At 37.3% G+C, this 144,179-nt stretch overlaps 2 long non-coding RNA genes across 3 annotated transcripts; one reads left to right on the top strand and one right to left on the bottom strand.

Annotated features, from left to right (window-relative positions):
• Positions 1–29,952: 29,952 nt before the first annotated feature.
• LOC117660578 (uncharacterized) lies at positions 29,953–143,560 on the bottom strand. Its single transcript, XR_004589709.3, has 3 exons — positions 143,497–143,560; positions 141,891–142,013; positions 29,953–30,038 (listed from the first exon to the last, which is right to left on the bottom strand). It is a non-coding gene; the product is annotated as an uncharacterized LOC117660578 (long non-coding RNA).
• On the top strand, positions 132,471–140,174 carry LOC117660576 (uncharacterized). 2 transcript variants are annotated; one of them, XR_004589708.3, is made up of 4 exons: positions 132,471–132,575; positions 135,538–135,685; positions 138,722–138,832; positions 139,910–140,174. It is a non-coding gene; the product is annotated as an uncharacterized LOC117660576 (long non-coding RNA). The 2 variants fall into 2 exon arrangements; XR_004589707.2 differs by lacking the exon at positions 132,471–132,575 and adding an exon at positions 133,599–133,674.
• Positions 143,561–144,179: the final 619 nt, after the last annotated feature.

Here is a 144,179-nt window from a genome sequence, read left to right as displayed (position 1 = left end):
GATTTAATACAAATTAATACAAATTTAATACAAATTTTCCACAATGGTTTGTAAACCAAGGTTTACGGTATAGCATGAAGTGTGATAAACCAGTTTAGTTAGCAAACCATGGCTGCACTAACAATGATATTCTGTTGTTGGGTAGAGATGTAAAGTTTCTGAAAATTTTGAAGCCATGAGAATTTTCTCTGTTTTTTCCTAGGAAAAATAGAAATTTTGGAAAAATTGAAAAAAAATTCAGTATGGAATAGTTTTACAAGTTGCGTGAAATGCAGTGTATATAAAAGTATTATGCTTGCAATAAAACGTAACCACCCTCCTTTCCCTCAAAAGCAATAAAGAAAACAAGAAACCAAAATCAGATTTTCCCCTTAGCACCAATAGCAAATAAAGTTAAGGTTCATTTCAATATTTAAGCTCCATAGAAGGTTTAGCTTTTTAGTGGTGCTTTAAAAAAAAAGAACTAAGGCATAACATATACAGTACATGAGGTTTGTTCTATCTCATTTTCTGAACTCCCATTTTTCGTTTCTTCCTCTTTGTCATTTTTTTCATGGACTTCTAAAAACTTTAGGGGTGTACGGATTGAAACAAGCTTTTCTACCATTTCACATGTATGTTTGTTTATTGATTTGGTATGAATATTATCAAACAGACCAGATTCTTCCACATGCAGAAGAAGATGCAGGAATCTGCAGTAACCGAGATGCAAGAGGTGTCTGAGGTTGTGTGGTGCAGAGACCTTGCCACCATGTTGCAGGAGGGATACGTTTTGCAGAATCCCAGAATACATTCCTGGCCCAAATCCCTGAAGATGTTCTATATTCTGCAACATTTGAAAGTACTTTTCCAACATCAAGTCCTAAGAGTGCAGCTTGTTTTGTAATCCAGTCAAATGCAGCTGCTGTATCCTCATCTTTCATAAAACTGCCTTTGAATCTTGGATCAGTAGATTTGCAGCAGTATGTATGGGATTGCAACAAAATTCTTCCTGTTTCTTAATAAAATCTTTTCACTTTTTTCAGTACTTGTAAATGGAGATGCACTTAGGTTTTCAAAAACAGATGTTTTTACCATAGCCATGTGGTTAGTAATTTCTGACAAAAGTGCAGTGTCTGATTCAGATGCACAGATTGCTGAAAAAAAAATCTGTTGACAGTCCTGCAGTTGAACTCAAAACCCGTCATCATCAAGGACATCCTTATAATTTGGGAATTTTAAGATCCTCAATTATTTTTGTTGCCTGAAGAGCTTTTGTTTTTTTAAATAAACTTTCAAAGGAAATCACCACTCTACCGCAACGTGTTTTACTACAGAGCTTCAGTATCACTATTTTATACTGTACATCTTTTTCTTGCTTCTTAAATGAGCAGCTTTTACATATTTGATAACTTCTTTAGCTCTACAAATCCTTTGAAGGGTATCCAATTTCATGAAGTCACTAAGAAATAAGTTTAATCCATGAGAAGCACATCCTATTGCAGTAATATGTGGATACTTGTCCATTGTGTTTTCCCATGCAGCTTTCATATTACTTGCATTGTCAGTCAGCAAAGCAAATACTTTACCACTCTCAATTTTCTCTAAAACTGCACATATTTCACTGCTGATATACTCAGCAGTATGTCTGTTGTCTCCAGTTTCGATGCTTCTATAAAAGACTGAGATGTTATCACAAAGTTGTTGATTACTTCTCCCCGAACATTTGTCCATCCATCTGTAAATATTGCAAGACATAATGCTTCAGTGATTTTTCCTTGTACAGATTCCATCAAACGCTTATATTCTGACTCCAAAAGAGGCCTGCTGAAGGAATGTCTGCTTGGCAAATGGTATGATGGTCGTAATAATTTAAAAGCTTCCTGCCAATATGCATTTTCAGTTATTGACAATACTGATCCAGAAGCATATAATGCTCTTGCAAGAGTGTGATCAATTTTCTCCTGATTTTCAGGTGTCATTTAATCTATAAATGAAGATATTGTGTATTTTTGTGAGGCAATGGTTTGCAAAGCACAAAGAGTGTTTCTGGAATTAGAACTCTGGAAGGAAAAGCTACTTGCACTTTCATTCTGGTCCTCATCATTTAATTCCATAAAGTATTTTTTAATGTCTTTAGGTACCCCTGGCATGCAAGCATGCATTTTGTCATCCTTGTAGCATTTAAAAACCAATATTTGCAAATTGCAGCTTTGCTCTCAGCAGAAATTGCACTGTGGAGATGTTTACAAACTCTAGATGTTGGTCTCACAATTTCATTGAGAGGAGGAAAAGAAAAAACAATTTACTGATCAGACTATAGGTAAACATGCTGTGATGGTGAACATTAATAGGAGTCATTTAAGGGTTACAAAAGAGAAACTAATTTGTCAGGCAAATTTTACCTGTCAGGCCTGGACAGAAACTATCATCTACTGTATACCAACAATTACTCAGTTGTAGGAGGTCCGAGGTACACAAAGAAACTAAACTGGAGCCTTTTCCCTGAAGTGCCTCCTAGTGGCACAAATACATATTTCTCTTGTTTGAGAACTACATTGAGAAGTACAGTGTTACTTGAATTGTATTCCAGGATTTGCTTGTCTTCAGCTGAGAGAACTTGCAATAATTTAAGATTGTAAGTGTCAGAAATATTTCATTAAGGTCTTCATGTCATACAGTTTGAATACGATGTCATAGATATATTATTTTTCATTGAAAAACATATTTCACATTCCTTTTTTTAAAAAAAATTCTAGAAAAAAATGGCTTTGGAAAAAATGGAAAAACCCCTATTCCCCCCTAATTTTTCTGTCCCCCCCCCAGGCTTCCCTTCTCTAGTTGTGCGTGAGTCAGTGAATAGTGCAGGGGGATGCATCTATTTGCTTTCATTTATCAGTGAATAATTTTTAATTTCGCTTAGCATGCACTTTTTTGTCTAGGTAAAACTAAATTTGTGCATGTGTCTATGTTAAAAGAAAACATCCACTTGTTTCCTTACATCAAAAGAGATCATCTGACTATGCAGCAGGGGGCAGTGTGACTATATATTACAACTTTTAAAACCTGAAAAAAACCTGGTTAAACCTGAAAAGAGGAATTAAGTTTTCAAACAGACACTTAAAGGTGTTCAGACAATAAATCCGTGTTGATAACAACAAACAACAAACATCCTTTTGTTTTAGGTTGTTTTAGGTTGGCAAGCAAGATAAGTTTTGAATGTCTCTTCTCACTGGCATTGATCACTTTCCCCACTCCACTCTCCTGTTTTGATTTTCATCTGTCATCTCCGATTAACTACAATGCAACAAAAGATCATCAGCCTCACTCTAGAATTTACATTAGAGTTGCTGAAGCACCAAGGTTTGGTGGGAAGAGAGGGTAAGAGGCAAGATGGAGTGATAGTTTGTTAAGCTATCTAGTTAAGATAGAATAGAGTAGAGTAGAGTAGAGTAGAGTAGAGTAGAGTAGAGTAGAGTAGAGTAGAGTAGAATAGAGTAGAATAGAATTAATAGAATAGAATAGAATAGAATAGAATAGAATAGAATAGAATAGAATAGAATAGAATAGAATTCTTTATTAGCCAAGTGTGATTGGACATACAAGGAATTTGTCTTGGTGCATATGCTCTCAATGTACATAAAACAAAAGATATGTTCGTCAAGAATCATAAGGTACAACACTTAATGATAGTCATAGGGAAACAGTCAATATAAATCTTAAGGATACCAGCAACAAGGTTACAGTCATACAGTCATAAGTGGGAGGAGATGGGTGATAGGAACAATGAGGGAATTATTTGTTTAGCAGAGTGATGGCGTTTGGGAAAAAACTGTTGTGTCTAGTTGTTCTGGGGTGCAGTGCTCTATAGCGTCATTTTGAGGGTAGGAGTTGAAACAGTTTATGTCCAGGATGCGAGGAGTCTGTAAATATTTTCACAGCCCTCTTTTTGACTCATGCAGTGTACAGGTCCTCAATGGAAGGCAGGTTGGTAGTAATTGTTTTTCTGCAGTTCTAATTATCCTCTGAAGTCTGTGTCTGTCTTGTTGGGTTGCAGAACCAAACCAGAGAGTTATAGAGGTGCAGATGACAGACTTAATAATTCCTCTGTAGAACTGTATCAGCAGCTCCTTAGGCAGTTTGAGCTTTCTGAATTGGCGCAGAAAGAAAATTCTTTGTCGTGCTTTTTTGATGACGTTTTTGATGTTGGGTGTCCATTTTAGGTCGTAAGATATGGTAGAACCTAGAAATTTGAAGGTCTCTACTGTTGATACTGTGTTGTCTAGTATTTAAAAGATGGTAGTATGGGAGGGTTTCTCCTAAGTCCACCACCATTTCTACAGTTTTGAGTGCGTTCAGTTCCAGATTGTATTAGAGAGCATTTCACCAAGGCAGCCTTCAGTGGTGCCATCTTGGATCAATCTTAGATAGCTAAGATAACTAGCTGAAAGCATTGTATTACCACTAGAACTCAATCTTACTATGTGACACAATGTTCACAGTTAAGAAACAAAGAAAAGTCAGTTTTCTCTTTCCCATGAAATAAGAGTAAAACACTTTTGCCAAGTTTAAGAATTGCACTTAAAGGATGATGGACATAATTAAATCCAAGAGTAAATCAGAACTTTCTTATTGGTCTTACAATCCATATACATTTTTGTATATCAAGCAACTCTTGCTTGATGGCCGCAATACATTTCTTGTGATATTATCTTTCTGTAACCTGAAAATGAATGTTAGTTTAAAATTAGTTTTTAATTTGAACTTGTTAAACAATTGTATGAATTCTGATATGATCCCGTGTGGTAGAGATTAGCAATCTAGTACTATTATCAGATATTTGTAAATTTTATTTAAAATAGACTTTATAATATTGAATCTACTAACTAAAGATTTTGATAGTCTAAAACATTTGGAAGGTACCAGACTGCCAATTATGGTAGAGACAATGATATCAGAGCAATCCATATATCAATAGACAAAGGGATGGTCTATGACTGACTTTTCATGGTTTCAGCTGATGGTGAAAACTTTTGCTATGACTTTCATAATGAATATTAGGTGTACTTTCTAAAGTTTATTCTGTGTCTTAAAATGCAATCATCATTGTTTTATATTTGATCCCTTGTAAGACTTCTGCTAGGCTGGCCCAAGGCATTCTGCTGTCAGTACCTTTCCTATTCTGTCTACAGTAGCTGACTGGGCTGCCATCCTTCATCAAACTCAAGGAAGAAAACTAGTATAAAGGGCATAGATAGATTATCATATTTAGGAGAAAAGTTGGGGACCTCAAGAATTTACCATTATTGTGCCTCAGTTTCTGCCACCAGCAATAAACTCACTGCTGTCTGATAGTAGGATTGTCTCTTTTTGCTGATCTAAGCATGGAAAGAAGGTCACCCAAATTAAGAGAAAGGGAGAACACCATGGAGGCTGCATAACCTTATAAATAACGGATTTGAATTTTGAAAGATGATTCAGTAATATTTAGAGAATTAAGCTGATCCTCTTCCCTTTCTATTTTTATTTTGCCAGCTTCATTTTTGTAGAAGGCCAGCTGTTCTCCAAGCCAATTTTAGCTGTCCATGTTTGTTTTCACTAGTGAAGTAACATTACTTTAGTCAATCTTCTGTCATATTCTCTATTATCTTAAATGACAGAACTAAAATCAATTGAAGATAGGATATTGTGTGAAACGAGATTATAGTAAGATGAATCTTGTGCAATAGCACACAACATATTCTGGAGCAACACCTTATTTATCTGATAAAAGGCTCAGGGTATTTTCCTCAAGGTAATTATCCAGAAGTAGTGATTATTATGGTGAGGAGATGGTCTTGTTTTGATTGCAATAAGAATAGAAGACTCCCTTGAAGACAAATGGATGGAAGTTGAAACATGCTTCTGAAAAGTGTGATAATTCTGATTGTCACCACTCTGTGGAATGATCTTAGTCCAGGATGTCCAACTTTGGCATCTTTAAGACTTGTGGACTTCAAGTCCCAGAATTCTGGGATTTGAAGTCCACAAATCTAAAAATTGCCAAGATTGGATTCCCCTGCCTTAGTCTTACTGGATGTCTGCTTCCCTGTGAATTTTAACCCTTTCTGTGATGACTCAACATGACTTCCCTTCCCTTCCCTTCTTTCTACCCCATTTTTCCATTCATTGTCTCTTCACCTCCTCTTTTTTCATGGAGATATCTATTCATCTGACTCATCTCCACCCTGTTTTCTTCCTCTTGTAGTTTCTACTTAAAGGAAGCAGGGGAATGTATTAATTTAATTTAATTTAATATTTAAATTTATATACCGCCCTTCTCCTGAAGGACGCAGGGTGGTGAACAGCCAGAAGTAAAAAAAAAAATCAAATACAAAATTTAAAAACAATTTAAAAATAAATTAAACATTTTGGCCTGACAGTTAAAATTCCCCCACCTCTAACCCCTCCAACCGGTGCAGAATGATACCATGGTCGATGGTATCAAAAGCCGCTAAGAGATCTAACAGGACCAGGGCAGAGCCCTCCAGAGATCATCAACCAATGCAACCAATGCCGCTTCTGTGCTGTGCCTAGGCCTGAAGCCCAACTGGAACGGATCGAGATAGACTGCTTCATCCAGGTACTGGAGAAACTGTCGCGCCACCACACTCTCAACAACCTTCGCCAGAAAGCGAAGGTTGGAGACTGGACGATAATTTGCTAAAACAGCCAGGTCCAGGGAGGGCTTCTTGAGGAGGGGTCTCACCAATGCCTCTTTCAAGGCAGCGGGAAAGTAGCCCTCTCTCAAAGAAGCATTAACAACCCCCTGGAGCCAGCCTCGTGTAACTTCCCGGGAAGCCAGCACCAACCAGGAGGGACACGGGTCCAATAAACAAGTGGCCGTGCTAAGTCTACCCAGAATCCTGTCCATGTATTCAGGGATCACTGGGTCAAACTCCTCCCAGATAACGCTTTCAAGACCTGTCTCCATCACTCCGCCTGTATCTACCCAGTCAGAGTCCAGGCCTTCCCGAATTTGAGCGACTTTGTCATGCAGATACTGCACAAAATCCTCAGCCCTGCCCTCCAAGGGGTCCTCCCATGCTCTCAGATGGAGCAGGGAGCGGGTCACCCTGAACAGGGCAGCTGGGCGGTTATCTGCAGACGCGATAAGAACAGAAAAATAATTAAACTTTGCCATTTTTATCACCACTAGGTAGGTCTTAATATGAGACCTTATCAGTGTTTGGTCGGATTCGGAAAGGCTAGCCCTCCAACTGCTCTCTAGGCGTCTTTTCCAGCGCTTCATCTCCCTCAGCTCCTCGGAGAACCAGGGAGCTAAGTTAGATCGGCGGCGGGTCAGAGGCCGCAAAGGCACGATACGGTCCAAAGCTCCAGCGGCCACCCTATCCCAGGGGGCCACCAGGTCTTCAGCCGGGTCGTGAGCCAGAGCCTCAGGGAAAGGCCCAAGCTCCATCTGGAACCTATCAGGATCCATCAGGTGCCTCGGGCAGAACCACCTAGTTGGTTCCGCCTCCCTGCGGCGGGGTGTAGTGGTTTGAAGGTCAAGTTGAAGGAGAGAATGGTCAGACCGTGACAAGGGTTTAATCACTACATCCCCTATATCTAAACCATTCAGCTACTGGCCAGAGATGAAAACCAAGTCCAGAGTGTGTCCCCCTATTTGTGTAGGGCCATGAACTAACTGGGTCAGGTCCATGGCCATCATGGAAGCCATGAACTCCCGAGCCACCTCAGACGTTTCACTGACGGATGGCAGATTGAAATCCCCCATAACCATAAGCCTGGGGGTATCAACCGCCATCCCGGCTATCATGTTGAGCAGTTCAGGCAGGGCCGCTGCCACATGGCAGGGAGCCAGGTATGTGATCAGCATGCCCACCTGCACCCCATGACCCCACTTCACAAAGAGGGACTCACATCCGGTTATCTGAGGCACAGTGGCCTCCTTTGGATCAAAACCTTCCTTTATAACAACCGCTACCCCCGCCCCTCCCCTGAACCCTCGGCTGATGGAATGCTCGGAAGCCTGGTGGGCACATTTCAACAAGGGGAACCCCCCCTCCTGGCCCAACCAGGTCTCCGTAATACCCGCCAGGTCCGCTCCCCCCTCTTGAACAAGTTCACAAATGAGGGGGGCTTTATTTACAACGGACCTGGCATTGCACAACATCAGCTGAAGGCCCTGGGTCCCTATGAACTTTGCATGGAAATAGTTCATATATAAAACAATAACTGGTTATGATACGCAGATGGGAATTAATTTTAAAATGGGGTACTTTATTTACAATCACAAGTTATCAATTCAATTTCTTTTTTTTTATTCTTGCTCTATCTTTACTTTTTTTTTTTAATTTGATTTATATGCCACCCTTCTCCGGAGACTCTGGGCGGCTTACAATGTGCTCAGCAATAGCCTTCATTCTTTTGTATATTTATACAAAGTCAGCTTATTGCCCCCACAACTGGGTCCTCAATTTACCTACCTTAGAAAGGATGGAAGGCTGAGTCAACCTTGAGCCTTGGCGAGATTCGAACCTGCAGTAACTGCAGACAGCTGGTCTTAATAACCAGCTTAATAACAGGGTGCCTTAGACCACTGTACTACCAAGGCTCAAGACTTTTGATTATAGCTTCCAGGAGGCAGGCACCCATACATAAATGTACACCATACCTATTTGTATTTCAAACACAAATTTATGGGTAGGAGAGGGGAATCTCTTGAAAAAGATTTAGATTAAACCCGTTACTTTAAATTGACCTAATAGGGAAGCTATGAGCACCTTTTCCCCTATGTTCGTCTTAAATATTATTTTATAATATTTACTTATTTTTCTTTTAAATAAATACTATATACTCTATGGGTAATCATTGGATCCTATAACAAATACAGGTTTAGGAAGACTTTGCTAAAATGACTAGCTAAATAATTCTGATCAATTAATTTGAATAGCTTTATTAAACCACTGCTTAACAATTCTATGTTTGACAAGTGGTTGTTCATTAAGAAGAGATCTGTAGAATTTATGAAGCAGTATTTAGTTTCTGCACATTTATATTGATCAACAGTGAGATCAAAGCAACCAAATTCAGGCCATGTATACTACCAACTTTGGTCTCTGTGTGAAACCAAAATCACCTGCTGGAGTCTAAAGAGCTTATTCACTGTAATCTAGATTGCTGAGGGGGTAAAAAAATGCATCAGGCTGTCTTAGTTGGTGCTGGAATTAATGGACTCTTGGTTCATAAAAAATCATACCGGGAAGAGCTGTGTGGGAATACACTCTAAAATGTAGAATCAAAATAATTGTTTAATTGTTTTAATATTTTCAGTGTGGGAAACTGAGAATGACTACTATTCAGTTGCAGCATAAATTGCTATATAATTGTATTCTATAGTTGATGCATGGAAATATACATTTCCCCCTCCTTTATAACAGAGGATAGCCAGAAACGTCTGACCTCTGCCGAGAACTACCTTGTCAGTCTATTAAAAGAGGGAACAGCTCCTTGCTATTTATTCTTAGGAAGTAAACTATTTTAAAGATATTTTACCTCTGTCATCAAGTAGATCAAATAGAAAATATTAAAACAGACAATGGAACATAGAAAAGTGCTAAAAGTACTAAAAACCATGACAGTTTAAAAAAATGAAATATATTGTGCAGTTGAAAAGACTCTTAACAATATTTTGCAATAACTTATTTTCCTAGAGCACAGGTTAGTCTGTAAACAAGGACAAAATCTATATAATTAGATATAATTAGAAAGGTAAGTTATTCCAAGCCAAAAAAAAAAAAGCATTACATAATTCTTAGGGAGAAGGCAAAGTGATGCAAGTTTTACAGGGTGAAGGCATAGTGATACATCTTCTAGTATAGATGTGAGCATTTATGACCCCTTTATGACTTGTGGACTTCAACTCCCAGAATTCCTGAGCCAGTCATGCTGGATTAGAATTCTGGGAGTTGCAATCCGTAGGTTATAAAAGGGGCATAGCTCCCACCCTTGATCTAGTGATTATTCTAGTTTTTCTACATTAGCAGTTGATTGCTGATAATGGACCAGCAAAGATATTAATCAGATGGATTCACACATTAAGGTCTGGATTACTTATCAATGGCTTGTATGAACCTCTATTATTTGGGTTCATAATAAACCATAAATCATGATTAATAAATCCAGGTCTATCAGCTCTAGATACTAAAACTCAGGATGGCAGCTAAGCGCGAGAATTTTCTGAATTGCAACCTAGATCTGGCTGCTCTAATAAATCAAAATAGCTGAAAGCATGGAATATGCCAAGCCAAAACTGAACAGAGCATGTTATGGCTTAATGTAATAAGTCATAATCCGGCTATCGTGACAAATGGTATGCTATACTGTATGCATTTCTAAAATGATTAGGAAGGAGTGATTGCATTATATGTGTCAGTGACTCCTACGTGAAAGTTAGATATTATGTCAGTTTCTGTTCTGGTAGGCTTTTCAGCTGATCATTTGCAGTATATGTAGATGTGTTGCCCATATCCCAGTCTGTTCTCTTTGAGGTTTTGCACGATGCTGTATCCAGCTGTGAGTATTGCTCCGGCAGCTTTTACTGCTGGCACATTACACTGGGTTAACTTGTGCAATGTCAAAATTTATGACAGTGATTTGTGCAAAAACGGCAATCAAGAAAAAGTTGAATTCCTGTATGTAAAGTTTGTTAGTTCAGATACTTGTACTTCCATGAACTCTTTCAATTTCTTTCCTGTATTGTGTAAATATGTAGTTGTCAATAGAATACGTTCTTTATAACGTGCCCATGGAATGCACATTCTTTATTTGTCTAACAAAGTTCAAGTACTATATTAATGTTACTGATTTCAAGACTTGCACATCCGTTCTCCCTGATGTCAAATACTTTCTGAATGCATGAGCTTCCTTAAGGCATTACAATGCTATACTGAATCTGTTTCAAGCATGCAGCAAAAGATCTTCCAGCTGTACGGATTTATTCCATGAGAAAGCTAACTCGCAATATAAGAGATTTGTAGATCAGGATTGAACTGTGGAATCCTTCATGCCCTCTGAGCACCAAGGTTGGAGTTCACCAAGGACTCCAAAGCTAGGTTTTTAGCTGAGTGCTGCTTATTTTAGGGTATATGAGGGCTTCTTTTTGATAAGGTGCCACTTAAGATTCTTTAAATTGCTTGGATTGAAAAACAAGCATTTTCAGAAGCATTATTAATTTACCCCCATCAAATTGTAGAAAAAAAAATATTCATATACACATGGGTGGATTCAAGGTATTTTAATTTTATATAAAATAAATATATAGATATATCTTCTGATGGATGGCCACTAGATGTCAGTATAGGGCTTTGTGTAAATATAGGCCTGCCTTTTTTTTCCTTATCTAAAAAGGAAAGAAAATAGAGGCTAAATCGACTTCTAAGTAATGACAATTCATATCTCAATTCTTCTCTTGGGGATTATTAATTCTGTCTGTCCTGTGGAAGGGGAAAAAAGCCTGAATCTGGACTGTTCCACAGATGTACCTGTGTCATCTGAGAGGTAACTCTACTCCTGCAATAATTTGTACAAAGGTACAAATTTCAATCCTGGGCATTTTCAGGGAGAGCTGGGTAAAATTCTGATTTGAAACCCAGTTGTCCATCCAGTCAGATTAGGCCTCAAGTTTGAAGCCAACATGCAGGTCTCCCAAGAGCCTCTAAAATCTGCTAGTTGTATTTTTTAATGGCATTTAATTAAATTAACAGTGATTAAATCAAATAGAGGGGTGGTGGTCTTGGCTTCCCCAATTAATTTAACAATGCTAGCTCAGTGCACCATTTAAATGCCAAACGTGGGTCTTAACTTGAAAAAATGTGGGCAATGCTGTTCTAGATAGATGAAGGATTTTCAAATTCCAAGGAGGGCATTTCAATAGAGCCTGCCTTGCTTCAGAACTGTACTAATTACAATAACTGGGACCAATATGTTGGATCAGAAAGGTTTGTTCTGCAGATGCTCCTTTGCTGGCCTGTCTGATTTTCTTAATATGGAAAATTTCCTATTTATCGTATATCTGCAAAGTACTCCCCCCACTGCCTTTTATAGATGAGGAAGAGAAGATTAGTTTGAAGTTGAGAGGTAGCTTCAAACCTTGCTGGCTGAGACATTTTTGTACTTATCTGTTATCTGAAAGGGCAGGTTCTGATTGGTTATTACTATTTTATGAGCATTGAATATTCCTATGAAGTAAAGATCCTCTTATCATAAGTATCCTGGTAACTTGAAATACACTAGTGTCCTGATCAAACTCTGCTTTATTTATAGATAAGAAATCAGAAGATTTGGATAACCAAAACACTGGCACAACAATGAGAAAATATCTCTTTACAATCCTTCTCCTTGAGTTGTGATAGATGATAAAGGTACAGATATAACACTGGGCAATTATGGAATAGGGGAATTCCCTTTCACAAATACCAATCTTCCAGTTGTTGATTCTTATTTTATAGTTTCTTTCATGGCAATATGAAGATTGAAGACTTAGCACTGATGAGATGCGAGCTACTGAAACCAGAGGTGGTATTCAGCAGGTTCTGACCAGTTCTGGAGAACCGGTAGCAGAAATTTTGAGTAGTTCGGAGAACCGGTAAATACCACCTCTGACTGGCCCCACCACCATCTATGTTCTGCCTCCTGAGTCCCAACTGATTGGGAAGAAATGGAGATTTTACAGTATCCTTCCCCTGGATTGGGAATGGAGATTTTACAGTATCCTTCCCCTGCCACACCCACCAAGCATGCCAGGCCCACCAAGCCACACCCACAGAACCACTAGTAAAAAAATTTGAATCCTACCACTGACTGAAACCCTAAAAATTGAGCCCTAGAGATACTAAACTGGTAGAGCCCCAGTTCAGCCTATGTGTTTTGTTTCTTTTTTTTTCAAACATACTTTGAAAAAAGTATATATACAGAAAAAATCTCATTTCTATTAACATCGGATATGCAGTATTTATACATATATACATCGAATATATCTGGTGTCACATAAGCTATTTGTTGCTATTTATTTAACGCACCTTATACTCCTTCTTTAATTCTATCATTCATCCATTCATACCACCTTTCCCACACAGTATAATACTCTGAGTTCTCATCATTGTTTATTTCATACCTTAATTTACTCATCTCTGCGCACTCCAGTATTTTCTTAATTATAAGTTCTTCTGGTGGCAGGGTTTTCTCTTTCCAGAATTGTGCGTAGGGTGTTTTATTTCTAAGTAAGCATCAATATGTGACAGAACTGATGCAAGAAGAGGCTAATCTGAAATGGGGTCATAGGATTGACTATAAAGCTTTATCAATCCTAAAGGAAATCAGTCCTGACTCTTCTTTGAAGCTCAAATACTTTGACCACCTAATGAGAAGAAAGAATTCACTGGAAAAGACTCTGATGTTGGGATGGATTGATGGCAAAAGGAGAAGGGAACGGCAGAGGATGAGATGATTAGTGTCATTGACACAATGAACATGAATTTAGGCAAACTCCAGGAGACAGTGGAGGACAAGGGGGCTTGTCATGCTATGGTCCAGAGGCTTGCAAAGAATCGGACATGACTTAGTGATTGAAAAACAACAAATAAAGCTTTAACAACTGCTTTGTAGATAATATAAATGAAGATTTTAGAGGACTGGTTTGGTTTTCCTAATGTCCATCTCCCTTATGTTATAAAAGTAACCAAGGTGACAATGCCAGTAATTCTTCAGGGCAGCTGCTTGCTTTCCAGAAGAACACATTAAGGGCCCAGAATGCTTAAGGAGAAAAAAGGCCGCTACATTTGTTTTTTAAAACATAGAAAAAGTATTTTTTTGGGGAGTATTAGTGCCATTACTATTCCAGACATGCTGTGGCTGGTTAGCTTTTAAACAAACAATGTGTGAATGTATTGGGGAATGCAGTTGCTAAATTCTGTTTGGGAAAGCTTATTTCATTGAGCAGAATATTCAGAATTCATGACCTGAATGACTCCAAAGCTCTCCAGAGGAACAATTTTGTGAATTTCATGGGTAAGAAAAAGCAGCAGCAGCAGCAGCAACAAAACAGACCACTCAACAAGGTGAAATGTGGAGTGCAGAGATCCTTTCATATTATGCACAGATGAAGTCATAAGGACTTTTCAAAAGATATGCAGGCAGTTGTTGCTGCTGAGACACCTTTTTCATCAATTAATTCAACAGGATTCAGTGTAGTTACTGTGGCAAAAAGATAGATTTTCCTAAAGTTCTCCAAAAAACAGAGTACAGCTTTTAGTTTATGATAGTTATGGTTGGCCAGCAAGCTCTAAAGTAATCTTCAATGAGATTCTGAATCAAACACCAAAGAAATGAATGTTCCACTGCGCTAACAGAAAAAAAAAATACAGATACCTTGAACCACAGATTGTAGCTTGGTTCACATCTACTGGTAAGCGACACTGTTACTTGTTTCAGATATTAAACAGAATATTGTAGGAAATTTGTGTAGACAAAAATTACAATGGTTGATTTTAAGAACATCAACAACAATATGATGTATTAAATCTTTTTTTTGTTAATAACTGAGAGAATTTAACAAAAACCTGGTATTTATTGCAGGGTTAAATAATCTAGACTGAACACAGGATTTTGCAAAGCTCTGCATAATTACTAGTTTTCTGGAACAACAAAGTAGCATTATTGAACATTTACAGGGAGGTTTCTAGTCCTCTTCAATCTTCTGTTCTTTTGATGAGTTGGCCTATGATTTTCATTGTTCCCGGCCACCAAGGCTAATGAGATTTGAGGATTAACATAACTACTAGGAAGTAGGACAAGGAAGACACTGAACATGAGTCTCATTTGAACCACCTGTGAGCATTTTATACTTGTATGATTACAAAAAAAAAGCTCTATTATCCCCCCCTTTTTTTGTAATTATCAAAATTGCAATCACATATTTTTCTTGTTCATGCAAAAGCTCTATAAGGGATTTCCAGTCGACCATAAATGTAGATACTGTTTTTTTCTCTCAGATCAAAGAGGTTAATTTAGCCATCTGTGCAAGTTCTGTCATCTTCACCAATTATTTCTCCATTGTGGGTGGTGTTGAACCTTTCCATTTTTAAGCATATAATAGCCTCTGGAGTCCTTGGTACTTGGTTGTTTACTTGCACATGTTCCGTTATCTCACTAGGTAACATCTTCAGTGCATTAGTCGGGTAACGAAATCTCTGCAAGAAAACAATCAAACTTAGGTAGCACCAAGGTTTCTATGATATCCTGAATGACATCTAGTCTCTTCTATGCATATAATAATTTCTCTGCAGTTGCCCTATATAAAAAAGTTCCATTACCTTTTTCTACTTGCCTGTCTATTTGTTCCAAAAGTAAAAACTCTGGTTTTAGTTGAACAGTAATCTTTAACATCTGAATTAATGTATCCATTTTGGGGGCTTTTTTTACATAGCCACCAAACTTGAGAAAATATCCCTTCATGTTCACAGCAAAGATTCAAAGCACTTTTATAGTTGTCGACAATTTCTCCAATGACAAATAGCAATGGAACGTCTTTTTATAAACATTTGCTTTAAGCCTAGAACATACTGTAAATTTCACTCCTTCCAACCACATATTTTCCCATTGGTCCATTGTACATTTTAGCTAAAAGTTTTAGCCCATTTTATCATACATGCTTTCACTTCTTCTGTCTCATATTTCAACAAAAGCCTATACATTTTAGCAATAGTACATCATTGCTGAATATCATTAGTACGTAATTCTGTTTCAAATTCAATCTTGCTTTGTTCAAAACCACAAAATCTTCTATCCACTTTAAACCTTTTTGCTATTTATATATAAGAAAATCATTTGCAAGAACATAACTTCTATTATTAAATCTTCTCTTGATTTCATTTTAAGTTCCTTTGAGAAAATACTAGTATATGTAGTACATCTCAAGATGTTAACCATTTATATTTACTGATCATTTCTTGTCCATAGAATGCTGATAGCCATAAAGGTGTTTTGGGGCATATATTTATTTCCATACTCTAAAAATAGCCCATCTAACCCAATGTCTACATTCCTCTTTATCATACCACAGATATCTATGCCAGTCAAATCTCAAATCATGACCTTATGAATCCAATAACCTTCTATTTCTTAACAACACCTGCTCTTTCATCCAAATTAAACAGTATGCAGCAAAATATAATGTTCTATTTCTATTCTATATATGCTGGATTCCCATGCCAAAATGTACATAAACTAAAGATTTAAAACAAATAATTTAAGAGTTGGCCTTATTGAAGGGTTGAAGCATTGTCTCTGTGTGTGAATAGCATGAATTACTGAATTCTGTGGGACACAATTCAAAATGGATCACATTTTTATTTATTATCTATTTCACCCAATAACTGGAGTTATTCCAAGAGATATTAGTTTTTCCCCCCACTGCTACATAACTATGTTTTTCTGTGTAGTACCATTTTCAATTCCTTTTCTAACATTTCTTGAGTTGCTTTTTTAGTTAAAAGACCTTTAATCATCTATGTGTAATTAATTGTGAGTTAGTGCAATAATGTTGTTGATTACTGTCATCCGTCCAACCAACACTAAAATGTGAGTGATGTTTTTCAAATACAGGTCTTTCAAACATACATGAAGTAATAATGATGGCAGATTTTATATATTTTTATATCTTCTGTTGGAGAGAACCTCTACTAAAACATTTTCTTCCAAAAGAATTTTTCTTCCCACTTATCTTATTGAAAACTTTCTTCAGAGGAAAGAGAAAGGTATTTGATCTGATATTAACCAATTGAGAAAAATTAATTGAGGTAATGTAGAGCTAACAGAAATGTTGAGAGAAAACAACCATGGTGTGATGGAGTCATAATTTTAAAGAAAATTAAAGCTATGGGAGAGCCAGTATGGCCCAGTGGTTAAGGCACCAGCCTAGAAACTAGGAAACTGTTAAAATTTCAATATAATAATCCATTGCCATCAGTTGATTTTTATATAGTTATGGATTAAATAGTCTGTGAAACTAGTGGCAATATAGTTCTTTGACTACTGTTTTTAATTAGTTACAGGAATGGTGATGTAAATAATGCAGATATCCCAAGGGTACTTTTTCAAGAGGCAACTGAACTTTCTGTTTTTCTTTGAAGATGTTTTGCTTCTCATCCAAGAAGCTCTTCAGTTCTGACTGGATGGTGGGGAATGGAAGGATTTATATCCTTCTTGGATGAGAAGTGAAACATTTTCAAAGAAAATCCAGAAAGTCCAGTTGCCTCTTGAAAAAGCACCTTTGGGACAACCATGACCTGGATGACTGAGAATCTTCATAGACATAACACAGATATCCCTTTCAGATTGCTATGCTTCCTCAGTATATGTAAATACCTCTATATGACTCTTTCTTCCTGAAATATTCAGTGATTTGAGTCCAGTGACTTGGGTGACTGATCCAGTGAGAAGAGAGACAGGATGCTGGGATATATGCCAAGGCAGAGCAATGTCTGTATAGGGCACTTTTTAAAGCATGTCAACATCTACAATGCAATGTGTTTTTAATGATGCCTTTTATTGCCTTTTCAGATTATTTCCCCTCTTTTCCTGGCCTTAGAATTTTGCATTCCCAAGGCTTATCCCTGCTTATCCTCTTTTCACTAGTTAAGCGTAACATAAAGAAATGGGACACCCCCCCTCCCCGATTTCAGATTGTGGTTGGACCAGGTTCCTTTCAAAGAATCTCTGCCCCATTGTAAAGATTCTGTTTAAAGTAGAATTGCAACAGAGTTACTATAACGCAGACAAAGGACAGTCATTCAATACAGGGCAGTGTAGTTAGTTGCTATAGAAATATCTATTAACCAAACACCTAACAGCCATGGAAAATTCAGGGGTCTGAAAATGGTTGCCTCAGAGGATGGCTTTGTACTGCTTTTTTAAAAATGCATTGCCTATTTTTGTTGTTTTATTTCATGCATCATTACTTTCCTCCTCTCCCTTAGCTGCTACTATCTTATGGGCACTTCTTTGCTATATGTGAGAAGTTCACAATTTTTGTCCTTCAATGTGTTTATTCTTTATTTTCTTTACTTGTTTTACATCATTCATCCAAACTTTTGGGTGAAAATATAGTGCATGAATTAGATAGAGATTAGAAGGCATCTCTTTTCCTTGTCTTCTACAACACATCATTCCAACTATTCTTAAACAGCTACAGAATAGAGTTTGTGCAAAATGGTGGAGGGGAAGGAAGCATATGAACTCCTGTTGGTGGTGTAGTGGTGCAGTGGTTAAAGCATCAAGCTAGAAACTGGGAGATCTTGAGTTCTAGTCCTGCCTTAGGCACAACAAAGCCAGCTGGGTGATCTTGGGCCAGTCACTTTCTCTCAGCCCTAGGAAGGAAGTAATGACAAACCACTTCTGAAATACATGCCAAGAAAACTGCAGGGACTTGTTCAGGCATTCTCTGAGAACTGGGCATGATTGAATGGAAGAAGTTATCCCTTCACAGACTATTTACCTTGTAGTAATAAATTATTATTAAGTAATAGGTAACAAATTATTGTACTTTGTAGTGATACAGTGGTCATGAAAGTTGATAGGAGTTGTATTGTATAATAGAATAAAACAGTTGGAAGGACCTTGTCAATTTGCTAGTCCAACCCCCTATTCAGGCCTATACCATTCTGGACAAATGGTTGTCCAATCTCTTTTTGAAAACCTCCAGTGATGGAGCACCTCCAACTTCTGAAGGCAAGCCATTCCATTGGTTTATTGTTCTCACTGTCAGGACATTTCTTTTTAGTTCTAGGTGCTTCTCTGCTTGATTAGTTTCCATCCATTTCTTGTCCTGCCTTCAGCTGCTTTGGAAAATAGATTGATTCCCTCTTCTTTGTGGCAGCCCCTTAGATATGGGAAAAGTGCTATCATGTCACCCCTAATCCTTCTTTTCATTAAACTAGACATACCCAATTCTAGCAACCTTTCCTCATACGTTTTAGCCTCCAGTCCCCTAATCATTTTGTTATTTTATATTGGCAAAATACTCTCCCAGAAAAGTCATCTGTGATTAGAACAGGAGTCAGACAAAATTCAATGAATCGGAGAAGGGACTGACAGCTAAGAAAACCAAATGGTCATTCACCTCTGGAACAACGGCAGCATGATACTGGAAAATGATCCTCCAAGTTTGGAAGGCATCTAACATGCTACTAAGGATGAGCGAAAGACAAGTACGAGCAGCGCTGGTACTTCTATGTAGATAGACTGAAATCAAACACACAGTATATCCAGAGGCTGATGTAGTCAGAAGCAAAAGGGAACCTGGTTTGTGAAATTTCAGAACAGGAATCAAAGCAAACATCATGTGTTCAGAGTTGAAAAGTTTCTGGGAGTTAACAACTTGGAGTAGATTATAAAGACATTTCATATCATTGAATCATTGGCCCCCACGGAGAGGGCTCGCAACTTGGGCGTCCTCCTGGATTCATGGCTGTCTTTAGAAGAGCACTTGACGGCCGTGACCGGGAGGATTTTTTATCAGGTCCGCCTGATTCGCCAGTTGCGTCCCTTTCTGGATCGGGACTCGTTATGCACGGTCACTCATGCCCTCGTCACCTCCCGCCTGGACTATTGTAATGCTCTCTACATGGGGCTCCCCTTGAGGAGCACCCGGAGGCTCCAACTGGCGCAGAGTGCGGCCGCGCGGGTGGTAATGGGAGCGACATGGCGCTCCCATGTAACACCTCTCCTGCGCGAGCTGCACTGGCTCCCGGTGGTCTTCCGGGTGCGCTTCAAGGTTTTGGTTACCACCTTTAAAGCGCTCCATGGCTTAGGGCCTGGTTATTTACTGGACCGCCTACTACTACCAATAGCCTCCCACCGGCCAGTATGCTCTCATAGAGAGGGACTCCTCCGGGTGCCGTCAGCCAAACAGTGTCGACTGGCGGCCCCTAGGGGGAGAGCCTTCTCTGTGGGGGCACCTACCATCTGGAATGAGCTCCCCCCGGAGATACGGAGGATCCCGGATCTGCGCTCTTTCCACCGTGCTGTGAAGACCTTTTTATTCCATCAAGCGGGCTTGACCTAATCTCTTCCCTTTTTAAATATGTAAATTTTAATCTGTTTTTAAATTATTGGGGTATTTAATTTGTCTGGGCCAAATAATTTAATTTGATTTTATCGGGTTTTTAAATTTTGTGTATTTATGTATTTTATTGTTGGCTGTTCACCGCCCTGAGTCCTTCGGGAGTAGGGCGGTATACAAATCAAATAAACTATAACTATAAACTAACTATATCAGAGGACCATCAGATCTCCAGACAACAAAAATATAGAAGAAATGGGACCCTGACCATTATTAATAAAAAGGTGTTAAATTCAATTCTTAGTTACCGCTTCCAAAATGGAATGATCTCAGTTTGAATTCCAGGAAAGCTGATCAATAAGATAATGAACCAAATCTTTACTCTAACCACAGATGCAGAGAACGTTACACTGTCTATAACAGTGTTTCTCAACCATGGCAACTTTCAGAGGTGTGGACATCTAACTTGAAACAAGGCTGGCTGAGAAATTCTGAGACTTGAAATCCACACCTTTGAGAAACACTGATCATAGTAACTTAAAATGCCTTGTTTGACAAAATTCCCCCCTCCCCATGTGCTAATTATAGGAGAGTTGAATGTGAAAACTGGAAATAATGTAATGTTTGGAAGAAAGGGAAAATTAAGGAGACAGACAAGAGTTACATTATGAAAATTCAATATTTATAGCAAATACCTCCTTCTAGCAACCTAAAATATAACCCCAAGGTGGACAACAAAATCAAATTGACTATATAATCTGTAAGCAAAGAAGAAGCTCTATATTCAGACAAGAAAAAGATCTGATGCTTTACTGCACCTCAATTCACTAACTCATTTTTTGCAAAATTACAACTCAAAGAAAACAATAAAAATGTCAGTCAACAACTTACAATTTCAACAATATCCATATGATTATGTGATGATGATAGAAAAGATTTATTGGCATAGATTTGATAAGTAACTGCCTGAAGAATTCTAGATTGAAATTTGTGACATCATTAAAGATGAGAGCAAGCAAAAATATATTGAAATGCAAAAGTAAAAGAAGGTGAAATGGAGGTCTCTGATATTTTGAAAATAGCTGAAAAAGGCAGAAAGCAAAAGGCAACACAGAGAGGGAAATCTGCCCAACTAAACACTGAGTTCCAGAGAAGAACAAGAAGAAAGAAAGTCTAATCTCTAAGAGTGAAAAGTAGTGAAAAGTAACTATGAATTACAATTAAATGGACAAGATAAATATACATTTAAGGGGAACCTTTATGCAAAAAAAGCAAACATGAGCTGGAGAGGAATATATAAAGATGGAGTGGCAGAAATCTCTGGGCGATGTGTTACCAAAATGATTCAGTTAATCTATAGATGATAGATAGATAGATAGGGCAGCATGGTGGCCCAGGAGGTTAAGATGTAGGTTTGAGATCTGAGCACTATGTGACGGGATGAGCTCCCATTCTTACACTAGCTCTTGCCAGCCTAGCAGTTTGAAAGCATGAAAATGTGAAACCACAGTGAAAAGGTACTGCTGTGGTTGGTAGATAACAGCACTTTGTGATATCATGCTAACCACATGACATGGTTTGTAAGCAGATATAAACAGAAAACAATGGCCAAGGATCTGGAAAAGATCAAATCATATTCCAGTTCCCCCCCCCCCCAAAAAAAGAGTGCAAAGAATGCTCAAACTACTGAATAATTGCATTCATCTCACCAGGAAAATGCCCACAATTTGCAGGGCATATTTCAACAATACATTGAACAAAACCTGCCAGATGTACAAGCTGGATTTAGAAGATGCAGGGGCATCTGAGATCATACTGGTCATTACTAATGGATAATATAAAAAACCAGAGAGGCTATTTTTTGCTTAATTGATTAGATTAAGGCTTTTGACTCTGTAGACTAGAGCAAATTGGGGATTGTCCTGAAAAACATAGGCTACCTCATCTGCCTAATGAAGAATTTATATGATGATCAGGAGCAACACTTAAAATAGGGAGCAATTTAATGGCTCAAAGTCAAGGAAGAGTGCACCAAGGTTGTAGACTAACTCATAAATTTAAATGTTATGCAGAAAATATCATGGGAAATACTGGGTTAGAAGAAATGGAAATTAGAATTGCTAGGAGAAGCATCAAGACCCTCAAATATGGTGATGGCTGAAATTAAGCTAGATTTAAGGAATATTTTGTTGAAGGTGTTAGAAGTAAGTGCAAAAGCTTCTCATGGCTTAATATGACAAAGCCTCATATGTTTATGTTACTTCTGTTGTATCTCAGGTAAACTGAAAAAGAAATGAGAAATAAAAAAATGGGTCATATGGCCTGGTGATTCTAGCTATGAAATAAAGAAAATTTGAAATCTAGACAAATATTAAAGCTGAAGTTAAGTTTAGTGGTGAAGGCACCAGGCTAGAAAACAGTAGACAGGGAGCTCTAGTCACACCGTAGGCATGGAACCCAGTTAGGTGACTTTGAGTCAGTCACTCTCTTTCAGCCCATCCCATCTCACAGGGTTGTTTTTGTGTGGAAAATAGGAAGAGGAAGGAATATGAGATATGTTCACTGCCTCGGGTTGTTTATAAATATAATAAAGAGGGAATGTAAATAAAACAAAAAAAAATAATAAAAAAGGGCAAAAAATGGGTGCTGTGTAAAGAATAAAACAGAACAATTAAAAACTATCCCAATCTATCCCCCCCTTCCAATAATGGTAACTTCCAGTTATAAAATGCACACCAGCAAGAGGGCTAGCCTAGCTTCTGGCCTGAATGCCAGGAGGAACCAGCAGGCTTTCAGAGCCTCCCAAAATATCAACAGCTTATCTATTTTTGTTTGTTTTTTGTTTGTTTGTATTAAAAAAAAAAGCTCAATAAAAATTATTAAAAAAAGAAAGAAACCAATGGGATGAAAAGAAAATATCAACAGCTTATCGATATTGAAGATGTGAAAAGCTTCTATGAAGTGATGAATGCTACTTTTTGCTTGTTAACCTTTGTTTTTTCTGGCTGATTAAATCAACTCTGTGAGCACTAGTCCCATGGTGAAAAAGGGTGACCGGTGTAACTTTGAGCACATCACACAATATGTCCTTGCATGTTTAAGGTAAGATAACTTTATTGTGATCATTAACCAACACATGAGAGTTGCTATTCAAATATTTTAAAAAATCCAAAACTAAACTGACAGTATCAGGTTAGGAAAAGCACATACAGACAAAAAAAAAAAAAATGGTTTGTGTGTCTAAAAGGAGCAAGTATAAGACCTTTATTGAAAAAGCTTCCATTCTGGAAGATCCAATTGAGGGTCAGTCTCAAAACAATGGCGAAAACAGTAGCGTTGCACCTTCAGATTTATCTGGATGATGGACATTACATTACAAAGAGATTTTGCTTGGGAATGTGTACTGAAACTGGTTTGATTGCCTGGGTAAATGGACTATACCAGAAATAGATGGGGGGGGGGGCTTAGGGTCATATCCTTGTTCTTTTTCTTGTATCAGCCATGCTATTGTCCTGGGCAGTTGGGCAGTGTTTTGCAATAGTTCCAATACTTCCTGGTGGGAAGTATTTAGAACAGGGGTGTCAAACTCATGGTGTCACGTTGTCATCATGTGACATATCGTGACTTTTCCCCCTTCAATAAAATGGGTGTGGGTGTGGCCAGTGCATGACGCATCCGACCCACAGGCTGCGAGTTTGACCCCTGATTTAGAAGGTAGCACTGGAGGACTATTTTTTAATGCATAGTTCATTGATCTATAGTGTTCCTCCAAGATCTCTTTTAGCTTTTATGGTGTTAAACTGTTGGAGAGCTTTGGAGTGATACTAACAGTATGATGGTGATGAACAAGTCAACTGCTTCCTACGGTACCTAACTTGATTTTTGAGCATTGCCTGAAGTTAATAATAGGTTCGTGAGGGAAAAGAAACTAAAATTAAATCCCAATGACATGGTCTCTATGATTGCACTGAAGTTATGTCTGTGTATTTTCACAGAGTTGCAATTCTTGAGAAAGAGCAGTCCATAGTTTGTGGAATGCTCCTTGAACTCCAGCTGTCACTTGATCTGCAAATGGCAACTTTAGAGAAGAGCATGGTCACAGCAATTGCTACATTTCCAGCTGGACTTAATACAATCCATGTCTTTACAACCTATCTTGACTTGTTATTTATTTGTAATTGGTTCAAAATTACTTATGCTTAGTTCACAAGATTTACCAAAAAGTCCTACCTGTAAATGAGTTCTTTAATTTCAACCGTAATAATACAAGGACTATCAATAGATTCAAACTCCATGTAATTCACTCTAATCTTGATTGTAGGAAATAGGACTTCTGCAATAGAGTAGTAAATGTCTGGAACATTTTACCTGATCCTGTTGTTAGTCTCGCTAATCCCCATACCTTTTACCTTAAACTGTCTGCCGTGGACCTTTCATGTTTCTTAAGACGTCCCTAAGGGGGCATGCATAACCCCACCAGCATGCCTACCGCCCCTGTCCTACTGTCCCCATTTATATGTAACCATTCTATGTGTTTATGGCTATGTTTTGCCTATTTATAACCTTTTATTTGTGCCAATTTTTTTCATGTGTCCATATCTATTTCTATACTATTACTTGTTTCCTTGTATTTGTTGATAAATAAATAAATAAATAAATAAATAAATAAATAATATGGCAGCCTGGCATATTATTGAACAGTTGAACAGTGCAAGTGGCAGGAAAGTTGGTATTGGCTGCCAGTTGATACCTGGGCACAATTTATTGTATATCAAAATGCTAAATGGTTAGGGTATGATGGTTTGTTTGTTTGCTTCTTTGCTGAGCTACCTAAATGCTAGATCTTTAATAGTTTGTTTCCCATACTGAAAGGGATGTTTCCCAGGTTTTATGTTTGGGCCAAAATGAAGAAAATAAAATATGTGATTCTTTCAATAAGCAAATACACAGAGACTGATTATAAATGAGACTTTCCTTTTAATTCCAGATAGGCAATAGTCTTCCAGGAAAGTCTTATTTTTCTTACTAATTAGACTATCCCCAGGTTGCACTAATGGGAAACTATACTTAAGTGAGAGATGTTGTGCATCTGAAGAGGCAGGCAATTAGCTTTAGCATGGCAATAAAACTGATTCTCCAAAGTTTATACAAAATCTTTAATGAGGTAGTTGGGATGGATGCAAATGGGATCCAAATATATATCAAGTTGCTTACTAGTATAATCCAAATACATACAGATGCTTTAAAGAGGGAATCTTGTATGTTTAGCAACATGATCTCATTCTGTAAATGCCAGTCCTTTGATGAGCTCTTGATGGTGATTCAGAGCAGATCCCAGCCATACTGATATATTTAAGCAACCTATAAGGTTTCCTATATTCCTCATAGTAAAGAGGAGCAGAGATCAAAGACTGACTTTAAAAAAGTGGAAAGGAATACAGCTGAACAGTTGTCTTAAAAAGTCAATGTTATTTCTAAAAGTCTCTATGTATTTATATCTATTTGCATTAATGATAGAGCAGGAGTAAGAACTCTCCAAAATAGGTTTTGGAAACAAATGATAATATTAGCTATCTATTCTCCTTATACGATTTTAGCATCTTAAATAAACTATAATCTATTACAAGTCAATAAGATTAAATGATATAGGAAAAATAATAGGTTTCTTTTAAAAAAATTATCTGAAAAGACAATGGCAACATTGGTTTAATGTTTTTTTTACTAATCCATTTCACAAAGCCATATTGTCATCTCCGGCTAACAATCTATCACTTGTGGTCAACTTCCAGATTTCAATAATGTCTCCATTGCTTCATCCACTTTATTTATCCAGTAAGCCAGGCAGAACTATGTTGACCTGTCTGGTAGAAGAAGCCAGTCAGTCATGGTCAATCTGCTATTCAACAGCAAATCAGAAGTTACATTGCTGGTCTTTGAAATATATGAAGCTTATTAAAGACTGATGACATCAGTCTTTAATAGGCTTCATATATTTCAAAGGCCGAATACTTAACTTCCTGAGTTATGAGCTGCTAGCCTATAATAAAAACCCTTATATTTGGAACAATTGAAATCATGTGCATGTCTGTCTCAGCATTATCTCTACCTCTGAACTTCTTGTGAGATTTTAAGATTTCCCATACACAAGAAAGGAATAAAGAGTTGGGCATAAAACAGATCAAGGACTATCAACTAGGTTTTGGTCCTGCAATGGAAAGTAATTGGCGACATGTGTATTGAAAGAGCCCTGCCTTTGTGTAGCCTATTGTTTTGTAATAAAAGCCCCCAAAACAGGTAATTGTAATGCTGATGGCATAATTCCAACCGCTCATTGGAAATGTGGACTGGTAATCAATAAAGTGCAATGCTTTTTATTGAATCTTGGTGCTACCCATTGTTCACCTTGGGTAGTCAACAAAGGACCTGTCTGATGTTCCCTGCGTCCCAAAATGCACAAAATGCACAGAATATTAATCAAGTTTCTAGGTCTCACCCAAACATCATCTGGCAAGTCACCGCAAGGAATAACATGGTGACTTGATTATTTCCATATTCTCAGCATCATATTATACTTGTTTGGTTTATAAGCTTTAGAGCTACTTTAGATTTTGAGTAGCTTATAAAGTTAGCAAAATAAGCATTTTTCCCTAGGGAAGGTCAGGAGAGGTCTTTGCAATCATTGCTCCTATTAATATGTTATATTCCAGTCAGAAGTCTTAAACAGTGAAGGTTTTCAAAGCATAAGTCATAGTTTTGATGAATGAGGTTTTCTTTTAATAGCTGAACAGGAAATGGAAATCAAAGCAAAGAGATGTAAAAAAAAAAGCCCATCCATCTGTGTAGTAAAGAAAAAGAACTACCTATTATTGATATGATTTCACTGTATTTTCCATATTAATAACGAGAAATGGATTTCCTCTGGGAGGAGTGGTTCAGCTTGCAAATAAACTTTAAATTGCATTCTAGGCTGAGCAGAAAGGAACATTGCAAAACCATACATCTTTGGAAATATATGTCTGGGTATATGTGTATAACACACATCTATAGGTTATTTGCAAATCATGTATTTAGTAAAAGGAAGGGGAATTACGATTTTTAAGCTATTGCTCTCAAAATAGATATGAAATGCCTACTTTTTACTTCCATAGAGAAGTGATGGAAAGCAAAACTAACATCTCTGCTTGGGGATAGAAAGACCTGACGGATGTCCTTGCATCTATTTGTTGTTGAAGTCTATAATAAGCTTGCAACTTTGCTGCCCAAGGACCCTCCGGCAATTTAAGGTCATATTATCAGGAATGATGAACATAGTTCCATTAATTTTCCATATCATTTTTTTTGTTCACTCTGGCAGGTGCCTCTGGCATTTTGCATATCTGGTTCCTAAGGTATTCTTGTACTACATTATAACATAATAATGTTAATTATTGTTGTTATTGTTAATTGTCAATTAGACATTACTGGATTTTAAGTGTAGCATCCACTTAGAACCTGTGCAATATTCAAGTGCATTTTAGAAAAGTGGAAAAAAAATCTCACTCACTCACAATATATTTCACAATCTGATTGATGAATTGATATTTGTCCTGATTACGAGCACCAATGGCACTTTGAGAGCAAATGGCCCTGGTAGAGCAATGCAGAGATGCAGTTCCATCATTGGGGACAAATAGGGCTTTTAAAAGCAGAATAACAGCTGTATGCAGTAATGCTAAGAGAATATTTCTGCCTTGCTCAGCACTATTAAGCCTGTAGGATTTCATTGGATAGCAGCCATAACATAATTTAAATACCATGTCATATTATAGATAACATGATGTAGTCAGGGCTTTCCAATATTTCTTCAAAATTGTTGGGAACCTCTTAAAACTTTGTCAGTGCAAATATTGAAAGACAGTTTTAAGAAAAGTCTGCCTACTACTCAGTGTGCAGCTTTAATGAAATATTGGCCTTAGGGAACAGTTGACTGTAGGGATATTCAATCTTACTTGTTTGAATTAACAGCTCTAATGCAGTGTTTCTCAGCCCTGGCAGCTTTAACATGTGAACTTCAACTCCCAGAATTCCCTAGCTAGTATGCTGGCTGGGGAACTCTGGAAGTTGAAGTTTAGACTATTAAGTTGCTAAGGTTGAGAAACACTTCTCTAATGCATCCAGAATCCATTGCAGTGGATGCTGGACATACATTGGTTCTTTAGCTGATACAAAGGAATTCTTCAAAGTAGATCTGTAAACTTCCTGCCTCCAGCCTATAGACATTAATTTTTAGAGCTGTAAAATGTATCTTTCCACTTTATTCAATGTCATTTACAACTGTGCACATAATGTTTAGATTTCAAAATCTGACTTTGACAAGTTAGGATTTGCTAATTTTTCTCAGAACTGAATCTATGGCAGAGTTTAAAAACCCGTAGTTTAATTTAATCTATAGGAAATTCAGTGGTAGTTTTACTTAAGGAACAAACCAACCAACCAACCAAACAATACTTTTAAATATCTTTGCATGACATTAGCAGTCCTTATAAACTAATTCTTTATTATTTCAAACAACATTAGGAAAATAAAAGAAAAAAAAAGGATTCACACACATGGATTAACAATAAACTATAACTTTAAAATTAAATGAGAAAGGAGAAATGAGTACAAGCATGCCTGCACATATACATACACACTCTTTATGGTTTTCCTTTTCACAGTAAACTACTTTATAAATAAATAAATAAATAACTTTATTGTCATTGTACGTGTATACACAGTATACCCATACAACGAAATTCACTTAACATTCAAAGACCAGTCCAACACACATAACAATCCCCAAACACACTCCCACCCACCACAATTCTCCACCCCTAAACCACCCAAACATCCATACAACAGACCAAGTAATACTGTCCAACAACTCACTGATGGTGGCCCTTTAGTTCATTGTTGAGTGCAATTATAGCTCTGGGATAAAAATTATTCAGAAAATGTGTGGTCCGAGTTTTAATTGTTTTGTATCTTCTGCCAGAAGGCAACAGTCCAAAAAGATTGTAAGCAGGATGGGGAGAGTCTCTGAGAATGTTATTCAACTTTCTCAAACAGCGAGATTCAAAGATTTATGCAAAACAAGAAGGTGAAGTTCGTTGGTGAGAAAAGTAAGGTCCTGTACTTAGGAAAAACCAAGCACAAGGGTACAGAATAGGCAGTACCTGGCTCAATGGTACCTGTGAGAGGGATCTAGGAGTCCTAGTGGACCACCACTTAAGTATTAGACAGCAGTGTGCTACAGCTGATAAAAAAGCCAATGCAGACCTAGGCTGCATCAATAGGGGGATAGCATCAAGATCACAGGAAATGGTAGTACACCCCTATACTGAACTAGTGAGGCTATACTTGGAATACTACATTCTGGTCACCAAGGTACGAAAAAGATGCTGAGGCCCTAGAAAGAGTGTAGCGAAGATCAACAAAGACGATAAGAGATCTGGAGGCCAAATCATATGATGAATAGCTAAGGGAGCTAAGTATGTTTAGCCTAAAGAAGAGAAGGTGTAGGGCAGTGGTGGGTTTCAAATTTTTTTACTACCGGTTCTGTAGGTGTGGCTTGGTGGGCGTGACTTGGTGGGCGTGGCAGGGGAAGGATACTGTAAAATCTCCATTTCTTCCCGATCAGCTGGGACTTGGGAGGCAGAGAATAAATGGGGGCGGGGCCAGTACTACTGGTTCTCTGAACTACTCAAAATTTCTGCTACCGGTTCTCCAGAACTGGTCAGAGCCTGCTGAAACCCACCTCTGGCATAGGGGTGACACAATAGCTGTCTTCCAATACTTGAAGGGCTGTCACAGGGAAGAGGACATTGATTTATTTTCCATAGCACTTGAAGGGAGAACAAGAAGCAATGGGTGGAAGCTTGTCAGAAAGAGATTCAACCTGGAAATAAGGATGAATTTCCTGAAAGTGAGAACAATTATTAAATGTAACAGCTTGCCTCCTGGATTTGTAGTGCTCTGTTGCTGGAGGTTTTCAGGAAAAAACATTGGACAACAATTTGACTAGGATGGTATAATGACTCCTGCCTTGGGAGACTAGAAGACCTCCAAGGTCCTTCCAGACCTATGATTCTATGATAAAGGAGTTAGAAATAATACACCAAAGGCAGAAATAATAAAACAGCTGAAATTAGTTTATTTCTATACCAAAATATACTATACCAAGATATTCATTTCTATACCAACATATATAAATTCATCTACCTAGTACTAATTTTTCACTACTTATGTATAATTTTCAATGGTTTACCCCATCACAAACCAATCAAACTCTTGATTAAATCATACAATCTACATAACATTTGATACAAATAATTTGGTTTTCAGCCAATAGCAGCACATCATCTACATACAAAAATAGACATATATTTACATCCCAATCAATAAGCCTCTAAGGTCACCAGTCTTTCCTTATATATCAATACAAGGGAGCATCATTTTATCTTTGTCTTATTCTCTATTCAGTACTGAATCACAAAATTTTCCATATTTTTTCACACATCATACTTACTTCAGTCACCAGCTTCATACCATCTGTCAAACTTTTAAAGTATATTCGCTTTACCATACACAGTTTGTACATCAACAAATATACAATAAACATTGCCACATTGGTACATTTCTCATTAACCTACTGAAGAAATATAATTTGGGCTGATCCTCCTACTCTGAATAAGGTCAAACTGTACTTCCCACTTTTTGCTTATTATCATTTCTTCTACTTTTTTGATGAGAATTCTGTAAATAGGTACCTTCCAGTGGTGGTATCCAACCAGTTCTGTCTGGTTCGGGCGAACCGGTAGTGGTGGCAGTGGGAGGCTCTGCCCACCCACCCGGATGTAACCATGTCTCATTTTTGACACTGCGCATGCGCGGAAGGCCCTGCACATGGATGGAGGTGTCCCATTTTTGACACTCTGCACATTTGCAAACTGGTAGTGAAGGTAAGTGAATACCACCCCTGGTACCTTCCCAGGCACACTCAGCAAACAATTCCTTCTTGCATTAGCGGAACGCTAATGGCATTTTTCCAGACAGGTTGCCAAATCAATTATAGTTTCAGATTTATATCCATTTCTTTGCTATAATGTATGCACAGGGGTCCACAATCCCCCAGTCTGTAGACCGGCACCGGTCCGCAGCATGCCAGAAACTGGGCTGCGTAAACAAGCAAAGCCCCATCCAGGGAATGCAGGTAGCACATAAAATCACGCCTCCTTTGGTCTGTGGAAAAACCTGTCTTCTTGGAACCGGTCCCTGGTGCCCAAAGGTTTGGGACCACTGCACTAGATTTATGTTTAGGTCACATATCCAAAACACATCATTTTGTAAGCAGATATCTCACTAAATACTATTCTCATTCAGTCTACACCTTTAATTTAGTTTGTTCACTCATGCTCTGTACAATTACTCCTATTGCCTTCCAAATGGCAGTTTTACCATATGTCATGGTCTTCACCAAATGGGTCCATATATATTAACCCTGCTGCATTATAGTTTTGATCAGTTGGGTCTCTTACATAAAACAATTTAGTAGAGTAGAATAGCGTAGAGTAGCAGAGCGGAGCAGAGCGGAGCAGAGCAGAGTAGAGTAGAATAGGATTCTTTATTGGCCAAGTGTGATTCGACACACAAGAGATTTTTCTTCATTGTATAAACTCTCAGTGTACATGCAAGCAACAAGTGATAAATCATGATCATAACAATAAAATGGATTTATAAATCATAATTTAAATTAATTTTTAAATATAATTTAGTATTTGCTATAGCTACTCATTCTATTAGGCTCTGGGCAGCTTACAAAATCCAGAAACAATAAAAAAAATAAATACACCTAAGCACACATATATAGGCAGCCTGATCCAAAACAATCAAATGATAAACCATACCATACAGGTATAACAGATGCTCCACAAAAACCTCACTAAATCCATTAACTTCAAGTCTAGTTAACAGAGCCAGATTTTAAGGGCTTTTTGAAACCCCTGGAAAGTGGGCACCATTCATATCTCTGGGGAGCTGCTGGAGGTAGGGGGACCAACAGAGAAGATCTGCCACCAGAGGACAATGTTTAATTGAGGGAACCTGGAGCAGACTATTTGTGAACTAGGTGGGCAGAGATAATTGAAGATAGGTGGTCCTCAGATAACCAAATCCTGGTTATATTTTATATTTTAGTAATATAGGGAACTAAGTTCCCAGATTTAGACTCTCCATCCCACAAGCAGCATCCCCTGCTAACGATAAGGATAGCGCACCTTAACCAATACAATGAAAGCACAAGTAAAATCTATACACGAACCTTACTCATGGGACTCTGTGTAAGCTATTATCTGTACCAGGGGTGAGTTCTACTTACCTTTACTACCGGTTCACAGCGGGGCCGCGCACGTAGAAGCATTTTGATGACGTCGGGGTCGCTGGTTTTACTACTGATTCTATAGAACCGGTGCGAACCGGGGGCAACCTACCACTGATCTGTACCTTAGACACTAACTTGCAATTGTAGTCTAGTCCCCTTAATTAGGAGGTATATGCATAGTACTGACACATATTCAAAACAGAAAAAGCAATTCCGAAGAGTTGATTAGTATCCTCTAAGAACATTTTCCTCATTTCTTCATTGAAAAACTGATTCAAATGTTTACAAACAACACATACAAAGGCTCTCTTACCATAATAAAAGCTCCCAAACAAAACAAAAACCTGCAACAATTTCTGGATTATCTTAAATTTTAATTAGTTAATTAATATATTAATCAGGGTTTTTTTTTCTTTACCTAAAATAAGCAGGAAATAAAACCCCCAAATACTTTAGGTACTAATAAATTGGAAAATTACCCAAGATGGAAACTTTCCCTAAGGTCACAATTTATTGTAGTAGCAATAAAAGAAAAAAGAGGTAAAATAAGGATAGTAACCTGAATTTATGGATAGCTGCTGTAAAAAAGAATCATCGCTTAATTTGTTTAGGTCTAAAAACCAATAGTTTAATAGACTTCACCTTCCTCTGCCAATATCCTGGTCTAATACAATATAATAATAATAAAAAACCTTTTTAGAAGCTTAAAACTTGCTTGAGTCCATATTTAGTTGAAGCCAGAAATCTGTATTGCTCAAGAGATGAATGGGATATGTAATCTTCTTCTTAGAGATTTTATTTTAATTAACTGCTGCTTCTTTTTGTATAGAGTGTATATAGTAATATGGCCTTGGATAAATGCTTCCTTGGTGTTTTGAATCAAAAGTGGTGATGCAATCAATTTCCTGTTCACATGAGAAAATTCAATTACTTGGTGTTCTATCTTAATAAAATCTTTATTACTCAACAAAGGTAATTCAGAGACCATTTAAAATATGCATTTAACTTTTTTTTTTTGTCTGTATTGTATAAACTTCACAGTGTAAGGGCTGAAGCTGGTGAAGTAGAAACCAGCACTTCTGGGGCTAGGCAGAATCATTATGAAAACACTGATGTGTCCCAAGAGAAGACCATAAATAGAATGGTCAAATTTTCACTTACTCGAAAAGATGAAGGGGAATATAATCTATTTGTCTGTCTGTCTTGACTGCTTGTCTGTCCTGCCAGCCAGCCAGCCAGCCAGCCAGCCAGCCAGCCAGCCAGCCAGCCAGCATAAACCCGTGGAATGACTTGCCTTCAGAAGTTGTGAGGGCTCCATCATTGGAGGCTTTTAAAAAGTGACTAGACAGCCACTGTCTATATAGGGTCTCCTGTTTGTGCAGGGGAGTATATTAGAAGACCATCATGGTCCCTTCCAACTCTCTTATTCTGTTCTTTTCTGCACCACAGCTAAATTTCTGTGTTCTGCAGTGGACAGATTTTTTGTCTGGCCAACCACTATATGATCGTTGTATTTTGTGCAAGATAGCCATGCGGATTTTTGCTGTAAGTAAGTTCCTGAATATAAACAAATGAGGTTTATTATTGTGCTTGGTTAAAGTCTGGCTTTATAGGACAGTGTTCCTGCAATAGTAGCATCAATGTCATACTTACATACATTCTGTGTCTGTGTACATGTGAATGTGATCTTTAGCATGAAGTACCACAAAATAATTTAGACAAAATGACAGCTGTGGACAGAAAAACAAAACCTCTGTTCATTTTGGGAAGGAATAGTAGACCATCAGATATACATTAAATTAAATTTGCATCTACAATATCTCTCCCTCTCTCCCTCCCTCCCTCTCTTTCCCTCTGTCTTTCTGTTAATCTGCCAATCTGCCAATCTAACAATAAGTATTAAAATGCCAGACTTCATCTCATACTCCTTCCCCCCCCCATTGCATATATGTGCATTAGATTGCACTGTACTGGATTTGCAAAGGGTGGAACAACTGCATCCAACCAAAAGGTGTTTGCAAATTGTTTCCCATTGTCCCGGAAAGAAGCATTGACTGAGCTGCTCTAAGCCTCTGTTTTAGTCTAATCAACATCTTATACTGCAAATGCCTAGAAAATAGAATGAACGAGATGCTTATCAAATGTGCAGATGACACCAAGCTGCAGGAGTTGATTAATAGCTTAGAAAATATAAATGAAAGTTTGAAATGACTTGAACATGGAGCAAAATCCAACAGGATCATGTTGTGCTCTGACAAATGTAAATTGCATCTGGGTAAGAAAAATCAAATACATGGGCAACGGCAGTCAGATTTTGTTGGGTGTCAGTGCATGTGAGAAAGATTTAGCTTATAGTGGACTACTAGTTAAACATAAGAAAGTAGTGGAATTCAGTGCAATTTGGGGCTGCATTAACAGAAGCATTCAATCACAGTCACAGGAGGTGATGGTTCTATTTTCCTCACCATTGGTCAGGAATATTGTACCCAGTTTTGAGTCATCACCCTTTAAAAGGTATATGCTAAAACTGGAATGAGTTCAGGGAAGAGGATCCAGGACACTAAAGATGTGAAAGCTAAGACCTGTAAGAATAGGTTAAAGGAAGTGAGCATGCTAGCTTGTAAGAGAGAAATTGAGAGGGAGACAATAGCAACAGCAGTCTACAAAAATCTAGAAGGTTATCATGTGGAAGAGAAAATAGAGTAGATCTGTACTAAAATTGAAATCAAGACAAGGACCAGCAGCTTCAATTTAAAAGAAAGGAGATTATAAACCTACAGACTAAAACTGCAAATCCTCCTACATGTTTAAAATCACAGTACCAATAATATACAACTCACATATCTTGTCTTCCTAGAAGTGATTTAATTTCCTATTTTAAAAGTGAAATAACACTTGTTTACACATGAAAGAGGATCCCAATTCCTTAACATTCCTTGTTATAAAAGAAACTGCCACAGGAATGAATAAATATTTGCAATAGAGAACAAGGGGAAAAGCATGTCCCTTTTGATACTGACTTGATGACATATAATCATATACATGACATATAATCAATTCCTATTTTAGTTTGATAGATAGACAGAGAGCTACCCCAAGTTCCAAATGTGAAAAATTTAAAAATATGGAAGAGAAGTATGGTGAGTGGTAACGACTGAAATAAAACATGTACTTTCACATTTGTGGTACATAATTATTGCATGAATCCCTAATATTTACCCTATTCACAAACTGGTAGTTGTTACTTCCTGAGCCAAAAAATGAAAGATAGGATTCACAGAAAGAACTGGCATACTCACCCACCCACTCACTCACCCTAAACACACAGATAAAACCAGATGTGAAAAGAATAGAAAGAAGAAGGGAGTGCAGAAAAGAGAGAAACCGCAGCTACTTTAAATGCTGCAATTTATAAACTTTTCCAGATAGTTTCTAGAATGATTCATGAAACAGAAAAGTATTGAGATTCAGACTTAAAATTCAAAAAATTGGGAACAAATAGGTATAACAGCGATACATTCTATTCCAATTGTCCCCAAGACATTTAGCCGAAAGATACAGTAAAGTACAAAGGAAGTTTTCAACCTTCACAGGGCCGTAAATGGATTTCTGGACAGAAACTGATGATCTGGAAACCCGATAAAGAATGATACCAAAACATGGTAAAACTAATAAAGATACAATTCTTGCAACACCTAGCCTTTTTCTGTGAGGATTTATTTCTCCACCCGCCTACCCTTCATTTGAATGGAGTGCAATCTCTTCAGCAAATCATTTTCTGTGGCAAATCTGAGCAACCTCATGGTAAATGGTTGAGATTTATCAGCACTATGAATAAGAGAAAGAAAAATAAGTCCCCTAGATCTCTATTAATATCTTGTAATGAATACAATACCTGCTAAAATTTCCATAAAAGAGAACAGAATGGCTTGTCTTCATTTGTTCTGTAAGTCTGGCCATTTGTAAATGGGACTCGCGAGGTTGATTCTAAGCACATTATGTATCCATTACTTATCGTGACAACCTGCAATATATCAGCTATAGTTGTAGCAACAGATTCTACATGATCTTCCAAGTGAGAGAGTCTACTCTTAGCCGTTTCCAAGGTAGTGTTTATAGTGCAATAGTAATAATAACTTTTATAACCTCCAACATCACCTAAATATATCTAGCATCCTTTCCAGTCACTACTGTAGGACTTGGAGGAAGGAGATGGGGGCAGAACTGTCAAGCAGGCAAGAGACAGCCTTTTCTGATAGCCAAATGAAAAACAACTATGTACTTGCAATAAACATAATGTGACAAATTGATATCCATAAAAATAACCTAGTGCGATTGCTTGTAAACTGATGACTATTTAAGTTACTAATTCAAATGCTGTATATTGTATATTTCCTTATCTTTCTTTTATGTATATGTGAAGGGTGGGGTTAAGAATTTAAGAATTTAAATTTAAGAATTTAAATTCTTAAATTCTGGATTATTCTCCTTTCAGTGTAAAAGATACAGTAGATAATTCTGAAGAGAAAAAGCTTGCCCAAAATATGTCAAAAGATTTTCAATTTTTTAAAAAGTGATTTCTCAAACAGAATTAACTAATACTCTGACATTTTTCCCTCATTAATGATAATAAATCTGCTGATTTCTTGGGAAGTAAATATATTTTGTACAAGGGCATGTTCCCACGGAAATGTATTCATTATGTTGCTCAGTAAACTGTAGAATATAAAACATAGTAGATCTTCTAATAGATCTTTTATGTAGATCTCAGTAGAGCAAGATAGTTTAAGGGGGAGTTACATGGAATATAACTTGCCTCTGCTACAAGACTCTCAAGATGAATAGCTTGTTTACCTGCCATGATAACTCTTCTACTTTTGTTTTTAGAAGAGTACTAGGAAATAAAGTTTGGCTAAAGTTTGGGGAAATTAGCAGGTGGATCATACTTTCCTTAATTCATACACTGCCAGAAATGTATATATGTCTCGAGATAATACCATTTCCTCAGATCTATGGTCTCATAATGGCCAAGACCTTTAGTAAACAAGTTGATTTCTCTCTTTCCCCTTTTCAAGTTTCTTTCAAGCTTCAAGTAGATCACAGGAGAGCAAGATTGTTTAAGGGGGAGTTATATGGAATGTACAGCTCAGCTTTCAAATGATGGGAAATGAACATGGCATTCAGAAATGGAGGGCTTTTGATCTGTCCCTTCAACCAGCATCCTTCATCTTTAATATTAGGGTCAACTCTGGTGTTTCAGAAAACAATTGGGGTAAGAAATGTGTTCTTCATGCTTGCAAAGAAAGGGTTAAATGAATTGGGAAACTCATAGAAGGAAATGTCTTTTGTGTTGGAGGTGACCTTTCTTGCACAATGAAAGCTACAATGCTTTTTGTGTGTGAAATTGGAACTAGGAATCTCTTAAAAGCCTCCACTAAAGTGAACAACAGTCATTATGAAAGAGATACAAAAGCTGCACATTAAAAAGAAACAAGAATTATAAGTAATCTCTTGTTCCCATCAAAGAGTTTTTTCTCCCTCTTGCCACAAGTGATGTTAAAATCTTGTCTCTTTTCAATTCTAGAAAATCCACACACACATCGTAAAACTGGGAGGCAGATTGTCAGCTCTGGGAAAGCCGTTTTTCAGAGTTCTAGAGAGTTAAAATAGATTATTTATTATTATTATTTTATTAAATTTCTATATCACCCTTCTCCTGCTGGACTCAGGGAGATGAACAGCCAAGAATAAAAAAACATCAGTACAAAATTTAAAATTATTAAAAGAATTAAACAAATTTTGGCCCAGATTAAATGATGGTCTTCTATGGAGATTCCACAAGTGTAGATAAATCTGAGAGAGAGAGAGAGAAAGAGAGAGAGAGAGAGAGAGAGAGGGAGGGAGGGAGAGAGAGAGAGAGATTCTCGTCTGACATGTGAAAACGGTCACTGTGAGACAAAAGAGTTTGTATACAGTATATTCTAAATAATTCAGTTATTTTTAAAGGTTTTCTCAAAGAATAACTCAAAAGCCTATTCCAATCACATATCAAAATAGCTCACATTTTAAAGGGCCTAAATCACTTCTCCATGTTCTTGTTGTAAGCATTGTTTAGCAAACAATCAACTGAGGTTTCCCAGACATGGACATGCCTGTTGGATATTAGGAATCCCCAATTCATTTAATAGATTACAGTTAATTTTCCAAGGGTATTCAAGTGGAACAATCCACATTTTGATTGTTTTCTATTCCTAATGGAGCAACTAAGGTACTAAAGGTACTAGGCATAGTCATGTTTTATGTTTATAAAATCCTTTGCATATTTAAATTCTCACTTATTAATATATGAAATATCTTGCCAGATTTCAGTGCCAAGTTAAAAGAAAATTAGTGTCTAAATCTTATGTTCTGTAATGCTCTCATATACGTATTTATAGGTTTTCTATTTAGAGCTCATAATGGGACTAACACTATTATTTTATTGATTTATTTAATTAGTGTGAACTCATTTTTGCCCACAGGATTATTCTATTAACAGAATAAAACAGTGTTAAAATGCTGTAACAATCACGCTATTTTGCTGTGACAAATGAGAAAAAATGAGGTTATTGGGTCACAGCTAAATGATTCTAGACAGTAGAGTTCCAGATGCTTCAAAAAAAAGACTTAGTGTGGAATCATTGTTTCCCTGTTGTGGATGATACCTGAAGCTAAACCTTTGTGTAACATTCAGACCATTTGTAAATGGATTTGTTCAGTGTTATTTGTAAATGGTGTGGTTGTCAAGACAATCTTATGCAATAGAGAAAATGCAATAAAACAAACAGATTCTGCAAGAATGCTTCAACTACAGTGACACTTCAGAGTTTGCAGCTAAGTTTTAGCCATATTGCTATTGTCATTTCTAAAGTTTAGCAATTTAGGCAAGGGACCATACCATATGTTTTAATGCTGCCTTGGTTTCCCTAAAAACAAAACATTCTTATTTTAACTATCAGTAACAACTAATGCTATGGCATACCATAGCCATAAGCAAATTAGAATAGAGAAAGCTTTCACATTTATTCAAGATGTGTACTTTAATTTTACATATCAAATATTGAAATGTCTTATAGAACATGTAAGATCTCATTTGGCTGCTTGTATTTCTGGTCTTAAAATGTTAAATATATTCATTTATGTATTTTATTCATTAAATTTATATGTCGCCCTTCTCATTCTGAAAAATGACTTATAGCTTTATAATGTTATAAACTACATGCTGTAGACTGCAGGAAAAGTATCTTTGGATTTCTGACAAACCATATTTCTCAGTCTCAATCATATTTGTTTCAAAGACATGAGTTACTTTGGGCCACTCTATTGATGAACTGATGAAAAGTGCCATCTAAAATTACAATGGCTTATTTCAGATACCTTTCACAGCATAATCATGGTGAAAATAGCACCTTCTTTGTGAAGTTTCAGCTGTTGAGCTAAGCAGAATATGTGTAATTTCCCCCACCCTTCAACTGCATGCTTTTAAGCAAATTAAAAACAACTCAGAGTCACTTAGAAGCATCATCTTGAATATTCTACATTATATTCATGAAATGTTAAATTTTATTATAATTTTTATTGTGCAAGATGGATTCAAGTAGGAATATATGTCATCTTTTGTTGGATGCTCTAGATTTCAGCACAAAAGATTATGAAACACTCTTTTGCAGAAAATAAAATATGGTTTTCTTCTCTTTTTTTAAAAAAGAAGTGGGCAGCAGAGAGTTAAAGGGTAAATTGAGCATCTTCAAATATCATTTATCTTGGGCTAGCTTAGTTATGATGAGGCAATTTCAAAACCCCTTTTAAAACTTAAAACTGTATTTGATTTACTGACTTGTATCAAAGAGACATTCATGATATTATCGGTCTCCTTAAATCTCCAATTCTTCATTGGGATAGTTATCAAATCTCATAGCAATGGATAATCTGGCCAAGGACAGGTAACTAAGGGTTTTAGCTCAGCTCTAGCTTGGTTTTTTGCTTGCCTTTTTATAGCTAGATTTATAGATGTTTTGACCTTTCTGATAATTCCTGCTTCCTAATAACATTAGTGGAGCTTTACATTATGTTTTCCCCTAGGACAGAAGGACTCTAAATCAAACCATATTAAAAGCGCATACAAGAAAATACTGTAAGAAGAAAATAGTCTTCTTAGTGCAGGTATGTGGTGCTCATCCTCACAGCCAGGCAGCTGGGGTTGTTTTCTGAGGTTTTTTTTCATTGCTGCCTTAACAACTTATCCTATATTTTCTAGAATCTTCAGATCATGTAAGTTTTCTCTTTTGCAAAGGAACCATATATTGTTATAGATCAACTTCACTGTTACAACACAGCATTTACTGACATAAGTCAATAAGAAAATCCTCTTAATATTTCCTGCAACTCAGCTACTTAATTGCTCATTGGGCGCCAAAAAGTGAGCAAGTGAGGCAGCAGATAGTAATTTCAAAAGTACCAAGAGCAAAACCAAGAACGATGTCCTGTGAGTCTCAAGAAGTTACCGGCTATTCAGGCTAATAATAATAATAATAATAATAATAATAATAATAATAATAATAATCCATAGGCATGGCTTAAGATGGGAACCATCAAGAAAGAAATGGAAGGTTTAATACTCGCTGCTCAAGAACAAGCACTACAGACTAATGTCATGAAAGCAAAGATACAAAAATCCACCAACAATCCAAACTGCCGACTTTTCAACAACAAAGTCAAAACTGTTTCACAATTAATATGTGAATGCAGCAAAATCGCACAAACTGATTACAAAGCTAGACACGACTGAGTTGCTAAATTAATCCACTGGTCATTATGTAAAAAATACGACTTTCCTGTATCCAAAAAGTCATGGGAACATAAAGTGGAAAAAGTTATAGAAAATGAGAAGGTGACGATCTTGTGGGACTTTTGAATACAGATGGATCGTCACTTGGAACACAACACGCTAGATATCACAGTTGTTGAAAACTGAAACATACAATTTATTGACATCACGGTACCAGGAGATGCCAGAATCGAAGAAAAAGAACTGGAAAAAATCATGAAATATCGCGACCTGACCATTGAAACTATACGGCTATGGATGAAACATGTAACAGTGATACCCATTGTCATCAGGGCACTTGGTACCATGTCCAAGAATTTTATAAGATACATCAAAAAAATGCAGCTTCCTGCAATAACACCAGCGGAACTGCAAAAAACTGCGCTACTTGGAACATCGTACATCTTAAGAAGGTACTTGGTTGATACCTAGGACGCTGGCAGCAACCTGTATCAACCAATAGCACCAGTTAATGGTATTTGTGATGCATTCTTGAATGTTCAGTTGAGTGAGTTTCATGTTTAATGAATAAAGTAAAATAATAATAATAATAATAATAATAATAATAATAATAATATCTGATTTTGTGATTGACAACATTTATAAATGTGAATATCAACAATTTCAGATTCTTCACGAGCTTTTCAGTCAACCCAGACATTTGTGGATTTTAGTTTAGGTCAAAAGAGAACATTTTTCAGAAGTTTCAGAAAGTATGAAATTCCTAACATTTGGGAGAAGGACTCAATAATCAAATGAAATATTTTCATACATCAGGTATAGCTGGGGGAAAAAAATCTATCCTGTCTCCATCAGTCAGCCCCGGCTGTACAAAGAGTGCAACGGTTTAACTCATTTTATTTGTGTGGCCGTTGTCCAAAATTGTATTCAAAATGGCATGCAGGAAAAAAACACAAATAACTCTTCTGGGTTTTTCTTGCATGTCATTCTTGCATGCCATTATATGATAACATATGATATCATACAAAGTACTTGACAACCTTACCCTCCCCAGTTTTCCTTCAAGAAAACTCTCTGTTAACAAGGTGGAACGGCAACTTTGATACCGGCAATATCTTTACAAAATTCTGAAGATCCAATATTCTGCAGAGGTGCTACAAATGCATAAGGCTCCAAGGAGTTTGGAGTTTTACAAAATGAAAACAAAGCAGAGGGTAAGAGGTGATCCTAATATCCTCGAGCTGGATTCAGAATATCCGAGAGAGTTCCTCTCACAAATGTAATCTTTCTTTAAAATGTTGCAAGCCAGTAGTTCAAAACTGTACACTGAAAAATTAAGCATTTGAAAGTTTTCAACTCTCATAACTTAGTTAATTAATGTGGCAATCATTTGAGTTATTAACAAAAGTACTGGTAATTACATAAGTTTTCTGTTTCTAGGATGGTTCTACATTTTAATAATGACTAAAGACATCACAAAATTTGCTTGGTTCTTTAAAAATATGGAATAAAATAACAGTTTCATTTTTATATATAAAACAGTCTTTGAAAAAGCAAGTCAATTTTTCAGATTTTTGATTTGTAAACTAAACAGCAAATGTGGAGTAGAATTTTCTCCTTTGTGCATATGCTATTAGTGTGTTTGCATCATAACATTTCTATTTAATGAAAGCAAATTCACCATGGAATTTGTTAACAAGTTCTAATAGCATTTTATTTTGATTCTGCAGTATATTAAGTAAAGCTAAAAATAAGAGACAACTTAAATAACTTTCTTGGGGACAAGGTAGTATACAAGTCATGCATGAAAATTCACATAGAAGGGTAAAAAATAATGGGAATATTGTGAGATGAAAAAGTCAACTTTTTGCACTTTATGGAAACAAATTGATCAGGATAGGACAAAATGAAAGGCAACACAGAAAGCACAATAAAGATATGATAAATAGGAAGTGACAACTGATGGATCCTAGATGAAAGAAGTATTCCGTGAACCAACTCTCTTGCTGTGACTCATATTTGGTAAGCCATGAAGAGAAATCTAGTAGACTACAAAAAAGACTCTGCAATCTTAAGGCAGGGACTGTTGCACTAAAAACTGGAGGCCACCTGTCCTAGTGATCAGGAGGCACAATAATAATAATAATAATTCACCCATAATGATGAGAGCTTGTAGGAGAAGAGCTATATACAATTTGCTAGCTCTTCCATAATAGCAGGTCCCCACATGTGCTCCCCTGTGCATGTGCACGCCCCCTGCATGCACCATTCCCCCTGTACATGCGCTCCCTGCATGCACCCTTACCCCCATGCATGCGCGCATGGCCCCCCACATGCACCCCGTCCCCACGCATGTGCAGCAGAGACCCGAAGACCAGCTGGCCAGTGGGAGGCACACACACATGCGCGGTGGAGCTGAACTGGGGTGACGGCTTGCGTGCCCACAGAGAGGGTGCTGTAGGCCACCTCTGTCACGCATTCCATAGGTTCGCCATCAAGGTCTTAGGGCAATACTTTGGTGTAGTGGTTAACTAGAAACTAAGAAACTGTGAGCTTTATTCAGGCTTACACATGAAACCAGTTAGATGACTTTGGACCCATCACATTATTTAAGCTTAGAAAGAAGACGACAATTTTTGAAATGTTGCCAAGAAAACTACAGGTAATCAATAAGACTCAAGTCTAACTTGAATAATCTCTCTCTCTTCTCTCTCTCTCTCTCTCTCCCTCTCTCCCTCTCTCTCTCCCTCCCTTCCTCCTTCCATATAGCTATTAAAAAAATTAAATTGACAGCTGCTGAACACCAGATATAAAATTGGTTGCTATGCCATTTTTAAAATTGAATAACATGACTAAAAACAATTGGCCAGTTGCCTGCATGTATCTCCATGTATCTCCATGCCCATTCTACTTCAAGTGTGGGGGCATCGAGGGCAGGGCTTCCAAATATAGTTATAGGACTTAGATAAGAATACACGAGGGGAAACATTCTTTTAACTATAGTCTCCAATTATGCAGAGATTTGTTGGTTAATATTACTGCTTTGAACTGTCACTGGAAATGCAAGCAACAAAGTTGATATAATATTGAGGTAATAAAATCTGGAACGCTATATTCTAATCAGTTTTCTAGTGCTTTATTCATAACAACTGAAATCTCTAGACTATTTTCAAGAGCAGCTTCACCTAGCACTCAATACTAGAATCTAACTGAAAAGTTGTCAGGGCACATATTAATGCAGCAGAGCAATGTAACTTGTGCACCATATGAACCTGGAAAAAGGCACTTAATGTCAGAAATGACAATTATTTGTTCCTCTACTGACTGACATAGGTTTATCAGTATTCCCAGCATAAACCTGATCTATTGGAGGACTGTAATCCTTGCCACAATAAGTTGAACACAGTTAAATCAGATAGGTAATGTTTTGTCTGGATTGACCTTCAATTTATTGGCCTTTCTCCAATCTATTGCTGTAACCAGGCATTGATTAAGCACTCACGCTATCTTACTTGAAGCTGATGAAAAAGGCAGATAGGATTTGTGTCATCAGCAAAATGATGCCATTGAATTCTAACTCTCTGAATCAGGTTTCTGTCTGAAAGGTTGGGGTCACCAACCTTTCGGACCTCAGGGACCACTAAATTCATAATTTTAAATCCCACGGACCACTATATGATCTGCCTAATGACTGGATGGGTGGGCGTGGCTAGGTGGGCATGTGACTGGGTGGGCATGGTCAACTCAATGTCACTCACATGGAGGGGCGCCTTGCCGATCTCTACTCGCCCCTCCCCTCCCAGCCACTCCTCCCCTCCCCACCCGGGCTCCTTAGGGCTCCAACAGGAAGCAGTTGTTGGAGCTAATCAGCTACCACAAGAAAGAGTTGGCAAAACAGCTCAGTTCAAATTGGATCTGACCGAGAAGGAGGCTCAGCAGAAACACTTCACTGAGGACTATGAGCATAGGCTTTCAAAGCAGAGGCAAGACCTGAAGGAGTACAAAGCCAGGTACAGGCGCCTGGAGGCTCAGTGGGCTGAGATGGTCAGTCAGTTTCAGGCCATCATGCAGTCCCACTGGAACAAGGCCCTCCAGCTCTTTGCCACCAGCAGACTTCCCTCCAGCCTTTGCCCAAAGCCCTGCACCAGGAGGCTGAAGCAGACCCTAAGTTGGAATTTCTTCCCCCCTCCAACCCACACAAGAAGACCCTGAAGGGGGAGACTCTCTGCAGCAACACAAACGTTCATTGCATTTATCCAGCCCAGGGGCCTTAGTTTGAGGACCCCTGATTTAGTGCAATATAAAAAATGCAAATAATTTTTCTGTGGACCACCAAAATTTTCTCATGGACCACCAGTGGTCCATGGACCACTAGTTGGTGACCCCTGCTCTGAATGACCTCACTTAGAGGCTTCATATTGATTGTTAAATATAACAAAGAATAAGCTAGAACCCTGTAGGACCCACTGTGTAAATACTATGGGTTAACCGTTGCATAGACATTCTTCAACAGTTTTGAAAGGACTTCTCAGAGTCTGTGAATGAGGATGACACTTTGCATCAATTTGTAAGCCAAAGTAAATAAAAGCAAGCTTGTATCCCCCCTCCCCCCTCGCTTAGGAACTTTAGTTCCTTCTAGTGTCCAGTTTCTAAAATAATAAAATTACTTATCTTCGTTATGCCTTGTAATAACAAAAAAATGTGTTTTCCTTGAGAAGCTGTTTATTCTTTATAATTAATTCAAAAAAACTTATAGTAAAAGTCAATATTCCAAATTTATTGGGACCCTCTTAACCCATTTAATTTTGTTTAACTTTTTGCTGTTTATTTCAGATTCTCTAAGTTCTTAAGCTATTTTTGTTTTTGTTGAGAGTTGAAGATAAAGTCTTTTTAAACATTTTAAACCAGGGAGCCCTGGTAGCGCAGCAGACTAAAGCACAGATATTAACATCAGCTGCCTGCAATTACTGCAAGTTCAAATCTCACCAGGCTCCAGGTTGACTCAGCCTTCCATCCTTTCTAAGGTAGGTAAAATGAGGACCCAGATTGTGGGGGCAATAAGCTGACTTTGTATAAAATATACAAAAGTATGAAGGCTATTGCTTAACGCATTGTAAGCCGCCCTGAGTCTCCGGAGAAGGGCGGCATATAAATCAAATCAAATTAAAAAACAACAACATGTCATTATGAAGGTCTCCTATAGCTTTAAGTTAGTTAACAGACAATTTCTGGAAGTGATTAGAAATTGAGTTTTGCAAACTCCACCAGCCTCCAAACACCTCCACCATAGTTGTGAGCAAGATGTCTGATCCCATTATCTCCCAGCATTCTGGTTTCATTCTGTATTAATATAGCTGCTGAAAGGTAGAACAAAAAGTTAGAGTTGTTTAGAGATGACCAATCTAGTTTAAGACAGAATTGGCAACTAACAATTTCCCTCTACAATCTAGCCAAAAAGTGTAGGTTCTCCAGGGGTGCTTTCATTTTTTTTACTTTAAAAAAAACCTTTATTTAGTTTTCTTAGTCCATAAGCATTGTACAAAAGCAGGAGATCTCAAATAGAAATGCAAGAAGTAAAATGTAACACAGTGAAAATACATTATAAAAGGAAATGTTCAATAATATAGTCTTTTCCTTCCTTTCTTCTCCCACTCCTAACAACTACTTAGATCTTTGCTTTAAGCCATTGCTTATACCTATTTAAATCATTCTTTTCAGTAGTTTTAAAAATCTTTTCTTCAAAAATTGTATTCTAAGTGTCTTAACTTGCCTTGCTGTGTAATATGTTATATGTTAAGGGAGTCATTCCTGCTTGAATTTGGTTAACTTCTGTTGTGAATATATACAGTTAAATCAGGGGTGAAATGTTCCCGGATCGGACTGGATCGCCTGATCCGGTAGCAATTTTCCTCTGTGGTTCAGTGATCCGGTAGCGATTGCCGCCAGGGTGTCATTACTTCCTGGTTTTAACCAGGAAGTAATGTTTTTTTCCTTCTGCGCATATGCAGAACGTTTTGCGCATGCACAGAAGGTGTGCATGCGCACATGATGTGCACATGACATGCATGTGCAAGCAAAGCAAGCACGCGCATGGGGCGTGTGCACTTCCGAACTGGTAAGGAACGTAAGTAGATTTCACCCCTGAGTTAAATTGATTAGGGCAATGGGTGACATATAAATTTAATAAGTAAATAAATGTATAAATAAAAAAATAAAAAATCTTCACTGCCACATATTCTCCAATTTTGGTCTTTCAGGAGTGCATTCCTCTGTACTTATATAGTTGTATTTTTTGCTTATGAAAACATAGGAAGAAAGTGAGAAGGGTACTAGTTAAAAATCCTTTGAAGGTTATTGTAAGAATCCTCTTCCCAGTCAAGCTTATAAATTGAACCAATAAGTAAATAAATAAATAAGCTTAAAATACTATTGTTCCTTAATGATAGTATTATAAAAGATTCCCCAAATGGCAAATAACAAAAAAATAACTTCAACTTTTGGAAAGTGCAAATAGTAGTTTCTCTTCATTAGAACATTTGTTTTGTTGCTAATTTTGCACAAAGTAACTTAGACTTGCTTTGATAAAGTGCTTCATGCTGTGGAGCAGAGGTGGGTTTCAGCAGGTTCTGGCCAGTTCTGGAGAACTGGTAGCGGAACTTTTGAGTAGTTTGGAGAACCGGTAGTAAAAATTCTGACTGGCCCCACCCACATCCATTCTCTGTCTTCCAATTTCCAGCTGATCGGGAGGAAATGGGGATTTTGCAGTAACCTTCCCCTGGATTGGGGAGGGAATGGAGATTTTACAGTATCCTTCCCCTGCCATGCCCACCAAGCTACACCCACCAAGCCATGCCACGCCCACCAAGCCACACCCACAGAACTGGTAGAAAAATTTTTTTGAAACCCATCGCTGCTGTGGAGGCAATATGATTCTCTTCATGGGCCAAAGAGGCTGCGGGGTTTCCCTTGACAATGCACTTGGCTTTGCCTCAAAGATTACCTCTATCACCAGCAAAAGCCGGGAGGAATGAGTATACAGATGTTGCACACCTCCAAAAGGCTCTTGTGAGGTGCCAGAGGATTCCTCTTTAAGCATTCTCTAAAAGCAACCAGAGCCTCCAGCATCCAGAAAAGCAAAAGTAGCCTCTGTGTATGGAAGCCCCATCTGATTTTGGCGATTGCCAGAAGATGCTGAGGAGAGGTTGCAAAGGATACAAAACTAAAGAAGACTTCTGTTATGTTACATAGTCAGAGTGAAGCCAGTGAATAAAGGCTCCACTCAGGTCCGCCACCAAGGTGGGAAAATAGTTTGTTCTTATTGGCTAAGCAGGCTGACAGCTCTCTATAAAAGGAGAACTGTCGGGCAGACTCTTTGCTGGGTTTTACTTGTAGTTAATAAATAGCTTTTGCTGAAGATCATTGTCTGTCTGTTCCATCATAACCCCAACTTAACATTTTAGGCCATAAAAGTGAAAGCCGATGTGATGACTTCCCTGGATGCATCCCTGGACATTCGTTTGGATGAGGAAGAGCCGGATTCAGGGATGTCGGAGAGTGGGAGAAGATATTAAGAAATGTCTGGAGTTTGCCAGAATCTATGAGCCAGGAGCAGAGAAAGTGAGCACAGTGGAGCGACTGGACAAGCAGCCAGCTGAGCTGGGGATAGGAGAGGCACAGATGCAGCTGGGAAGCCCAGAGGCTTCAGGTGGAGAGGGCACACAGCCACAGCTGGTCAGGGGAGATGTTGAAGAACTGCCTCCTCCTCCCGATCCGAGAGCACATAAGTCTAAGAGGAGGCATGCCCCTCTTGATGGGGTTATTTACAGTAGCTCAGTAAGTGGAGCTGGGTGAAATGATGCTGGGAACAACATGTCCATTTCCTTGCTATGTGTTCTTCAGCTGTGATGAATCTTGCCTTGACTCTTAGACTGGAATCTGAATGTTGAACTTCAGATTGTGCTTCTTGAACCCTGGATTTGCCTTTGCCTCATGATCTTGCCTGTGGACTTGCCTTGGGTTTGCACTATGGACTGGTGCTGGCTGCTCTTGAGTAACCTGTTGAACTTATTGGGGGTGCCCTGATGTTAATGAAGGGAATTGCTGGGGAATATGAATTCAGGCTTGGAAGCCTTAATAAAGATTCCTAACACATGTGGCATGTGTGTGTGTACAGCACAGGCCCGTGTTGTTTGATGAAGCAGCTCTGAGAGAAATGTGTACTTTTCTTTAAGCATCCCACACAGTCCCGCTACGCCAATTGTAAGCCTTACAATTTGCTTTTTAAATTATATCTTAATTGTTTCATTTTGTTTTTGATTGTGCAGTAAAAATGTAGCATCTAACATCTTGGGCCTTTCTGTTAAACTAATACGTGATGAGATGTCAAGCACTGGAGAGATCAAAGAGGCACGAAGCAACTAAAACAAGGCAAAGCAGCTGAATGCAATGAAGTCACAGCAGAAGCACTGAAATCAGGAGGTGATCTTTGGCTACAATAACCCTCGCCCTTGATTCAATCTGGACATCAAAGCAAGTGCCAAGCACTTGGACGCAAGCCATCATAGCTCCTGTCTTTTAAAAAAAGGAAACCAGTACAAAGGCAAAAAGTACCCTGAGATCAGTCTATTTTCCATAGTTGTTAAAATACTTGTGGAGATAATTCAACTCCAAATATAAAAAAAAAAAGAACAAGTGGCCTGTGAAGAACATGCTGCTTATCATCCAAACTGGGATTGCTGTGACCAGATATTTATACCACTGCAATTCATGGAAGAATGAATTTGATGCAGCAAGTGACTCACCATAGTATTCACTGACTTTGTGGCTGTCTTTGACAGTGTACATTGACCCATTGATTTAGAAAGCAATTGCTGCTAAGGGAATTCCAAGTAAGATCATATGGTTTATGGTAGCTTAAGCAGCAGGTTCACATTGAAGGTGAACTATGAGAGACTTTCCAGGCTTCACTGTTATATGCCAGGGATGTATCCTTTCCCAGCTGCTCTTCTGCTAACACAGAACAGACACCATCATGAGAAAAGGTTTTACGTATTAGAGTGGATTTAAATTTGAGCAGGCCACAGTTTATCATAACTTTGTTTATATAGATTAGGGGTGTCAAACTTGATTTCATTGAGGGCCATATTAGGGTTGTGTTTGATTTCGGGAGGGCAGTGGTTGAGGGACATGGCCAGGGTGGGCTTGTCCAGCTCGACATCACTCGTTGAGGCTCCATTTTTGACTGCGATGGCCTCCTGCAGCCCTTTGTTTTCAGAGAAAATGGAGCATGCGGCCTTCCCGGGCCTCCATTTTCGATGGCAGAGGGCTGCAGGAGGCCATCGCAACTGAAAACGGAGCCCAGGTGGGCCTTGCATGGCCTTCATGAGCTCCATTTTTGCTGGCAGAGGCACCAGGGGTCAGTCCTTCAGTGTTTCCAGGGTGGCCGCTTGGGCCAGATCTAAGCACCCTGTGGGCTGGATCCGGCCCCTAGGCCTTGAGTTTGACACCCCTGATGTAGATGATAAGTATTTGCCGATGAGTGGAAGCCACAAATAGGGCTCTATGATATCAGGGATGAAGCATGGCCACCTGGACTAGTGATCAATGTGGAAACCACTGTTGGTTTATCAGTAGTGATATAGCTATATGGAATACATTTAGAATGAGTACAAGAATTCAAATGCCTCTTCACCACAATACAGGAAAAGTAGGTTATCTCAAAAAGTGGGGAAAGGTGAATTGGTGCCCCACCACAGATATTAAATGTGTCATCAGTTTGGAATCATTGCGTTGCCACAATAGATCCAATTCCAGCTCCTCATGCATTCTGTTGACCACTATCTAGCATCAGTTTAGCTTTGACCATTAGCTGACTAGATTCCTGTACAGAGATAGCAATAATAAACTTTTCTGTGCTTTGTATTCAGCAAATGATCCTGTTTTATTGTGCCTGACAAATACATATAAACTACCATGGAGAACCCATCCCTCCAGCAGATGGAAAGTCTCTGTCTCTTCCTCTCTCTCTCCCTCCCCCCTCTCTCTTTCTCTCACTCACGCACACACACACACACACACGGGCCTGTTTCATTTTTCAGAAAGAAGCAGAGATGAGTATGGATTACATCAATTTAAACACAGAATACCATTCGGTATTTTAGACACTAAATCTGACAGGATCCAATCTGTAATTCTGAATCTGAGAAAAAACTTGTCACATTTGTTGGGAATATCTTAAAACAGCCATTCTTTTCCCCTTGATTGAGTAGGTACTCTCCACAGCTACCTCATGATTTCAGGAAAAACCATGGTTGCCCTTTGATCTGGTTGTCTACTCAGCCATAATACTTGATATTGCATTTTAGTGTAGCTCTTCCTTTCGTCATCTTTCTCTGCATGAGTTCCAGGTCTCATGTTGTTCCAAATAGCTTTAATCTAAGCATTCCTGCCAGGCTGATACAAACATTCTTTAGCACTTTGAAGGCATGTTTCAACTCCCACTGTAGTCTTTTCATTTGACCCGCCTTTCTACTTTTAAACATACCGTATATTCTTTGCTGCTTTGCAGAGAAAAGAATGCATATAGGGCAACAATAATGTTTGATTACAGTCAAACAAATAAAAAAAATGTTCCATGGAATTGGAGAGAACTTTACATTTCCTCTCTACCTTTTAAAGAAAGTAATTTTCCTTCTAAAGGATTTCCAGCTGATTTTGTTATGTGAATGCCACATATAATGCTTAGCATAAAATACCTCCTATCAAGGTGTTTAGCTTTGGCATCCTTACATGGAACTGAGCAATAATTTATTGAAATATATGAGGGTTAACAGACTTATCTATCTGCAGTTAAAATAACTTACTGAATTATTCATGTGATATTTGAAATTATGATTGTGGGAACAAATTAGCTAACTGAAAACTGGAAATTAATGTTGCTCATTAATAATGCATAGATTTGGGAAGGGTGCTAGGAGAACAGGTGGCTTAGTTCATGGCATACAAATGCAAAATTTTCTATCTGATAAATATTCGTCCGATGACACCCATTGCATTTGAGAAAATAAAATGCTATCCACAATTTCTGGAAGAAAATGGCCTTTGGGAAATTGTAACGGCCTTATTATAATCAAATCAACTTGTGTGCTGTAGTTGTCTCTGGCTCTGCCATTCAGAGTTGTTTTCTTTTGTATGAGTTGCTTTCATGCATACCCATGGATCAATGTAGTGGTTAATCCAACCTTGATTTTAGGCTACAAGTAGGGATAAGGCTGTTCTACGATTAAACAAAGTTGATTCCTATCTCAAATGATAGATTCTGGGCAGCCACAATGGAATCTGCCCTGCCTCTCCTAAACCATCTTGCTATTCCCAGCTACAGTAGAGACCTGTAATCTTATCAACAGTGTTGACATAAGCTAACTTTTCAGCTGGCTTCTCCATGTGGAATGAGCAAAAGATCACCATTTCATCCTTCATCTGATGCAGCACAAATATTTTGTAAGGTTCCTAATTAGAGGAACAATTCAGTCTTTATTTAATGGAGAATAAACTATTTTTCCTGCAAGTCTGTAGAGATTCTCAGTCATCCAGGTCATGGTTGTCTCAAAGGTGCTTTTTCAGGAGACAACTGGACTTCCTTGTTTTTATTTTGAAGACGTTTCATTTCTCATCCAAGAAGCTTCTTCAGCTTCAAACCCTTCCATTCCCCACTCTCCTGTCAGAGCTGAAGAAGCTTCTTGGATGAGAATGAAACGTCTTCAAGAGAAAAAACAAGAAAGTCCAGTTGCCTCCTGAAAAAACACTTTTGGGATATTTTTCCGGCAGTAACTAACCTTCATTAGACTTAGACTTTTAGACAATTAGACTTGGTTTGCTATTGTTAATGGGTGAGTTAAGTATACAACAAATCCGTTTCTGCTTGACAGGGACAGATAGAATATGTGTAAAGTTGTAAGCCAACCAAAGTTGCCTTGTGGCCAGATTGGTAGCAGACAAATTTAATAAATAAATAAAAATATGGCAATTACAATAAAAACCAACTAAGTTTCAGTTTCATTCTACAGCAACATGATGGTTTGGCCTATAAGCAACCCATATAAGGAATTAGAATGATTGTTTTTGCTGTTCCAGTCTGATAAATCTGTAAAATTTCCTGGTCTGGCAAGAAAATTAGCTTTATTTCTTTATTTAGTTTTATCCTGTCTTTTTAATTTTTATAAATAACCCAAGGCAGTGAAAATACTCAATGCTTCTTTCTCCTGCTGGTTTCCCCACAACAATTCTGTAAGGTGGGTTGGTCTGAGAGAGAATAACTGGTTCAAAGTCACCCAGTCAGCTTTCATGTCAAAAGTGGGACTAGAACTCACAGTCTCCTGGTTTCTAGCGTGGTGACTTAACCTCTAGACCGAATTAGCAAAACATAACCAATCAATCATGGAATTTGACATCTAGGTTTTTGAGTTTTTTTGCATATATAACTTCTGCATTTTTCTTTGCCATCAAAGAAATTCAACAATACCTTCCTCTTATTTAAAGGATAAAATATAATGAAGTTGGCTAAAATTGCTGTAAGATTTCAAAGCAGCTTAACCCAGATACCTGTCAATCACCCTTCATATTAATATTGATGTGTAAAGGCCAAATTCATACACATGAAACTGAATCAGATGTTCTATATCTAGATGACATATCCTGATTGACTATTTTTTTGGCTTTGGATTGACATAAATGGCTGATGCAGACAAGGGCAGAGGGAATGTGATGTAGGAACTTGGTTGGAGCTAAGCAAGTTCGGTTTAGTCAATATCATGACTGGAAGATGGTCCCCAAGAATTTAGAACTTATCCCACATTCCATTACAAAGTAGAATTGTAAGCACAATCAATACAATGAGTTCCTTGTGTTATGATGCTGCTGGATAAATTGTATATGACAGAAAGGGAATTACAATTATAAGGCTGGTATGTATTTAGTTTCAATTTATTTAGCCAGAAAATTCTGCTGGGAATTTTTTGGGGAAAGAAGGATGGTGATAAAATAAATACAATTATTTTGAAAGCAAAGTTTCTAGTAATGGCTTTTGAGTTCAGTATTTAACAAATCGAAGGAAGTGTCTAGTTCTGCTTTGATGCATACATTTTATTACAGCAATTTTACTTCTCTCTTTCCTCTCTCCCTTTCTGAACAAAGGATGAGCAAAGCCATAAACCACAGCCCTGATTTGTATGCAGCTGGCCATGCATCTTAAAGTTAACTATCTTTCTATTGGATATCGGTGCATCGAAGAGACTAAATGGGTGCAGTACTATATCTAGGTTCCTACTTACTTAGGAAGTACTAACTCCTACTTAGAGTTAAGAGGTAATTATGCTGACTAGCATTCTTTCCTGGGCTGTCAGGCAGTGGTGGGATTCAAACAATTTAACAACCAGTTCTCTGCCCTAATGATTTCTTCCAAAAACCAGTTCACCAAATTGCTCAGAAAGTTAACAACCAGTTCTCCCGAAGTGGTGTGAACTGGCTGAATCCCACCACTGCTGTCAGGGTATGGTCTTCCTCATCTTTAGATTCCCATTAAACCAGCTGATGAGAAGTATCCAAGGATAGACCAGGATAGTAACTGATACAAATACATACAGCCAGGAGTTAAAACAAAGAATAATAAGTTTGGAAGAGACCTTGGAGGTCTTCTACTCCAACCCCCTACTCAAGCAGGACACCCTACACATTCTTGATGAAAAAATATGTTTGGTTGATTTAATATCTAACAACTTTATTGAAAGTTGCTATTGCCTATCAAAAACTTTGATATGCCGTCTAATTTGGATAATCATATCCATATTCAGGATGTGTAATGTGTATTAATCCATTAAGGCCATGGACTGGGTAATGTTAAAATGACATGCTTGCTTTAATTAAAATATTGCTAGAATCATTTTATATAACTTGTATGTAAATTTCTTTTCCTGATCTAATTTGAGGAAGCTTGTTGGAGTTTGAAAAGAAGATACTTCTTAAAGCAGATAAGAAAGGAAGTGTGGGTAGGTTTTTGAACTGGCACAATTTTGTGTCTGATAAATACATCAGGAAGAAATAACTTTTAAGCAGTTCTGTTCTCTTGATTGTGCTTTGTTTCAGGGATTATTTATATTTAAATGCATACACTCAACAGAATCATGCCATTTTAAATTTAACATCCTATTAAAAACTATGAGCCCAACATTGCACTTAGCCTGAAGTACTACAGATAACAGATAGATCTACTCTTCACCCCTGGTGTGACCCTAGAACATCATGGTAGGACCTATAATACCAGAAGAAGAAAAGTAAAGGCAGATGTTTGAGTATTAGAGTTCTGTGTAGATGCTTTAATGCTTTTCATGCTAAGCAATATCAGCTCACCTCCAATTTGTTCTCACATTCTCATTTTACCTTACTTTTCATCTTTGTAGCTGCAATCAGCTGGCTGTCAAGGACAGACTGTATTTGGGGACTTGTCATAATCAATTATTGATTTGAAAAAAAGAGCATCCTCACCTTGTGCATTCAATTATGAACAGGGCTGTGCAAAGCTTTGAAGGGGTGCTTTGATTCAACAAAGCTTTGATAGAATGACCCTCTCAAAGCAGATTTCCAAACCCAACTGCAAACTTACTTCAGTAAAGTTCAATGAATTGTATCTGTAAAATGCTTTACAATTTGCAGAACACTTGGCAGAGTTGATTTTTTTCCCCTTGTTATCTTTTGGATAGCCACAGAGAATATGCAAATATTAAAAAATTATTCCTTCATATAAGAATCCTGGGCTGGGCTGTGGGAGATGAATAGTGTGATAGGTTCCTTGATATTGACATGGATTTTACTCCACTAGTTGTTGCCGATTGTAGGGGGGTGGTGCACATCTCTGTTTCAAGGCCCTTGAGCCAATGCTAGTCCAAAGACATATCCATGTTCATGTGGCCAGCATGATGCCATGTTACCTTCCCACCAAAGTGGAACCTATTTATCTATTCATGTTTTTATGTTTTCGAACTGCTAGGTTGGCAGAAACTGAGGCAAGGACGGGAGCTCACCCTGTTGCATGGAGCTCGAGTCTCGAACTTTGGTGATGGCTTTCCAGTCAACAAGTCCAGTGTCTTAACTGCTGAGCAGGGGTAGGTTCTACTTACCTTTACTACCGGTTCACAGCAGGTTAGCATTTTGGTGACATCGGGGTCAGTGGGCGGGGCTTCCCACCGATTTTACTACCTGTTCTATAGAACCGATATGAACCGGGGGCAACCCACCACTGTTGCTGAGCCACTGCACCACCCTGATTCTGACATGAGCAATACGAATTTGAATATGAATTTTACCACCTTAATAAATTCTCGGTTTATCAGAACCCATTTAGCTTAACATTGCTTTAGGCTTTTTCTACTTTCTCAGCTTGTTTCATGTGACCAACCATATGCCTTAAATTTGCTTTCCCTTGTGCTAATGGATGTTACACTGCTGTGCTGATCCTGGGGCTTCAAATTAATCCACAATGCTTCATAATGCACTTATCACCAATTAATCAAGTTTTTCTCAGTTTGAGCAACTTTAAACCATTTGGAGTTCAGCTCTTACAACTCTTAATGCTGGCAGAGGAATTGTAGGAGTTGAAGTCCACACAGCTTAACACTGCTAAGATTGAGAAGTACTGAACTAATGTAATATTCATATTTACACTCTGCATATTGTAGCTAGTTTACATCTCTCAATAATGCATGAATAGATGCAGCTGTATTGCTAAAGTATCATCACCCTGACAGAATGATGACCAGCTCAGAAGAGATGCATTTACCTTGCCCTGCCCTGCCCCCCTTACACTCTATCTCAATTACTTGAATAAGTGTTTTATTTTTATTGGGAAGACCAAGCTTATCGATCAGCTTATTCCAACTTTGTCTGCACTTCATAAAAAGTCAGCGATTGGGGCATAAAATTTACACAAGGGCAAGTCAGTGGACCTTTTCAGTGCTCTGTGGTATCATGCCATGCCAGGAGCCCCAGAATGAAGGAAAATAACAAAGAGCCTAATTATTTAAAAGTCTCTGAAATTCTATGTTTAAGTTAGAGAAGGACATATTCTGTCATGGTTCAGCAAGACTTCTCTATTGGGTCACTGCTGAAAAATGTGGCTTCTGCTTTGCTGTTCTTTCTGCATTTCTGCTTAAAAAATGGTATAGATAGAATGATTCAAAAGTTATTGCCACTGAACCATTGCAGATATCCAGCACAAAGTTTAACAGGATCATTTAGATTTAATTGTTGCTGCTGGTTTCAGTCCATTTTAGCAAAACGTAAAGCAATTTTGAAGACATTTGGGTGCTTCCCCATTATATCTTATACTTAAAAAAAAAAAAAAAAAAAGGAAAACGCCAATTCTCAAATTGATTTAAATGGAATCAGTTTTGTTTCAGATCTCAGATGGCAACCTTGAATCAAATGAAACATTTTCCTCAGACATCAGTTCTCTAATTCAAATGAGATCAGCATTGATTCTCACAGGCCTTTTATTTGATTTTTGTCGTATTTTAAGAACAACTAGAAAATACTTCAATTTTCAATTAACAATAACAAGAGTGTTGATTTCTTGGAACTCTCTGTTTACCAATACAAAGACAAATCATCCCTTCTATTTATGCCCTTTAATGTGAAGTTAGTTCTTTTTCAAAAGGCAGATGTGTCTGAATGATATGTCTTCTTTTTTATGTTGTTTTCAAGCAAATGCATCATAACCAGGCAATAAAAATACTGTTATAAAATAAGGATAGGAAAATATACGAAAATACATCAGAGTTTTTAATATATTCAAGAGCTTACTTTGTCACAGTTATTTTCATTAGTTATGGATTTATTTGTTATTCTATGTTGTCATCAGTCCTCTTCTATCAGGTAATTTAATTTTCAGCTAATTGCATAATGGAGGAAACAATTATTGTGCTAGAAAGAGAACATATTCATCAGTTTAATAGAGTTAATTCTTAAGCAAAATATTTATGATGGACCTTTTTCAATTCTTTCTATTCACAATTCACTTTCAACTGGGCTATATTAGATTCAGCTACCCAAGGAGAGTATGTGACAAAAAGTCAGTGGTATCCTGTCTTCTTATTTTTTCCCCCCCCCACTGCTTTCATACACTGCTTCACTGCTTCCATACAGGCAATGTGTTATGGCCAAATAAAACAATAAGAAAATAAAAAAGGAGAACAAGAATTCCCCAAGTCACTGTTCTGAAGAGATTGAACCTTGGCGGTGATGGCTACTTGGGTACTAATCATATCCAGATCCTTTAAAAACTGCCCATCCCTAACTTCATTGACTAACTAGTGGAATTTACATATGTATATTTGTGTATGACTGAAAAATGAATGTTAAGATTACTCTTATATTTCCTAGAATATTTTGGGAAGAGACTTTTATTAAGACACACACACGCACACGCACACACACACACACACAAGTCACAAACATACAAATATTTTGTAAATTGTTAGCCGTAGTTTTGATGTTTAAATCAGAATAAAGTTTTGATGATATACTCTGGTCATGAGATTGATGATATACTCTGGTCATAAAATTCACTTCACAGACCCTCTCTCTCTCTCTCTCTCTCTCTCTCTCTCTCTCTCTCTCTCTCTCTCTCTCTCTCTCTCTCTCTCTCTCTCTCTCTCACACACACACACACACACACACACACACACGGCCAGTCTGTCTACCCTGTTTTCCCCAAAATAGGACATCCTCTGATAATAAGCCCAATCAGGCTTTTGAGTGCATGGCAATATAAGACAGGATCTTATTTTCGGGGAAACACGATAGTAGTTTAGGCAGGAGGCTAGAAAGCCATGAAAGCCAGTTGAGTGACTGAGTCAGTCACTTTCTCTCTCAACCCAACTCATCTCACAGGGTTCTTGTTTTGGGGAAAATAGGAGAAGGGAAGATGTATTGGATGTGTTCACCACCTTGAGTTATTTTGTAAAAATAATAATTGCGGGATATAAACAAACAAGGAAAGAAATAAATGAATAAATCCCTCCCCCCATTAGCCATTGTCTATCCCCTGCAGGATGAAGGCCTCTTCCGCATGTTTTCAACCAATATGGTCCTGAGCTTTCTTTTTGCCAATTGCACTGCAATACTTGCTGATGTCTTCCATCCATCTTGTTTCCAAATATTTACCACACTTTTTATTAAAATATTTTAAGGGACTTACAATATTAAAAAAAAGAAAAGAAAAGAAGAAGCATTAAATCAACAGAGTTTCAGAGCTGAAGAAACGTCTTGGATGAGAAGCGAAATGTCCTCAAAGAAAATCCAGAAAGCACAGTTCCCTCTTAAAAAAAGCACCTTTGGGATTAAATCAACAGTACCAAGCACTTCAATTTAAAAGAATAATTGCCAGAAAAAGACACAGCTAATATAACAAAACTCTTATAGTTAGAATTTGGAAAGCAAAAAGTCTACTGAAAAACAAAATATAAATGACAGAATGACATTGGATAAGGGGAGTGGGTCTGTCTTAATATCATTCTGGAATATAGTTATGAATATGATAAACTATATAAAATAAATGTGAAAACATATCATGTTATGGGGTATCCTCTGTGCTGATTATAAAACTGACAATAAACCTAGATATATTGCTATATAAGAACTTGCTCACCAATTCAGTTACTGACAATAATAATGGAGAGGACCAATGCCTGTGAAGTAACTCAGTGGTGGGTTGACCCCGGTTCGCACCAGTTCTATAGAACTGGTAGTAAAACCGGCAGGAGGCTCTGCCCACTGACCCCGACATCATCAAATTGCTTCTGAGCATGCACAGAAGAGCATGCATACAGCCCCACTGCAAACCGGTAGTAAAGGTAAGTAGAACCCACCCCTGAAGTAACTCCAAGAGAAAATCTTCAACAAAAGCTGGGTATTGTACAATGCAGGATTATGGCTTGAACACAAGATTTATTTCATATTCATCTACCTAATTTGATTTATATCCACTTAGGAAAGAATGTGCAAGTTAGTTCTACTAAAAAGTACATTTTAATTGTTATGAGTTGTGATTTATGCCCTTTCTATATGATATCTTAAATAAACTCAAGAAGTAATGTACAAGATAACATGCATGAAGGAATTCTGATTTCCCCAATTTATAGAACAGTAATGAGAATTGTTCAGTGGCAAATGAATGTTTAAGACATATTGTGCTGAGCTATTCTAGGCCATTTCTCTAGATGTGATGATATTTCAGTAAATTATACAATTAAAATGTTGGGGATAGGCTATCAGCTAAATTAATGCTATCTACAGCTGGACTTCTAAGTACCTCGGTGATAAAGCAAAAATTCTTAATCTTCAGCTTCTTTCGAGTATATTCTTGTTAAGGATATTTTTTCTTGTTTATACGCAGAGAGAAAACAGAAGTTTCAGGGCAATGAATTAAAATGACTTAATGGAGAGGAAGCTGCCCACGAGTTGCGACCTTGATGCACAATTAGAAAGGTGATTTTTCTCTCCTAAACTAAATGAAATATTTCCTCTTGGCTGGATGAGGTTGAGGAGCTACTTGTATGGTCTTACAATCTAATTAACGACAGAAAAATAGTAGTGGAACAGATTTATTATTGTCATCAAAGGCATTAATAGCCATGCCATTTATGAGTCAATGGCTTGTTGGATTAGTAAGTGCTGCTAATTTTCAGACTTGGGCTGATTTAGTTTTTACACATCATTTACTAATGCTTCTATCTGAAGTTAATTTGTTTCCCCACTTCCTTTTTTTGTTCTCTTATGCTTGGCTTGTAAGTGGTGTAATTCATTTTTTCCCCAGTCCTTCTCATCTCGGGTTGAACTTTGCCTTCAATCGCTGTTTATGTGGCTTCAGCTGAAATGGAAGTTCTACTCTTGACAAAAGAATGAAAAGAACAAAGCTCAAGGTGGAAGTATTCTGGAAAAAGTTTCAAATTTAATTCTGCAAGATAGGAAAGAGAACATTGTAGAATAGTTAGTTTTGTAGAGAATAAAAGACAAGTTCTTGGTTTAAGTTACTCGCAGAATGAATGGATGTGGATATTTTTAACTTGCATCCTACGTTGTGCAAATTCTTCCTTTTGCTGAAATTTAATGTTGTGCAAATCTATAATTAGCCATTACAGATTTTAGATTATTATAAATTAGCCAAAATATTTAATTTCTCCAGTATTTATTAACAATTTGATTTACTGCATCAATACATATACAGTTTTCATTTCTCTCTAAAAATAATTTTAAATGTACATTTACTATATGACTTTTAGCCAAAATGGATGAACTCTAGAAAAATTTCTATATTTATGGGACAATATATCGCACACAATCTGTCATTTTGTGATACAGTTTCTAAAGAGCAGGTCTTGAAGGTAAGGATGATTGTTGTAATCCTCAGAGATAATTTGTTTAGCATAGAAAATGCAAGTTCTCTTTGTAGGAAAAATATACTTTTTATCTAAAAGCATCTTTAAGCCTGCTTTAAGTATAGCTTCTTTGCAGCAGGTCCATAGATTTATGGAAAGAAAAGTGTCAAATTTTTGTGTTGAATTACAGACTTTTCATGATGCTTTCTGCTGTTTCATTTCTGCTATTTTAGTCAATAAACGGAATGACGCTTTTCATTGGTGAATTTTTAATGTAATTTTTACTTTATTTGGTCCACTCGCTGGGTTAATAATGTTCAGTGTAATCCAGTCCTAAGATGTAGCTTTTTGAAGATTGGCAATACTCTTAGACCATGTGTACGACTCTGCAAAAATAGTCAAATCGGAGCTGTGGAATAGAATTTATTCTCAATTATTAATTTTCAGAAGGTGTAGCAGCATGTTATCCTTGATTTATTCCATTTAATGTCTCTTTGAATTTTACATGCAACTTTGAGCAGGTATTCCTCAGGAAGGGTGGGGGTGGGAAGCAAATTGATTCTAAAATGAGATGATGTGCAGTCCTGCCCATGTTTGTTCTTGGTCAATTAAAAACTCTTCCTTTTGTAATTCAGAGATTATAGTGGTGTCACATTTTATAAAACAGCATTTTGATGATGTACCCAGGAATACAAAAAGCCTGATGTTCAGCAATTAGGGGATAAATCAGTTTTTTGCGTGGGCATACAAGGAACATAATTTCTCCAATGTGCATAATAGGCTATTTGATTGCTAAACCAAATAGACTGTACTGTGATTATTAATTTTGTCAACAAATTGGAAATAGTTGTAGTTTTTTTTACAAAAAAGATTGTTAGGACAAGATGTAAATTTTATAAAGTCTCCATCCCCAGGAGTTTCTTAAAGTCTGGGTGAGCCGAAAATGCTCCTGGCATTTCAAAAACTGTCAATTTCCCCATAATTTGAAAGAAATGCCTGTAGAAATATTCACTCATGTACATTACTATGCCTTACATATGTCATTCCATTTGGCCTTATTATGATCGCTTCATATGACTCAACCAGGAAAAATATAGAAACAGGGAAAATGACACTGAGGGAAGAGCAGCAAAAGGAATAATGGTATGAAACCAAATAGACAAATGTTGATATTCTTGTCAACAGAAATTTTATAGGTAATAGTTTTAGGTTTCCACAATTAGTTTTATTGCCTTGAAGGTCCAAATGGAAGTAGTCCTAGCACCATCAAATATCATCTAAGATTACTGGATATTTGTGTAAAGTCTAACTTTAATTTATCTTCAGCATGTTCTTGGAATGTGTTGCAGAAGATGGTCTTGAGATAAGCAGCTATTGAGACATATGGGGTTTTTATAAAGGACAATTGGTATGCTGAACTGAGTAGCCTCCCTCCAGAGATCCAGGGGCCTACTACCCTCTTAGCATTCCAGAAGGCAGTGAAAGCTTTTCCTGCAGATTTTGGGCTAGGATAGAAGTGAGCCTTGCAAATGTGCTGCTGCTATGGTGATGTTATGGTGGGATATATCATAGTTGTAGTTATTGTCAAAGGATGGGACTGTTGTTTTATCTTTATTTTTTTATTGTATTTGTACCCTACCTTTATTATTTCTGTAAATAACTCAAGATGGCAAACATATCTGATATGCCTTCCTCTTCCTATTTTTTCCACAGCAGCAACCCTATGAGGTAGTTGGGCTGAAAGACTGGTCCAAGGTCACTCAGTTGGCTTTCATGGCTAAGATGGGACTATATAACTCATGGGCTTTCACTTTCCAGCTTGATGTCTTACTCACTAGACCAAACTATCATTATTATTATTATTATTATTATTATTATTATTATTATTATTATTTATTGGTTAATCTTTAGTGAGATTCACAGCCTTTGAGGCTGGTTAGTAGCTCAGCAGCTCGAGTCCTAACCAAGGACCTAGGAACTGTTAAGGTATCGTTGGAGGATGTAAGCTGTTCCGAGTAAGGTGGTTTTTTGTAGAGTCAAAATGTTCAAGTCCGGCAAATTTAGGATTTCTAAATAGCGGGGTAGCCCTTTGGGTATTGCTCCGAGGGCTCCAATTACAATCGGGACAACACACGATTTCTTTTTCCACAGTCGCTCAACTTCAATTTGTAAGTCCCGGTACTTTGTGATTTTTTCTTGCTGCTTATCTTCAATTCGTGCATCACCAGGTATTGCAATGTCAATGAACCATACTTTTTTCTTTTCAACTATTGTTATGTCAGGTGTGTTGTGTGTTGTGTGTTGTGTGTTGTGTGTTATTATTATTATTATTATTATTATTATTATTATTATTATTATTTCAATTTATATATCGCCCTTCTCCTATTGGACTGAGGGCAGTGCACAGCCAACCAATACAAAATTTTAAATCAATTAAAAGAATTATACAGCTTTGGCCCACAATTTAAAACAATCCAATTAAAATCCAATTTACACTTAAAAAGCTAAAAAGCTAAAAAGAGCTAAAAAAAAAGGGGGGGGGGTTTCATGCCAGCCCTGCTTGATGGAAAAGAAAAGTTTATAGGGCACAGCGAAAGGCCCGGAGATCTGGTATCCTTCGTATCACTGGGGGCAAATTATTCCAGAGGGCAGGTGCTGCCACAGAGAAGGCCCTCCCCTGGGGGTCGCCAGCCAACATTGCCTGGCTGACGGCACCCTGAGGAGTCCCTCTCTGTGGGAGCGTACTGGTCGGTGGGAGGCTATTGGCGACAGAAGGCGGTCTCGCAAATACCCAGGTCCGATGCCATGGAGCGCTTTAAAGGTGGTAACCAACACCTTGAAGCGCACCCAGAAGACCACTGGAAGCCAATGCAGCTCGCACAGGAGAGGCATCACATGGGAGCACCCTCTTGCTCCCATAATCCCCCGCGCGGCCGCATTCTGCACCAGTTGGAGCCTCTGGGTGCTTCTCAACGGGAGCCCCATGTAGAGAGCATTGCAGTAGTCCAGGCGGGAAGTGACGAGCGCCTGAGTGACTGTGCATAAGGAGTCCTGATCCAGAAAGGGCCGCAACTGGCGAATCAGGTGGACCTGATAAAAAGCCCCCCGGCCACGGCCGTCATATGCTCTTCCAAAGACAGCCGTGCACCCAGGAGGACGCCCAAGTTGCGAGCCCTCTCCGTGGGGGCCAATGATTCGCCCCCAATAGCCAGCATTGGCGCCAGCTGATTATATCGGGACGCCGGAAGCCACAGCCACTCGGTCTTGGAAGGGTTGAGTTGAAGCCTGTTATTCCCCATCCAGATCCGCACGGCCTCCAGGCACCGGGACATCACTTCAAGGGCATCGTTGGGATGGCCTGGGGTGGAGATGTACAGCTGCATATCATCAGCGTACTGATGGAACTCCACCCCAAAGCCACGGATGATCTCACCCAGCGGCTTCACATAAATGTTGAACAGAAGGGGCAAGAGGACTGACCCTTGCGGCACCCCACAAACGAGGCGCCTCGGGGTCAACTATGTTTTATTGGCTGCTTTTATGAGTTACCTAGGCAGTAAAAAAAGAGTCACCAGTGAGCATGCAATCAGCTGCCCTTGTTTCTGGGCAATCTTCAAGGGCAGCCTCATGTTGTGAGGCTGCGAGCTGTCCTTAAATACCACACTTCACTTCTTACTATGTTACAGAGCCTCTGATTACAACCTCGTACATGCGAATAAGCTGACTTCACTACTAATGTGGGCAGCCTCCTGCCCACACCCTCTTATCTTTCTTGGTGACCTCAATCTACCTCTTATTAATTGGACCCTAAACGAATGTACAACTGAACCCATACATGCAACCCTGTACAATGCCATCACAAATCTGGGACTGGATCAACTAGTAATAAACAATACTAGACTCAACAACTGCCTTGATCTCATCTTCTGCAACAGTTTAAACTCAATTTATGAGTCTACAAATAAAAGAATCCTTTTCCAACAGTGACCACAGCATGATCAACTTTTGTCTCAATTTACGTCCTTACAATGATGATCATAATGATGGAATCCCAAATTATAACTTTAAAAAAGCCAACTATGATCAAATAGTTGCCGATCTCTTATCTCTTGATTGGCAAATTTTGTTCACTGACTGTATTACTGCCGAAGATCATTATAATACTTTTTTGCTCATAGTCAAAAGAGTCATTAAACTATTCGTACCACTAATAACCTCCAAAACCAGAAAAAACAAACTTATGATAAACCGCTCCAAACTCGATTGCAGAAAATACGACTTCAGCAACAGAGTGGTCAATATCTGGAATGCACTTCCTGACTGTGGTTTCATCCCCAAACCCCCATAACTTTAACCTTAGACTGTCTACTGTTGACCTCACCCCATTCCTAAGAGGTCTGTAAGAGGCGTGCATAAGCGCACAAACGTGCCAACCGTCCCTGTCCTACTATCCCCATTTATTAGTATCCTTATCCTGTATTATTCATAATCATGTTTATACTTATATTTGTTATCTTATATGTATTTGACAAATAAATAAAAAAAATATAAAAAAAAATATGTGAATCACAGTAATCCAAACCAAAGGGTTTGTGGGACCATCTTCAGTGCTCCTTGGTCTAGCTAAAGCTTCAATTGGTGAACTACCATGTTTAGATGCAGTAGAAACAAGGATGGTATGTAAAGATAGAAAGCTCATACCAAAAGCTCATTTAAATCAGTTTCCCTTTCCTTTTCTTATTTTGTCTGCCTCTGTGATATTTTATTTACAGCTTCCTACTCTTTTTCTGAGCTTCAGATAACATCACATATTCCAAAAACAAATAATATGGTGAATAGGAATATATACGCATTTAATAATTACTTTTGAACTCTTTTCTGCTTTTATTGTTCACAGTAAGAAGGCCTTCATAATCCACATGGCTTGCTGTATCTGCATAAATTTTCATCTGTGTAAGCATTTTTTTTTTTGCCTCTGTTAGTTCCAGTCCAGTTGCCCTTAATGTAAAGCACATGTAACACTGCCTGTACTTTAAGAGTGTAATATCTGAAATAAGATCAGGCTAATCTAGGCTTAGGCACAGCACTATATATTCTTATCATGTATTCAGAGTATGAACCCAGTCAATTTATTGTAAAGATTTCTATAGCATATAAAGATATAAAATAATTTCTAATATTTGGCTTAGGTACCTTTTTGGAGAAGAGGAAGTATTGTAGTTCAGACTTGGCCCCTGACAGTAAACTGCTGTCATTGCAATCTTCTTTTATTTTATAATCCTGTTCTCTGAGAATGTACTTATATAAGACTGGGTTTTAGTAAAGATTGAGAAAGTAAGTCTTTTTAGTTGCCTTGATTTTACAGCAATCTTGTTGCTTCTGAAAATTTCCCTCTCTTTCTGAGTACAAAAACCAACTGAATTGGAAGCTGCATTTGAAGATTAACTCAAGTTAGTTCAAAGGGCCAAGCTCCCTGTTTTTCATCATTGGTGACCCTTCAACTAAGTGGGTGGCATTTGAATATCTGAACGGAATTTACTAGTGTTCTTATTTTAGGGAAAAATTCAGATAATTACAGAGAGGAGCAGTTAGATAGTCTTAATAATATTGTGCTTTAAAGCAGCACAATATTTTGCTTAGCATGCCATAGCTTGCAGCTGCTATGGGCATCTGCCAATGCACACGGTTTCCAATGTTGTTTACTCACCCCAGGATTGTTCCAGAGGATTATAAATACAGTACATCTTAACAGTAATCAAAAGATGTCTTCCATTGAGCAGCTAGAATTGATTTAGGTTGAAATCCTGGCCTAACTTTCTATTCTAAAGCAAGTAAACATGGAAACTTTTTGTAGCTGTTTCAACATTTGGTAAGATGTCCAGGCTTAGAGTGGTAATAGGACCCCATTATCTTATTGCATATCTATTCATGTTACTACAGTTCAGGAAAAAGACTGCTAAATAGAATTTGCTATCTCATTGTCACTACAGAAAACTAAATTGAGGAAATGGAACTAGCAGAAATGTTGAGAGAAAGTCACCATCTCATGATAGAGTCCTAATTTTAAAAGAAATGATCCTATCCGTGTCACCTTTCCTTAAGACTGTATTTCTACTGGAAAACAAACAAACAAACAAAATTTCTCCCTCATTCCAGCCACATTGTAATTTTACTTGGCAATGATCATGGGCATTTCTCTGATACAGGTAGTCTTCATTCAGCGACAGTTTGAAGTTATGATGATAATGAACAAGGACAGTGTTTGGCATTTGGCTCACAATTATGATGTCATGATATCCCACTGTCATGTGATTGCCATTTGTGACCTTCACTGCTGGCTTCCCACATAACAAAATCAATGGGAAAGCCATCTGGAGGTCATAAATGGCAATTATGTGACTGGGGGATATCATGACATCATAATTGTGAGCTAAGTGCCAAGTGCTCAAATCACAATAATACAACTGCAGAGATAATGTGATCCCTGCAACCAGGGGTGGGTTCTAAAATTTTTTTACTACCGGTTCTGTGGACATGGCTTATTTTGTGGGCATGGCTTGATGGTCATGTGACAATTCTGTAGGATTTAGCAGAGGTACTGGTCTACCAGGCTTTTAACTGCTTGCAGAGCTGTACCGGTCTACTCATTTATTTTTGGAGGCACCGGTCTACTCATTTGTTTTTGGAGGCACCGGTCTACCACCACACTGCTTTTTAACATTGATCAGCTGTAGGGTGGCCCTTTGAAGCCCCACGGCAAGAGTTTAAAAAGTTTTTTTCCTTCTAGCCGATCAGCTGGGACTCAGGAGGCAACAATAGATTGGGGGTGGGGCCAAATAAAACATGGGGGGGGAAGCGGGGGGGCAGAACCGGTTCGGTGACGTCATATCGTCACCACTACCGGCTCGGTGGAACCGGGAGGAACCCACTACTGCCTGCAACTATGAGAAATAGTCTCCTTGTTCATTACCATCATAACTTCAAACAATCATGGAATGAAGACTATCTGTATCTGATAAATGCCCACGCAGGATTCGCTTAACGACTGGGATTGCCACAATTGCCATCAAAAGTCATCATGGTCACATAATGTTACTCTTTAAGACTGTGTTGCTTAGTGATGGAATTCTTGGTCCTAGTTATCATCAATAAGTGAGGACTGCTTGTATTGCTTATTTATCCCTTCAGCGAAATTGGACATTTCTTTTTCTGCCTCCAATCCTGAGGCTATTTAGAAACCATCCTGATGTCTGAAATGTGGCTGTGAGCCATTCTTTAGGTCTGGAAGGAAGGAGGGTAACAAACAGAGGGAAAAGCTTCTAGGGTGCTTAACATTATAAGTGATGCAGAAAAACAGAACACTGATTTATTAAATATTTAGAATTTAATCTATTCAACACTGATTACTTTTAAATTCCATTTGTAAGAAAAATTTAAGAACGTGCTTCAAAAGACATTTTGTTGATTCTGTTGCAACAGACTAGCATGACTACCCTTCTAGAAAACGAAATCGACCAGTCTGCTTAATTTTGACTGATTCGTGTCTTATACTGAAATTTGCCACCTTCTATTTGAAAGTAAAACTTTCAAATATAAGGTCAAACCTCTATACATACAGTCAGCCATACCAATCATATCCTGTCACTATTATTTACAGTTGAAGCAATTAATGAGCTAGAAAAGCTCTTGAAATAAGCAACCATTAAGTAATATAACAATAATAGGATGTATGCTGTGAGATTATTATCTAATTATGGATGCTCAGATTCCGTATCAATCTTGTGTTGAAGTAAAACATCATAACATTAATGTATTTTGTTGCAGGAGGAAGGGCAAGATGTTAATATAATTTATTCAAAATGATATCAAGGCCCACTTGTAAAATTGCATCTGATCATTTGAAGATCCGTTCTCAGCAAAAATAGTTTATATTGTCTGTGCCCAAGTGAAAGAAAAACCAGGGAGATCTCTAGAAAGTTAGTTTTTTTATGGTAGAAAAAATGACTTCATGATTATCATTACCATTTCTTGTTTCAATGACTTAGAGGGTGTTTTCTCTGGGATCAAGGTAAGGAATGAAAAGGCTATCTTTCTTATTTTCCATATACCATTATTCTGCTTCCTCCCTCCCTTTCTTTTTAACTTCCTGATTGTTTGGATTTATAATATTCTAAAGATATACCCAAAGCAAACCAATAACTAGTTGTGATAGTTACAACTATATTACTTGCCAATCATACTATTCCTTAAGCAGGTTTATTTAAACTGCAGAAATAAAGTAATAAATAAAAAATGAAATTCAGTAAATTGGATAAACAAAACAAATATAACTAAAACTGCTTTGTAGCGATGTTGTTCACCAATCCTGTGTTTTTATTCTTGCAAACTGCCCTTGCTTCCATCAGATCTACACATTGTTTTATACTTTGCCTTGTGTTCTTTACACTTTTAAAATTCTCTCATTCCCAGGATCACATCAACTTCATTTAACCAAACATTTCCTGCCTTCCACCTCCTGTCAAGCTGTTCATTGTTTCTTATGTTTGTTTTGCTATTCAACCCACATTTGCTATCTCTACTAAACCACTTCAATGTACTTTTTTGTGTATGTTGGCCACTTACTTTTGTATTCAATCCATGTTCATTCAGAACTACTGAATCATGACTTCTTCTCTTTTTGATTTACAATATAGGTATAGTATCAAAAGTGTATGGTCATGAAATTTTGAATACATTTTGCATACTGCATGTTGTACCACCACTGACTTCTAGCACTACTGTTCCCCTGCAAGGCTTTCTGATTTGGGAGCTAAAATTGACAAGATTCCTGTCAGTTTCCTTTTCTAGCTCGAGTGACAGGAAGACTAGTAAATCTATGTCAAAAAAATTAGTTTATCTGACAAATTGTTGGGGTAGGAGATGCTCCTGAGATGACGCAAGTTAGCAGTCACATTATGCAATAGAAGCTCATTCATATTTAACCTGACACCCCTTTTCCGCTCACCAACATAATTAGCTGGTCCATTTTTGTAGGGGTCTATTGGTGTTCCAAAACAAGTGATAGGCTACTAGAATGGAGGATCTTTGGAGGCTGATTACCGCTCAGTGACTGAGCCGAGGTGGTGCAGTGGTTAGAGTGCACTACTGCAGGCTATTTCAGCCGACTGCTAGCTGTAGTTTGGCCGTTCAAATCTCACTGGCTCAAGGTTGACTCAGCCTTCCATCCTTCCGAGGTGGGTAAAATAAGGACCCAGATTGTTGGGGAAAATATGCTGTCTCTGTAAACCGCTTAGAGAGGGCTGTAAAAGCACTATGAAGCGGTATACAAGTCTAAGTGCTATTGCTATTTATCTTAGCATATATATTTTTTGCCAATTCAAGACTAAGGAATGTACATTAATGCAGCTAAAAGGAAGAGAAAGCTATCATTCTTAGTCATACCAGCATTCCCTGCCTGTGGTAAGGAAAATACAGCTAGATTTTAGACATTTTGGTCAGTATGACACATTACCTCATTACAACATTGCATGCTACCTGATCTAAAGACTACTTTCACATGCTGTCCTTCAATAGCAACCTGCTTATTGCCCACACCCCAATGACCTGTATGAGATTAATGTGCATATGCAGCATGCTGAGACACACTCGGAATATAGCTATTTAAGCTCATGGAAAATCTTATGTGGCCTGGTGATTGGCTGGCTGGCTGGCTTGCTTTATTTTCTACAGTCTTATTGACTCTACAGTCAATAAGTTCTTGAAAGTAGTTACAGCATTTCAGCAAAGAGGTGCCACCACAAAGAAAGCCGTCAAACTGCAAATTGCAGTCCAAGCTGCAATTGATGATATTCAGTTTTTTTAAAATGGGGAAGGCCAACTACTTGGTTTTCTAGCCTCCAACTCCTTTCTTTTGGAATTTTTGGGGATGCACAATGGTGTATTGGGATTAGGATGATAATCACATAAGATCCATTGAGCAAAACATGTTTGCCTCTCACTTATCAGATAAAAACAGTATATGCAGGTAGGCAAACTAACGCTCGTGAAATCAATACAGTGGGGGGGGGGAAGCTTTTGACCTTTCTGTATTCCTAACAGTTTGTTTTCTTTGACATCCATTAATTCTGATATTGATTTTGCTATAAAAAGCAAACTGCGTTTGTGCTGCAGCCTGAGCTGCAGAAAAGAGACTACATTGATTACACTGGAACAAAGTACATAGTAAAAATGAACTGCTGAAAACATTTAAATGTAGTAATCTTTTAAAATGTACATAAATCACATTGGTTAATGTTGCAAATGAGCAGTGCCCTCTTAAATATCAGAAATAGATGACACCATAAAACAAATTTGGCATGAAACAACAGCCTCTGTTTCTGTGTACCTGCCATTTTAAGAGCACTATCAATAATGGTTATGGTTATTACAAGCAAAAGAAAAGTGTTCTCTATATCCTCTTTAAAAGTTCCTTCAAAGTCACTTTGTAAATATGACAAGACTAGTGTTTTATCATCATGATAAATAAATCCTAATTATTATTGTGTCATGATTATTTTTATAGTTCACTCATCAAAAGTCTTCTGATGCCTCATTACTAACCATCATTTATAGCCCAAATACATTGATACTAGGCAGCTGATGAATGGGTAATTAAAGCAAATTAATTTGAGGAGGTGGGGGAATGCCATTCACTTTGTGTATAACTTTGAGAGCAATCCAAATGGGAATTGGCATGATAGATCTCCCTCTGTATTCCACGTTCTGCACATAAATAGGTGGGCTGATGGGATAGCGTTGAGAAGCATTTAAATTTTTTTTGGGGGGGGACATAATATTAGTTTAATTTGCTTAGTTTAGATTTTGGGGCACTTGAGGGAATACATCAAGCTTTGGACCTAGGAAATCCTAAACTGATGAATTCCATTTTTATATGGAATTCAGCTGCCCTGAGTCTTCGGAGAGGAGTGGCATACAAATTGAATTAATAATAATAAATTGAATTAATAATATATGACCTTTTTTTGAAAAGAATAATGTTATTAAACACAACATTTTTAAAGATAAAAACTAAAAAAAGAAAAGAATAAAAAAATAGACAGCACAGAAAAGAAAAAGAATAGGAATCAAAATAGAAAAGAAATAAAAAAATAAGGATAAAGTAAATTAAAAAAAAAAGAAATATAGAAATTATTTCAGAACAAGTATACATTTTTTAGTAAGTAATAATCTTTTCTTAAAATAAAAAAAAATTATTTTTCTCATATCTCATCTCTTATCTATAAACAAATCTTTCAAGCCTCGTCATTCAGTACTGGTCAGCAAATGTACATTAAGTATTACCACAGATAACCACATATCTATTGTCATCTTGATCAAATAAATCAACTGTATATTCTTTCCTTTTACTTTTAACAATCTTGATCTTTAATCCCTTCAAATAGTTTCTTACAGCTTGATTTCTTTTCATTTTTTCTTTGCCCCTTTTCATAAAACCTTTCAAAACACTAAGAGATCTCTTTTGTAAATCCACTATAGGAAAACTATCCAAGTCATTTCTGGTTTGTTCTTTTAATTACTATTAATTTTATTTTATTCACACACAAAAAAATGGATCCATTTGTATGTTCATTATAGTATTTTTTCCCATATTATTCTTGTAGCCTATTGTTTTTAGATTCACTTTCAGAGCAGTCTTAGTTTTGTCTGGTAAAACCTATTTCTCTTCCATAATTATCATTTAAACAAAATCTATATCTAATAACAGATATTCTTAAAATGAACTTCTGAGTTCATAGTAACAATTATCCTTCAATGTTAAAATATTTTGTACTGTATTAGTAAGTAAATTTAAGTGTCCTTATCCTTTAATTGTAATATTTAGTTCCTTTTAGTTCCTTTAGTATCAAATCCTCAAAGTCTCACTCTATCCTGTTTTTTAAAAGGAATTCAGAACAACACCATTTTTCCAAGGGACAGAATCTTATAATTAATTTCAAAATCTTATTTAAATCCATATGGACTTTTAATTCATTTATAATCAACATTCTAATCACCCTTTTGCTATTTATCCCCTGCCCGAAAGGATTTTTTAAGTCTTCAAATTTATATTTAAAACTTTTTTTAAGGAATAAAGGAAACTCAGTGAATGGCATAAAATTGGTGGATCCAAAGGTTTCTAATAGTTGAAAAGCAATTAAAAAGTAATTCCAAAAGTGATTAAGAAATGAGGCTTAGCAAACCTTATGTCCATATATGCAATGTTACATATGTGAGTTTGGTTGAAATTGTTGAACTCCCAACTTCTTGACTCACAGGTCAACCACAAAAAGATTCCTGCAGTCTACTCATGAGGAGCAGCAGTCCAGAGTATCTGTGCGTGATCTCATGATCTTTCCTTTTTCTGGAGAAATTTTGCTGGTTGCTGATCTTTGCTGCAATGCCATCCCTGGTCTTTTAGAGACATTTGGTTCACCATGAATCTTCACTGGAAGTCCTGAAATGCCCCCTCTCTGAACACCAGGGAGCTTTTCTTAGAGGGAAAGGGGTAGGTGGAGCATCTCTGATGGAACCCTTCTCTGCTCATGGAGGACTATCTCCAACCAAACCATAGGATGGCTGCAGGAGTTAAATTACTTTCTTGTTGGCCAAAATAAGAAACAATAGAGAAATGATTTCAGCAGGAGAACATCTATGATTAGTATGTCTGGAATTGTGCTATTCTTACACATTATATTTGCTTCTCTTTAAAATGGCTTTATAAATGTTAGAGGTCTTTGTTTAAAAAAATAGTGATTGTTGAGAAGAATATGTCTTTTCTTCAAACAAGCAAAGAAATTTCTTTAGCTCTTTTTCAGGCTTTATGACTAATCAAGGTTATCAGATTGCTTTGTCCTTTTAATATCTGACAGTATATAATGAGACTGATTCATAGTCATCTGTGTAGCAAAGTAACATGACCTCAGAAAATAAGCCGTTGCTAAGCGTTAACTCTACTTTGAAACAAAGTCTCTTTGTATGGAATTTATAAAGAATTTGGCTTTGAAAGGATAATCTATTTCCATTTCTGCTCTGAAGCATGTTTTAGATTTCTACAGGCAAGGACAAATAATTACAGTTTTTGTTTGTATTCTGCACATCCTACAAGGTATTACTCGGATCACATTTTAGTATTCTGATGTTGGAGACCAACGGCTTACAAAAGGTTATGAAACCGAGTGTAAAAATTTGATCAACAGCATTTCTTTTGAAGGCAGATGGTGGAAAATTCTCAGTGCCTGGAATGCAAACAAACAAACAAAATAAATCAAATCAAACCAAAGTAACAAAACAACAAATAAATATCAGAAACATAATTTTCTAACAAAATTTGGCCAGACCAGGAACAATAAAAATAAGATGAGCCACTATTAGGATTACTGCTTAGTGTAACTGAGAACCTGGAATGTTGCCTTGTATTTTTATAAGTTGCAAGCTTGTCAGCCTTCAGAAATAATGGAAAAACTGTTTTGCAAGTTTTTGTTTTTGCTGTGTCATGCAATAGTCCACAACTAAATATCTAGCCTGAAAAACTGGAGAGAAATTAAAAGGGCAATCAAAAGAAGGAAACTAAGTAAGTATCAGTAGATAAAGATAATAATTGCACTTGAATTTAGAGATTCACTTCTACTTTTTTCCACTTGAGTTCAATTTTTGGGTTGCAAATTTTCAAACTTGCTTAATTCTCTCCCCCCCCCCTTTTTTTTATGAAAAGAAATTTCACATGTAGGCTATTTCTGATCTTTAGTTTTCTGAGATGTTCCTTCTGTAAGCTCAATATGTTACTTGCTATAGCCATAAACATTTATCCAATTCTACAATAGTGTATTCAAATATCTACCAAGAATTTAATAGCTATCTATCAGTTTAGACTATCTCTGTCAACAAAATAAGAAGATTGCTAGAGTATCAGATGGATAACTCCCAACCTAATCCTATGTCAGGTTTCCAATGCCTGATACAGATACTCAACTCTGGCTGTCTCTTGGACCATGGATTACTTGATCAATGATATGGCATCAATACAGATAAGTAGTAAGGGTACATTTAGGAAAAAAATAACCCCTCTTATTTGATATAATCAGACTTCTGTGTTCTTGAGAGGACTTCAATGGTCTGTAATTGAGAAAGGCAGATAGATAAGACTTCAGGATTCCTCAACCTGAGTTTAACCTGGTCAGACAAAATCTAGATTAACTGCCACAATGAGCAGGACTGGGTTTATAGACTGTTTGGAAATGGTAGGTGAGTTGTGCTAATTGTAGAGTGGCATTAATGATAATTATATGCCCATTCTTATAGGGAGAGGATTGTCCTCAAGCTTCAGCTATCCAGTAAATATGTCTGAGGAGAAAAGGAGTGAGGAGGTTTAAAAGCCCAAGGGAGGATATTTAAATTTAGCAAGATTTGGCTGCAGAAAACTCCTTCAACACTTTCTTCAACACATCACAAACACATTCTGATGGCAAACCAACTATGAGAGAAGATGTAAGGAACTAAGACATAAAAAGAAGGTGGGAGCAGATCATGTGTTACACTACTTATATGTATCTAGCTCAGTAGTTTTTATGGAAGTAGTATCAAAGGTTTATAGAAAGAATGAGTTCTGAAGACAAGTTTGAGACAAAAGTGGAAAGAGCAAGAGTCCCAAGAGAAGTATATAGTGCGCAATGAAAGGAGAGAGAAACACATCTATTATTTTTATTTCTGTTTTTCTGAGTATTTCTTGTGAATAGGCTTTGAGAAGAGCATATACATGGCATTTCATTTAGGATGAGATGAATCTGCAGCTTCAGGCGAATATATAATAGGCGCCTTTATTTTTATTTTCTATTGTTGACCTTTACTGTTAATAATTTATCCCTGCAAATTTAGGACTTCCTATTATAGTATTTCAACAGCCACACTAATCTCTTTCTATTTCTGCTGCCAATGTCAAGGATTCCATTTATTTATTTATTTATTATGAGTACTTTCATTGTCTAACATTAATGTGGATCAGTCTCGGTCCTATTTATGTCAGCATTTTATTTTTTGTTCAACCATCCATCTCCAGAGTTATGGTTCTCCGGTGTTATGGAAACTTAACAAAATGAAACATTCATTTTAGCTCTCAATACGGCAAAAACTATTAAATCAGTAACAGAAAAACATTACAGAAAAAACTGAGGGCAACATTCCCCCCCTCCTGCAAATGGTCAAATATGCCTTTTAAACAGCTTTTTCTAATAAATGAATATTTACATAAACTTTTATTGTTATGCAACAATTACTAACCTATGCTGTTTTTGTGCATAGTGTTCATAAAGTTCTATTTTCTTTCCCAATCTCCAAAATATACATATATTTGTATACAGCCTTTTCAAGTGGATTGTAGGCATCGTCCAACTATCTGCAGTTGTTATATCTTCTGCCTCTTCCTTCTCCTCCTCTTTTGAACCAAGAATTAGAATATGATAGATTCCATTTGGGGGGGGGGAGAATTGTAGTTTTAACATTGTATGTAAATACTTTTCAGAACTGTTCAGCAAAGAGAACATAAAAGCCAATTGCCTATGTTATTTTAAAATTACATTACTTAGAAAGCGTAGCAAACAATTCCCTGTCAGGACCAGGCTATCTTCGAGACTGCCTTCTACCACATAGCTCCCAGTGACTAGTAAGATCCCACAGAGTCGGTCTTCTCCGGGTCCTGTCAGCTAAACAATGTTGGCTGGCAGGCTCGCGGGGGAGGGCCTTCTCTGTGGCTGCCCTGGCTCTCTGGAACCAATTATCTCCTGAAATCTGGACCGCCCCTACCCTATTGGCCTTCCGGAAAGCGGTGAAGACCTGGCTCTTCCGGCAGGCCTGGGGCCGTTGATCTCGTTATAGTGATCTTGTGAGACCCGGCCACAAATTGGAGTGTATGTGTTTTAACGTTTTAATGTTTTAATGTTTTCTTTTAACTTTTGTATGGGATATTGTTGCATTGTTTTATTCTCTGTTGTAAGCCGCCCAGAGTCCCTTGGGAGTTGGGCAGCATAGAAATGTGACAAAATAAATAAATACATAAATAAATTGAAAAGCAGGCTTTTATTTAAAGCCAATTGATATATTTATATATAACTTTGTTGTGGGTCTTTTTTTAAAAACTACAGCCACTGAGATTGAACCCAGACTCAAGAGCAACTTGCACTTCCCCAGACTTTCCTTTTCCTTTGCAATTCTACTTTGGAAGAGACAATGCTGAGAGAGTTCATATAAAAAGTTGTCATCAACAGAAGGATTGAGTTGGAAATCGTCTGGTGTGATAAGCCCTTTGCATTTGATAATTGAACCTGTTCTTGCTTTTAAAGGATGAGCTGGAAAGCTTTTCTAAGGGCATGATTAAACCAACTGTCTCAGGCTTCTGATCAGGGATGAACTATTCTTTAAAATGCTGACGTGAACTGAATTCTGAGTGAAGAATTTCATCATAAAAGACTGCTGAGCTACAGTCTTTCCCACTTAGCCGAGAAAGCACTGTCATTCATTTCATACATCCAGCAGAGCTTTAAAGAAAGGGCTTACATAAGTGGTAGATAAGTACAGGTAGTCCTCGACTTATAACCGTTCATTTAGTGATCATTCAAAGTTACAACAGCACTGAAAAAAGTGATTTAGGACTATTTCTCACATTTACAACCAATTGCAGCATCCTCATGGTCACAGATCAAAATTCAGACAAAATTGGCAACTGACTCATATTCATGACGGTTGCATGAATGCTCTGTGGTCACTGTTACTCACTTAACAACTGCAGTGATTCACTTAACAATTGCATCAAGAAAAGTTGTAAAATGGGTCAAAATTCACTTAACAACTGTCTCACTTAGCAACAGAAATTTTGGGCTCAATTGTGGTCATAAGACAAGAACTATCTGATATCTGTACATAGGAACCTTCCCATTTCAGCTGATTAATAATTATTTTTTTAAATCTTAGTTTGTTAACTTTTTCCCTCTGTCCATTGTGCAGATTTTGTTGATATGCAGGGTTGACCCCAAAGAACATCAACCCCAAATTTCAGATGTTTTCTACCACAGGAAATTAACGGAAAAATTATAAACCAAGAAATAATCCCTGTGTAATTTCCAGCTTTTCTTACATGTGAACCAAAGATGGCCAATTGCAGATGAAACCAAGCTGGGAATTTCCTCATTCATGTGACACATCTGTGTATAGATAGACATGTATCTATGACAGGACAAGAAACAATGAATGGAAACTAATCAAGGAGAGAACCAACCTAGAACTAAGGAGAATTTTTCTGACAGTTACAACAATTAATTAGGGGAACGACTAGCCTCTAGAAGTTGTGGGTTCTCCAACAATAGAGGTTTTAAAGAAGAGAATGGACCACCATTTTTCTGAAATGGTATAATGAGATTGGACTAGAAGACCCCCAAGATTGCTTCCAAGTCTGTTATTCTGTTACTCTATGTTTATATAGGTCTGCCAGAAGCCATGCTCCAAAGCAAGGCATGACCGGATAAAAATAATAATAATAACTACTTATTCAGATCAATTGCCTGTACAATAAGGGGCACTATTTATAAAAGCAATTGCTCTTTCATTTGCTTATGGCAGCTTTTATCTCTTTTGCATACATATGGCTTTAATATGCAGAAACACATGCCTTCTCTTTTTCTGCTAGAAACAGCAAAGAGAAAAAAAGGTATGCACTGCACTGAAATGTGTGTTTATGCTTGGGAGGGGGATAAAACAGGATGGCAATAAGGCAAGGGGAAGAAGAAAATCAGGGAAGGGGGAAAAAAAGACAATAAACAAATTACAATTTAACAGCTCCTGTCAAGCAAGGTTAATTTTTAAAGGTATTCAGATTTTCCAGCACTGAAGTTTCTAGTCATTTGTCTCTCATATCTGTTCCTTTGCTTTCAGCTGCTGCTTCTAGTTTTGTCTGCAAATATAAGAAGATGCTCTTGATTTATGAGTATTGATTTGTATGTAGTGGTGGTGGGAAAACCCTCATTTTATTATGTAAATATGTCATGTTATGGTAAGTTGGAGGGTTTGTATATTGGAAATGCCAGTTGATCTGTGTATTTTGCAGAGAATGACAACGGCATGACACTGTTATATCTCTTTGTGCCTCAATTTTTATGCCAGTTTCATTATTTGGAATTTGCTCTTTAAATCTCCCACCTGCTGTGTCACCTCCAAACACACAACAGGCTTATCTTTTTCTAACACAGTACAGTGTGGGGATGCTCATTCAGTTATCAGTACCGGACACTAGTTACTTGCCAGAATTTATCTCCTGGCATTGTAAGAATATATAAACATCCTAACAGAGGTTTGCATATCATTAATACCACATGTAGCAGGAAGCTTTAGATTGGTGTTTTTCAAACTTGCCAACCTTAAGATCTGTGACTCCCAAAACTGGCTGGGGAATTGTGAGAGTTGGAGTCCACACATTTTAAAGTTGACAACTTTGAAAAACACCACTTTATATTATATAAAACCCCTGAAACTCTCCCAAGAGGAGTCTCAGCATCGATGTTGGAGGCGCTGATGCTAGTCACTGGCAAAGATGGCTCCATTCTTGCTTACAAGGTTTTTCTGATCACTAAATGGTAAGCCAAATGTCTGTGTCAGCAGATAAGCTGTTGATGCAATTTACTTCAGTAAAGTCTACAACCTTCACCGGGTTAATTTATTTATAATCTCAGAAGCACTATCACAAGTGGCATTCCAATATCAACTATCTCTATTTAGAGAGCTTTTTTGTATACTTTTCATGAGATCCCCTTGACATACAAGAGTTACTGAAGAGTATCTACACTTCCAAACTTTTTCCAAACCTATTTTCATGCATTCATCCAAATTTTAGATTAGATACTAAATCAGGGTTCATAGCTATCTCTCATGGTGTCAAATTCCTTTATGTAGACACATAAAAGATAACCTTCCTTTGTTTCTTTCGAGATCTGTAACAGAATTTTGGTCAGGTGCTTATATGTTGTTAGTTGCAAAGTCGTGTCCAACCCATCGCGACTCCATGGACAATGTTCCTCCAGGCCTTCCTGTACTCTGCTATCCTCTGGAATCCATTTAAGCTCAGTGCTTATATGAAAATATCTTTTTTGGTAGCGAATTCCAGTTCAGGTGAAGTATTGCCATGATTTTTGAAAGATATGGGCTAGTCTTTCAACTATTCTTCATCTACTGGACTTTTCAGTAATGGTACCAACCCTATGGAACAGTTCTCCCAAAATTGGGATAGGTTCCTCATATCGTAGCCTTCTAGAAACTGGTGAAAACAGAGGTTTTCTAGATGGTCTTTGGAGAATGATTGCCATTGTCATTGTGGTTATTGCTCAAGTGGATTTTTGTTTGCTCATTCTTTTGCAGTAGGAGGGATTTGGGAGGTTCACTGTAGGTGTTTTACTATTTTTCAGTGTATGCTGTTCTTCATATAAGCTCTCAGGACCTTGAAGGATTTGGCAGCATGCAACTTGAATATATAAATAAATACTCTGTGCACATTGCAATATATTCTTTTCCCTATTCATTCTTTATTTTATAAACTAGCAGCATCTATTTCACCATGTCTAAGGAAGCTAAACAGGATTGGATCTTGTTTGTGCTGGAAAACTTCAGGGTCAGAGGCTAAACTAGGAAGTCAAGAACCATAGGTGAAGTCAGTGGCAAACTATTTCCATATTGTTGCCAAGAAAACAGCAAGAATCTATTTAGGAAGTTACCAACTTGGACTTGAAGAAACTATTTTTTAAAAAAATAAGTACTTGGACCATGTATTCAAGTATTAAGGGACTGCCATCTGCTATGTTTTGTCCTAATCTATCCTTACTTTAATAGCTTGAAATAGACCATCCTTTCCAAACTATGAGTCCTATTGGACTAGATACTCACAAACCTTTTTGGGCTGTCTTCCAGTTGTTAGTTTAATAATACATAAGTGGGAATAGTTCAGATTCATTGAGATTCAAGCAGTGCCCATCTTTAAAAAAATTCCTCAGTGTAGTTCAAATGTAATCTTCCTCTTGCCAGCAAAGTTTCCTTCACCTATTGAAATCCCAAAGTTCCATATGAATGGGATACATATTTCTCTTTCTAACAAAGAGAACTTTTCTAGAGTATTTGAAAATAGGAAGTTCTGTTTTTTTAAAAATGAAGCCCATTCTTAAGCATATGAAACATTAATAAAAGAAGCCTTATAATTATGATTTACTACAATTTTTAAATCTCATAACAGAAATACAGATGAAGAATTAAGTTATCTGAGATGCATCATCCTTCTTGAACCTGACTGTGAATGACTATTTAAAGACTATTTTAAAAAACTTTTAAAAAATGACGGTAAGTAAAAACAGTTTAAAAGTTTCCTTAATCATGGTTTCAAACTATGTTCAATCAGGAATTGTTTATCCAGGTGGACTCCCACGTCATTGATCCTCTTCCTCAGTGGCTATGATTCCTGATACAGAGGTACTGCTGGTAGTGCCATGGAATCCGAATTGACAAATAGTAATTCCATATTGCTAGGATTCAAATTAAACCTGTTCTGTCTATCTAGACCGTTACAGTTTTCAGACACTGGAATCAAATCTTAGCAGAATCAACAGTCTGAGAAAGTGATGTACTTCAAGACCACTTGAAGTATTAGTACTGCTTTATAAAGCCTTAGTAAGGTCAACTTGGAATAGTGCAAGTTTTGGTCACCACATTACAAAATAGATGTTGAGACTTTGGAAAAAGTGCAGAGAAAAGCAACGAAGAGGATTAGGGGCCTGGAGACTAAAACATATGAAGAATGATTTCAGGAAGTGGGTATGACTAGTCTAGAAAAAAGAAGGACTAGGGATGACATGATAACAGTATTCCAGTATTTGAGGGGCTGCCACAAAGAAGAGGAGGTCAACTTATTTTCCAAAGCACAAGACAGCAAGACAAGAAACAATGGATGGAAACTAATCAAGGAGAGAAGCAACCTAGAATTAAGGAAAAAACTTCCTAACAATGAAAACCATTAACCAGTGGAGCAGCTTGACTTCAGAAGTTGTGGGTGCTTCATCACTGGAAGTTTTTAAGAAGAGACTGGACAGCAACTTGTCTGAAATGGTACAGAGTCCCCTGCTTGAACAGAGGGTTGACTAGAAGACGTCTAAGGTTTCTTCCAGCTCTATTCTGTAACCCTATCTCACAAGCGAGGCAGGCTTGGGTTAATCTGTGGAATCCTGTGGAATTACTGGATGATATCTGATTTGTCAAATCAAACATTCCGCTGAACATATATACAACCTTTTTTCAATTATGACAGAATAGGATGGCCTTTTTGGATAAAGGACTGCAATATAAAGTATATGTGAATAGGAATCTATCCAGCTGTAACCGTAGGATGGGAAACAAATTCAAAGACGTTTATGCTTTGCCTCAAAGATGGGTGCTATTTTATGGCTTTGTTTCCGACTGAGCTTTAACAAGTATAAGTTACCAGTGTGACTTTGGCAGCAGCCGAAAAAGCCAAAGCTTTAGATGTCAATGTAGTTCAAAGAGACCTGGGTTCAAGTGATTTTGAGAAATAGGTTATTCAGAGAAAAGTATAAAAAAGAACATAAAGCACTTTGCAAATTAAACATGATGATGATAAGTTGCAGTAAGAGCATATGCTGATTTATTTCAACATTATTCTATAGAAATCAGCAATTAATTTTTTAAATAAAAATTAGCTCATAAAACCAACTATCCTATGTAGTTACTAATCTTCCCCATAATGGGATTACTGTTCCTTATAGGCATTAACATGATCAGTTGGTGTAATACCACTTACACATTGGTAAGTGGTGCACTTACACATTTTTCAAGATAAGTTGTATTTAACTATTCTTTACTTTTTGTATAAGTAGATTTACTTTCTGCATATTATTTAATAAGGAATATTCTTTGGAGTATCAGTTTATAGTCTAAAAGTTATAAACTGCAATGTGAACATTTAGAAAGGGCAATCTGAAATAATCTACGTAATTATAGTTGTGAGACTGATGGTGGCCTAGATCAGGGGTCTCCAACCTGGAGAACTTTAAGCCTGGTGGACTTCAACTCCCAGAATTCTCTAGCCAGCTTTGAGTTGAAGTCTGCCAGGCTTAAAGTTGCCCAGGTTGGAGACCCCTGGCCTAGATGATGTTCAATTGTCAGTCTGAGTTTTAGTGAAACAGGTAGCAGGCCATAATATCAATTGCCATGGCAATAGGTCCAAGAAAGCAAGATTTCTTTTGCGAGGGCAAAATCATCAGAAGACCTTTCAAGTTTATAAATACATTTAAAAGACATGAGTGGCAGTCATGTGTTAGGTAAGGCACATAAATGCATGCATTTTCAACTAGAGGAGCTCACAACAAGAACTGGTTGGTGCCTTACTTCCTTCACCTTGACTGTTCTCTTACTTTATACACATTTCAGTATTATTCTAAATATTGTAAGTAAACTTAAGGAATTAGTTATGACCCACCAGGTTTAAGGAAATTCTAACCTCTGAGTCACTAATTTAAGATGTACAAATACTAGCCTATCTGTGTGATGCCTTTAAGAAGAATGTAGTTGTCTTTTGACTATCTATCTGTGGCAGAGTCAAAGTCCTTATTTGCAACTTGTCTAAGTTTGGCCAGTCTCAAGAAAACTGAAAACTGGGGAAATTAGGAGGTCCACATGAAGTGAGTATCATCCTTCTGTATGGCTTGATAGTGATCACTGGGAAAAACTGTACAGTAGACTACAAAGGACCTTAAAATGTGTAAACGCAAATAGCCAGTATAGGAATAGATCTAATCTGTCACATTAATCTACACATAGAGATGATGAAGTTAAAGACCAGAAAATTTGAATTCAGTTATGGAGTTTTGGCTTCCAAAATTCGACTAGTGGTGGGAATCGTTAGTATTTTCAAGTGCTAAACAATGATTGCAAGAGACTCTTGTGTTTTAATTTCTTGGTACATATTTCTTCCAAGATGCCCTCAGGGTAAGAAAATTAAAAAAAAAGGTTTTAAATCATTCGAAAATGTTATTGACCTGTCCTCCATTTATGATTTAGGTGACAATGAAGTAAGACCAAGAAAGTCAATATTAATTTAATTTAATTTAATTTAGTTTAATTTAATTTAATTTAATTTATATTGCCGCCTTTTCACCCATGGCGACTCAAGACAGCTTACAGTTTTAAAACAATAAAAACTAAAAAGAATCAAATAAATTAATATAGTACAATATAGTACAATATAACAAAATCATGCCCCACCTCCCACCCCCCGCCCCGGTGACATGCGGCCACTGCATTTTGCACCAACTAGAGCTTCCGGATGCTCTTCAAGGGCAGTCCCATGTAGAGCATGTTGCAATTGTCAAGATGGGAAGTGACTAGGGCATAAGTGACTGTGAGTAGGGACTGTTGGTCCAGGAAAGGGTGTAACTGGTGCACAACCTGCACTTGCCCTCCTGGCCACAACCGCTACCTGCTCTTTGAGCAGGAGTCGTGAGTCCAGGAAAACCCTTATATTAAGCACAGGGTCTGTTTGGGGTAGTGCCACTCCATCCAAGTCCAAAGGTGGCAATTCTCTTTGAGCCAATGAACCCCAAACTCAGAGCCACTCAGTCTTGCAAGGGTTTAGTTTCAATATACCCAATAGACAGCAAGGACTAAACTCAGGTGAGAGTGTATAGGTTATGAACTACACAGAAAAACTAGAAAAGACAGAAATTTTATTCACCATCTGTCTTTTATTGTTGTTAGCCTTCTAAACTGCCTAGTTTATTCTGACACCAAAGGATTGAGTTATTGTCGTGTTATGAGAGATGGGAAAACCACAACACCAAGGAAAAAAAGCCTTCATATGGATGTCTAGGTTATATTCCCTAGAGATCCTAATGTAACTGAAAGAGAATAAGGTATTATTGCTTTTTTCAAGGCCTATATACACAAAATTGATTAAATTGGAACCTGAGTTTATTATGCCATGAAACAATAAAGGAAAAAGAACTGTAAAGAAACATGGAAATATCAGAATCAACCTACTGTACAATTTTATTGCTATTGTGGGCAAACATTTTGCAGAAAGAGATAGCCAAACTCACAGGGTTCTATTTATTTGGTTTATGAAAAGCTTGGGCTTTGTATAAAATATTGCAGTAGACTAAACTGAAACAGAACTGACTGACGAGTGGTAAGTGGCCAGTAGATTTGCATAACACTTTCTATTCTGTTCTTAATCAAACTCCACAAATGGAGGCAAAACATTCAGATAAGTAGATTAGTTTCTAATGCACTTCATTTAATAACATATTAACACTTGATGTTAACAGTTATTAGAGCCTGGTAGCTTCTGGATATTTTGAGCTGTACCCTACAATAAATACATTGACATCATATCAATCACCAATGACTGTGCTGAATAGGATATGAAAAGAGTTTATTTATTTACTTGATTTATATAGCTGACAATGAGTGCCCATATCTTTCCATGACTCAGGGCAGCTCACAAAAACATCTACAAATACACGTATAAAATGAACAAGAAGTCAAACATCCAGCAGGCAGTGAATCACAAAACAGTCCTCAAGACCACAGGGAAACTAATTCCATCACACAACCAGAGTTCAAAGTTCAGGCACAGGACCAGGTTTTCAATGCTTTGCAGAAAGCCAGCTGGCCATCTTAAGCTCTGCAGGGATGATGTTCCGGAAAGTGGATGCCATAGCAGAAAAAGTTACTCTATGGGGCCCTGCCAGCCAACAGGCCTTGGCTGATGGCACCTGCACCTGCTGGATGGATAGAGACAACTGGAAAGAGTGGTTTCATAACTAACTCATTGTAGACCAAGCTACCAGGAGGGGAAGGCTGACTAAAGAATTGATAGAAGGAACCAAAGAACTCACAACATCATATATTCGCCTCTCTGCCCACCAAAAAACCTCAGATGTCAACTGCAAAAGAAGTAAATTCAAATACTCAGGGTTCAGCTCAGCCATTTTAAAATCATTATGATTGTAGAATACTGTGAAAGATTATAAGGATCTGCACTGATGCATTACATTCCTTGTTTATTTAGAATTAAAGTTGTGTTATTACAGAGTACTTTATAAGTAAGATCTATATTCCTGAAGTATCTTAATCCCTAATTGACCTTTGGGGAACCAGTTAGGTAAATAAAAATCCACAAGCAGAACATATTCAGTATGTTCAGTATGATCAATGTAAGGGAGGTTAAACTATCAGTGAATCCCAGGAAAAAAATTACTTTAAAAAATTCTCTTTTGATATGGCTCCAATGACACCATGGGTGCAGATTTATCATGCTCTGTTGTTCAAACTGTCTTCTATTGTCTGTACGGCATCAAATAAAGGTTCTCTTTTTATGGAAATGATTGTTGTGTGTTTCTCCTCTACTTTCCTGACTGATGTTCTTGACAGTATTTATTTTATAATTTTAAATAACTTTTGGATCTTCAAGACCGATTTTTTTTTTTAATGAAGCAGAAGAAAGTTGCAGCAAAAGCAAACCAAACATTTGGTTTGGCAGATAGCAGCAAAAAGGGGCAACTCACCACAGCCACCTTGCCCCAATCAACTTGCTGTCGGGACTAGTTGCCATGAGCCTGGGCCTTCCACTCTGGTTTTCAAAGCCAGGCCTGGTTTAAAGGAGGTAAAAGTTCCTGAAGGCTTCCTTGCCTTGCTTACCCTGCTGGTTCAGCAGGAGTCATTGTTCCAAGCACACACACACGCATGCACAAGTTCACAGAGAGACAAACACACACATACCTTGTGTGGGGAGCTTGGGGATTTTTATTCGCATGTGAGCTGGCAAGTTGCCAATCATGCCCAGGCTTGGGGAGAAGGATCTCTCCTTCCGCATGCTGCACTGGTCCCTGACAGCTCCTGGGCAGGGAAAGGGGAAAGTAGGAAGAGTGAAGGGACGACTTGCTCCTGAATGCAAAAAGTGGGCTAATGGGAGTCATTCTTTTGGGCTGGAGGCTTCAGCGGGAAGAGCCTTGGGAGAAAGTTGACCTGTCACCATCCTTGCTTACCCCTCTCCCAACCCAGGAGTGCAGGGTGCAGCACAGCATGCTGAAGGAGAGGTTTTTCTCCCCAAGCCTGGGTGCAATTGTAGCTTGCCAGCTAAGATGCAAATAAAAGTCCCCAAGCATGGAATGGTGTATCTCTCTCTCTCTCTCTCTCTCTCTCTCTCTCTCTCTCTCTCTCTCTCTCCCTCTCTCTCTCTTTCTCTTTCTGTCTCTGTGCACAGAACAATGACTGCTGCTTAGCCCTTAACCCAGCAGGGGGACGGCACTGGTAAGCTAGGCAAGGAACAACTTGGAGAAGAAGTGTGGGCTGGCAGAACTTTTGCTTCCCTTAAGCCAGGCCAGCATTGGAAACCATACAGAAGGCTGAGGATCATGGTGAGTTGTCCCCATGAGAAGTTGGCCAGGGCGAGGTGTCCTGCAACAAAGCAGTAGCGGTGAGGTGGTCATGGCAAGGTGGCTGTGGCAAGGTAGCTACACGAAGTGGTGGTGGCGAGTTGTCCGAGACTCAGTAGCAGAAGTCTTCTATCATTTAGCTGCGGTGGCGCAGTGGTTAGAATGCAGTACTGCAGGCTGCCAGCTGCCTGCAATTTGGCAGTTCGAATCTCACCAGGCTCAAGGTTGATTCAGCCTTCCATCTTTCCGAAGTCAGTAAAATGAGAACCCAGATTGTTGGGAGCCATATGCTGACTCTGTAAACTGTAAAGTACTGTGAAGTGGTATATAAGTCTAAATGCTATTGCTATTTATTTATTTAACTTTTTATATGTGTACTGTAGTTCAATGTGCTATCCTTGACTCTAGTGGAGATGTGATAGTATTACTATTGATTAAAATGCTTATTCAGGTGTTCTAGAAGTAGAATCAATGGATCATATATGACTTTAATGATCATTCCATCAATTCTGAACAATTTACATAATTGCTTTTACAAAAAAAAAAAAATGGAAGGAAAGGCAGAGGTAGTTAATGTTACTGATTGTCTGTCAAATCTATTTATAGAAATTATCAAGTTGTCTCCTGTCTATGAATACATGGCATAGGTTCCCTTCCCTTCCCTTCCCTTCCCTTCCCTTCCCTCCCCTCCCCTCCCCTCCCCTCCCCCCTCCCTCCCTCTCTTCCTCATGGAGAATCATGTCACATTTCTACTATATTGAGAAACCCTACTTAACTATATATTTTGGTTCATCTTCTCTTGGCTGAAGCAGGTGATTATGTATTTCTATCAGTCCTTCCAGAGAGGCAGTAAGAGCTTTCCTGTTTTATTATGTGCCATCTGGAAATAATAAATATTGTAAGACTTGGTTGGCATACACATTCTATATCACTTTTGTCATGCAGCATACTACTTTCACAACTAGTTCTCTATGGCATTTCTCAGATACAGCAACTAAAGGGTAGCATTGCTGATTTTTCGTAGTTCTAATAGTTTAATAGGTTTTTTGTGTAATTCAGGTTAAACAATAGATACAGTTTATACTTTTGCATTATATTTCCTACAGATACTATATTCCTAAGGAATATGATTTCTAGCTTTAGTCTAGTTCCTATTTATAATTATCTATCTTCCATTATGTGTAAACATAATTATTACTTAAAAAACCCTCTTCCTTGCATTATTATAATTATTCTATTAATATTTACAGTAACATTTTTCAACTTAAGTTTGTACTGTTGCAGGAAATGAAATCAGCAGCTCTGAGAATTAAAACATAATGAAAAAGGACATGCATTCTGAAGAATTAATGAATAAAGTGGCTTCAAGGCATAAAAAGATGTATTTTCAAAATAAACATGTAGTTAAAAAATGAGATAACTCATTTGTAGGGATTTAAATTAAATGAAGAAGCACTGATCATGTTTGAGACAAATAGCTTGTTTTGAAGTCTTAATTGTGTGTTTCTCATCTTTTTGAAAATGAAGTTTGTCCTCCAAGGTTATTTTAGCACATCGTGATTCTTACTGGTGTTAATTTGGCTCTTTCTAGGCAGCCTAAGAGACAGGAATGGATGGTAACATAAGAATGTGATTCTCTCATTTTGTAGGCCCATTGTGCTGCCATTTTTCAGGATGAAATTGGAATGTTCTTGCATGTTGATGTCTGGGGACAACGAAGACAACATATTTCTTTACCCATAGAACACAGGTTACATAATCCTTCAGTTTGAGGACTTTTTTTTTTTTTAAAAAATTGGTCCCTTCAAGGCTGTGTTGACTCTTGGTGATTTCCTGGATCAGTTCCTACAGTTATCAATCAATCAATCAATCAATCAATCAATCAATCAATTAGAATAGAGCTGAAAGTGACCTTGGAGGTCTTCTAATCCAACCCCCTCCTCAAGCAGAAGACCCTATACCATTTCAGACAAGTGGATGTCCAGTTTCTTCTTAAAAACCTCCAGTGATGAAGCATCCACAACTTCTGAAGGCAAGCTGTTCCACTAGTTAATTGTCTTCACTGTTAGGAAGTTTCTCCTTAATTCCAGGTTGCTTCTCTCCTTGATTAGTTTCCATTCACTGTTTCTTGTTCTGCTCTCTGGTGTTTTGGAAAATAAGTTGACCCCCTCCTCTTTGCGGCAACCTCTCAAATACTGGAATACTGCTATCATGCTCCCCCCCCAGTCCTTCTTTTCTCTAGACTAGCCAAACCCAAACCCTGCAACCATTCTTCATATATTTTAGTCTCCAGGTCTTTAATCATCTTAGTTGCTCTTCTTTGCATTTTTTCCAATGTTTCAACATCTTTTTTGTAAATCTGGATGACCAAATCTGGATGCAGTATTCCAGATATGGGCTTATTAAGGCTTTATTAAGCAGCATTAATATTTGATATGATTTTGATTCTGAGCCTCTGTTTATAGAACTAAGGATTGTATTAGCTTTTTTTGACTACCACCACACACTGCTGGCTCATATTTAACTGATGATCCACTAGGACTCCAAGGTCCTTCTCAAATCGTGGCAAGATTTTCAGAAGTGGCTTGCTCCTGAGAAAAAGTGACTGGCCCAAGATCACCCAACTGGCTTCATGCCAAAGGCAGAACTAGAATTCATGGTCTCCCAATGTCTAGCCTGATGTCTTCATCGCTCCATTCCACTGGCTGTCTTCAGCTGAGTGGCAAAACTAATTTCCTGGACAGCAAGAGAGAAGCCACATTGCCTTCCATATAGTAGTCATTTTTGATACATGTTCATATGGTTTTCTATATTCAGTTTACCTTAAGGGTTTTCATTGATTTCCAGGATTCTAAGATTTGAAAAACTAGGATTGTTTCCACTATTTTATAAGACTGAGCTGTACAAGGACCTAAGATAGCAGCTTGGTTGGCAATTTCTTTCCAGGTCATCTCAACTCAGCATCTGAGCTGAGCTCTTAATATACATTCACTGGAGATTGTTTCCATTAACATAGCGAGACCTACTCTTCAGTGAATATTCTTTGATTTGAGCTTAAAATATGATACTGATGCAACAATCCTTTTTTGTGTTTTTTAAAATCCATAATATTGTAATACTGTTCGTCATTCCTTTTCTGAAGCCTCAGATCCCCCAAAAAAGGAACACGCTGCTGAAACGATAGAATTGGGTAATGATTGGTATATAAGTACCCCATTGAAAGAAAGGCAACTACGGCAATTCCAGAGTTAAAGGTCTCCTCTGGAAACACTGTGCCAACAGACAATGCCAAGTCAACGTAAATAAGTAGAAAAGAAACTGAAATGGTAGTAGAATTTTATCTTTCAAGCAGTGGTGAAATCTAAAATTTGTTACTACTGGTTCTGTGGGCGTGGCTTGGTGGTGGGGTAATGTGACTGGGTGGGTGTGGCCATTTTTTTTTACTTTTAAAACCATTTTTTCTACAACCTCTTCAGAGGTAGTAGAAAAAATGCTTTTAAGAGCCTCTGACGGTCCCAGCTGAGTTGCCTAATCGTCAGAGGCTTTTTTTCTTTTAAAAGCCTCTGCTGATCAGGATCGTCAGAGGCATTTAAAAGAAAAAAAGCCTTTGCCGATTAGGCAACTCAGCTTGGATCGTCAGAGGCTCTTAAAAGCATTTTTTTCTACAACCTCTGAAGAGGTTGTAGAAAAAATGCTTTTAAAAGCCTTTGACGATCCCAGCTGAGCCGCATGATCATCAGAGGATTTTTTTTTTTACTTTTAAAAGCATTTTTTCAGTCGAAGAGGTTATAGAAAAAATGCTTTTAAAAACTAAAAAAAAGCCTCTGATGATTGCGTGGCTCAGCTGGGCATTGGGGGGGTGGGTGGGCGCAGAGATTTTTGCTACCAGTTCTCCGAACCACTCGCCTCTATCACTACTGGATCAGGCAATCTGGTCCGAACTGGGAACAATTCACCCCTGCTTTCGAGGCTCAAAAATTCACAAGGATGTTAAACTATGAGATTAAAGTATGTCTTTTATTTGGGAGAAAGACTATGACAGAGCTAGACAAAATATAAAAGTTCAGAGATATTACTAAGATATTATAAAATTATGATTTTTGCAGGTGTTACATAGGGCTATGAAAGCTGAACAACCATAAAAACTGAATGGAGAAAAACATACCGTTAAATTGTGGTGCTGGAGAATATTATTGAGCATAACTTGGATAGGTGTAGTAAAAGCAGACTGTTCCCTAGAAACACTAATAATGAAGCTAACATTTAAGTATTTTGGACACATAATGTAAATACAGCAGACACTGAAGAAAAATCTGATGCTTGGAAAAAAGGAAGTCAATTGGAAAGGAGCCCAACACACAACAAAGTAGCATGTCAGCATTCCAAATAATGCACCCATAGAAAGTAGAACTCTGAGGCAGACAAATTCCTCTAAGAACAGTTTTATTGGATACATCATATTGGCACAACTGGTGAAAGCTGACTCTAAAAATTCCCGTGGCTTTTACCTAATTAAAAGTAAAAGTTTGCCCTTTCCCCCAAGTCACTTGTAATGCTGTCCAATCCAGGACCTGAACAGTTGCTAGGTTACTGCACTCCTCCTCTGGCCAGCCACCTATGATGTCCTTGGGTTCCCACAGGAAAGTTTTATTGTTTTGGCTACAAAACCCCATCTAACTATTTCCCCCCTCCCTCTGTTGTTTCCCCCTCCCTCCAAGATGGCCTCAGCCATGTTCACTTCAGGGTTGACATAGCAGATCCTAGAGTAGATATTATAACTGGCAACACAATACACAAAAGCTTAGTCAAAAAAGCAGTTACAGATAATTCTGATATAATGATTCCATCATTACAGAAGAATTGGAAATTACTGAATTATGCATCTTTGATCAGTCCCAGTGACAGGAAACCTTTTCACATTGATTGGATACGTTGGATACTTTGAGATTAGGTTGTGAACTTCTATAAAATGAAGGTTTGCTCATTTACAAAATGGTTGCTGCAGTGGTGAGCATGGCCAAGAACAAAGCAACCATTTACCCAAATGAAATTTCTACTTGGAAACTCCTTCTAGATTTTGTATTTGAGATAGAAAAAAAATAATGAAATTCTGACTTTGGGATTAGATAAATTTGTCGCTTAACTAATTTTCCCTTAAAATTAGAGGCAAGATTAAAAGTTGAGTCTCTAATTTTATTACCTATATTCTACTGTGCTGGAAATAGTTGAGAGTTAAGGTTTTCCATTTTTTTTCCAATTGCCTCACACCCTTTTTCCCTACCCCACTTTCTCGCTATCCTTATTTTCACTTGTATTTTATATTTTTATAATCTTAATGAATTATATATGTAAAGAAAGTAAAAATGATGAGATTCCTTTCTGTGATCTATCCACTCTAGACTTTGGGTTTTTCCTACCAAAATTTGGCACATTTTCAAACAAAGCTTTTGGGTTAAGCATTAAGCAACCACTATTTTATTTATTTTTATTAATGCCTATAGGTCTACTTCAGGGCTGAAGGCATTCCTTTAAATAAATACGATGCATATTATTTTACATCATACACTGATAACTTGGTGCTCAATTGCTTTGAATCTCATCAAATTTTGTAGTCAATGCTTCTTAACATGAAACTTTTGCCACGTTATTCATTTGCTTGGTACTCGACCCATGAGCTACTTGTTGAAATTGAAATAACTAAATTAAAATAACTAAAAGTAAAATCCAAGAGAGCAAGAAACCAGAACAGTCCCCAGAGGAAGTGTTTATGAAAACATCCTTGCCCAGGGACATGAGATTGCCCACCCTTGGCTTGTATTTGCTTGTCATAATGGGAAAAGTAGGAATTGAAATATTTACATTATGAAGTGCACTGATGATATGACAGAGAAAAAAGATCAGATTATTCAGTTTATGAACTAGGGAATTGCAAATTAGATGGTTTCCTGATTGTTATATATTTTGGAATATTGGTTTCTTGAATGTGTTTACTTTGATAAATAGGACAGCAGTGTGTGCCAAAGTCTAACACAGTACAAAGGGCATTCTTATTCAATTTGTGTTAATTCAGCTTGATCCCCAATACTACACACTCCTAGGAGATCTGATATGGATGCACTCGATTCCATCATGCTTTTGTTCTGCTTTGCCAGCAATGATGCATCAATGAGTGTGAAGACACTTGCTTGTGTCTCTGAGGATTGAACGATGAAACATACAGATGATTTGTGCCTTAGTAATGCAGAACAAACATTGATGCTGAGATGTAGGAAATCCAATAGAGGATAACAAGGTGCAAATAAATAAATACTCCAGGGAGAACAAAGCACAGGGGAAATTAATAGAACAAATCCCAGTCCAGTCCACAAATGTCACTCTTCAAGCAAGAGAATAGAATCTCTTGGAGCAAGTCCATAGCAACATATGTGGCCAATTGACTATCTTGCTTTTTGACTTGCTGTTAGAGTTTAGCTATTGTTCAATTAAGCTTGTGATGCTCTATAAAGACAGAAGCGTCTGGGCAGGCATGGAGATTGCAAGCTGAAAAATTACTCAGAAAAGATCTCACCTGAGCTGCAATTTTTTAAAATTACTGCTGGCAATAAGGGGAAAAAAAAATCACTCAGTTGCTGTCTTTCAGAGATAGGGACAATTTCTCCCCATGGTATTATCTGTTTGATCATTATCTCATCTACATCTCTATGGTTCTAGAATGTGCTTTCTCTCTCTCTGTCTTCCACCCTCTCTCCTAATTGCTTTAAATATGACTAAATGTAAGAACACAAAGATGATTGCAGTGAAGGCTTTTAGGTTTTAAGCTAAACTGCATTAAACAAGTCATATGTCAAAAACACATTCTCTAAAATGTGCCATATCAGCTTCTCCATAAAGTGGCATTATGGACTTCAAGACAGGATATATGGGAATACATGTGAGAAGACCCTTTTCACCCCATAACATCCTAACAGTCTGAACATCCACTGTCTTTTAAAAAAAAAAAGCAAAATTGTCAGCAGATTCCACTACGGTCCAAAATTGTCAGCAGATTCAACTACAGTTATTTCAGTGAAATTTAATTTATATGAATTTTCATTATGATTTCATAATCATTATTGTTGACATCAGGAAACCAACAAGTAGTATTTGTACTATGTTTTAATAATTAAATCATAATTTGTTACACTACATTATTTAATTATGCTTTATAACTAAGCTTAATTTAAAAATAAGTATATTAAAAAAGCTTAAAATATATATTATGCCCAGGAAGCTGACAACATTTAAAATTGCCAATTATCAGAATCTTTTCAGATTGTCATTTTCAAAAAATGATTGTTACTTTTTGGTGTTCAGATGTTCTCCCTCAAAGGGTGTATCCTCTACAAGATAGTCATAACTTCTTTTAGTTAAATTCTTTGATTATCTGAAAGATGAAATTTTTATACAGAGAATATGTTGTAGTTACAGGATGGGATCACACACGACTGGATGGCTCTTCATCATTTGTATAGCACCAATTATTTCGTTGTTACTTTTTAATTGTATTTACAATTCTTCCCAATCCATGCTTATCAATAACTTAGATCCCAGTTTGGACTCGTTTCAGTAATCCAAATAAGTCACCTTCTGATGAGATAGATGGCAAACAAATTTAATAAATAAATAAAGACTAATAAATAACAAAAGAACTACAGAAATTCTGGTTAATTATCTGAATTTGAAAATATTATATTAAGTATAGTAATACTAAATATTTGTATGATTGAGAATCTAAATGATATATGCTGAGAATATATGAATAAATGGATAACAAATTTGAATATAGTCATTAGAGATGCAAGTCTGGGATTTCAATGGGAGAAAAATATCAAATTTACTCTGAACATTATACTTAAGGAGACTTGGTATTAATCCAGCCTTATTACTAAAATAAATATTCCTTTCCCCAAATTCTGCATATGCAACAAACAGGTCAAATCATTCTTTCAGATGTGGTGGTAATACTGTAAAATCCAACAATACTGTCATAAAAAATAAAGCTGTAATTCTATTACAACCTGAAATTTTCTTATTATGTTTCACTAAACTATGCACTGTATCTTTTCAAATTATAAAGAATTAGGATTGCATGTGTTAATGAACACAAGAACTGTATATGAGCTTTACTGGAAAATATATTTTACTTCTTTTTCAAAAGAATGGCTAACTAAATTGAGGGAGTAGGTTTTGAATTCCAGAATAATTTCCTACTTCAAAAATAAAAAATATTTTTATTTTTATTATAAAAATATTTAAAACATGGAATTATTTTTATAGTTGGTTGGAAAAGAAATATAAATGATTGATACTATAATTGTGTACAAATATTGATTATAATATTGATTTAGAAATGAAATGTTACAATGGTTTGGATGAATATGAAGATAGAAGAAATTTATGGAAGATGGAAAAGAAGCCTAGAAGATAACACTGAGGCATCACAGGGAAGGGAAGATTGATGTATTAAATGTTTGTCTGTCTTAAAAAATAAAAAAATATTAAAAAAAAACAAAATAAAAAATATTGTAGAATTTAATTCTAACTGAAAAACCATCCTTGCATTATGATGTTATGTACGGGTTATTTCACATCCACAAATGAGTTTTCTTATCCATTGTATTATCTTAATTTAATCTTTAAGTTCTAGTATTGACTTAATATGTTGCTTGTTGCTTATTGCTTACAGTTTTATCAGTGATTTATACTGTGTTAAAACAAGTGCATTTAGCTTAAAATTCAGTAAGTATGTTTCTATTGTGTTTAGAGAAAGAATATGAAATATTCTACAATATTTTACATCCTTAATGAAGTACTTGAACATACTAGTATTTTATGTACTTTTGATTTGTAGCTTCTCCACTTGTACTTGTGTTTGTATTCTTTCTTACATTTACTTATATACTTATTTATTTATATTCTTTTTATTTATACTACTGCTACTACTTATTTGAGTTTTTCTCATTCATGCTTGAATCCAGTCCTGTTTAGAATCTGGTCAGAAGACAAACAATTTTACCTTCTCAACAAGGCACTGTGTTGCGGTGGTTCTCCTCCTTTCTCTCTGACCGGTCGCAGTCTGTGTTGACAGGGGGACAGAGGTCAACCCCGAGGCCCCTCATATGTGGGGTGCCGCAAGGGTCGGTCCTCTCGCCTCTCCTGTTCAACATTTATGTGAAGCCGCTGGGCGAGATCATCCGTGGTTTCGGGGTGGAGTACCATCAGTACGCTGACGACACCCAGCTGTACATCTCCACCCCGGATCACCCCAACGATGCCCTTAAAGTGATGTCCCGGTGCCTGGAGGCCGTATGGATCTGGATGGGGAGGAACAGGCTCAGGCTCAACCCATCCAAGACCGAGTGGCTGTGGTTTCCGACGTCCCGATATAGTCAGTTGATGCCATCACTGACTATTGGGGGCAAATCATTGGCCCCCACGGAGAGGGCTCGCAACTTGGGCGTCCTCCTGGATTCACGGCTGTCTTTAGAAGAGCACTTGACGGCCGTGACCGGGAGGATTTTTCATCAGGTTCGCCTGATTCGCCAGTTGCGTCCCTTTTCTGGATCGGGACTCGTTACGCACGGTCACTCATGCCCTTGTCACCTCCCGCCTGGACTATTGTAATGCTCTCTACATGGGGCTCCCCTTGAGGAGCACCCGGAGGCTCCAACTGGCGCAGAGTGCGGCCGCGCGGGTGGTAATGGGAGCGACATGGCGCTCCCATGTGACACCTCTCCTGCGCGAGCTGCACTGGCTCCCGGTGGTCTTCCGGGTGCGCTTCAAGGTTTTGGTTACCACCTTTAAAGCGCTCCATGGCTTAGGACCTGGTTATCTACGGGACCGCCTACTACCACCAATAGCCTCCCACCGGCCAGTACGCTCTCATAGAGAGGGACTCCTCCGGGTGCCGTCAGCCAAACAATGTCGGCTGGCGACCCCTAGGGGGAGAGCCTTCTCTGTGGGGGCACCTACCATCTGGAATGGGCTCCCCCCAGAGATACGGAGGATCCCGGATCTGCGCACCTTCCGCCGCGCTGTGAAGACCTTTTTATTCCATCAGGCGGGCTTGGCCTAATCTCTTCCCTTTTTAAATATGTAAATTTTAATCTGTTTTTAAATTATTGGGGTGTTTTAATTTGTCTGGGCCAAAATGATTTAATTTGATTTTATCTGGTTTTTAAATTTTTTGTATCTAGGTTATTTTATTGTTTGGCTGTTCACCGCCCTGAGTCCTTCGGGAGTAGGGCGGTATACAAATCAAATAAAACAAACAAACATAAAACAAACAAGGTTTAGAAGAACCAGTAAGAACATAGGAGTACTGGTGTGTGTGACCTTTCTTACTAGTTTCTGAAACTGCAGAATAGCCTCTTCACCAATAACATCAGCAAAGCATTATTTGCACTTTTGAATTTTTAATTTAGTTTAATTAATTAAATTTTAATACCCTCTACAATCATAGCCCTATAGAGGTTTCCCATAACTATTTTTGGGATGGTGGACTAGAGTTATGGAAGCTGGCTAAGCTGTGTATAGTGGCAATTTTTCAGAATAAATCCACATTACTGTAAATTGATTCCTTGTTCTGAAGGACATTTTCTTTTAATATATTTCATGCCCATTAAAAATTGTAAACAAAACATTTTAAACTGTGCATTTGGGTATTCACATCTTCAGGAATAAACCCTCGGAGTCGCTATCCTCTTGAAGCAATGAAGCTTTCAAATGGATAGCTAAATAAATTCCAAAGTCCATTAAGCAGAGTAATTTACAGTGTTCTTAGGTTTTGTTCATAGAATTACATTAGCACAGTTTTCTGTTTGGCTTTGGAAAAAAAAAGCTCATTATCCTAAGCAAAACGAGTATGTTGGTAGGTGATGGTAAACAAATTGGACTGCTTGGATTTTTTTCCCTACAGAATGTATTCATTATTTGTATTCCATGCATTAATTCTGAAAGAAACATGGATCTCTGCAAATGTCACGAAGTATTGAAAATCCTCTGAACAAAATGGCTGGAGCTTTTTTGCTTACTTGTCAAAAGTGGACTGATTGTAGATATGTTTTTGCAAATGGGGAAGATTCAAAGCAAAGTGGTATTATTTAGGGAGTCTGTTAGAAGGAAAACCATACAGAAGAAACAAACTGAATCTAGTTATGTTCCACCTACTCCTTAATAAGACACATTGTGTGCATATCTGCTTATATATTTTCTTACACACATATATAGCCATACATTCATATGCATACACAATACCTTTGGTTACGGAAACATTGCTAAATTAAATACATTGTATTGTTTCTATCATTTAGTGAGCACTTTTTATCCCAAGGAATATACATTGGATTAGCATGTTCCCAAATAAACTGATTTAGTATTATGAATTCAGTAATAACAGAAAAGCCAAAAATTTGGAATAAACGTATTAATCCCTGGAAGACTATTTTCATCTGTCTAGTTTGTTCACACATCTAGAAAAGAGACTGAGTTTTAATGAAAATAAAATAATAAAATGATATTAAATAACAAATAATAATTTAGTGAAAATAATAGCAAAATATATCAAAATAATATCAACCCTAAGCCTAACCCTAACTTACCCTAGAACTAAAAGAAAAATATGATTCAGAATTTTATGCGGTTTGGGAAAAATGGTATACTTGGATAGATAATAGAAATAAAAATTGGAAATATACATAATGCTACTGAGGATTAGATATCGAATGTATATAATGTATATATTGTATGGAATGTTGATCCGAAGTATACAAAAATAACACAGTCTGTTGATTATGTACTAGAGTTGAGTAAAGGAAAATTGTAATAAAAATTATTTAAAAAAATAAAAATAAATAAAAGTCTGCTGAAACAGAGCAAAAGAAAAGAAAAAGAGACCTGAGTTTTAATAAAAATAAAATAATAAAATGATACTAAATAACAAATAATAAATTAGTGAAAATAATAGCAAAATATATCTGAATAATATCAAAACATAGCAGTGTTCATGCTTTGAAAATAATTTGGAAAAAATGCTTAAAACCAAGTTTGATCATGTGCTGAGTAGATAAGATTAATCATTAGTGTTATCCATTTTTTCTAGACTTCTACAAGAGCCTGAAAAAGATGTGGCTGCTTTATTTATTTGATTTTATCCCACCTTTTTTAATTTTTATCAACAACTCAAGGCGATGAACATATTAATATATCTTCCTCCTGTTATTTTTCCCATACCAATAGCCCTATGAGGAGAATTGGTTGAGAGAGAGTGACTGGCCCAAAGTGACCCAGTCAACTATCATGCTTATTATTATTATGGTTGGTTGCACAGTCAGCCAATTGTTTAGACTGGATTTAGTATTTTTATCCACCTATCAAGTCCTTCCCAAGGATCTGGGATAGAGAGATGTTGTTTGATGGTTTTAAAGGTATCATTGCAGGATGTAAACTGTTTTGAGTAAAACTGCCTTTTGTAATTGAATGATAGTGATTTTGTCAATGCCAGTGGTATTCAAGTGGTGCATCAGATGTTTCAGAATTGAACCCAAGGCGCCTGTTACAATTGGTACTATCTTTGTTTTCTTTTGCAATGTTTATTCTACTTCGAGCTGTAGGTCTTTGTATTTTGTGATTTTCTCCAGTTCTTTTTCTTTTATTCTTCTGTCTCCAGCTACTGCCACATTTATTGTCCAGACTTTTTTTTGTCTTTCCAACTGACAATTTGTTAAGTCTGAGGTGTTATGTGGCAGGTACTTGTCTGTTTGAATTCTAAATCCCCAGGGCACTTTAGCTTCTTCATTTTCTATTACTTTATCTATTTTATGGTCCTACCCATTCTTGTTTGTATGCAAATGTTGTTTCTTGCAGATATTCCAATGCACTGCCGTTGCTACTTTGTCATGCTGTTGTTTGCAGTCAGTCTGTGCAATCTTTTGATTCCTTGTAGAGGTAATATTTGCTATCTGTTTGCTGTCTTCTCAATTCTGACTTTGTATGCATTTGTTTTTAAAACATGGTCTTGTGCAGCCAGAAATAGCCCCTCTGTCTCTTTCTTCAACTTTCTTGCTCTTAGTCATTGCCAGGTCTTGTTATTAGCTGCTTTACCTGTTGTTGTTGTTTTTATGTACTGGACATGTGATATTTTGCCTTGTGATGACTCTTTTCTATTCTTTCTTTGGTCTTTCTTATATGCCAGTTTGGTTTTTCCAATGTTCAGTAAGCCTTCATGGTGTACTAGCTTCAATACACCTCCTTTGCTTCACTTATTCCTTCCAATATTATTATTACCATTTTATTATTACTATTGCTTCAAAGCATTGTTAATGCCCCTCTTTAAAAATGCATCTTTTTTGAAGTTGGCCAATACTGAAAAAAGTTGTAGTTGCTTCAATAAATGGCAGGCAGGAATAGTACTTGTGCAAGACCCACAAGTGTTTATCACAAGATGCCTGTGCAACATGTGGAGGGAGAAATGAAGAAAGAAAGAAAGTACAAGATCTACCATATGGCTCACTCTGCCATAATAGGACAAAGGACAAATCATGCAATACAAAGATCGTTTGGAGGTGGGAGAAACTTCTGATGTAATCTACTGGATTACAAGCAAGTGGTTAGATGAGGAGACCCAAAATCATTGATAGCTTCACACTACAATGAAAAAGGATTGCATTCAATTTCAAAGCTACTATGATTGTTGCTGAGCAGGGACAAAAACAGCCAGAAAAATGATTGAAGCCTGGGAAATTGGCCCCCTGTCAGTCAACAGGAGTGCTGATTTACTATCACCTTATCAGGTACTTAGGAGTCAAGGGCACAGAGGCACAAGGAAACAACAATTAATGACTTAATAGGCAGTCATCAAAATCCCACTGAACAACTAAAAACTACACACAACCAGGGACCATATAAATACAACACCCAGTGCACATTTTCTAGATAAAGACAAGTTCCCCAGTGATGGGCTCCAGCATGAGCCTGAAAGCTTGGAAGAATAAACCTTTGGTCTCGGTGACTAACTCAGATTAGATCCTGCAACATTATCCTGGGACATGTATACATGCCTTCATCAGTGGTGGGTTCCACTTACCTTTGCTACCGGTTCGCAGCTGTGACCGCGCACGTGTGTGCTTCATGTGCGCACAGTGCTTCTGCACATGCTCAGACCATCCGTGATGAAGTCTGGGTGGGTGGGCAGAGCCTCCCACCACCACCGCTACCGGTTCACGGGAACCAGGGCGAACTGGTAGAAACCCACCACTGGCCTTAATTTGCAAGATCAGTAGAACTTCTTTTAAAAAAAATTCTACCCCATTACTGAAAGAGGATTTTCAGACAGTTATTAAAATGTGTAAAATTACAAATAGGGTATATTGTGCAACACAGAATATTATTAAGATTGTAAACTGTGAAAAGGAACAAGTGAAAAAAAGTTACCTTCTGCCAAGAGATATTTTCCTTGCGACTGAAGCTCACTGTGAGCAACTTGTCAACATTCAGTGAAGCTGTAACTGATGTGACTAAAGTTCTGCTTATAGCAAGTTATTTCAAATTGGATTATAGCAAGTTTACAGCTGGACTAGATATTCATACATAGGAAGGGTACTTAAAAAGCCTCAGGAACTACACAGAGAAACACATGATTCTATCTTTTGAAGAAGTGTCACAGTTTCACTTTTATTTCTGTGCATAAGATGTTGGGGAATGAAAACTTGAAAACTGTGGAAAGTTTGCAACCAGAATATTTATGAAAGATTTTCTCCTGGATGAACCCAATAATTTGCTGAGATAAACTTTGGAGTCCCTGCCATTGTCCCAATCACAAAGATTCCTTTGGTTGAGACTAGAGAGCTAGTCTGAGTGAGCATGCTTGGAATTGGCATTTTTAAGGAAGTTCTTCTCATGCTTTGTCACTCACAACAATTGATGAAAATTTTCCTTTTTTTAAAAAAAATGAGTTCCTTTTCTTTAAAAACCATTGAGGCCAGGGGTGAAATCCAGCAGGTTCTGACTGGTTCTGGAGAACCGGTAGTGGAAATTTTGAGTAATGGCAAATACCACCTCTGGCTGGCCCCAGAGTTGATTGGGAATGGAGATTTTGCAGCATCCTTCTCCTGGAGAGGAATGGGAATGGAGATTTTGCAGTATCCTTCCCCTGCCATGGCCACCAAACCACACCACACCCACCAAGCCATGGCCACAGAACCAGTAGTAAAAAAATTTGGATTTCAAAACTGCTTTAGGGTATTTAGCTTGCTGTGATTATCCTTGGTGATTTCAATATTATTGCTCTTAAGTGCTTTTCAGTTGCTGCTTCCTAGTTTATATTTGTGTTTTCTAGTTTATAGGAGGCTGGTTTTATTATTTTTAAGCCATCTAGAATTCTAGAATGTAGGAGGGAGACCAATGCTTCAAATAAACACAATATCAATTAATCAGTTAATCTTATTTCATGGAGAAGTAGACATTTTGAAGGTTTTTCAAATGTATTTCTATTTATATTATGATGCGTAGGTTGCAAAGGATTATGCCAAATGTATTTCTCCCACCCCAATGAAATGATACCTATTTCATTCAAGTTAGCTAAATATGGGTGAAGCTTATTTGTCTGCTTATTTGCAGTTAAACAAAATTTCCTATGAATCCCATTTCTAAAATGCCTGTCTATTTTAGACTAAGCAGAAGTAAAACATCGTTATAGTCTTAACAATGAATCATATTTCAACCAGCTAATGCTGACTTAATAGAAATTATGCTAATGTAAGCTCAGGTGACCTAACAACTAAAGACGGGGGCATTTCAGAATTTAACAGCTTTAATGGAGAAAGAGGGGAAGAATAGTAGAGTTCAGTGCTTCAGATATGAAATTACTTATGTATCTATATTAATGATTGAATGAATTTATAGGAGGTTATCTAGCTCACATTTCAGGATGCTATTTTATGTATTTGAGTGCTTTATAAGAGGGTTTTTTTTTTCTGAGAAACTTTTACATTTCTGTTGGCTCTAGTGATTTTTCCATACGTGTTGGTTTGTTTGTCTTACAGCTTGCAAATCATTAGCAGTTTAATTGTGTTCTTAGGCTAACATTACAAGGTGATGGTTTGACGTTCACTTTCACTGAAGCAAGTACGAAGATCTGGCAACTCTTCATTATAGTTGTCCCATTGCTTAACCAATGGCAAGGTGTCCTTTATGCAGCTGCTTCTGGAGATGTGGTATAGTATAATACATTATATCTGGAAATTATGGCGTTTCTTGTTAATATATTCTAGGGTTATATATAAAACAATATGATTTCATTTTAAATTTAATTTCTAAAATTTTCTGCAGGATGCTATGTTCAGTATGTCTTTCCCATACCTTAGAATGTTTTTACGTATCCACCACAGGTTGTAATATGTTCCTTCTGTTTCATGGTATTCCCAACATTTGTTCCTGTGTTATTTTTTCTGTCTTGAAAATCATTGACTAAATTATATCTCATCTGTAAAACATATTAGACCAGGTTTCTTTTACATTGTAATGAAAAGTCGTAAACTCAATTTTACCTATTTCTAAATTATGTTAGACCTCTAACTACCAAGAAGTGAAGCTTATGCATTTCCAGCAGAAGATATTATTTGATATTTAGAACTGTTTTCACTTAATACCTTATGCAATGTTTACCTGGCTTTGATAAAATTTATGAGTCAAAAGTGTAGAATGTACCTAAATGACTCATTCATAAAAATGGTTTCCTCTTCTTATAATTGGTGCTTGGACTTATTGAATGCCAGGTATATACTACTCAAAAGCAGGTGCATCAAGTCAAAGCAAAAGCAGTCGCATCTTAGGTTGAAAAGTTCAACTTTGGGATAGATGTTCTGATAGCTCTTTATAATATCAAATCGATGTAGAATACCTGTGGATTGTAATGAAGTTGACCTGATGGTTCCCCACTCCAAATTGAGATTCACACTCGCTATAAGTGCCCTTCCATTATTAATCTGCTTCAGAAACATTGCTGCTCTGGGGTGTTTATTATTTTTAATTTATGTACTGTCCACCTGACAAAAAAGGCAGAATAACAAGGGAACACATGAAAATAATATTGCAAGTATAAATTTTATTTTATAAAAATTGTAAGGTGTGACAATTGAAGAGTTCAGTTAGCTTTTTTATTGCTAAAACCTTTACACAGGAAATTTCTCAGACTGACTGTAAGACTAGATAAAGTTCAATGGCATTCAAGAGGGGTCGGACTTCACCCTCTTCTGCTCACATGGGGATTCTAGTCTAATTCCCCATTTGATTGCTCCCCTTCGCTTGGACAGTCTTTTTCCAACAAAAATAAAATAAAATAAAATAAAATGTGTTAAAGATTGCATGATTTCCAGAAATGGGAAATGTAGGAAAAGGAATCGTTTGCTCCAATGTTCTTTCTTTCCTGTATATTTGTGTGTGTGTGAAATCTAGCATTTTATTGGCAGACTCATATGTGTATGCTTTGTGAAGGAAGAAGTGTGATGGCTAGTCAGCAAAATAAAAATAATTATACTTAGCACAATTGTACAGTATCTACGGAGTGCTTATATGCTTATTGTTTTTTTTTTAAAAGAAAGCTTCCTGAAGATATGCTAATTGGGACAGTAAAGAATTTAGTACAAATTGAGATATATGAGTTAATTCATATTAAAAAAATGCTCCAAAATTGCAAAGTTTATGTGTACTTTATAATAAAAAGGAGGTACATCTGCAAACCAGAAGCTTCCCCCCTGATACATAATATTTTCTATCCATCCAATAACAAGGATTCTCTGAAGGCATTACAGGTGAAAAGAATAAAAAGGCAACTTTTTTAAAAAAAATATTGATTTATATGCCGCCCTTCTCCGGAGACTCAAGGCGGCTTACAATGCGCTAAGCAATAGCCTTCATTCTTTTGTATATTTATACAAAGTCAGCTTATTGCCCCCACAACTGGGTCCTCAATTTACCTACCTTAGAAAGGATGGAAGGCTGAGTCAACCTTGAGCCTTGGCGAGATTCGAACCTGCAGTAATTGGAGGCAGCTGGTCTTAATAACCAGATTAACAACAGGGTGCCTTAGACCACTGTATTACCAAGGCTCTTATTATAAAATAAGATGCAATGATTTATCCATTGAAGAAAATATATTTCAGTCCTAGAAAGATCATCAGTATCAAACAACTAAGCTTCTTTTTTTTAAAAAAAAAATCTTTAAAAGAAACAAGTACAATAGACATTTTCCGAACTGTTAGACTATTCAGGAATTGTATTCCCAGCTCACTAACAAATTCAAGAGACCTGATGAGCATTGCTGAAGGTTCTTTGCTAGCATAAGAGATTTCAGAATTATTCACCAGCTATGCTATTGAAGCATTTCAATCAAATTAATTAAAATCAGATTTTAATAAACCAATTCTACAGTTCTGAAATCTCCAAACATCTCGCAGATAGGCAAAGCAAAGCAGGAAATATATAACAGCCATTCCTCATACCTTTAATTTCTCTTTAATGCATTTGATTATGTGGCAAAGGATGTACTGAAGTACTAAAGAATCTTCACAACATTCAGACCTCTGCATTTTTTTGGCTAACTACTATCTATCTATCTATCTATCTATCTATCTATCTATCTATCTATCTATCACATTGGCTGATGCAATTGACTTATAATGTAAGCTTGATGATCTTTGACAGCCTTTCAAAATTCCTTTCTCAAAGAAATTTTATTTAAACTAATTCTTTGTAGAGGGTATCTTATCCATTAATAATTTAGTATATAACCAAAACATCTTTTCGATTAAATTTACATGCATCACTTACATGGCTATCATCAGATTGAGACATATTATATACTCGGGTAGTAATTATTCATGTTAATTATTCCTGAATTTTATTTTGAAAAGAACCCCTAAAGAAAATTTATACTTTCAAATTATAATTATAGAAATGATTGATGATACTGGTATGCAGTGGTGGAATTCAAATTTTTTTACTACTGGTTCTGTGGATGTGGTTTTGTGGGTGTGGCAGGGGAAGGATACTGTAAAATCTCCCTTCCCACCCGATTCCAGGGGAAGGATACTGCAAAATCCCCATTCCCTCCCCACTCTGGGGCCAGCCAGAGGTGGTATTTGCCGGTTCTCCGAACTACTCAAAATTTCTGCTACTGGTTCTCCAGAACCTGTCAGAACCCCTGCTGGTATGGCAAATGATTTAATTGCTTTATCTTTCATATTTTTCCTTAAACTGATACACAGAGGTATTGCATATGTGTTTGACCTTAACAATAGTCTATGAATCTTTATAATTTTCTGTATTTATCTCCAAATTCTTCCTAAATATTTCAATTGTTCTGAGGAAAAAAATAGTACAAACTATCATATCACTTTCAATGAAGCGGGTTAGCGATTTTTCAGTAGCATTTCCTAGCATTTCCCATAAAGCTAAATCAACTCAGTCTTTGACATGTGCACACCATGAATTTAATCTTTTTGAATGAAAGAAATTCCCTCTTATCCTTTTTGGATTCACACTTATATCTCAATCCATCTTTATGACCTTTAAGTCCTATTGCTGAACTTCTGTTGCAGTTGTGGATACTGATGCATCATGTCACTTTAGGGGGCTGTTAATTGTATAATTAATTTCTAGTTTAATTTCAATTACATGGCTAGACACCTTGGCTTTGGACACCTGTCTAATGGCAAATGGATGATCCCTATTATTATTACTACAATGATTATTGAAATTATGCAGGATGCACATGGAGGGACAAGGTGCCCTTTGAACCTTAGAAGGTGCCTTTTATCAATTACTTTACCAAACTCAGCGGTTAACCTTTAAACACACATCTATTATTTATGCCTAAATAGCAGCTAATGCTCAGAGAATACTGTTTGTCCTCTACTTAGGAATATTGGTAAAGCTAGATCAGGCAAGGGGAAAAGAGCACTGCTGTTGGGTGATATACGGCGTCATCATCTCCTTCTGCTGAAAAGTGAGCCTCTTTCAGTCCATTGGAAACCATGAACAGCATAAAGAGTTGTAGGAAGTTTGAACCTTGGGCCTGCTCTGCATGTGGCTTGACTGCTACACTTTAAAGTGCAGTTCAAATATCTGTAACAAATCTTTTTTTCTTAGGAATTGTGTTCTTAAATTTCTGTCCTGAGAGTCTTCTAATTTCAGTGTTGTTCTGGGAGACACTTCTATAAGGTAAAGGTAAAGGTTCCCCTCGCACATATGTGCTAGTCGTTCCCAACTCTAGGGGCCGGTGCTCATCTCCGTTTCAAAGCCAAAGAGCCAGCGTTGTCTGAAGATATCTCCGTGGTCATGTGGCCAGCATGACTAAATGCCAAAGGCACACGGAACGCTGTTACTTTCCCACCAAAGGTAGTCCCTATTTTTCTACTTGCATTTTTTACATGCTTTTGAACTGCTAGGTTGGCAGAAGCTGGGACAAGGAACGGGAGCTCACCCCATTATGCGGCACTAGGGATTTGAACCACTGAACTGCTGACCTTTCGATTGACAAGCTCAGCATCTTACCCAGTGAGCCACCGCGTCCCTCTTCAATAAGAACTGGTAATTATTCAGTAAGATCAAGTGCCCATCCTAAGAACAAATGCCCATCCTAAGTAAATAATGACCAAAAATTATATTTTAAATTGAGATTAATAAACAAGCAAACTAAAAGCATAAACACTTGCTCCCATCATGTAGATATTGCAAACTAAAATTCAGGACTGGCTAACTTTTTGCAACTTTTTATACACACTGGAGGATCACATTATTGATTGAGCCTCTTTATTTTTTGTGGGTGGGTGGGTGGGTGGGGAGGCAGATGAATGGCAGTGCAACGTAAAAAATGAATAAGCCTTATACTTAGGGTGCAAAAATGGGCAGTTTTGCTTCTCGACTTAAGAAATTTTGGGGATGTTTTATATCTGTGAGCTTTGATGTTTAAGTTTTTGCAAGTATAATCGCTGCTGGAATCTACTGCAAGTATTTGGAAACAATATGCTAGTTGTAAAAATATTAAGAGACTGCAATTCTCAATTGAATGGGCAATTTGTTCTTTAATACTCTGAAGGTCCATTTTAGTTTTCCAGTATTTTGATCCTCTGGTGGCAGGTCCGCTATCTTTAATTCAAAACATTGTTCTAGTAACAAGTGAGAAGCTTGTGAAAACAAAAAATTAATAAAAATAATAAAAGGCAGTATTTTAAGTCTGGTGCTAAAGGCCATTTTTTAATTTTCATGAACAGTTGGATAAATCCACTGAACTTCTTTCTTTTATGTGAACAATTTACTGCTTTTCGTTAGACACCTACAAAATAAGGCATGTCCAGCAGAGATTTGCAAGTCGGATGATTGTCCACAACACATTAAGATCTTGTATTCCAATTCTAGTTTTTAATAGGGTCTATAAACTGCTTGACTTTATTCAGGATTTAATTAAGTTTGGGAGAACAATAAATTGTAGCTTATGGGACAACGTGAATTAAATCCGTTTTACTTATTTTGACCTTTGTTATTCCATGTAACTATTTTAAAGTGACTGTGGTCAACATCAAGAAAGAATTGCATATAAATTGTGAATTTTAAAGTAGCAGCCCGATATAGCTATTTATTAATCAAGCATTAGTTATGGTAGTTAAGCATTTAGGGATAATAAAATGTAAATGTGCTTTTGGTGTAAACTATGTTACTTGAAAATATATTCTTGAAGAAAAATGGTTGCAGTAAGATTATATTAATCGTGTATTTGCATATTTTACAGAAGGTTATGTAGATGTTGCTAAAATATACAACAATTTAAGAAAGTGTTTTTATGAATAATAAAATAAAATGAAAAAAAATAAAGCAAGGCTTAGTTTGATCACTATAATGAAAAGAACAACTTCTTTATGGACAGCTTGGTTACTTTAGCATTATTGATAGTAATGGTTACTATCTTAAAAAGATGGCAAAGAATAAATACAGAATAACAGAGTTGGAAGGGACTTTGGAGGTCTTCTAGTCCAGCCCCCTGCTCAAGCAAGAGACCCTATACCATTTCAGGTAACTGTAGTCCAAAGTCTTCTTAAAAACTTCCAGTGATGAAAACTTCTGAAGGCAAGTCATTCCACTGATTAATTGCTCTAATTATCAGGAAATTTCTCCTTAGTTCTAATTGGTTCTGCCCTTGATTAATTTCCATCCGTTGCTTCTTGTCCTGCCTTCAGGTGGTTTGGAAAATAGCTTGATTCTCTCTTTGTGACAGCCCCTTAGATATTGGAACACTGGAACACTAGTTCTTTTCATTAAACTAGACATTCTGGCAACCTTTCTTCACATGTTTTAGCTTCCAGGCCCATAATCCTCATTGTTGCACTTCTCTGCGCTCTTTCTAGAGTCTCAACATCTTTTTTATATTGTGGTGACCAAAACTGGAAGTAGTATTCCAAATTTGATTGTTACCAAGGCATTATAAAATGGTACTAACACTTCATGTGTTCTTGATTCTATCCTTCTGTTAATGCAGCCTAGGACTGTATTCTCCAAGATCACTGCAGATAGGAACTGCAACCAAGAAATTAAAAGACGCTTGCTCCTGAGGGGAAATCTACGGCAAATCTAGACAGCATACTAAAAAGCAGAGACATCACCCTGTCAACAAAAGTGCCTATAGTCAAGGCTATGGTTTTCCCAGTTGCAATGTATGGCTCTGAAAGTTGGACCACGAGGAAGGCTGAGCACCTAAGAATTGAGGCCTTTGAACTATGGTGCTGGAGAAGACTCCTACGAGTCCCTTGGAATGCAAGGTGATCAAACTGGTCAGTCCTAGAGGAGATCAACTATGACTGCTCTTTAGAAGGCCAGATCCTGAAGATGAAACTCAAATACTTTGGCCACCTAATGAGAAGGAAGGACTCACTGGAGAAGAGCCTAATGCTGGGAATGATTGAGGGCAAAAGAAGAACGGCACGATAGAGAATGAGGTGGCTGGATGGAATCACTGAAACAGTAGGCGTGAACTTAAATGGACTCCAGAGTATGGTAGAGGATAGGAAGGCCTGGAGGAACATTGTTCATGGGTTCGCGATGGGTCAGGCATGACTTCACAACTAACAACAACAAGGACTGTATCAGTTTTTTTGGCAGTTGCAATGCATTTCTGGCTCATATTTAAGTGATTGTCCACTAGGTCTCCAAGACCCCTCTCATAGTTACTACCATTGTGCCAGGTATCACATTTTCTGTTTTCTAGGAATCCAACGGACCTGTTAAAAATACGAAATATATTTCCTTATAAAAGGTGACGCATGATAACATTATCTAGCCTGGTGATAATATATACATGAGATTAAAGTAAGAACTACAAATACAAACTCTGGGAAAATCTAATATTGCAAGTATTTTCAAATCATATGGCAACACCTAATTCACCTGCATATGTTTTTTGCACAAACAAATTCTCAGAAAAAAAATATTTTAGCTTACAAAAGAAATAGGGATGTAGCACACTGATGTCATGACACCAATTGATGGAGACAGCCAAAATGTTTGACCCATTTTAATGGAGTGAATTAACAACCCTCACATGTGTTAACAGAAATTGGTATTTAGCTGACAGATGTTGGTAATGCAAAGTCAGCAAAGCATGAAATAGATGAGGATAAATACATTAGCTCTGCTTCTTCACTACTCTCTACTCAAGAAAATTCTATGCAAAAAGTAATTTTTTTGTCTTCTAGGGTTCTGTATTGCAGGGGGACTGTGTAAGAGGAAAAGTCTTCCTATTACATTCACAGAGCAAGGAGGTTGATTTTCAGATTTTTATTTGGTCAAATGTATCCCATAGAGAAATTAAAGTCAAACATTTGCCCAGTGATACAGATAAAAGTCAGGAAATTTAAAGTCTCTATCAACATATGATAGCCATAATTTATATTAAGAAAACTTAGGAGTTTGTCTTTCTCATAGAAAGCTCAACTTCAGATTGATTGAAGCTTGAAAAAAATAGGTTTCTTAATCAAACTCTGAATGCTGGATATCTGTAATTAGGCCTGGAATCTTCTGCTTTCATTTCCTAGAATTTATTATACATTGCTGTGACTTACTAGGTAGAAATAAAGGGATTGAAATGTCAAAACAGGCTTTAAGATGAAGGCAAACAACAGAGTTTTCAAATGCTTGTCAAAAGAATATGCAAATGTTAAGACTCTTTTATCACCTATGGAAAGCAAATAGGATCCATTAGTGTAAGTTCAAAGAATATACTCCAGATGGAATATAACAACCAATGCAGCAATCTTAAGTAATGTAGCATAGCTATTATATCTACATTGCAGAATGCAGATAAGAAAAAAATCACTCTTCTGAAAATGCAACTAACCAGCTTTGCCTTCCTGTAACTTATGTAATTTAAAGTAAGTTCCAGATGGTTCCATTTGTCAAGCAAATTGTAGTTCATGATTGCTTGCTCTGTTTGAGGTTTTAAGCTCTGAATGTTCATTTAGTTTTTAGTGTCTTGTATTCATATGATAAACAGATAAAAATGGGAAAAAATGCTGTATGGGTTCTGTTCTAAATATGAGCAGGCCGTTTTCCTGCATCTTGCTCTTCCTTCTACTATACAAGTATGGGGACAACATAGCTAACCTTTTTATAGCTTTTATGAAAAATGGATCAAATTTTATGAAAAATACAATCAAATTGGTATCAAAATTATAAAATAAATAATTTGGAAAAACTAATTTTGTTTTGATAGAAGTAATATCAAACTTTTGCCCTTTTAAACTGATGGGAATCTGACTAGAATTTATCACTATCAAGTAAGCTAAAGTAAATTTTTGAGAAGACCTTACAGCTCAAAAGGATATCACATTTATATGAGGAATATCACCACACATACATACATACAGTTATACATACAACTAATAAAACCATGTATTTTTAGACATAAGAGATAGAGGTACAAATAAAAAAACATCAATCTATTTTTATTTCCCCTTTGAGAATTAAAGGAAAACCATGGTTTTTTTTTCATCAAAGAACTCTTGAACATTTGGCTAATAGCTTTCCTTGCCTTGTAAGCAGACAGCTTTATGGGCCCTTTTCTAAAATGCTCAATTCTTCTATGCAATTCCTGTAGAGTAGAAGATATTATCATCCTTAATGGACTCTGTTATCCTTTAGCTAAGTTTGACAACTGCTCTAAAATCCAGTATATGTTATGTGACAGGTACATAGTTGGCTTTTCCAAGATCTGCAGACTGGAATCTAAAATTGAATTGTTGATTGTTCTTACTGTATCTACACTGTGTGCACAATTATTAGGCAAGCTGTATTTTGGAGGATTAATTTTGTTATTGAACAACTACAGTGCTCTTGGTGAATCCAAAATGTTAATAAACCTCAAACCTGAATATTTAAGAAAGTAAAAGTGAGTTTATGTCTTTCTTAGGAGACTATCTATGTGTGCACAATTATTGGGCGACTATTCGCGTGTAGAATTATTATGCAACTAAATGAAAAATGAAAATTTTCCCATTTCACTCATTTATGTTCATCTGTTAAAGTGAGAATAAACGAGCACTCAAAATTTACAAATAAACATTTCTGACAGTTCCAAAAAGAAAATCAGTGACCAATATAGCCACCCTTCTTTTCAATAACAGTCATAAGCCTTCCATTCATGGAGTCTGTCAGTTTCTTGATCTGTTGACGATGAACTTTTTGTGCAGCAACAACCACAGCCTCCCAGGCACTGTTCAGAGAGATGTACTGTTTTCCTTCACCATAAATCTTCTGTTTAAGAAGAGCCCACAAGTTCTCAATAGGGTTTAGGTCAGGTGAGAAAGGGGGGGGGGCATGTCGTTATTTTTTCATCTTTAAGGCCTTTACTGGCTAGCCATGCAGTGGAGTACTTCGATGCATGCGATGGAGTATTGTCCTGCATAAAAATAATGGTCTTCTTGAAAGATGCAGACTTTTTCCTGTACCACTGCTTGAAGAAAGTGTCTTCTAAAAACTGGTAGTAGGTTTGGGAATTGATTTTGACTCCATCTTCAACCCAAAAAGGTCCAACTACTTCATCTTCAGTAATGCCCCACCTCCACCCTGCTGGTGTCTGAGTCGAAATGGAGCTCTGTGCCCGTTGCTGATCCAGCCACAGGCCTGTCCATCTGGTCTGTCAAGAGTCACTCTCATCTCATTAGTCCATAAAACCTTTGAAAAATCTGTCTTCAGATATTTATTGACCCAGTCTTGTTGTTTCAACTTATGTGTCTTGTTCAGTGGTGGTAGGATTTCAGCCTTCTTTATTTTTTTTAATTTATTTTTTTTATTATTATTTTTTTTTTATTATTCTTTACCTTGACCATGTCTCTGAGCACTGAACACCTTGTACTTCTGGGCACTCCAGGTAGATTGCAGTTCTGAAATATGACAGCACTGGAGGATAATCTGTCCTGGTAGCTTCATGCTTGATTCTTCTCAAATCTTTGGCAGTTAAGGTGCATCTTTTTTTCTCAACATGTTTCTTGCGATCCTGTTGACTATTTGCAACAAAGTGTTTGATGGTTCTGTTATCACGCCCCAATATCTTAGCAATTTCAAGAGTGCTGCATCCCTCTGAAAGACCTTTTACAATTTTTGTCTTTTCAAAGTCAGTTAAATCTCATTTTTAGCTCACTTTGCCTGAGGAAAAGAAGCTGCCCAATAATTACGCACACCTTGATATAGGGTGTTGACTCCTTAGGCTACACCCTCCCTCATTATACAAATACACATCACCTGATCTGCTTATATCCACTAAGCATTCAAGTTTATACAGTTTAGAGGTGGAAAATATGCATACAAAGGATGATATGGGAAAACTACTCATATGCCTAATAATTGTGCACACGGTGTAGTCCTCTCTTTTCTTGATTTATGTTATTCTAATCTAATTTTAATGTTAAGTCTTTTACTGGCACGAGATCTCAACATAGTCTTTTAATGATGCTTTTTATGTTCTGCTGCTGGAATTAAAATGCCTATGTTGGTTCAGCAGGATTCGCCCAACAGTTTGGCATCTCACTTACAGGCAAAGAATCCATGCTTTCAAAAAGTCACATATTATGTACATTTAAAAGTGATTATGTACTCTAATAAAATATACACAGTGAATTTAATTAAATTTATTACTTCTTTATAGTGGTGTTTCTTTAGCAATAGCAATAGCACTTAGGTTTATATAGTGTCCCACAGTGCTTGGGGGCACTTTACAATGTCAACATTTTGCCCTCAACAATCTGGGTCCTCATTTTACCAACCTTGGAAGGATGGAAGACTGAGTCACCCTTGAACCCCATTAGGATTGAACTCTAGGCTGTGGGCAGAGTTAGCCTACAATGCTGCATTCTACCAGCATTGTCTATGGCATCAATTAGTAAATTAGTATTATTTACACTAATACCTCACCTGATTTTACTAGGATCATAGGTCAAATATTGGCCTGGATTAAAAGCTTCATTCTATACATTCCATATATTCATTCTATACCAATACTAATGAAAGCAATAAGCAATTGATTGACTAAATACCGTTAGGTGGATGTCAACTCTTAATGATTGCATAGATTTTCTCCACAATGATCTATCCCCAACTTGTCTTTCTGATCTTAATGGTGCTGTAATTGAGCACAAAGTGCAAAGTACAAACAAAGACTATATTTTGGGCGGTATCCAACACTTCAATGCTGGAAGCCTGTCTATGTATAAAGACTTTTGAATATCTCCTTGTTGCATCTTCTCAAATCTACCTCAAGGGACCTAAATTTCTGGAAAAGGTTTGGGGGTATGTAAGGACTACAGTGGAGAAGCAGAATTATTTTTTCCTGACTCCATAGGAAAAAAATATTCTACCTTCTATATCAAAGACAGGCAATAAAATTTTCCTAGGTGTTACATGAGAAACTGGCAGTGTTGTAGAGAGCCACTGCTCCCTGCCGCTGTCTCCCCACCATGGACCAGAGAGGGACAGTCAAAGGGATGGATGTGGCCAGTGGTGAAATGTAAAATTTGTTACTCCTGGTTCTGTGGGCGTGGCTTGGTGGTGGTGGGTAATATGACTGAGTGGGCATGGTCAACTTTTTTTTTATTTTTAAAACCATTTTTTCTACAACCTCTTCGGCCGTAGAGGTTGTAAAAAATGCTTTTAAAAGCCTCTGATGATCCCAGCTGACTTGCCTGATCATAAAAAAAAAGCCTCTGATCATAAAAAAAAAAGCCTCTGATGATTGCGCGGTTCAGCTGGGCATGGGTGTGTGGAGGGATTTTTGCTACTTGTTCTCTGAACCACCCACTGCCATCACTACCAGATCGGGCAATCCGGTCCGAACCGGGAGCATTTCACCCCTGGATGTGGCCCGATTGCCAAGGTCTGTTCTTTATGTATAAAAAGCCTTCCTTCCTTCCTTCTTTCCTTCCTTCCTTCCTTCCTTCCTTCCTTCCTTCCTTCCTTCCTTCCTTCCTTCCTTCCTTCCTTCCTTCCACTTTTCAAATACAATAACTTTTTATTACTTGAAGGTATAATTATGTATTAATTTCCTATTTGTGTAATGGGAATTATTTCAATTAGTGTATGCATTTTTTATTCAGGAAGACAAAATTTTTCATTAATTGGGGCTCCCCTTGAGGAGCACCCGGAGGCTCCAACTGGCTCAGAGTGCGTCTGCGCGGGTGGTTATGGGAGCGACGTGGCGCTCCCATGTAACACCTCTCCTGCGCGAGCTGCACTGGCTCCTGGTGGTCTTCAGGGTGCGCCCCAAGGTTTTGATTACCACCTTTAGAGCGCTCCATGGCGTAGGGCCTGGTTATTTACGGGACCGCCTGCTGCCGCAAATGGCCTCCCACCGGCTGGTACGCTCTCACAGAGAGGGACTCCTCCGGGTGCCGTCGGCCAAACAATGTCGGCTGGCGGCCCCCAGGGGGAGAGCCTTCTCTGTGGAGGCACCTACTATCTGGAACGAGCTCCCCCCAGAGATACGGAGGATCCCGGATCTACGCACCTTCCGCTGTGCTCTCAAGACCTTTTTATTTCACCAGGCTGGTCTGGCCTAACCTCTCCCATTCTCTTTTTAATGTAAATTTTAATTTGTTCTTAACCTGGGGTTTTAAATTTGTCTTGGGCTAAATTGATTTAATTCAATTTTACTTCTGCTCTTAAATTTTTGTATTTTATGTGTTTTATCTTGTGCCTGTTCACTGCCCTGAGTCCTTCGGGAGTAGGGCGGTATATAAATCAAATAAAATGAAAAACGAAAATGAAATTGTCACATTGATGCCTGCGCGCACACGCAAACCGAGTTCTCATAGTATAGTAAGCCAAATTCTCATAGTAAGCTACTACTGAATGTGGCTTGATTGATTTTAGCTTAGTATCTTACATACAATCTCAGTCATTGTGGTTTGCAAACACAGGTTATGGTCTAGCATAATGAATGTGAAAGCAAGGTTTTATTCATTCTACCAGTGTTAAAACAAATTATATATTACTATAAGATATAACCCAGCCTTGATGTAGACTGTTATCCTCCTCCTTTGTTTATCTGCTATTAAAAATCAGATTTTAAACCTTATTCTTGTAATAAGGCTTCATGGCTATGATTCTAACTTGTTTTTATTACTAGGTTTCATTATAAATATGTAGATTATACGTTCTTGTGCAATTATGGTTCTATAAATATATTTTTAATTGTTTTACAAATAGTCCTTACTTAATGCCCAATTGTTTAGTGACCATTCAAAATTGTGATGGCTTTAAAAAAAGTGGCTTCTGACTGGTCCTCGCACTTATGACTGTTGCAGCACCCTTGCAGTTTTTGTGATCGTAGTTTGGGTTTTTGGTAACCATCACACATTTATAACATTCTGCAGTCATGTAATCATCATTTCTAGCCAACTTCCGACAAGTGAAGTCAATGGGGATACTATCAGGAGGCCATAATTCACGATTATGTGAGGTCTCACTTAATGACCGTGGGAGAATTGCTCAGTGGCCATATCAAAAATGGTCAAAAACAAGTGTGGTCATGTGATGCCTTGCTTGATGACCACACCTCTTAATTTTCCAGTCCTTATTGTGCTCATAAGTCAAGGACTACCTGTATATTGTATTGCTATTGCTATATAATATTAACAAAGTGAATGTGTACAGGAAAAAAAGAACTCTTAATAAAGGTTGTGTTCAAAATTTACTGGCAATTTGTTCCTTAAGGCCTTTAGACCTCTAGCTAAAATATATAACAGTTTTACAATCCTAGATTTCCAGGTTCTTTGAGGAAAGCCCTGAAAATATTTAGGGAAATCCCCATTGCTCAAATCAGTTTCAGCCAATTTCAGTACAATAGAGCTTAATTGAAATAGATGAAAGCAACAACACTTTTCTTTTGGGAAGAGACAAAAACTTGCAAAGCCAAATTGTATTAATGAATAACAAAGAAGAGTTTGTGTTTGGGTGAGATTTGGAGATGTATCTTTTGAAACAAAACATGTCAAAATGTCTACTGCCCTACAGTTTATAGACTAGTTAAGCCATGGGAATTAAGCTATGGTTTCTCTTTGCTACTGTTACCTTTTGCACTAATTAAAGTCAGGAGTTGGCTTCTGCTTTGAGATAGGCCAGAAAGCAAAAGATGTTCCTTGTGTAGGACTGTATATCTCTGATATTTGTTTCATCTATTTTGTTGAAGGTCATCTTTTATTGACCTTCACAAATCTAGTGGGAGGCTACTCTACTGATGTAGAGTTTGTTTGATGAGTGATGGCTGTGGGAAATATATCATATCTTCTGGTACATTTATTTAATGAGCTTTGGATATTGGTCCTCCAAGCTCATCTCGAAAGTCAGCCCATTTAAAAACTGGCTGAATTATACCCGAGTGACTTTCACTTACACCATTTCGGCTCATGTGCCAGAGGGTAAGCTACACAAATCTCTGAATAATAAGAGCACTCAAATGTTTTAAGGGAGGGTGGGGGGAAATTGAATTCGTTAATAATTAATAAAATATTTAATTATTATGCCCTCTGAGCTTCAATTGCTAGGGGCAAAATTGCAATGAACTTGGTGCCAAATTCTGACTTCCAATTTCCTGAAAGTTTTCTTCCCCTGTAAAAGAAGCTGATATTTCTTTCCCTCATTCATGAGGTACTGTTGACATTATGCTGGTGTCTTGGGCTTACCTTCATTGTTGTGATATGATGGGGAGAGCTGTTTGCTTCCCGAGTTGCACAGCTCTTCACTTTTCATGCTTCCTAATTGGAAACTTTATTTTCCCTTAGGATTTAGTTGAACACGGGAAGACTGTAGATTAATTTTGAACCAAATTAAAATCCTATACTTTCAAGGTTTTTTAAAAAACTCCCCTTGAAAAGAAGCAGAGATTTTTTTAAAAAAATCAAATGTAGTTTAAAAACAATCAGTTTAGAAAAATCCAGAAAGAAGGTTACTGGATGTTATTTCTTCTTTTCTTTTCAGCGATTACCTGATTATATTACCTGATTATAATATGGATTATATTATATTCTTTCTATTGAGAAGGTACAGTTGAAATTTAATGGCGAGTACTTCATATAATTGGACACATATTTAAGGTTAAAACAGTAATAATGAGAGAAGGGAGCTTTTAATTCATATCTCCTTAAAGTTTTACTAGATTTTTCCTACAGGAAAAAAAAAGGCATATTATGCCACTCGTGAGACAATTTTTTTCTCTCCTTGGTTTATAAATCAAAAATGTCTCCAAGCCCAGCCTCCCCTTGAAATAGGCAACCAAAGATCCATATCTTTCATCAGGGAGATAAGCATTTTGAGCTCCCTCAAAATCTTAATGCCTTCTCTTGCCTTCATTATTATGAAGAAGGCAGTCTTGTTGCTTCTCCTATAAAAAGAAAACAACGAATACAATAAAATAATTAATTTATTCATAGCAGCTTTATAACTGGGATACAGTTGCTCCAGATCAGTACTCTTGCCTAAAAATGGTGTGTGTTTGACTTTTCATTTCCCTTTTGGAGTAAGGATTCCTCCTGGAGTAAGGTCAACCATGCAGCTTACCATTTCTCCATCTTCTCCAAAGGCAGTTTCCCCCTCAATTTGCTAGTGCCACACATTAGTTCCATAGTGATAAATAATGGATAAAAATAATGTTCCTAATAGAGTGTCTGTGCATGCTACAGTACTCACCACACTGCCTGTGTTTAAAATAAAATAAGGTTGGGTAGCAGGTTGGATTTGAATAACATTTTCAAAGCATGCAGGAGCACAAATATAGCACCTGGCTAAAGCTGGTTAAACTGCTGTGATGCAGCACACAGCAAACCATGTGAAAATGTTTTACATGTGAAATGCATTTGGCTCAGGGTTATTTTATATCGCCCTTTAAGGATGCCTCTCCTTGCCTTTCTCCCCTTGGTTCCAAAGAAGATTCCTGACAGCCTCCCCGCCCCTTGGGCAGTTGTAAGAATGAGCCTCTGCTCAAAAACAGACTGAAACATCTGCAAAATTTATTGGTAGCCTTTAAGAATCAGGAAGGCAGCTTCAGCAAATGTTCATCTAAAACCTTGATGTTTGCTTAGTCAGTTCAGGCAACTTACCAGGTTTCTGAAAATGTTAAGCCTTTTCATTTCTAAACATAAAACCTTAATATCTCCTATCTAGGTCAAGCAGGGAAAATTGAAGATTTAAATTCATACAATTCAGCAAGTTATGTATTTGTATATAAGGGTAAAGTTGGTAAGGAATTGTGCAGATACATAAAAAAATGGGACTTCATTTGAAATGGGAGTATATACCAGTAGATATAGATTTTCTATTCTCCAATCTATCTCCTTCCTTCCTTCCTTCCTTCCTTCCTTCCTTCCTTCCTTCCTTCCTTCCTTCCTTCCTTCCCTCCCTAAATTAGGTATGTTTGATTAAAATACTTGCTCTATTCATGTTTAATTTGGGAACTACAATAACAATGTTTTCTGATTAACGAGTTTATGTTTCCTGCTACCTCTGTCTTATTATGCGGTGCTATGCTACTCCAGATTTCCCCCCACAGATTTTTTAAAAACTGAGTCAACCAGAAAAAATATTGACAGTTGTAATGCAAGACATTTAAGGACTGAACAGGAGAATATTCCATTTTGGGGAGGGAGAGGGAAATAATTCTCATACCTGATTTTTCAGAAGCATGAGATGGAAAAAACAAACATTGCTTCCCCATCAGGTAGAATTTCTTCATCAAACATAATCTCCTTGATAAAAAACATCATATTGTTGTTGTTGTTTTTTGCCAAATCAACAGTTAATCAACATTTAATAAAAGCAGATCAAAATGGAATGGTAGTTATTTATTATTCTTATTTCTGCATGATGTAGCTTCTAAGATTCTGGATCCAAAGCTACCTACTATGTAATGAATTGAATTTAAAATCGTTTGATAATACATGGAGAGTTTCATACATTTAAACCAAATTGATGTGAAATAACATGAATGGAGATAGAAAGGTTCATTTGGTTCATTCATTAATTTGTTTATCTGGGGAATTGTGGGAAGGAACAAAAGGAATCAATTTACTGAATGTATCTAATAGAAAGATACATTCTGAGTTTAAATGGAAATGGTAAATAAAGGGAGGTCCAAATGAGTGCAAATATAAATAGGCAACAATTACAGAGAACTGCTAGGCTGAATGGACCTTAATTTTTGTATTAAATCAAAATGTATAAGTAGCATAAATTAAAGAGAAAGGGTAGCAAAAAAGAAAAAGAAGAGGAAGATTATTTACAACTCATTTATTATTCCTACTAGCTCATTTATCATCTCAATTTGATTTGAAATAAATTAAAATGAAGGGCTATGATTCATTGGCATGGAGATCATTTGCAACCTAATATTCCAAATATTATAATTTGCATTACCACAAAAAGATGGAATGTTTTCCCCATTTTCCTACTCTGATGTAAACAATTTGACAAACAACACTAAGTGCATTAATATATGAAAGAATGTGCACTGCTAGCATTTTGAGTATTTACTCTTTTTGTCAGCCTTTGTAATACGCTATGGCTATAATACACTATATTGTTTATGTACAGTATGTGTATTCTTTAATGACTGTGCATCTGTTATTAAATTCTCTAGAAAAGATTGCTTAAAACTCACTGCTGTCCACAAGAAATATTAGCAATTTTAGAAAAATGGATTAGATACAAATAAATAAGATACGCTCACAAGCAAATCTTTGCAAAGGAGTATAGTTGATTGTATAATGTACCCTGAAAGTTTGTGATGATAATTGTTATTTGAATAGTTGGAAAGTTAAGATTCCTTTCAAAATCAAAAAATACTTTTAAATTCCTCCTAATGTTGCATTACTATGTTTCATTTTCCAATTTTGGGATGTCTTGCTGCTGGTTTGGCTTTTTAAGAAATATAATTGTCAAAGATCTTTGCCCATTACACAAATTGTCCATGGCATTTTCTTCCTTGTTCAGTTGAAATTTTTGGCACTTGTAAGCAATTAAAGATTAAGGTTCATCACAGTCACAATTCAATTTATATGCAGTGATTTTGAACAAGCTAGAGATTGAAAGTCATCCAGTATGGAAAGATGCATCCCCATTCAGCAGCCAAGTATTTCTTTCTAAGCCTGAGGTAAAGAAAGTATAGTTAAGAGAAGGTTACAAATACCATATCTAGTGTAAGAGGAGCTAACTAGCCCCTAAATTAATTTAGCTAAATGTCATATTCTTTTCCAAGGTTCTGTCTATATGTTCAGGCCCAGATAATCATGGCCTGATAGATCTGTTTCTAATAGATCTGGTAATTAAAGATGTTGTTAATGCAATTTCATTCCCATCAAATTATGAAGGAAACAAAAAAATTTAAAAGGAGGAGGAGGAGATTATTCGGATTGATGAAAGTGAATATTTTAGGACAAAGCACTAATGGATATGTGGAATGCCAGATTCTCCTTATTGCAAGTTAGACTTGGTGAATCTGGGATCATAACAGAGAACAATTGTAAAATAAGTGGCAAGGGTAAAGGAAAGAAGGGCAGAGAATGAAAAATCCCCCAAATGGGAAAAAGTAGCTCAAGAGGTTTATGCTAACATATTTTAGCACTGAGTCACAGTGGCTCAGTGGCTAAGACGCTGAGCTTGTCGATTGAAAGATTGGCAGTTCAGCGGTTCGAATCCCTAGTACCGCATAACGGGGTGAGCTCCCGTTCCTTGTCCCAGCTTCTGCCAACCTAGCAGTTCGAAAGCATATAAAAAATGCAAGTAGAAAAATAAGGACCACCTTTGGTAGGAAGGTAACAGCATTCCGTGCACCTTTGCTGTTTAGTCATGCCGGCCACATGACCACGGAAATGTCTTCAGACAATGCTGGCTCTTCGGCTTTGAAATGGAGATGAGCACCGCCCCCTAGAGTCAGGAACAAGTAGCACAAGTAGTACTTTTACCTCAACAAAAGAATTTCTGAAATATATTGGTCTTTTAAAAAATAACCTATTTTTGACTAGCACTCAAAAATTCTTTCTCCTCCCTTTTTTCCACAAATAAATGGAAAGTTTCTATGCAGACTAACTTTTTGGGAATGATATTCATATCTTAATTATACGTTGTATTTAGTGATTATCTTAGATGGACAGAATATTCCATTGATGTCTTAAAGCAGTCCTTCCTTTGGCTATTTTATGATTACCTAAATTATTTCTAACTCTTCAAAGAGAATAGTTGGCAGCTATTGAGTTTTGGGGTGGAGCTTGGGCAGGCAATGTTCCTTAAGGAAAATAAAAAGTTCCAGCAGTTGGACATACTAGAATAATTGCATTTTTAAGCATTTTTACAATCAAGAAAATTTATAGATTTGCATTTTCTTGCTGAATTTGTTTACATATTGTAAAACATTTGCTTGCTCTAGGATAAGCATCCCCAAAGGGACTCTCACATTATTATTTCTTCAAGATATGAAAATTAAATATAAAACCATAAAATAGTAGAGTAGCATATTATGACAGATTGTAACACTGAGGAGACATTTTGTTTCATAGACATTCAAGCAATAGACTGATGTAGCTTTACAGATACCCTGAAACATCTGTTAGGATTGAAGAGAGGACTCCTCACTCAGGTCTGCAAGCCAGTAAGTGAGACGAATGAGACAAAATCCAGTAGCAAAACATTGGAAGGATTGCAAAAGTTAGCTAAAGTGGCTTGAGCCTTATAAAAGACTGTTGTAATGCAATAAATAAAGATGAACATTAAGAGAATGCTAGGAACTAGTTTCATTGGGCTGAACTGAAATGTAAAATCCGGACAGATGACTTGCTCATGAGTCAGATAAGGTAAGGATGATCCATCTGCAAAGCTGCAAAATTCACTAGTCCTGTGAGCAGAAGTTATGGCTCCCAGGAATGCATATTGTCAAGGTGGAGAAATGCAAAGCAGTAGACACGGGTTTGAAATAATGAGCAGTTACCAAGTAAGGATAATTTAGTGACTCCAAGAGGGAAGCATTTTCAGGGCAAGCAGAAATAAATTGTGGAGACAGATATGACCACTTAATTATAACAGCACAACCCAGGTGCAAAACAGTCAGATAAACCTTTAATAAGGATTTGAAAAGGCACTTGTGTTTATAATTCAAAACCACCACCACAAAACAACAATCCACAATAATGTCATTAGGAAGGGATTGGAATTTAGTCCATTTGGAGAGACAAAGAGAATTTTTTTTTAAAATTTAATTCATGGCTTTTGAGAGAATTTTAAGAAGTCTATACAGCAACTGAATCCTCCAGATAAAACAACAGTGGATCAGGATGTAGAATCTGCCAAGATGTATGGAATCATAAAGGAGATGTGGGTCATAATCTCCCTACTCCCAAGCATATGAAGGTAGAAATCAAGGTTGGCATGGTCACCATGGAAATGCTATAATACAATCAGTGTTTTTCAGCCTTTGAAAGAAGAAAAAAGATCTTAAAGGAAGCATCAGAAAATAATCAGTTTAGTGATTGTTCCCATTGTGTGTAATTCATTGTACCTTGAAAAATATGTATATCAGCTCTGTTAGGTTTATATTCTGTTATAGTTTATATATTTGGGCAAAATGAAATAGAAGCAATATAATTCATTCCTTAGCAGTGATGAGGGTGGGGCAGGTGATATTTATGGTGATAGACCTGGGCAGGATGCTATCATAGCAGCTGCTTGAAAATACCATTTGCTAATGCTTGGCTTGAGAGGTAGAATGTGGTTTTATGATAAGATGCCCTCTTAGAAAATGTAACCTAACTCGACTAGCAAAACGAAAATATACAGTGCCAATATTCTTTCAAGAAGGTGTTTTATGGAAGATTGGCATCATTGGATAGCACAGGGTTGTGGTACCACCAGTATGCTGATGGATATCGAATTATACATCTCCACTGTAGCTGATCAGATGATGAGTCTGAGATGCTAAATCAGTGCTTGGAGGCTGGGTGAATCTGGATGGAAAGGAATCTGCTCTGACTCATCCCTAGGAAGAATGTTTTTGGTTTTTGTGATGCATCAACAGGATTGCACTACTCCAGCTAGAGTCTGTGTGCAATCTAGGATCATCCCAGACTGATGGTAGTTATGGTCAGAGGAACTATTGCATAGATTTATCTTGTGTGTCAACTGTGTGTCAATCCTTATACGGAAGTCTTGCTCATGCTCACTCAAAGCTTGGTTACTTCCAAGTGACTTTTTCTTAAATTGGGCAATTATAACATGCTCCACATGGAGTTGTCCTTGAAGACCACCTTGAAGTTACCACTGGTCCAGGATGTAGCAGTCTGTTAGTATTGACCGCTGTTGTCTGAGCTTGGATAAAGTGGGTGCACTTCATGCCCCTTCCCTTAAAAGACCTAGTGGGATCTAGAAAGTGGGGTCTTTTCCATAATGGCCCCTGACTCTTGGACTTGGTAGTCCCCAACCCTTTTGCCTTGGCTGGCTCTTCATCCAAGTTCTGGGAAATGGTGACATGGGAGCCTATGATTATATTTGTTAGGGATCTAAGGAGGATGGCTGAGGTGTCAATATTGGGTCTTGTGTTTCTTGGTTTTATTATTGTTGTGAGAAACCCAGAATTTGTTCTAAGAAGGCAGCCATACAAATATTTTAAATCTCAGAAACAGGTGGTTTGTGTTCCTTAAATACTGAGTATGCTTTCAGATGAACACCTACCAAGCATACTTTATACAACATGCCATCTCTGGTCAATAAAGATGTTTTATTGGCTCTATGGTGCCTCCTTCTCTTTCCTGTGAAAAGAGAGATGGTGTGGAAGTTCTCCCTGTCTGGTGTCCTCCCATGATCTCTGCTGCCTTCTGGCCCAAAAGGATGAAGCACAACTATTTTCCTTACTCTCCTACCTTAATTCCCAAACTTTCATTACTTCATGACTATTTTCTTCAGTTTGCCTTAGGACAGAACTGAGCTGATAGAGTTAAAAAATCTTAAAGCCTTGGAATATGAAGGGAGAGGAATGAATTTTGCTTGATATCACTGCCAGTTTATTCAGTAGAAGAGCTCTTCTCCCACACTTTATAACAAAACTAAAAAGTATACGGCATCCTTAGTTAAGCAATTTACATCTTACTTATTTATTCAAATGAGTACTCAACATCCCTTTGGAAGTTGTGTATAAGCATACAAGCATCTGTCTTGGTAAGGTGTAATCACTTTCACAAAGATCTATTTTTACTGATCAATTCTAGAGGGATTAAAATGAACAATTATAATGCCACCTAGCACCTCCTAATTTTTTTAAGCATTGGGCAGAGGGAAAAATGAGACTAAAAGCCTGCCTTTAGTCTCATAAGCTTAAACAAATGAGGGAGAAAATATACATAAAGGGCTTTTAAATACTACAATGTGGAAGTCGCATATTAGAAGTACAAGCTTTCCAAGAAAAATAATTGAATTACTTGCATGAGAAAAGGAATGAAGATGAAATGAAGAAACTTTAGAATGGCAAAATTACAAAATGTGAGTAGATCCAAGCAGACATGGCAATGTGACATGACAAAAAATATTTTGCATAAGCAGAGACAAAAATATGCAAAAATATTCAGACAGAAAAAGAAGCTACAGCCATGTTTTACAAAAAATAAAAGGTCAAAAGAAAGGAATAATAATCATTATAATAAATAAGCCATCCAATTCCATTAATTTTCTGCAGAGAAAGTAAATTGATGAATACAAAACCAAAGAAAGAAAGAAAGTGAGCAGATAACAGAAAGAAAAAAAGTGTCAGGAATGAGGAGCAGAATGAAAGTTATGAACCATCATTTTCATTTTATAATAGAATATAGTGTATAGAGATCAAGACATTGAAATGGACAAGAATAGGCAATAAGAATAAAGGATAAAGAATATCATCCTAGAACAGGGGAGCTTAAAAGGTTATTGATATTTTTAAAACATAAGAGTAATACTGATACTATTTTTTTTACTGATTCAGTAAAAGTAGGGGAAATACGCTGCTTGTAATTTCATCTTCACTGAAAGATGATAAAGCTTTTATAGTTCAGAATCCAGCTGTTTCATGAAGTACAAATTGGAAGAGAGGCATCACAGAAATTACTGCATTTCAAAATAACTGTATTCATTTCTGGAACGGAGGGAATTTTGATCAAATGAGGGTGCCTCTAATTATTGAAATATGTTTGTGTGTCCTTGGCCTAAATGTTTGGTGTGCAAAGCTATTATTACAAGGAAATATCTGACAGTATGAAATATCACAGTTGGGTATTCAAGGCCATGGATCAGGATGATTGCTTAAATTAACTGGACTTTGTGATGAATGGCAAAGGCAGATGCTTTCAGAAGAAGCAGAAAAGGCTGGCAGTGATTTGATTAGCTCAGATATATCGGATGTAAAAGAGTTCGAGCGGCACATCTTTTCTCACAAAATGGCAGAATTTGTGTGACTCTGAACAGGAATTAACAAGAGGAGACAACCAACCAGAAGAGAAAGTTCAGCCACTGTGATGGGTAATTTGATTGCCAGAATCTTAAGTCAGCAAAATATAAGAGACTATTGTAATTCTCAAAGAGAAAAAGGAACAGCAGAGAATTTCACATTTCTAAATTGCTGGATAAAAGTACTTCCAATGCTACTTTCTACTTACAGTGCTATTCAGTGATGCTACCTGACTGAATTCTGTAACTGCCTTGAAAGACATCAGGCAAATCTGTTCAATCCCTGTTTAACAATTGGTTAAAAAAAAAAAATCTTGGTTGTGGCGGATGAATTTTAACTTAACGGCAAGAGAACAAAAAGAATGTATGGGTGATTTTTCTCATTGTGCAGCATGCCTTACAGAATAGCAAGCTAAGCAGCTTTAGCCCATTATCACTGAAACACAGATAGTTCTGTGTGCTAAATATTATAGGACTTCTAAGTCATAACTGATACTATTGGAACGAGAGATCTGACTTTAATACCTGGAAATTACTGTTAATGTGTTTCTTGTGTGAGTAATTGTTTGGCAAAGGAAATCTTTGCTCACTCAGAGCTCTAGATTTGTCTATGCAAAATTTATCTTGACCGAGAGTTATAACTTAGTAATCAGGCTGTCATTTGCAGATTCTGGGGTCCCCATGCTTGATTACTCATCAGATGATTCAATTAGCATAGAGGCCAGTAAATATAAATAACTATTTTCTCAGTTTAACTAGCTTCCTAAACAAAATAGATTCTGCTCTGAAGACATAGGAAACATGCCTCAAAAAGTACTATAGCAGTTTTAGCTATCAAGATGAGTTAAGTTTTTCCCTGACTCCACTCATTGGCTTCTTTAACTGGCTGAACTTTTGGATGGTGGCTCCTGGTATGCTCTTCCCAATCTAAAATTGGTTTGAAAATGTCTTCTGGATAATCAGAGAAGACTAAAGATTCACAAATACAGCAAGTGTTACTGTCTGGCTCAATGTTGGTTAGCTCAGGAGACTACATTCATTTATTTAATTTTGTTAAAAACAACAACAACAACAACAACAGGAAAGTCTACTTCTTGAAGCTCGGCCACTTGAAGCTCTTGAGAAGCCTGGTATGCAATATGCCATTCATGGCAACCATACAGCATCTGAGATTTTGTGATGTGGTTCTGTGTGAATGCTTCATCAGCACCATGACAGGATGTGAAATAAATTGGTGTATTCAGTTAAAATATTGTGAAGCTAAAGATATTGTAAGTACATACAATTCCTGTCACCATACCATGTAAAAACACGACAGTCCTTCCCAGTGGTGAAATCCAATTTTTTTTACTTCCGGTTCTGTGGGTGTGGCTTGGTGGGCGTGGCAGGGGAAGGATACTGCAAAAATCTCCATTCCCACCCCACTCCTGGGGAAAGGATATTGCAAAATTCCCATTTCCACCCCGCTCTGGGGCCAGCCAGAGGTGGTATTTGCCTGTTCTCCAAACTAATCAAAATTTCCGTTGCTGGTTCTCTGAACTGCTCAAAATTTCCGCTACCAGTTCTCCAGAACCTGTCAGAACCTCCTGGATTTCACCCCTGGTCCTTCCTAAATGAATGCATGTGCTGCGACTATGATAGAAAATGGTGTCCCTTGCTTGGGTCTGTAAAAGATTTCTGCCTTCAAAGAAACCACCCTTTTCAGTTCTATAATAACGGCAACTTTCAGCTGTGCTATGAATAGAGGCCTGTGAAGTGTTTTGTCAGACTTTAGTGTGTCAGTACTGCAGTGGAGTAGGAAACTTGAAAGCCATGAGATGTGCGCAGTCCTTGTCCACAAAAAATTATGGCCCGTAGGGGGATTTTGCCCCATTTTTCTCACAAGCCATTAAATCATTAAGTCAACTAGCTTATGGAGAGAAAATTGCCATTTTCCCTTTATTAATTGCATCAGGGGCAAGTCATCTCAAACTAGATTAGTTAGAAGGAGAAATAAGGGTTCTTTTCCCTGAACTAGTTACAAATCAGTAGTTTTTCACAGTTTCTTGCCAAAGAAGTTTTATGATGGTGGTGGTAGATTATTACTGTTTTTTTTCTCTTTCACTTCCCTCCAAATAACCTGTTAAGATTGCTTCTTAACAAGAAGTATGAAAATATGCTATATGTATAAGAATGGGAAAGTACATACAAGTAGTTCCTTGACTTATGACTACAACCGGGTACCAAAATTTCCATTGCTAAGGAAGACGGTTGTTAAGTGAATCATGCCTGATTGCACAACCAGTTTTGCCAGTTTTGTAAACCAAATCACTGCTGTTATTAAATGATTGTGTGGTCATTATGCAAATCCGACTTCCTCCATTGACTTTGCTTGTCAGAAATTGGCTGGGAAAGTCACAAATGGAGACTACAGACCCTGGGATGCTGCAACCATCATAAATACATGCCAGCTGCCAAACACCCACATTTTGATCATGTGACCATGGGGATACTACAATGGTCATAGGTGTGAGGACTGGTTGTAAGTCACTTTTTACAGTGCCATTGTAACTTTGAACAGTCCCTAAATAAATGACTAAGTTGAGGAGTAAAATAGTTGCCAGCTTTTGATTACATCTTTGCTAAATTTAGCAGAAGGAAATGAAAAACAAAACAAAACAAAAAATACCACTACTGAGATATTTGTCTACACACAAATATGGTTAAAATGAGAAGAAACTTGAGTAATAATATTTATTTATATTGCAGTTAAAAACTAAGTGCAAAAAGTCTGAAACTTCAGAAGTCTACAATTATGAACATAATTTGTAGAGGGTTCAAAATATGTTCAGAATTACAATGTGAAATGCACAGAATTTGATTAGAATATGGCTAAGAATAATTCAGGGGAAAAAAACCTAGTGATTTTCAAATGAATTCTGCATGCTAGCTCTTTAATCAAAATATACTTTCATCTGAAGATTAATCACATTAATTTGCAACACGAGTTCTGCATTTGCAGATAGTTGATATTTCCTATAATTCTTTATGTTTGTCAAGTCCATAGGAAAATCCTTTCAAATCTGATTATATTCTTTCCTTTCCTTTTTTCACTGAGCCAGGATTTAATTTGACAGCCATTTCAATAGGCCTGCCTACAATGTCATGTACATTAACATGTTTACAAGTGTGGCTAGCAATTCAATTAACTGAACAGGGCTCAAAAATGAGTTTTTTTAAAAAATCCTTTTATCATATGTAATATGAAATTCATGAACAGCTGTTTTGCTTTTCAGGTGCAGTGAAATATATAGTGGATATAATTCAGCTACCTATGGCTACATGCTATTATCCATAGTAGATTAAATGATTAAGTGTGGTTAATCATGAAAGTAATAAAAACTTTTTCTAAGACTTCTTGTAAGGTTGGCGTCCCTGCGGATTTTACTCTGCTGGTCATTGCCGACTATAGGGGGCAGTGCTCATTTCTGTTTCAAGGCCATTGAGCCATCAGTGTCTGAACACATTTCCATGGTTATGTCACCTGCATGACATCACAGAGCACTGTTACCTTCCCACCGGGGTGGGTTCTACTTACCTTTACTACTGGTTCGCAATGGGGCCAAGCGAGCACGCTTGCTTCACTCCCGCATGCGCATGCTTTTCTGCATAAGCGCAGAAGCGTTTTGATGACATCAGGATCAGTGGGCGGAGCCTCCCGCTGGTTTTACTACCAGTTCTATAGAACCGGTGCAAACTGGGGGCAACCCACCACTGCTTCCCACCAAAGTGGTATTTATTTATCTACTCACATTTGCATGCTTTCAAACTGCTAGGTTGGAAGAAGCTGGAGTAAAGATGGGTGCTCACCCCATCGCATGACTCCCAGGTCTTGAATCTGGGCTGCCAGCTTTTCCAGGTGACAAGCCCAATGTCTTAACCACTGAGCCAGTGTACCTTCCCTGTAGTAATTGGTAGTACATTAGAAATATAGTGCAAACAACAGTAAGTATTGCTAATACTCCTCAGTGTATTCTAGAGGGACCTATGTTTTCTAGTTTAAATGATAAATGCAAACTTGGGGTTATGAAAGGCAGACTGGTGATATTTTTATTTTGATGGTCATCTATATTTACCAAACAGTGGTTTGATTGTGATACCAACATACTCAGTGAAATGTCTGTATGAGTAGTTAACAGGTGACAGCCTTTTTTGTGAATTAGTTAAGGTTAGAGACCATGAGTCCCACCTTAGGCATGAAGCCATGAATTACTTTAGCTCAGTGGTGGGATGCTGCCAGTTAACAACCGGTTTGGTGAGTGCTCGAGTTGCGCTACAAAGCAGGAAATAGAGGACAGGATAGAATGGGGGCAAGTGGGCGGGGCCAACTGATCATGGGAGCTACCAGTTCATGTGAACTGGTCCGAACCGGCTGAATATCACCTCTGCTTTGGCCCAATCATTCTCTTCATTCAATCATTCTCCTTCCTAGAAAGGAGGCAATAGCAAACCACTTCTGAAACTGTTGCTGCAGAGACTTGTATGCTGGAGTTAAAACTGACTTGAAGGTACCAAAAAAGAGTAATAAAGTCCTGGCATGTAGCAAATTAACAGCCGATTTTTTTTCCTGAAACAAAGCAACAAGGTGTCACTATTACTATATTAACATTCTATAAAGTAGGGCAGGTAAAATAGTAGACCAATTTTCCGTGGGCTGAAACTTATAGGGCTGTCAAAACTGTTCCCCCACATTTTCTTAATATTCAAAACATTCTTTTGGTATGTTGATATTTCACATTTACATTATATTTTTGAATACCTGAATGTTTAATATTAACATATTTGGCAGTTGATGAATTTGGATTTCATTGTTCCTCAAACACTAATGTATGACAATACTTGATAACTGTGTAGCTGTGTTTGCAGTACTAACAACTATTTTAGCTGTATTCTTGTACCAATGTTTGTAATTTTGATTATGAGGATGGATTCCCTTTTAATACTACCACTGTGTAATTTTAGGATTATCTGTTAGGATTTTAAAAATATTGTTATATATTATTAATATATGTTTTTGCTAGAACGTGGAATTATTATTATTGGTTTGTGCCTCTTAGAACCTACCTATAGCAGCAGATTTGTTTTCAGGTCCTCACAATTCATCTTTGGCAATATAACAAAAAAAAAAAATAGCATTTCTGGATTTTAAAGGATAAATTAAGAGGGATTGTCTGAGTTTTTGTTCCTTAACTGAAAGTGTATGAACAACTAATAACTGTGAACTATATAACAATGTGTCAAATTTGAGGTTTTCTTCTTCTATGTTAATTACAATTAAGCATAATCACTGAGAAAAGCTCTGAAGATGTTGAAACCTGATTGGAGTGTTGACCTATTGCTGACACTTAAAAAAGGTCAGTGGTGCAATAGTGAAATGTTCTCTTTCTAGACACCATGAACTTTCATCCTGTCCTTTTATGGACATCCTGGGCTCAAAGCTATAACCTTTTAAACTTTGCATGGTTGCAAGCTCTTGAGGGAAAATGCATTTTCTATATTGTTATATCTGCAAGGTACAAATATCTGTTTGAAGCTAATCTGACACACAGACAATACGGCCAAGTGCAATATTCTAAACTTATATGGCCTTCCCTGAGACAATCATATTATTGTTTGGGAATAGGTACCATTCAATCCTCCCTCTATCTCTTCCTCCTCCATAATTAGGTAGACCCAGCTAGCTCTACTTGGATATATTAAATATTTCACACATCTGGTATGCCCTCCTTCCCCTTTACATGAAGTAGATCAGGAGTGAAATGCTACTGGTTTAGGCCGATTCGCCTGAACCGGTAATAAAAAATGCTATGGTTCGCCGAACCGGTAGTAAAAAATGTAAAAATAAAAAGTCCCGACAATCAGCTGAATGATGCGCGATTGTCGGAATTTTAAAAAAAACTTTTTTAGCATTTTTTTTTACTACCTGTTCTCTGGAACAGGTAGTTAAAAATGCTTTAAAAAGTAAAAAATAGGGTTCCGATGATCCCGTGTCACTCAGCTGATCGTCAGAACCCTTTTTTTAAACCTTTTAAAAGCATTTTTTTACTACCGGTTCAGGCGAATAGGTAGTAAAAAATGCTTTAAAAAAGTAAAAAAAAAAAAAAAGGCTCTGACAATCACAGCTGTGCTACGTGATTGCCGGAGCCTTTTTTTTAACCTTTTTAAAGCATTTTTTTACGACCGGTTCTGGTGAACTGGTAGTAAGAAAATGCTTTTAAAAGGTTAAAAAAGGTTCCGATGATCCTGCGACACAGCTGTGATCATCGGAGCCCTTTTTCTTTTTACTTTTTTAAAGTATTTTTTTTACTACCTAATCGCCCAAGCCGGTAGTAAAACAATGCTTTTAAAAGATAAAAAAAAGCCCCGACGATCACAGCTCTGCTGCGGATCGTCAGAACCTTTTTTTTTACTTTTTAAAAGCATTTTTTACTACCTATTCGCCCAAGCCGGTAGTAAAAAATGCTTTTAAAAATTTTTAAAAAAGGGTCCCACATGCGCCACAGCTGATTACCCCCCCACGCTGTTCTACTTACCTTCCCAAGCCTCCTTTTGGCACGCACTGCATGTGGATGCACACAGCTCACATTTGGTGTGCACTGTGTATGTGCGTGCTCAGCGTGCATTTGGCGCATGGCGCACATGCGCAGTCAGCAAACTGGTAGTAAACCGGTTCAGATTTCACTACTGAAGCAGATCCTTCCCCTAATGTAACAAATTGCAAACTGGTTTTGAAGCTTTATAGTATTGTGAAAATGATTTGCAATGACACAAAGAAAGAATGCTCTAGTTGCTTTGTACAGAAAAAGCCTTTTTTCATGGAGATCGAGTGGTTCAATTCCTGGATGCTGCTATTAATTGTAGAGTTGGGTGATGCCCTCTTTCTCATTAAAAGAAGTATAAAATGGTAGGCATAAAGTTTTTTTTTTAAAAAATGACTGGAAAAGTTTGCATTTCTTCTTGATACTCCCAGGAAAAGTCTTACTGGCTATCTCTCCCCAGGGTCAAAACCTTTAAAACTAAGTAAATATGGGTTTTTTTTGTTTTTTTTTTGTTACACAGACTCTTCCTCCAAGCACACGATCCATAAGTTAAACTCCGTGGAAATGTTTTACTTAATTCTTGCAGATGCCACTTCTTACATATTAAGCTCTGCATCCATTCCCAAGACAAACAGATGGTCAGCAAAACCAATTAACCTTTCTCCCTCTGCCTTTCAGACTCACAACGTCTTCAAAGCCCACAGACAAATGAGCAGATACTATCAGGAGATTTCATGTCAAAGCATGATGAATAGGAAAGACTTGGCCGAGGTACTTTGAACTTGCTCAAGTGGACCTCCTGGCCATAAATGTGGAACACCTGAAGGTGAGGTCTTATAATTTGACAGAAACAGGTAACCAGGAAAAAAAGCACTGAAACAAATGATTAATGCTTGCATTTTCCCCTTCTTCATCCTGAGAGAGAAGATTTGATAGACTTATTTATTTTAAAGATGAAATGCACAAGGAAGGGAGACCATTGCTTCTCAGGTCTATCACAGAGCAATAAGATAAAAATAAACTTCAGCCACGCATTTACAGGACAGAGTTGATGAAGTAATTTTTAAATGCTCATTTTTACTTGAAATTTTGGGGAATATATGAATGTTTATGTCATGCTACCAAGATGGCACCAATTCATCTACTTGCTTTAGTTTTTCACTATTGATGTACTTGTATAATTTTGTATAATAACTCCACACTCCCAGATCAAAGTCTTTGGAGAGTTGCTCAATTTTCCCCAAATTCATCCTTGATTCTTACATTGTCACCATTCACTGGAGTATATCATGGAACTGCCACTGATGTAGGAATTCCTGCTCTTATTTACACCTTTCACACCTTTACATTTGTTTACAACTTTACACCACAACTTTCTAATCAGGAGTTCCCAAACTTAACAACTTTAAGATGCATGGACTTCAACTCCCTGAATTTCCCATGCTAGCTAAGGAATTCTAGGAGTTGAAGTCTACTCGTCTTAGAGTTTCCAAGACAGGAGACACCTGTACTAGTTTAGGCCAGTTCAAGTGTTCTGAAAAAGATCTTAGCTCTTTTAGTATAACTTAACTCTATTTCCCTGCATGTATTTATCCTTTCCATTCCACAAGATAAGACCATCTTCATTCCAATCTCTTACAGCTTTCTCTTTTATTTTATTGTCACACAAGCTATGTTTTCTTCTACTTATTAATTCATGCTTTTTACCCTTCTGACATTTCAAATTGCAATTTACAACTTGTAACCAAGTTGCCCATGGTTGTTACTGGAAAGGTCTATGAATGAACTCTATTAGCAAGATATGCTAATAAAATGTATAACAACCAGCTCTGCCGCCTCCATTGTCACTGCTAAGCCATGGGCTGCCAAAGAGCTTATTGGCATGTTAGGCATCGTGGTTGAGCTCTGCTATCAAATGGCTTGCCAAATTCTGGAAAATTTAACAATTGGCCCTTACAAGTCAGTATGTGCTGGCTCCAGGATACTACTGCCTACCACTCATCAGGATTTTGACCACCTGAATAATGATCAAACAAGCATAGGAAAAATGTGTTGGAATAATATTGTCCTTTATCCTGCAGCGATGGTCAATGACGAGGACCAGGTTGAGGAGAAAGTTATTTTTTCAGAAATCACGGTTCTCTTCTCTTCTCTTCTCTTCTCTTCTCTTCTCTTCTCTTCTCTTCTCTTCTCTTCTCTTCTCTTCTCTTCTCTTCTCTTCTCTTCTCTCCCGTCTTCCTTTCCTTTCCTTTCCTTTCCTTTCCTTTCCTTTCCTTTCCTTTCCTTTCCTTTCCTTTCCTTTCCTTTCCTTTCCTTTCCTTTCCTATTTTCTTTTCTTTTCTTTTCCTTTCTTTTTTATTTTTGGCTATTATCATTTCTGTTAGCACAATGCAGAGTTACATGCAAAAATGAGGTGTTGTATAATCATAGCATAAATGAGAATATTTTGGGAAAGTATTGACTTTAATTTTCCTGTGGTTATGCAATAGTCTAAAACAATAATATCTGAATGTTAGAATCATAGGAAAATATTCTACAATAGACTTTTAGTTCTGGGTAAATATGAGCTTAAGAATATTTTGCATGGGAATACTAGCAAGAATGGGAATAAGTATTTCTTACCAAACTCTTTTTTTTCCTAAAAAAACCCCAGGCATTCTTAATAAATGCAATCTGCAAGAGTACATCCTGCATTTTGCAAATCTATTTGAAAACTAACACATATTTATATGCAGTGCAGAAAGAAGCTAATAAAAATGGAGGATCAAGCATGAATATATAACCTTGAGTAAATAAAAGGAAATGTTAAATCACCTTAGAGCAAACATGTCGGTTGAAACATTACATAAGCTATCATTCTAATCACATTCTTTAAGAGGCCAGTGACAGTCTGAAAGCACTGTATTTATCTTGAGAAATGCACTGTACTTTTGTCAAAGTTGTATTGAATGGTCTGTAATCTGACGTCTTCACCTATAACCAAAGCTGGTAATGGGCATGAGTCATGTCAGACATGTGGCAGAAATCAACATCTAAGAATTCTACAAAATAAATTCTACATAATTTCTTTTAGAAGCCTGTCCAGAGAACAGAATCCTCAAGGCTTTCTCTGGTGTGTGGATTGGTATTTTGGTTTGTATGCAAGTAAAAACACTTCAACTCAAGTAATGCAAATTCATTTGCATAAGTGGTTGTAGCAGTGGCTCATTTTAAACTCTAAATTATATTTTATTAACAAAGTGCATGTACTTCCATTCACCATCTATTTGGCTTGAGCTCATATGCGTTTCCATTTCTTATTCTACTAATGAGCTATACCAGTGCAGTAGGTCTAGAGCAGGGGTGTCAAGCTCACGTCGTCATGGCGGCATCATGTGACATATCGGGACTTCCCCCACCCTTGCTAAACCGGACATGGGCATAGCCAGCACATGACGCATCTGGCCCGTGGGCCGGGAGTTTGACAGCCCTGGTCTAGAGACATCCATTGCAACTGTTATGATGCCAAAATGACAACATATGAGAACTATATCATCAAATATAAAAAGAAGATAAGAAAGGGGAATAAAAAAAATAAAATACAAATGAATGAACAAAGGATTTAGAAATGTTACAGAGGTTACAATTTTGCAATATAACACTGGATGATTAATATCCCATCAAATCGGGGATGCCCTTTTCGTGATGTCCCGATGCCTGGAGGAATACTTTGTTCGTTACATACAGTAGTTTTGTGTTCCCTTTAGTTGTTTGAGCAGTGTATAAACTACTGTATGTAACGAACAAAGTATTTAATAAGGCTATTTCATTCTTTCAGATCTCGGATGTCTTCTGCTTGTGTTCCCTTTATTTTTTCGAGCAGTATACTTTGGAACTGTGCTTTGTTATGATGGATATGTTCAGAAGTACACAAGAACAGTATCTTCTTTGAAAAATACAGATTTTTCATGGGGCCTGGATAAGCAAAGCAAAGGTACAGCATGACCAAATCTGTTTTCTTTTAACATTAAAAAAAAAAATATTCAGCTTCATAGAATTTAAAAGGAACATGGAAGATGTTCTCATTTCCTGCTTCATAAAATTTTAGGAGGAAAAAAAATCACCTATTAGATTTTGGAGAAGTGAAGGTCTTTGAATTAATTAATTTCTTTTATTTTTCTTTTAATTTATTAAAAGTTTAAAAAAGGAAGATAAAAACTATTGCAAACGAATACAAAAAGCTAAAAGTGCAAAAAAAAAGGGGGAGGAAATAAAAGAAAAATTGTAAACAATGCAAAAAGATACAAAGAAATGGCTTCTGATCATTTTCTGTAGAGAAGTTACAAGCTCAATTATAAACATAGCCCTTCTTTCTATAATCTAACTTGTCTATGAGCTGACCATGAAAACTTCAGCTTGTGCAGTCTACTCGTGAGAAACAGCCTGTTTCTGGGGTGAAAGTGGGTGATCTAGCAATGTCTCCTTTATCTGACCACGCTGGACAGAATTCACCATCTGGCCTTTGATTTCTGCAGCAGTGCCATCCCTGCTGTTTCAATCCACCATAAATCCTATTAGTAGTACATGCCATTGCCTCTTCTTGAGCGACTGGGACTCATCACTTAAATTCTTGACTGAATTCTCAATTGACTTTGGCAATGTTTTAAAATCTCATACTTTTTGCTACACCAGAGTCTGAATGCTGCAGAATCACAGCACATCTATGGACTTAGGAATCTCAAAGCTACCATGCCAAACTTCAGCATCTGTTAGTTAACAGCAGCTCCCATAAGCACCACCTCACAATAAAAGTGAATAACTGCCAGGAAGATTTATAGCTTTATCTTGCTAAGCTCCCAGTCAGATAATTTTTCAATGTCCACTTTTTTCTGCAGTATTGCATAAAATGGAATTTTATAATTTAGAGTTCAGCAAGATATTTCTTTCTTTCTGAGCTCAGGGATAGAGTAGGCAGTATTCAGACAGTGTAATGCAGTTACAGTGAAATATTATAATAGATTGCATTTTGTAAATATTTCTATTAATATAATTTATGTTTTCTTTTCTGCAGTATAGAATGGAAGCAAATGCTAATTGGAAGTTGGGAGAGAAATTTACATAAGGCTTGATCACAGTCCTAAAACTACTTTGGCAATCTGGCTAAATCTGTGAAATCAACATTTTTCTGTTTTCCTCTTTTCTGTATCTATCCTGATTCTACACTTGTTGGATATTTTCATATGTGCATCTTTCCATTACAAAACACATCTTGTACAGTATATCAAATATAGAAAAGGAAGAGAACAGTACAGAAAAAAATGATGTCTGGGCAGGTATTATACACATACATGCTTTTGCTTTTTGGTATGAAGATTGAAGTGGTTCTCCTGCAAAATGACTTGACTAGACTTCATTTTGAGAGCTCACTTGAGTCTATAGTTCTTTCATTATTTTAATACCTAATATCACAACTCATCATTATTTAGCATCATCTGTGCTAATGCCTGGGACAATAGCTAGTTCCTTAATAGCTTTCTGAACATCATCAGGGAGAAAGCTATCATTCCAAAGGGCAGGTCACAATAGAGAGGTCCACCAATTCAGCAGGAAAATACTCAAACCCCATTGGCTGACCTGTCTGACAGCTCCCTATAAAAGGGGAAACAGTCAGTTGAGCCAGCCGTTGGGTTGCACTGATCTACCAATAAAGAGCTGTTGTTACTGTTAGCACTGAGTCATCGCCCGATCTAACATGTTTCCTGCATCACACTTGATAACATTGCTTTATTGATTGAACCAAAGCCTGCCCATTCTGCCCGGTCTTACTAGACAGACAGAAACAACTGGAGACAAACGTTCTCTCAAATAATCAGGCCCTATGAACAGAACCCATAATGGTAATCAGTGCAGTATGAGCAGCACGGGCATAATAAGACACATCCATCATTGTCTGCACCATTTCATCCTAGACCAGCTGTAGCATGACCAATGCTGTCTTTTTATTGTAACCTGGTCTGAAACCCAACTGAAACAAATCCAGATAATCCATCTCCTCCAACTGAAGCTCAGACACCTTCTCCATGATGTTCCCTTAAAAGGGAAGGTTAAATAATAAATGGAAATTGTTCAGAATTGTTGGGTCCAGCAATGGCTTTTGGAGAAGGAGGTGCATTACTGCCTCCTTCCAAGCCTGATGAGACAAACTTCTTCCTCAAAGAAACAGGTTTGGGGATCCAATCTCAGGCCACCTTTTGTCCATCCACCAGGAGTGATCTGAATCCAACAGATCACTGAGATCACGGTCTGGAAGTTCCTGTCTACTTCCTCGGGAGTCACAGCTGCAAATTTGCTGCAATAACCCTAAAAAACTCAGCCCCAGGCACCTCTACTGGATCTGTCCAAATGAAATCCAACTCTGAATGAATCCATGAGACTTTTTTTTTTAATTTGATTTATATGCCGCCCTTCTCTGGAGACTCAGGGCGGCTTACAATGCGTTAAGCAATAGCCTTCATTCTTTTGTATATTTTATACAAAGTCAGCTTATTGCCCCCACAAACTGGGTCCTCATTTCACCTACCTTAGAAAGGATGGAAGGCTGAGTCAACCTTGAGCCTTGGAGAGATTCGAACCAGCAGAAATTGCAGGCAGCTGTGTTAATAACAGGGTGCACTAAACCACTGTACTATCAAGGCTCTTCATCTGACAGATAGAAGAATAGTCCTTGCAATGGTCCGAGAGATGTTCCTCTGGGTTTTTCTTCCCCAGCAGATAATGAGTCATCTTAAACATGGCTATGGTAGCTATTGGCAGATAGAACAATGGTGGAGAAATAATAAGGGCATTAAGGGTGGAAAAATAGCTGCCCCCAAATTTTTTGATTATTATAGGATAACATTGCCCTATAAACAGTAATGGAAGTTAGGCTGCTTTAAAATACCTAAAGAGATCTAGTGATGCATTCTGAAATACAATCCAATTTTGTTGGTTTGAATAGTAGAAGCTATTCCAGATTAGACTGTAAAATTGTGAAGTAGAAAATGAATACATACATTTTCTGTGCATTGACTTGGTTTTTCAAAATCCCAAAGTTGGCTGGGGCACAGAGGCAGATGTTCTGTGTAATTCCGATAATAAACACACTTCTATCTTGCACTGGAAGTTCTTTTTCCCCCCTGTAAAATTGTGAAAGAAAAGAAGTAACTTTCACTTACTGTAAATAATAAATTTCTGTGTTGCATAACAAAAATCTTTTAAGTTTTTAGATGAAAAGTAGAGTTTTGCAGGTTTCCTGACATCCCTGAATATTTAATGAAGGTAACTAGACCTTCCATATGGTTAAGTGCAATTGTACTTTATATAATTTTTAGCTCCTTTGCAAAAGAAATAAAGAAGTACCATTGTGCTGCACAGTGAGAAAGTAGTTGAGATAAAGATGCACTAAAAGAAGTGTGAGAGAAAAACAAACCCCATGTAGTTAAACATTCCTGATTGACAAAATGAAATCAATTTCATCCACCCGGAACTTAGACTCTCTGTCTCTCTCTCATATCTTCCTCCTATGATATGTGTAACCAACTAATGTCAGTGACCCCAGTGTTTGGAGCTCAATCAATATCAATCAAAATAGAGCTGGAAGGGACCTTGAAGGTCTTCTAGTCCAACCCCCGGCTCAAGCAGGAGACCCTATTCCAGGGATGGCTAACCTTTTTGCCAAAAGTGGGGGGAGTGTGTGGGGGTCACACGCACGTGTGCCCACACCCATAATGCAATGTACCCCCCACATGCCCTGCCCCCTGTGCATGTGTGCACGATCCCCCATGCTCCCCCTGTGCATGTGCATGCAACCTCCACAGCCCATTTTGGACCTAGTAGGCCTCCCTGAAGCCTCCAGGGACCAAAAATGGGCCATGGGGGAAAGGCCCACACTGCACCCCCCACGCTTCCCCCACGCATGCATGTGCGTCTCCTGCATGCACCCCACCCTGTGCCAGAGACCAGAAAATCAGTTGTCTGGTGGGAGGCCCATGCGCATGTGCAGTGGAGCTGAGCTGGGCGACAGCCCACTTGCCCGCAGGGAGGGCTCCACATGCTACCTGTGGCACGCGTGCATAGGTTCACCATCACAGCCCTATACCATTTCAGACAAGTGACTGTCCAGTCTCTTCTTAAAAACCTCCAGTGATGAAGCACCCACAACTTCTGACGGCAAGCTATTCCAGTAATTGTCCTCACTGTTAGGAAGTTTCTCCTTAGTTCCAGGTTGCATATCTCCTTGATTCGTTTCCATCCATTGTTTCTTGTCCTGCCTACAGGTGCTTTGGTATGTAACACCCTTCTCTTTGTGGCAACTTCTCAGATACTGGAATACTGCTATCATGTCCTTCTTTTCTCTAGTTATCAACTTATCTTTCCAAGATAACTTGACCCATTGGAGAATCTTATGCTGGAAACAGCTTAAAGTACTTCATAGATTTTCAGTAGTTCATGTGATCTGTATCCCCTCTGATTCTGTTCTTCTCACATTGAGAAGAAAAATGTGAAGGGAAAAAGCATTTGTATCTGGTTTCACTTGATAAGGATTTCTTCTTGTTAGATCCTACAAAAACATAAGCAGATTCAACAGCATTATTATTTTGGCAGCTGACCTTAACATACCTGAAGGATCACCTTTTTCCAAAAGTCTCCACTTGGCTATCCAGATCAAGCAGAATGGTTATGCTACAGATCCCATCATGCACAGAATGTTGCCTGGCGGGTGCCATTTTTTCTGTAGTGGCTCCTGCTCTATGTGACATCTTTCTTTCAGAGATTAAAATGGCCCCAGTTCTGTTAGCCTTTCATAAGGACCTAAAAATGGCAGCTTTAGAAATTGAATAAAGAAACAAACATGAATAAGTAATTATTTGTCTATATTCACATTTACAGCCCAGAATATATTCTCTTTCTAAAAGAATGGATTCTATCACCTTAAAAAAAAAGTGCACCAGAAAATTATTTATTGAGATAGTGGTATGAAAATAGAAATCCTGTGAAGCAAAAAAGCTAGAAGGCATGCAACTTTGTGCCATATTAATAGATGCATGAAAAAGACATTTATTCCAAATATTTCAGTGATCTTTTTCAGTAATTCTCCCTCCATACCCAAAGCCCTTTATATAAAAATTACAAGGAAAGCAATAAAAATAGGGAAATGTTAAAATAGGTAGAAACATTTAAAACACTGCTGTTCAAATAAGTAATAAATAACAATCATTGGAATGGTAGGCAGGAAAAAGAAAATAGGAAAATCAAGAAAAGGTAAGATGTAAATTTATAAGGAAATACACCACAATGGAAGC

Source organism: Pantherophis guttatus, chromosome 2 (assembly GCF_059756535.1).
Source record: "Pantherophis guttatus breed Tessera chromosome 2, ASM5975653v1, whole genome shotgun sequence".
Lineage (NCBI taxonomy): Eukaryota > Metazoa > Chordata > Lepidosauria > Squamata > Colubridae > Pantherophis > Pantherophis guttatus.
The sequence above is the reverse complement of the archived record's forward strand: the minus strand, read 5'-3'. Positions and strand labels throughout refer to the sequence as shown.